We start from the raw sequence: 144,179 nt of genomic DNA on the forward strand, positions 1-144,179 counted from the left end.
AGAATAGATGGCATCCCAGTGGAAGTGATTCAATCCTTGTGGAGTGTGTGCTCCTTAGATCTCTGCAACTTGATGAACAAGATCAGAAAGGAGGGGAAGTTCCCAGCATCCATGAACCGAGGCTTAATCAAGCTCGTTCCAAAATCAGTGGATAGGGCCAAATTGGGTAGGTGGAGACCACTCAGATGTTGGGAGTAGGCTATAAGATCTATGCCAAAGCCTTAGCATTTAGGATTAAGTTCACACTTGGGAGGATACTTCATACACAACAACATGGATTTGTTCAGGGTCGAAGGATCCATGATGCGATCCTAAACCTGATCCTATCAATAGAACATGCATTGACCTTAGGGTTTGACTTTGTACTTATTAATATGGATTACGATAAAGCTTACAATAGGATAAGATGGCGCTTTGTCATGGAGGTTCTTAAAGCAATGGGCTTCGGGAAGATGTTCCTGCAAATGGTGGGCGCCTTATTCACCAATGCCTTTGCTGTAATACATGTAGGTCAATTGCATACTGTCCCCCCCTTTCGACATCAAGAGGTCAGTCAGACAGGGATGCCCAATTGCCCCACTCCTCTTTGCTATCATTACGGACCCACTGCTGAGGAACCTAGAGCTGAAGGTCTAGCAGGGCATAATTAAGGCCCTTCCAATCCTTGGTGGCAAGCACTTTGTTGCACAATTTTTCACAGACAATAAATTCAAATATGGTGAAGGTAGAGCTGCAGTCAGTCAATGCACTACTACATGTATAATATGACAAGTTTTCAAATTTGTCAGGTTCTCATATCAGCCAAACAAAGATTGAGAATTGGTGTATATTGGTTACAATGAGCCTCCCCCCCTTGCTGTAGGACTTGGGCTTCAAGTTGATAAAGCATGAGCAAGTGTTCAAATATTTAGGTTGCCCTCTAGGGGTAGGCCTAACCATGAAACAAAGGGTGGATTGGATGGAATCAAAGGTCAAGGCCAAAGTTGAGACATGGAGAGGAATGCAACTCTCCTTTTTGGGGAGGTTAATGGTGATTAAGACAATGTTGGCGCCCACAATCACCTTTCTGGTCATGGTCCTCCATTTTGATAGAGCTACATGGACGAGAATTGAGAGGCTTTTCTCTATAGCCTTGTGGGATAAGGAGGTTGTTCTATTGCTTGGCCATTGATCACAGCTAGAGAAATCAGAGGTGGGCTTGGCATCCCAAGCTTAGCTTCTAAAGCGAGATCCCTCTCGTCAATCTCACCAAGAGGATGGAAGGGAGTCAACCATGGGTGGTCCACATCAAGTACTAGTTAGCAATTAACGGAAGAAAGAGCCTGGGGCTCCCCAACCTCTCTTGGGTTGACACCCTACTAGCGGGGAAGAAGCTAACTCTCCCACAGTCACAGGTTGCACAAGGTTTAGCATAGGCATGGTAGGAGGTGCTCAGTATAGCCAGTTGGATAGGGGCATAAGATTGAAGGGGTGACTCCTCTCTTAAGCATGTAATTTGGCCATTCAAGGAGGCATTCGACCCTCCACACAAACCCCTCCAAGAAAGGCCTCTGCTTTCCCACAGTGACTTGCCAATAGAGGTACGAACAAATGGGATGATCTATAGGACCCAGGTAGAATAGAATTCATGAGCATCGCTGATGTGGTAGAGAAGTTTTCCCTATCCAGTACACGGAAAGAGACTTAGTGGAAGGCATAATGGGTAGACGCATGACAGTATGGCCTACCTCCAAGCTAGTGCTAGAGGCTAGCATTACTAAGTTTATGGCTAGCCCACCAGGTAAGGTACTGTGGAAATGCAAGAGTAGTAAGGATTTTGTCAAGAAGGATCCCTCCCACATACTCCAAGTTGTAGAGTACTGGAAGAAATGGCACCCTCATTCTAAGAAAAGGACATGGGTCCGCCGTGTTCTAAGAACAAGGCGGGCCACACCCTCCAAGAGGCTAAATTTTTTCCTCTGGAAAGTTGTAATGAACAAGCTCCCCACAAGAGAGAGGCTAAGAAAATCCGTGGACGTCTCGCCGCTTTGTGGGTTGTGCAAGCGTGAGAAAGAAACAGTAAGGCACCCTTTTTGGGAATGCAGGGAGGTACGGGGAGTTTGGAGAAAACTACAGACTTGGATTAGGAGAGGGGGCTTCATTGAGCAAGGTGACATCAAGATGGTGCTGTTTGGTGATCGTGGCAACAAAGATGACTAGACGATGAAAATGTGGAATGTAGCTAGCGGTGACTCTCCAAGAGATATGGAGAATAAGAAATGAGAAAGTCTTTGGTAGAAATAGGACAACTTTAGGCCCTAATGTACAATGGGCTAGGCTCAAGCGAGAAGTCTTGATAGCCCTTAAAGGTTGCCAAACCACAAATGAGGTCTTTAGAGTATTCTATAGTGCCTTGTCAAGGACATAGGACTGCTGTCTTGAAAATGGCCTAACTATAGGCTTTGTATATACCTGTGCCCCCCCCCCCCCCCCCCCCCCCCCCCCCCCTTTTTTTTTCGTGATATTGATAATATCATTCTACCAACGCATTTAAAAAAAGAATTATTTGACCGACATTGCACATTGTCCAATCAGACTAGCCTCTCTAGGTTGGTAGATTACATAGCTAAGAACGTACGACAAATATCACGAGCGAAAGATATGGATGATGAGCAACACAAGCGCAATGCCATTGTATCAGTAACAATTTTTTCTTTTTGCATTTCTTTTAGAAAATAATATTAAAATAACGTCCAGTTATAAGTTAAAAAATAAAAAACAATAGAAAATGCATAAAAAATTTAAAAAAAAGGGGAAAAACGAGAAAAGATACAAATAACTGCGTCTGCACGCGTTAAAAAAGGGGACTGTGGATCCCTTTACCTTAAACAGGGGCTGTTCGTCGCCCTTGGGCGTGCCGCCCTAACAGCCCAACGGGCGCTGCCTACCAGGCCACAAGGTGGACGCGGCGCCAAAGAGAAGCACCGTCGAGCGTAGATAGCAAGTCCACATGCAATCGTGCGCTTCGACTTATGTGACTCACTATCCTGACTTAACTAAAGCTGGGGGTATTCGCATCTCTTCAAGCCAGCTTTTTGAAGTTCTGTGGCAGCGTTTCTCTTCAATCTTTTCCGCAGTAGTCAAAATCTTCCAGCGAGTCTGTATGGCACAACCCTCACTTTCAGTTTCGATAGTGCTGTAGCCACAGTGTGCGGAACAAGAAGATAAGATTTGACCCTCATTTGCTGGCTTGTAGGGGATTATAATCCTTTTGATACCCAGCCAAACATGTGTCTTGCCAAAAAGCTGATCATTCCTTAAATTCCATGTTCACATGAAGCGATGGGCTGTAAAACTAGCTCAAGTTTTAAAAAAAATAAAAAATAAAGGAAGCTTTAAGTATATATTAAAAGGAAAATTTACAAGATATGTAGTAGTTCGGGCTCCATTGCAGGGGAGTAACCTGGATCAAAAAGGACCATATCTTTATCATTGAACAAGTCCAAAAAAGCATGAGCTAGCTTTTTTTCTATTTTTCTAAACTCAGTTCCATTACTGTAGTCCCTAGAGCAGGTGTCTTCTCTTCATTCTTCATGATTCTATTCTGCATATTCTGCAGCCTTTTTTTTAATTTCTGCAATCATGGCTGTCACCTCCATCTCCTGAACTTCTTTCTTGATGTCTTTACATTGTTGAATGATCTTCTTTGCCTCATTTTCATCCTACAACAGCAAATCAGACTTAAAACCCCAAAGAGGATCAACAAATTGCTTTTCAAATACCATTTTATTCTTGCATATCCATATGTTCCATAAATATAGACTTCTCAACCAATTCCAGACAGGGGGGGTACACCATAAATTTTCCCTAACAATAATTCTTTCCAAGTGATCTTAGCGGGGTGCCACTTCAAGATTAAAACTTGTAGTAAACAAAATATGTTAAAATTCTGAGAGCAATTAAGAAACAAATGAGGGATAGATTCTACCTGGATACCACACCTTTGGCATACTCCATTTCCTATGCCAACTTTCAGAGCCCTCTCATTGGTCCAGAGGCCTTTCACCGTGATGCCAACTTTCAGAGCCCTCTCATTGGTCCAGAGGCCTTTCACCGTGATCAACCACATCAGACAAGAAATTTTAGGCTAAATAGAGGTAGACCACAGGTTGTTGAATCTGTAGTTCCATTGATCTATATTCCAATTAATATGCCATCTAGCATTAAGTTTGTAGCATAGTTGAGCATTGTTTATCTTAAGATCAGATAGTGGAAGTAGTGACTTGTCTCCTTGCAAACACACCCCGCTGTGGTTGAAATGTTGGTTGAGATTTATTCCTTTTGCTCTATGTTGATCCCATAACATTTTCCTTCCCCTTAAAAAATCAATTTCATGTTGTTTGAGGTTAAACAGTTCACCCATCTTTTCCTCTTGAATCCAGTTTTTGTCTTTATAGTCCCATATGTCACCCCAAGTTTTAATCCCCTTTTTATATAGTTTATAGGCCAGATTGGCCTCTTGGTCTTCTATTGCTCCATGAAAGAAGCTGAACCAGATAGAATCTCTGGAGCTCCAAGGGAGTGTGAGATTGATTTGGGAAGAAGGCCTAAGGAGACTCTTGTATTTGAACCAGGCTTCCCAGATTCCTTTGGCTAGTTGAGAACAATTTTTGGTTTTTATATTTACAAGGCTTATTGCTACTGTTAGAGGATCAAGTCCCTTCCACTTGGAGCATATTGACACTTGGAAATGTTTGGTTGCGGCATGCAGAAGGTTTATCCAATCTTCCTCCTCTCTGTTCAAGCTTCTTGCAATCCACTTAGCCGCTAGCTTTTCAGCCAGGCTATGAAGATTAGGAAGACCTAGCCCTCCCAACTTTTTGGGTGTTGTACATATATTCCAAGACACTTTAGGTATCTTGAATTTATCCCTATCCCCACTCCATAAGAAATTTCTGCCCAACCTCTCAAGTTGTTTCATCCTTGTCTTTGAGGGTTTCCAGCATGCAAGAAAATATATTGTTGAAGGGATAAGAATGTGTTTCAGCACAAGCACTCTTCCTGCCATATTGAGCTGACAGCCCTTCCATTTCTCAAATTTTTTGCTTATCTTATCTATCATCCAGTCCCACCTTTGCTTCATAGTCACATCAAAGCCCATAGGAATACCTAGCAACATGAAAACTTTACCAGATTCTATTTCTTTGCAACCAGCTTCTATCAGCCACCTAGGAGAGGGACTTATCAGGGTTTTAATTCCTGTCTTTTGAGGATTTATGACTGACCCTGAGGCTCTACAGAAAATTTGTAGGCATTGCCAAAATGCAACCAGGGAAATAGGATCATTGTTGACTGTGATGTTTGTATCATCAGCAAACTGATTAAGTACCATATCCTTTTTATTTGGAAGTTTGATTCCTTGAATATTCCCTTTATCAACTCCATCTTGTATTAACCACCCTAGAGAGTCTGCAGCAATGGCAAACAGGAGTGGAGCCAGGGGGCATCCTTGCCAAATGGATCTTCTAAGAGGAAAAGAGTCTGTCATTTGTCCATTGACTGCAATCCTTGTGGATGCATTGCCAAACAGGGTGCTAACAAATTTAATAAACCTCTTACCAAGTCCCATATCCTGAAGGGATTGTAGTATGAAATCCCATTCTAACATGTCATATGCCTTATCAAAATCAATTTTGAAGAAGACAAAATCCTGGTTTTCTGTCTGAGCATGCTCTATGCCTTCCCAAAGGGCAATGATAGCATCAAGTATAAATCTTCCTTTAATAAAACCTTTTTGTTCCTTTCTGATCCACTTATCTAGATGGATTGATAATCTTCTAGCTAGAGTTTTTGCAAATACTTTATAAGCTAAGGTCAAGCAAGTAATGGGTCTCCAATTAGTTAGGCTTTCCTTCTCATCTCTTTTATGTATTAGTTTTACTACTCCTTCATTTATAATATGTGGCAAAGCCCCATACTTGAGAGACTCTCTCCAGACTTTTAGTAAAGGATGAATGAGGAAGTCTTTGAATTCTTTAAAGAATTCATTGGGCAGACCATCAAGCCCTGGGCTCTTTCCATTTGCTAAAGAATCTATGGTGTCTTTTAGTTCAATTTCTGTGATGTCCCCCTCTAGGATGCTAGCTAATCTAGAAGGTACTACCTTCTTCCTTACCCTTGCTATTTTGGCTTTAGTTGCAGTGTCATCCAATCTGCTCTCCCTAGGAGTACTAAACATTTTGGAGAAGAACTCCTTGGCAATAAGGAGGTTCTCCCCATTGTTCTGGATCCTTGTTTAGATTGCCTATATTTTCCACCAAAGCTTGCTTCCAACGTAGTAATGATGAAGGCCCACTTTCTCAAACTCCTTCCTCAAACTCTTCTTGTGGAGTGGGTGAGGCTATGGAAGGCTACCTTGGAGGACCTTGTACAATGAAAGGAGAATGGAGCTTGAGTAGTAGCCCCCTCTCCTCTTCTTCCACGGGCTACTCCTCTCCTATCGACCTATTGCTAAAGTGGCTCTAGTAGAAGAATACTCAATAAAGACGGCTTGCTCTCGGAAGACAATTGAGTCTAGTAAGGCCATGAATTGGACGAGTGGGAAGCCCAAGTTCAAAACATGGTCAAGCAATATAGTGGCAGAGTGCCAACACTACTACACTACTAATAGGCATTGGAGAAATGTCACCTGCAGTGACAAGACCCTTTGATGGACAAAGTTCCTCCAACAAATCCCTTCTAAGAGTCATATGACTCTCAATAAGCCAAGGCCTCTTTGTAGCTCGTAAAGAAGGCTCGGATGATTTAGCTCTATCCTTTGCTCCTGAATGAAGGTGAGGATATTTCTTCCAACACTTCTCTTCGGGATAAGTGCCCTTCCCATAGTGTGACTTATCCCTTCCCATAATGTGGACATTTAGGCTTCTCTGTGACTTCCAATGAATCGTTCTTGTTGCTTCCTCCTAAATGTGCAATAAAAGCCTTAGTAAGGATATATATGTGCAACCGATCTCCTAGAGTCCCTCCTCATGCTCCAAAACAAGTGAAGCTAGATTTTTCCCTAGAAGAGTCTCCTTAACCTTGGAGGAGGTAAGCAAGTTGGTGTATAAGACAACATACTTGGGAGATGCCAATTGAGTAAGAAGAATCATTGCCATGTCCTTTGATGGAATCGTTCTATCGAGGTATGCAAGCTCATCCTGCATGTCCTCCATCTTGTTGATGTGATCCTGCATAGAAGGGAAATCATCAACAGAAAGTATCTGGAGTTTCTTCTCGAGGGTGATGTGGTGGGGCAAAGGTCTTTTGATGGTAGAGAGAAGAGAGCATTGTCTAGTTTCTTCTCCAGAGTGATGTGGTGGGCAAAGGTCTTTTGATGGTAGAGAGAAGGGAGCTTTGTCCACACCTTTGCTACGGTCCAAAGTCTATGCGCATGCATAAGGACATAATCCTACATACTTGTGAAGAGAAAATATTGTGCCCTAGGGTTGGTTGTGAAGGGTTGCTTGGTTCATCGCAGAACCAATGTCGGGGATCCTCCATTAGACAAGGAATTTTGGTAGTAACAAAGTCCACAAGTCGAAGGTGTCAAGTATACATTCCACTTTGTAGGACTAAAGGGAGTAGTTTGCACCATCAAGTCGATCTTCTTTGGGGAGAGAAGGAACCATGAGCACTTGAACAGAAGGTGCCATCATGACTATGTGAGGACCTATGAGAAACATATAGAGAAGTGGTTCTAGGAGGGGGGGGGGGGGCAGCAAAAGAAGGGTGTTCCAATCTTCTTGATTTATCAGCAAGAATGAGGCTTGAATGTTGATCTTTGTGCCGCTCTTTGTGACAGTTTGACTGATGGGATTGCCTATCGAAGGAATACTAAACGGTCTCCTCATCTAAGTTGTCAATCCTATCAAACAAGTACTCCATAACTTAACTCTTCAAATACATGTGCAAACACACAAAAAGGTCTTGCATATTGGGGTCGGGCTAGTTGAATGGAGGAAAGAGAAGTTGTAGATATCCTTGCACACTTTGCAGAAGGCCCAAACAAGGTAGAAAATGTGCATTCTTCATGATAGATCTTCTCCAAACAGTAAGTCACTTTGACTTTGATACCATGTGAGAGTGTGCAACGGAAAAGGAAACACAAACACAGAGAGAGAAGGGAAGATAAAGACTACAATAAAAGAAGAGAATGGAAGAAGAAAATCTGCACTAAATCTAAATGAAAGCTGAATACAATGAGGACTGATCAGTCCTTGCATGTAGCCCAAGGTATCAATGAGGACAATGGATCAAATTGATGATGGAAGGTAGCACTAGAAGACAGAGGAAAGTCCCTAAATGTCGAAATGTGTTGAAACCTGCAGAAGATAATGACGAGTCAAGTGAGCCAAACAATTGACCAACGAGATCACGCCAAGCATTTAATGCTAGCCAACCTGCATTGAATAATGCAAAAAATATTGGCACAAATAAAAATGGTAGATCATCTCATATTGGCCAGTGTGAATGTAGTCCAAGACACTAAAAAAGAAATGCACATCCTAGAAAATAACCATCTAATATGAATGCACCTAAAGCGATTGGAAAATAAATGCATGCTCTAGAGAGAGCTGTCTACTTTGTCAAAACACATGATAAACTGACTGTCAAAGCTCCAAATGTTCGTGTCTTAACTCGTATTGAGGCTCATAGGCAAGGGATGATTGTGCATGATACTCATGATTGCTAACAAAAGCTTTGTAGCATTTTGAGTTTGGGGCTTTTTAAAATGAGCTAATTAATGTTTAAACTAAAATGCACCTTTTTAACCTTAACATCCCCTTTCAAGCCCAAAATTGGAATTTGGGAGGTATTGCAAGCATAGCTCTCCCCAAATTGTGTCGAGAGGTCCTCCCAAAGCAAACATGCCATCGGTCTAGGGGTGCATGATTGCTTCCCCCCCCAGAACCTACCAAGATTATAGACGCGATGGTTATCTCCTCCTAAGAGACCAAAATGCCATTTGAGAGAGGCGTACTTGGACCTACAGAGGCAATGAAAAACAACTTTGATATGTGATGTGTGTTTTTCCCCCCTTTTTCCATATAAATTTGTATCCATGGATGAAAAAGGGATGGTTGGCTCCAATATCTCAAAACAAATGGGTTTACACAACCACCCGCTAGGGATGATGATGAAGGAATATAGATGTATGTGCCATATGTTGCCATAGGATATACTGCTATAGAGACTGCCATGTAACTTGCCACGAATATGTTGTTCTATTTTGCGGAAAATAGAGAATATAAAATTACACATAATCAACTCTTTGAGTGCCCATGTTTGTAGCACTCGTCAGCTCTTCATTTGTAGCTATAGAACACCTGAATCCGATACCGTATGCAAAAGTTATGGCCAAAATACGACAGTGCTGTCAAACTACCATAGCTATCCACTACTTCTGTAACATGCTCTCTATATCCACTCAAAATGGATAGAATGGCTGCTCCTGAACTCAATAAGCACTCAACAAGGCTTAGCTAAGCCCTGAGAAGCTCCTTGACAAGTGGGGAGTAAGTTGGAACAAGCTACTTGGGAGAAAGGAAGACAATGTATACCTCAGAAGGAAGAAACAATGGTTGCCATGAAACCTTGAGCTGAAGCTTTGAATCCAGGCTGAAGCAAAGGATAAAGAAGCTCCTCAAATAGTTGGCTTTGATACTAGTTGAAAGATGGAATTCAAGTGGACACAAGCAGAAGCAAGTGGAAAGCAAGAGCTATGGAAGATGAAGTAAGAGAGCAAGAGAGAGAAATACCGTATATGGAAACTCCAACAGTCACAATGTGTGGTTGGCCTTTCCTTATTCAATAGTCATTGAAAGAATAAAGGATAAAGTGATAGTGATGGGTACTCGCCACCTACAGTGTATAGGTGTGTGAAATAAATATAAGGCGGCATAGGCATAGGTGCCTTTACCCCCAACATGCTTGTTTTGTCAGATGCCAATTGAAACCCCCCACCATCGGTTCCTTACTTGCCTTGCACAAGGAAGATTTGGTTACTACTATTGCCAATTTGTTTATGAGTGGTTAGGCTACCAATGCTTCCAAAGGATTGGGTCTTTGGACATCTCGAGTGTTGTCTCTAGCTTGGCATTGCAGGCTCTCCATTGATGGATATGATTAAGGTGAGCTAATTGAGGGTCTGTGGCATAGGCTTGGTACCAACGAGAGGTCCCAAAGTCCTTGAGATTCAAGCACTTGTTGCATGAAGTTCGACCAAGTGGTGAAATTCTACCTGTTAAAATGAGTCTTATCCGTGAAGGCATTCTTGGTCGTTGCAAGAGGAGTGGTAGTGCTAGGAGATGGAGAAGGTGTATAATGGGGGTAGGGCGAATAGGGTGGATAGTAAGGTAGAGTAGAGTACTCTTGGGAAGGAATCCCAGAGTGCCCACCATGCATACAAGAAGTATGCATAGCAGATCCAAATGTGGGAAAGGGCAAACATGGTATGGGCATGATAATCGCTTGTGGAGCCCATGGTGGAGGGATAGGGACACGGGGAGCAGAGGATGGAAAACCCTATGTAGGAGTGACCCAAGGGATATGTGAGTAGAGGATGGATATCCTTGCTTCTAAAAGGTCATGTGGGGGGTTTGCGAGTGTCTAGGGGTAGTGAGGGGGATTTCCATCACAACCGTTCCAGAGTGGAAGAAGGTGTGGTAAAGTGGGGGTATGTGGAAGGTATAGTGTAAGGGTTGGCATTTCCCCTAATGATGCACCAAGAAGTGGAGTGAATGGAGGGTAGGTAGATGGTGGGATGGAGAAAGAGAAAGTGTTAGCAGCAGAGATGGAACATTCAACCCCTAGTGTGCTTTGATGAGCAAAAGTGGAATGTAATCCATGATTTTGGAATGAGGATGTGAGTAGATTAGAATGTGGAGAAGATAGTGGTGGGATGGGAGGGAGTTGAGAAGTGTGGTTTAATTGCTCAAATGAAACAGACGGTAGAGACATACCTGATGAAGGGTATATACTTTGAGAGCCTTCTCTATTAAAGTTAACATACTGAAAACCATTCAGCTATTGCACACTAAAAGGAGAAACAAGAGAGAGTTTTGGCTCATATGACTCAAAAGGATTATACAAACTTGACATAAGACCTAGCTGAGATAAAAGAGATGGATTGCAAGACAGGCTAAATGTCGTGGTCCCTCCAAGATCAAAGAGACAGGTAGTCTCACCAATTGGTCCAAATGGAGTAGCAACACTCGTTGGAGGAGTGTAAAACAAACTATACATGATGTGCAAGTACTTCTCAAACTCTTCATCTGTAAGATGACCAAAACGAGAAGAAGAAGACAATAAAGGTGAAGGTGTGTCTATCTCCTTCGAGACCATAATACCTTCTCAGAGCCTCTAATGATGATAGAGAAGCTTGATAGTCATAGGATCCAAAGAAGAAAGTGCCTAAGACATTATGAGTTAGAATTGAGTCACATGTGAGTCTCACATAGAGACTAGCCTCCACAATCACAGTAGAATACTCCTTAGAAGAGCACCAACTCTAATACCATGTGAAGATATGCTAGGGTTTGCACCAAGGAAACACAACATATACGACCAAGACCAAAACACAAAGAGTTAGATAGAGACAAGCAAAACTCAAACCCCAAATGTAAAAACTCAAAACTCAAACATAGAGAGATAAAACTAAAACTCAAAACTCAAACATAGAGAGATAAAACTAAAACTCAAAACTCAAACATAGAGAGATAAAACTATGAAGTGAATGAATGTAAGAGTGTATAAAATGCCCAAGGGTAGAGCAATGCAATGTCGGAGAGTGAAGTCCACCAAAGATAGATCCCAAGTGTTGCGACTACCAATAGGAGTGCGAGAAACACCAAATGTTGATCATTGGATTTCCCATAAGCATCACAGTCACAACATTGGGCCACTGTTTTCTAACCATGTTATATATTCATCACTAACAAATTGTTGATAGAGGTAAGTGCCAGTGTCCAAAGCATACAGAATCAAATCAGCCCCCACAAGCGGAATTAATTGCATCCCACCAATAGCATACGAGATCATATATATGGACCAAGAGTCCCGATATCTCAAAGAACCAACCTTTGCACCTTGAGAAGTTTGCACAAGAGCCTGACCACACGAAGTGTGTGGAGGTCCTCAAGACATACAACCCAGACTAAGAGTGCGGCACTGTAACAGTGGGAAGGGGAGAAAAGGCCAAGCAGGTGCAAATATACTTAAACCCAGCCTTGGTGGAGAAGGCGTTGGGATTGGAGCCGAAGGTAGAGAAAAGGCATAAGAGAGATGTTTATGCCATGCTTAAAATGAAGAGGGAAGAAGTGCTAACCAATGACAGCATGAGCATCTAGGACATTCTTGATGCGGAAGCCCCCGTCTACAAGCAAAGCTAGTGTATGCGTTCTTCTCAAGCTAGCGCTACAACTCCTTGATGCATCGAATCAGCGTGCATGTGCTAGAGAATGTGGCAGCTCGCACCTTGGACGAAGTCGACTGGAATGGCTATGTACATAAGACCATTGACCAAGCAGCAAAAGTGCTAGCTTTGGGCGGTAAACCAGCAAGGGGGTATTCCCTAGTGTCCAAGACCACAGAAAGAAAGAAGGCCTCATCCAAAGTTTCATTTATTGGTTACAGAAGCATTTTGACTGCCCTCATTCAGGAGGCAGTAAAACAGGCTCAGGATGCAGAGGAAGGAGAAGGAGAAACACCCGAGAGATCGCCCCCTCACCAGGACAAAGAGGTATTTAGTGACATAACTGAGAGTGAAGAAGAAGGGGAAGAATAGAAGAAACAAATGAGCAAGAAGACAGCAAAGAAACCTGTTAAATAGACGACAAAAAAGAAGAAGTAGGACAAATGCAGAAAAAAGAGAAAGAGGATTTAGAGAGGGCAAAGAGCGAATCCCTCAAGGAGGCCGAAGAGAGGGAGAATAAGAAAAAACAGGAAGCAGATAGATTGGAAGAAGAGTCTAGGAAAAACAGAGAAAGAGAGGAAAAGAAGAGCTATTGAAGAAGAGGAGGAGCTAAGAAGGAAGGAGGAGGAAGACTTGGCCGAAGCTACACGCCGGTCAATCGAACAGCAAAGCAGGGGGCAGATGACCTAGGGGCTATGAGCCCGCCCAGAGAGAAGGGTCCCGGTTCGAGCACGTAGGTGCTAGAAATTGTACCGTCGGCCGTCATTGAGGGCAAAGGAAAGGCTCCCATCCACCCTATTCCGACCCTCTTGGTGCCTCCCATCGAAGCAACAACCCTCACCTCGAGCATCCCCACCAGTGCAGATGTCTCAAACATCGTGGCGTGGATGCAGTACTTTATTAACAAAGAACTAGCCCAAGGGAAGAGCACCGAGACCACAACCATAGGGCAGAAAAAGCCGGCCACGGATGCTGAGTCAAGGCAGGATCCGAAGCGCTAGAAAGTGGAGGCCTCGACCACTCCCATCTGCACAACAATGACGCCACCAGCTAATTACAACGAGTACGTTGTTGAGTTGCTCTCTCAATTGGAGAAGGCTAAGGAGGAAAGGAAGATAGCTGTGGCTGAGTTGGCAGCAGAAAAGAGTCGGTGGTTGCATTTTAGCTTGAAAAGTGCCGAGTAATAGCCATGCAGCAAAGGGAGATCTCTGATCTCAAACAGGAGCTGAAGGCTAAGGATAATAGGGAAGAGGGTTGGAGGTAGCAAAACTGGGAGGATGAAACACAGGAACTCGTGAAGATGCAAAGAGAATACAAGCTCCTGATCGTGCAACATGAAGAGTTGACTACAAAAACCAATCGGATCGAAAAGCTTATGGCTAAGATTACCACTAGGGATGAGGAAAGAAAGCAGGAGTTAGGGCAGTAGCAGAAAGAGATCGAAACCATGACTGACAAGCTGGACCAAGGAAAGAAAGAACAAGAAACCATGAACAAAGAGCTAAAGGACCAAAAGTAGAAACTCATGTCCCTAGTCTAGAGGTAGGGTGAGAGCATGGAAGAGATAAAGAAGAGAGCCGAGGAATGGGTAGGGCAAAATGAAAGAAGGGTGAAAATACTAGCGCGGTACCTAGCTCTGGTAGAAAAAGAGAAGATCTTTGCAGAGAGCAAAGCAGAAGCCGCCCAAGTAGCCTTTAATACCCAACAAAAGGCCTTCCTAGATACACTGATGGACACCACCCACCCAAAAGAAGGAGAGTCATTGGAGGTGGTTAAGAAGAAACTCAGTATTGCACGTAGAGCTCTGCACGCAGGGCTATAGATGCCACCCCAACCTGTGGAGGTTAAGCTGAGCTTGGACGATCAATGAAAGTACTTGTTACTGGCCAGCCTAACCCCCCAGGAAATTGATGCAATAGGGTTTGAAGAGGAAACACAACAAGGAGACTGGCAGGGAGATGAAGATGAACTTCAATTCGCGATATGGGGAGGTTTAGAGAAGAGGTGATCTCACAACCCTCCTCGCCGGATTCCCAAGAGCAAAAACCGGTCGACACATCTATGAAAAGACAAGGCGCGCTCAGGGAAAGAAGGAAAAAATTAGTAGAAGAAACCAGAAAGCAGCTAAGGGCCAAGCTAGTTGTGTAGCCATCTGCGCCCCTCCCACCATGCCCTGATGACATCCCTACAGGATTCCACACAGAACTGGTAGTTTGGGAGCGACAAGAAAGAGAAAAAGAGCCATTCACTTTCAGCTTTCTCATGCCCAATAGCCTACGGAGGGTCCTACCACTCAAGGTGATGGAGGAGGTGATTGGGATTGGTAGCCGACTAGGACAAAAGTGGCTGGAAGAAAGAGAGAAGAACCCCACTCTTTAGGGAACTGAAGAAGCCAAATTCTAGCAAAATAAAGTGTTTGAAATGCCACATTCCGTGCAAGGTTATAATTGCCAGCCCCTATGGAAGTGTGCAACATCAGCATGCTCGCCTGGATGGCTTTTTGCAACACCCTGCCCTACAAGAGGAACAACCCTACATTCATGGTGTACCCTCGTAGGGTAGGAGTGAATTTTGATACCACCCTCCATGGGCGATATGATTTTCCCATTATCTACAACTCTAATGTTGTCTCTTTTGAGCATGCCCTCATCTTCAACTCGAAAAGCTTGGATGACTCCATGACTCGCTTCCTCACCGACTTCTCCTCTTGCCCTAATCCAACTTTCATAAATACATGTAATTATCTTAGGTTGCTTAAATGATTACTTAAGCAGGACCTGACTCTGCAAGAACGTGGCTTGCCTCCCCTCTTCTTTGATCCTAACGCCATCGACATCTGTACCATGGCGCGCCTGATGATGAGGGCTAGCCTCCTCCCATCTTTTTGCCTAGCTCTCCTGGAAGACATGAATGAAAGCCAGTTCACCAGATGTAATCATCCCTTTCTCTCCACCACTTCACTTCATGTTCGCATGAATCTTAAAGGATACATGCAGAGCTGGCAATTTTTGAGCAAATCCATCTGACCCCGTTCCCCGTCTAATTAAGACGATAAGAATTAGGCACTGACTGTCATCCTATTAGTGCAATACTTATTTATTTAAAAAAGAAGAAGAAGAAGAAGAAGAAGAAGAAGAAGCAAAAGAGGAAAAAGAAAAGCATGAAAGGAAAAGCAAGAAGAACATCACACAAGGACATGGAAAAAGCGACTCACTTGAAGAAGCAGTTAGCACCACATAAAACACGATCACTGCACGGTTAGGGCCCATCAAGGGCAGGACATACCTAGGGAGGTAACACTCGCCTATGGTTAGACCTGTCACCCTAAGCTACTTGCACCGCATCTCCCTTTGCATGAATGGGATCCTCAAGTGTGGGACGTCACCCAGGCTTGCGTGTGGTTAGATCCACCTCCCCATTCCACTAGCACAAGCACGATGCACCACACAATAAGGTAGACACTCCCCTCAGGTAGCGCACCGCACCTTCTCCTTCAAGCATTACAAAAGGCGACAAACCACCAACTTTGGAGGCCCCCATCATCCACTTGGCATCCAATTGGCTCCTCCAAAAAACATCATTACCAAGCTTCCATAAGCACCCGAGTCTACATGTGGCCTGATCCTCATCCGAACAATTTGCCAACTGCCTACCATTTCCCAACAGCAGCCAGAGGTGCCATGGGACTGGCACCTGTCTCGGAGGGGAGTAATGTTAACCCCAAGTTGAGATGGCGGAGAAATGAGGAAAAAAGCGAAAAAAAGATGGAAAAAGAGCAAGACATGCAGGCGGCCTCTAAAGTTAAGCTAGGGCAAAAAGCACAATTTTAAATGAAAGGCGCCTCAAAAAGCTCTAAAAACTCTTGTAAAAGAGCGCCAGGCTCCCTCCTGTGCCAGTTGTAAAATATTAGACGGCTGTAGGCTAGAGGCATAAGACTAGAAGAGGGAAATAGAGAAATGACCTTGCCACAACAGCTGGTCATGTAAAAAAGGGATGGGTGCCCATGGGAATTTAGGGTTTTGTATATAAAGTTCAAAAGGTGAATGAGAGCTCATTCTTTTGGTGTGTGGCTAACAAGAGTTCTCTTCTTCTTCTCTTCTTTTCTTCTTCTCTTCTCCTTGCTTGCGTGTGCTCTTGAGAGAGGAAGTATGAGAGTGTGAGGGAGCGAGGGATCAAGAGGGTGAAGCTCTTCACTACCTCTTCTTCTCTTCTCTTCTCTCACGTGCGCGGCTATGGTGGATGGAGCTTGGAGATGGAGAAGGCTTGAGGATGCTTGAGCTAGCATCTAGGATTGTAGAGCTACCAGCGTGTGTGAGAGAGGAGGCAACTCATTTCGGCATCAAGATAAGCTCACTACACTCATAGGATCGATGGCGCGTCAGCTAGGTGAGAGATAGCCATTAGAGCTCGCTTGAAATGCTTGAAACAATAAGCAGTCTGTGGATCTCGGTGGTTGAGTATGAGCTCCCTCTACACTAAGTATTGCTCTAGTCTAGGATAGTATTAGCCAACTTGAGTTGTTCTATCTGGGCAGCTATCAAAGCTTTTAGTTCTTAAGCTTCCTTCAACAACCTATCCCTCTCCTTAGCCACAGTAACAACTTGGGATTTAGTCTTTGCCAATTGAACTTGCAAAGTAGAGATCTCTTTCTAGGTATCAATGACCTTAGTCTATTGCTCCATCTATGTACAAAGGTCAGAAAATTTTTCTTTGGCAGAGGCTGTAAATAACTCCTTCGAAAGATAATTAAAAGGGGTTTTGGTAGGCATAAACTTGTCATGAAGGAAGTGGCACAACTGCTTCTAGAAATGATTGGAAATCATGGACACACTAATTCTTGAAGTAGTGATAACCCAATTAGGATCCAAGACATCCTAGGTCTACTTCTGTAACAACTTTAGAATATTCTCATTGGAGAACAGTTGATGAGCAATAGGGAAAGGTTCCCCATGGTATGGTAAAGAAAGAGCTTTGCCCAGGCTCTTAGATGTCACGAGGATAACTGTACCATGAACAGGGCCGAACCTCTTGCTATGAGAGGTTAAGAATTGATCACACATGTCAAAGTCATCTGGGACAAGTGGAAAAATGGAAGAGTAAAAAATTTGGATAACCCAGCCTTAGCAATAAGGTCTGAATCCAGCAATAGTCAATAATCATGCGATACTAAGGGAACATACTAGACCAGGGAAGGAGTATGAGGCACCATTCATATGGTTCACACACACCACATTCACATACACACAATCACAAGGAATGCATGCAAAACAACAAAATAACAGTAGATAAGATATCGACAACAAGAAACTCACCTGGACCTGACCGATTGATTGACCACCCTAAGCAATCCATATCCTAGAAAAAATTTCGGCACGACCTCTGTACTTATGCAACCAAAAGCTTCATGCTATGCATACAAACAAGCACCCAATATCCCCGTAGTATCAGGTAATCCAAATAAAATATAATCAAATCACACCATATTCATGACTCCAATCAAATGATGAACAAAAATTTGGACTAAACCAAACCAAAATTGACTAATAACCAAACCTCAACTGACTAAGATAGTTAATAGGCACTAAGATTGGCAACCACATTATCCACCCCACGGAGCACTTCATTGAAAAAGGGAATTATGTAATGTGAGGGGAAATGGGAAATTTAATTGAATGTTCATTTTATAAATTAATTAACAAGGAGTAAACTTTTATTAGGTGATAAACCTTAATAAAAAAACGGTGGTTCATTTTATTCATTTAAAAAAACTAATAAGTTTTACGATGCTTATTAACGTCCTCCGAGACTACATCCTAACTCAGGGTCTCTAAATGCAAATTTATTTTTTACAAATTAATGTGTGTAGTACTTTTTTATTAATTCATGCACTTTTGACGGTGGATTCATTTTATTATAAATTAAAAATGTGTGTTAGGCCCAAGAAGCATGTGCTACGTGAATGGCTGGTTTATTTCAATTAATTAATATGTGTGTTCATCATGAATGCACATGAAAAATGTGGTCAATGGGTTTCTTTTAATAATTAAATGTGATATTCTGCAAGCAAGGCCTTTCTGGCTATCACTTCTCCTACAAAGTATCCTCCACACGGCTCATTATGGAATGCTTTCAATACTACTCCAATCTTTTCTCCTGCAACACATCGGTGTAATATTTCATATTTGTCCTTCTTGTACAGTGTGCTGCCTAACAAGGTGTAGGAGGCTGATTCCAACATAAGCTTCTTCTTCTCACAGCACGGCTACTGGAGATACCAAGGGGATACTGTTAAGTAGCCAAGAGGTTGGCTATGTTTGCATACCATGGGGTTATAGTTTCAACTAGAAAAAGGCAAGCATCAGGGAGGTTAGGGACATCCTACTCCTCCTCCTCACTCTGAGGGATCCGTGACAGATGATTAGCCAAAACATGGGAGCGACCAAGCTTGGTAACCACTTCAAAGTCAAACTCCTTGAAACATAAGGATCCATCTCATCATTCTTCCCTTCACATCTTCTTTGTTCATCAAGAAGGACAGGGCGTCATGATCCACATAAAATTTGAAATGTATCGACAGTAGGTGGTGTTAGAATTTCTCTAAGTCAAACATCGTTGCTAGGCATTTGAGCTTCGTCACTGCGTAGTTCCATTCTCTGTTGATTACTTTTTGGCTTGCTTAATAGATAGGTTGATCTAACTTTGAGAAGCATTTTTGGCATAAGACTGCTCCTAACCCTTCTACAGATGCATTAGTGCACACATGGAACTCCATCCAATCAGGAGGTTGCAGGATGTGTGCTTCAATTAGACACTATTTCAGGGTGTTGAATGCTTCATCACAATCAGTAGTCCACATAAACTCTGTCTCTTTCCTCAATAGTCTATGCAAGGGGGCAGCCTTTGTTGTAGTGTGCAATGAATCGTATGTAATAAACCACATGGCCGAGGAATCTCCTAATCATTTGAGGTTGGTTGGCGCTGTTAAAGCTACAATCTTCTCAATCTTTGTAGGGTCTGTTGCTATCCCTTGTGTAGAGACAATGCTATCCCTTGTGTAGAGACAATGTGACCCAGAAAAACTCCCAAAGAGACTTCAAAGAAACATTTATCGAGGTTGAGAGAGATCCCATACTCTCGATATCTATCAAAGCACTACTCCAAGTGTCCCCAATGCTCACAAATTAGGCTATAGACACAAAAGTCATCTAGGTATACCTTAATGAAATCATGGAGATGGTTTTGGAATGCGGCCATCATCACTCGTTGGAAGGTGGTAGGAGCATTACAAAGCCCAAACAACATCACTTTATAAGCATAGGTTCCCCATTCTGTTGTGAAGGTTGTTTTGGATTGATCTTCTTCTGCGATTTGGACTTGGTTGTATCCACTGAATCCATCCAAGAGGGAATAAAGCTCATGGCCTGCCACTATGTCCAACAGTTGGTCTGTGAAAGGGATTTGGATTGATCTTCTTCTACGATTTAGACTTGGTTGTATCCACTGAATCCATCCAAGAGGGAATAAAGCTCATGGCCTGCCACTATGTCCAACAGTTGGTTTGTGAAAGGGATCGGGAAATGATCATTCTTAGTCTTGGAGTTCAACTTTTGGAAGTCCATATATATTCATAGCTTTCCATTCTTCTTGGGTACTACGACGATAGGTGAAACCCATTCACTATTGGCCACTAAATAAATAAACTCAACATCAAGGAGCTTCAACAATTTGGCTTTCACCAGGGTGGAGTAATTTGAATTCATGTGCCTCTGTCTTTTCCTCACAAGCTTGGCATCAGCTCTAGGTAGATGTGATGTTGACACACCGTGGGATCAATCCCCTTTCAATCTTTGTAGGACCATGTAAACTCATCCAAGTTCTCTTTCAGAAGGTCATGCAGCAAGACCGACAGCTCTTCTTCTGGAAGACTGATACCCACATTCAAGTGATGTTCAGTACCATCTACACCCATGAAATTTAATTGCTTTTCACCTTCCATCTCACTGATGAAGGTCCCCTGGAAGACTGCTTCTGGGTAGAGATCTGACTCCTTCAAGGGAGTGATCTCCTCTTCTAATGCACCACTAGAATCGACTTCCTCTGTCAATGAGGACTCTACTTGCTCATTGGGATACTGAAAGGATATCAGTGTTGTTTTGGATCTGGTGGGAGGGTTATTTATCTCTTGACTTGAGGACTCATCTTCCGAGGATGCATCCAGGAACGTTACATAACAGGGACTTTTGGATTTTTGCTTGGACTGTCAGACTGGTGGTTGTTGGCAAGCTACATCGTCATCATCCTCTCTTGAGAAGGGTGGACTCGGGTGACAAGAATCACTGCTAAAGGAAGACTTACTTTGCTTAATCTATTTCTTATGGATATTTTGTATATGATGTGACTCATTAGCCAGTCCAAAGGGTACCATAATTATTATGTCTAACGACATGGGATCTTGGGCTTCTATAGCCTTTGGAACTTCCTCATTTGTATCCTCTTAGAGCTGGATGGATTCTTCCAATGTTCTTTTATAATCTTCTTATGTACTGCCATCATCATCCTCTTCAGACTTTGTTTTCGCCTCTGTAGGGGCTTTGTAAGAGAAAAACTGATTCTCTATTGTATCCTCTGCCTCTGCTTCTACCTCCATCTCTACTTCTATCTCTGTCTCTATCTCTAACTCTGACCATGCTTTTGTCTCTCTGCTAGAGCCATGTAACAGTATTGAGGGTTGAAATGATTTGATTTTTGTTGTTTTGAGGACTGAATGATTGATTTTTGATGGATTTTATATGATGTTTAGTTGTTTTGGAAGTGTTTTGAATGCGATTGATTATTTTTTGAAAGCTCATAATGTTTTATAGTGGAGATGTGATGTTTTGACATGTTCTGTTGATGTCCTGTTAATGTTTGATTGTGCCTGTTTGAGTCTGTTGATCTGTTTTGCTCTGTTTTTCTTTTGTATGAAGGGTTGGAGTGATGATTGATGAAGTTTGAGAGTGTTTGGAAGCTTAATGATTGATTTTTTATGAGTTTGAGTGATTTAAGTGAGCTAAAAGCTTTTTGATAACCTTCTATTAACCCTCTATTGAGCGTTTGTAGATCCTCTGTTCCTATTTTGTTTTGTTTTGTATACCTCTGTAAGTGTGATGATGGATGAATTTGAAGCTTGGGAAAGTTTTCCAATCTTGGGAAGGGATGAATATAAGTTCAAATAAGCTCAAAGAAGTTGAAGATCTAGTTGTTGAAGACTTGAAGTAAAGACTGAAGTGAAGTGATCGTAGTGAGCTCTCAAGGGACACTGTAGTGGTTTTGGTGACCTTTCATACTAAAAATACCTCTTGGAAGGGGTATCCACGACTTAATGGGGGTTATGAATGATTATTCTTGAGGATCTAATTGTACAATTGAGAGAGAGCATGTATGTGAGAGGGAGAGAGAGTGAGAGATAGCCAATTTTATGCCAAACAATGTATCTATGAGTGAGAGATTGTGAGAGAAAGCTATGGAACCTTTAAAGAAGAATAATATGTGATATCTTTCCATTCAAAGTGGTGTATTATTTTTGTGGTCTATCAATGAATTCTATGAAGAATATGAAGAGCATGATCGATTTTGTTAAAGGTAAAGTCGTGGGAGATTGTTTCTATGATGCTACGTGAAGATTTCTTGCTCGTGGTGTTCTTTTCTTTGTTGTGGTCATATAAAGTATGAGATAAAGGCTTGTTGATGATATAAGATTTTCTTACAATAGAAACCCTGTTTCCTTGGTGTATCTTTTGGGGTTCCATTTTTGGTGCATAGCCAAGAAAAACTGCCATAAACAAGCATAAAAAAAGGCTAAAAATGAAGGAAATGGCATTGCCAAGAGGAGAAGAATTCAATGGATGCTTGCAAAGTTCCTTCTACCACTGAAGAATTGGAGATTCTTATTGCCAAAGCCACTTTTTACAAGAAGTTCATCCCACAATGGCGTAAACATATTACCATCATAATGCAAGCTCTTTGTGGTAGACTATTTCCTTTCCCTCCTGTAATCATCAATAGAGCATGAGATAGGGGGGGTTGAGCGTGATTGATTTCCCTTTCATCAACTGAGAGGTGAGGATTGAGGGACATTCTGACACTTGGAGACATGTATGTTCTCGTTTTCCTATGCACACATGGGACATGCCTCCTCTGCCATCACTCTACATCTCATTCTCTTTGGTGCACTGCACTACAAGGTCCCTTGGCCTCTCTTCTTGCACCTATGCCAAATGGGTTGGGATGCACTAATGCACCATCAATTGTGCACATTGGCATACTCCCTCTGAACCATCCCTCGTGTGGATTTCTAAACTGAATGTGAGCTATGGGTTTCAATCATTATTCTTCGAGTGACGTGCGCCATGGGTGAGCAACTAATCTATCCTTTCAACATGAGTGATTGTCGAGATTGAGTATTGTATACCTTTCCATCGACAACCTCACCAATGTTTCATCACCAAAGTGACCTTCCTGGGTGCTGCTACGTGGTCCCTGCCATGCTGGATGAGTGTGATGTGGCGAGCCCTAGTACATCCTGCTGAGATGACTACGATCCTCCATGCGACAGCAACAACTTCCCTCAATCATCTACAAATTGGGCCAAGTTTTTCTAACCCTACTCCTTTTGATTGCAAGAGTATGCCATGTTTTAAGTGCATGGATGTACGTGTATGGGTTATGATCCCGTGTTAGGACTCTGTTGCATCGTCAATCTGATTTATTAAGGTCTTAAGTATGGGGACGTATCCTTGCGCGTCCGCTTTGCATACCCTCATGGACACATCCCTATCGGAAAATTTAAGCATACCAAGTTATGATCGTGCCCTACTAGGGTCCCTTCCCCACCCAACCATCCTCTTTTCAACTCGTCTTGGGGTTGTTCCTTATCTATTTGCCTTTCTTCTTGGTTTTATCGCTTTTCTATGAGAACACACCCTACATTCACCATAATTACAATCTGACCTATTTGTCCCTTTGAACTGGCCACTTTTTCTTTTTACAGCCCTCAGTTCCGAGCCACGGATCATGAGTTATTCATTTTTAACACATTTTTTGCCAATTTTACATGTTTCCATGCAAACACATCTTTTTCACTTTGGAATAGCCATCTGATGTAACAGCCCTAACCTATACCTTCCCTTTGACCTTTTTTCTTTTTATTGTCCATCATTCAGATATACGGTTTGTCCATTATTATTTTTTCCAAATTTTTAGAAATTCTTGTGTGCATTTTTGGTTGTTTTTCCATGCAAACCTGCCCTAACCACCTCCGAATTCACTTCTGATTTGATAGCCCTATCCTTGCTCCCTTGCATACTTTTCCTTTTTCCCCTCCTGTCTCGACCCACCGTTTTTATTTTATTAAAATTTTTGTGCATTTTTATGCTTCTTTTTTTAAATTTTTCCATGTGAACGCCCCGCCCCCTACTGGCCTCAGAATTGAGTTCTGATTTGCCATCCTTGTCCCAACGGTTTTCCTTGCTATCTTTTCTTTTTGTGGCGCACCGTTTCGATGCAAAGATTTTCTCATATTAATTTTCGACTTCGTTTTCGTGTGTGTTTTTGTTGTTTTTACCATGTGAATGCGCTCTACCACCCCCAGAACTGCATTCTACCTTACCCATCCTGTTCAACTCCTCACTGCGGACATTTTTCGTTTTAACCTTGGTGGGTTTCACACGACAGATTTCTCTGTATTAATTTTTCTTTTCAATTTTGGGTGCCATTTTTTGGTTTTTCCCATGTGAACGCGTCCTATCCTTGTCAAAACTGCGTTCTCATCTGACAGGCCTGTCGGCACGCCATTTTTCCCACTTTTCCTTCTTTTCGCATTTCATTTTGGTGGTCGAATTTCTCGAAATTATTTTTTAAATGAATTTACGTTTCGATATTGCGCGTGTTTGCGTGCGAACATCCCCGATTACAGCTTCTAAGGCGCATCGACGCGTCCATCATGCCGTGCTCCACCCGTGCGTGTGCCTGCACATCCTATCAGTCCTAGGAATGAAAACTTTTTTACCCTCACCCGTGCGCACACGCACGAGACGAGGGGGACGTTAGTCCTTATGAAAAAAAAAACACAAAACACAAAAAATACCCAAAAAAAACACACACACAACACGCCACCACCCCTACCCCATGCCTACCCCCCTCTATCCCATGTCCACCCCCCACCTTCCTATCCCCCCCCCCCCCCCCCCCCCCCTTCCTATGGCCTCCCCTAATGTCCCCCCCCCCTCCCTTGACCCTTTTCACCTCCCTCCTGCCCCCCTCCCTCAACCATCCCCTCCCCTCCACCTCCCTCCTCTCCCCTCCACTACCTACCTCCAACGAAAGCCCTGCCCCCTGACCCGCGCGTCACGCCACTGCCAGCCCATGACCAACCTCCCCACCATTGCCTTGCCCCCGCATCGCCACTACCACCCGTCCGCATGTCATGTTGCCGCTGTCTGCCAGCGTATCACTGCCCACTGCAGTTGGAGTACACTGTCCATGCCATGTCCTGCCCTTGCACGCCATTTGGGCTTCTTGGTCCTCCCCGTGCCGCCCTGTCACTCCCTGCTGGTGCCCCAACTGGCTGCTTCTTCCGCCGTCAACGTGCCCCTTCCTTTCGCCTCCCTTAGCCCCTACCTCCTCCTCCTCCAAACTCATCTCACCACCCTGCACCCCCCTTCTCCCATTCGATTAAGCAAAGCCTAAATGCTATGGGCCAGTGAATCAGCCAAGGCCATTGGCCAGGAAGCATAGGGACAGGAGAGCGGCAAGCATCTCTAGCAATCTCCTCACCTCACTGATAACCACCCCTGTGATGTTGAGATTTGCTTAGGCAGCATCTGCTGCTATGATAAGAGCTGAAATAGTGGATTGAAGGATCAATGGGGCAAGATGCCGCCGACTTGCACAAACACGACGCAGAAATGCAGATACCGAGTCTGACGCTGCACTTAGTGCCAAAATCCTTACATGTCAATGCTTTCTGGGAGGGCATTGAAACGCATGGTATCTTGCCGGTCTTAGCTCTAGGCAATACCACAAGAAAAGGAATTGTAGACACGAGAGCGGGAGTCAGTGTGTTGAGCCATGCATGGTTGAGACAACTAGGTTTAATGTCACACTAGCCAATGGAATGAAAGTGAAGCCATTTGGTGTATTAAATAATTGGCCAGTAAAAATTGCAGGAGTCCAATTCTCAATTGATTTTATGGTCATGAAGGGAGTGGACTATGATATCCTGCTAGGCCGACCCTGGATGTGTAATGAGAGAGTCATAGAAGACTAGGGCAATGGTCTAATCTTCGTAGGAAATCCAATGGAAGCAGTAAGAGTAGAAATGGACACTTGGAAGACCACACCGATCGACCTAGATGCCATCTCCACTATGCTGAAGGGTGACGGCCAGAATAAAAAGTCTTACAAGCCATTGACTAAGTATATCCCTTGCCCTGAGGACGAGTAATATTGGATGCATGTCCTTGCTACAATCAACTTGCCATTCTCGGACAATGAGGAATACGAGCATTGTTAAAGCAGTTGGCAAGACCCGAGAAAAGCCTTCAGTGGCAATCCGCATGATGGCTAGGAGCACGCAGAGAGAACCCAATCTAGTCTCATCCCAAGTACCAAACAACAGATGAGAGCTCCACTAGATCTTGGAACACCTGACCAACAAGTTAGCTGGAAACCCGACATCAAACCTTAAACCGCTCGAAACAAACCTAAGTGGCGATGGACCAAAATGCACGACTTAAACTTGATGTACAATTGGGCCTTAGTCACATCGACGAGATGGACGGAACATATCAAGGCTTGGGAAATGATGAGCTTTCAGATAAAGATAGCTTTAACGATGAATATGAGGACTGCTATTCTTTTAGTGACGGGAGTGAAGGAGAGATTGAGACGATAGAGTACGACACTGAGGGACAGGTGATAGAGCAAATACGGGTAGACTCCAAACCATGCAAGGGAAATGCCTTTAGAATCGAAAGAGGAGTCATGTGCATGGGTTGCGATCGCACCTAGTTGGAACATGTAGATCCAATAGACTTTGAGCAAGCAGGCCTAGCCCAACCAAGTGCCACACCATTGCTTGAGACAAATTCACCATCAGAGCCATGACCACTAGGAGAGATTCCCTCTTTCTAGCAAAATCTGAGTGTTCGACTCCAAATCAGAAGTAAGCTCAGATAGTGATCCCGAATTACCTCGATCTTCTAAGACTAGACGCACCAAAGGGGACTTATCCGTCCACCTCAGGCACCGAAGGTTAAAGGAGGAATCAACCTAAGGACGCACATGTAGAGGAGCAAAGAAAACCACAAGATCTACCAAGGAGATTCACCAAGTTCAAGAAAGGCGATAGGGTAGTGATCTTGCTGGGGGCCAAACGCTAGGGGCAAGCAAGAGAACCCAAGGACTTGCTAGGATCAAGGAGGTCAAATTAGCCAGGGAGGGGGAGACACCCCAACCTGTCTTTATAGCCGATGATCTAACCAAGGGAGAGAAAGCAAGTCTCATTGCTCTCTTGCAAGAGTATATAGACATCTTTGCTTGGCCCCTGGAGGAACTCAAAGGGGTAGATCCAAGAGTAGTGACTCATAATATACCCATGATACCCGACGCAACGCCGATCAAGCAGTGACCGTACCCCATGAATCCATAGCATGCCCATGCAATCAAGGAGGAAATTGATAAGCTAATGAGAGTAGGATTCATCTACGAGATTGAGCACACAAACTAGGTCTCACCCATAGTCATTGTACTAAAGAAGAGTGGAAAGATCAGAGTGTGCATCAACTACAAGAAGGTAAATGTTGCTACGAAGAGAGATAATTATCAATTGCTATATACTGAGCATATGCTTGAAAGAGTAGTTGGCAAAGAGGCCTAAAGCTTCCTGGATGTCTTCTCGGGGTATAACCAGGTGTAGGTGCACCCTGATGATAGGCACATGATCGCCTTTGCCACTAAGTGGGGAGTCTTTGCCTACATAGTCATGCCCTTTGAGTTGACTAACATGCCAACTACGTTCCAGAGGCTCATGTGTGCTATATTCAAGGATATGCTTAGGAAGGAGTTAGAGGTTTTCGTCAACGATCTATGTGTTCACTCCACTTGGAAGGAGCATGTAGACAAACTCCGAGCTGTCTTTGAACAGTGTCAATCATATCGTCTCTTGTTGAACCCCTTAAAGTGACAGTTCTAGGTGAAGCACGGATGCATCCTAGGGCATGTAGTGTCGAAGAATGGCATTGCCACCGACTTCTCAAAAGTCAGGGTTATCATCGATCTCCCACCACCAAAACTGATTACAAGGGAGTTCAATGCTTCTCCTAGGCCATACAGGGTATTATCGACAGTTTGTGTTGAACTAGCTAGATCTCTATACAAGCTGTTGGTCGTATTCGAATGGACCGAGGAATGCCAACACACGTACAAGCAACTAAAAAAGGCTCTAACCACTGCATCAATTCTATGAGCCCCAGATCGGACAATCACTTTTCATGTTCACATTGACACTTCTAAATTCATTGTAGGTGTTGTGCTAGCCTGGTGAACACAACTTAGACTATCCTGTGAGCTTTGCTAGCAAACAACTCATAGATATGGAAATGAATTATTCAACAACAGAGAGAGAGGGGTTAGCCATGGTGTTTGCTGTAAAGAAGTTTCGGTATTATCTTTTGGCTACACCTTTTACCTTTTTTGTTGACCATCAAGCCTTGCTCTATCTTGTTAATAAACCATGTGCTACACATGTCTTGCATCCCCATGGGAGAAGCCGCTGGGGACAAGGCATTGCAGACAAACTACCTAATGCACATCTACTCAGTCTATCCATCGAACGAGATTTGTTTAGAGCTGATTTGACACCTTATTGGGCAGATGACATAGTCCAAGTGCTTGAGCACGGACTCCCTAAACGACCAATAGAGAAAGCCTGACTTAGGTGACTCATTCTCAAAGTCCACCCCTATCATAGTAGCATGCCAACTCTATCTATTAGGGCAAGACAGATTGCTGCGTAGATGTGTGTGCGAGCATGAGATGACGACGTACTTGTAGAAGCACACGATGGAATAGCAGGAGGGCATTTCAGAGCAGAGACATAACATCCCATAAGGTACTATAGTCTCAGCTATGGTGGCCTACTCTTTTCCGTGACGCATCACCATTCGTAAAGCATTATGATGGGTACCAAAGGACCAATGTACCATTTTGCAAGGACAAAATGGAGTTGAGTCCAATCATTGCAAGGCAACCATTCGAGAAATGGGAAATCAACTTCATTGGGTCAATCAGTCTTGTAGCACAATACTCACAAGAGAAATACATCACTATTGCCACACAGACTACCTCACGAGCTACAAGAAAGAATGACACTAGGACCATTGCCAAGTTCCTTTGGGAGCAGGTGATCTCATGATTCGGCTGCCTGAACTCGTTAGTGACCAAGGCACACACTTTAATGAAGTGATTGCTCACCTCCTATTCACCTTTCTAATCATCCATCAGAAATCCTCACCATACTATCCTCAGGCTAATGGCCACTGAGTCTATGAACAAAATTCTATTGAACGTCCTGACCAAGGTAATCTATGCTTCGCGCAGCGACTTGGGATAACAAACTCATGGCAGCCTTGTGGGCCTATTGCATACCAAATAAAACGGCTATGGGACAAACTCCCTTCAGGTTAACCTATGGGACTGAAGTAATTCTACATGTAGAGTTCTTTGTTCCTAGCTTGAGAATCGCTCGTTAAGAGAGATGGGATGGAAAGGAGGCATGGACAGAGCACCTAGTTGAGCTAGAATGTTTGTCAAAAACTCGACTTCTAGCCACCCATGCACTAATATGCGAGAAGGCAAGACACAAAAGCTGGTTTGACAAGCATATTAAGCAGCAAGATTTCAAACAAGGAGACTTAGTGCTCTTGTACTCTATCAAGGGTCATAAATAGAAGATGAAGTTTAGAGGGCTAGGGCCTTTCAGGGTCCACGCCATCAGTAGAACTAGTAATGTGGAACTTGAAACCCTGGAAGGAGAGGGCATAGGCTTCTTCAATAGTAGTCACATCAAGAAGTATTACCCTCCCACACACCCATTACATGAGCCTCCAATGCTGGAGCCCCCTATCAACGTACTGTCAAGATTGTGGGAGAGAAGGAAGGAGTCTCACTTGTAGCTTTCTTGCTTGCACAATGGGGAATACACACAGAGGTGGAGGCTGAAAACAGTTTTCCTCTTCTTAGTTGTGTAAGCCAAAAAGAACTCTCGTACATAGAAATAGAAGAACCCTATATATGGGTCTCAAACCAAACTCAACTAACTAAGGTGGCATACTAACTGAGCCATGAACTAGAATAGATAAGGATAGCTGTCATCTAGCTATTATTCATGGGCGGTGTACCAACCACATCTGCAACTGACAAGTCGGTGACATAAATGCACAACGGTCACCCTGGCATATCACGAGTGGAGCTCGATATCTCAACACTCCCCCTCGAGCTCAATCCCAATTCTTGCACACCAAGTAGGTCTCTGAACTTGCGCAGCTTCTCTGCGCCCAATGCCTTCGTAAATATGTCAGCTACCTGATCCTCTGTGCTGACATAAACTAGATCAATAAGACCTAGTAAAACCCTCTCCCGCACATAGTGATAATGCACCTCAATGTGCTTTGTTCTAGCATGATAGACTGGGTTATTTGCCAAGTGTATACTACTCATGTTGTCACAATAAATGACAACTAGCCCATCTGTAGGCTGATGCATATCATAAAGTAGCTTATGCAACCAAGCTACCTCACATGCAGCCATTGCTGCACCCCTGTACTCAGCCTCTGTGCTCGACAAGGCAACTGTAGGCTGTTTCTTGCTGCTTCAAGTGACTGCAGCACTCCCAAAAGAAAACACATATCCACTGGTAGATCGTCTATCAGAAATGCTACCAGCCCAATCAGCATCAGTGTATCCATGCAACTGTATCTGAACCCCAGTCTCATAAAATAGTCCATACTGCAATGTGGACTTCACATACCTGAGTATGCGTCTAGCCGCATCCAAAAGCGGTTTCCTTGGAGCCTGCATAAACTGACTTACCAATCCAACAACATAGCTCAAATCTGGCCTGGTAATAGTCATATAAATCAAACTTCCTACTATGCGTCTGTACGTAGTAGGGTCTTCCAAAAGCTCACCTGCATCTGCGCTCAGCTTCACATTCTGCTCCAAAGGAACTGAAATAGGCTTACAGCCTGTCATCCCATATTTGGACAGCATGTCCAATCCATACTGCCTCTGCAAGAGCTGTATCCCACTTGGTGATCTAATTACCTCAATGCCCAAGAAATACCGCAACTCTCCCAAATCCTTCATCTCAAACTTCTGCTTCAATAGCATTTTCACATGAAGGATATCTTCATCACTGTCACCTGTCATAATCAAATCATCAACATAAATGACAAGTAGCATAATACCTTTCTCTATTTTTCTCACATAAAGTGAGAAATCTACCTTGGAAATCTGAAAGCCAATAGTGACAAGATACTGTTCTATCTTGTCAGACCATGCTCTAGGTGCTTGCTTCAAGCCATACAAGGCTTTCTTCAACCTGCAAACAAACTCAGAATGAACAACATGCACATAACTTGGTGGCTGCTCCATATAGACCTCTTCTTGCAAATCCCCATGCAAGAAGGCATTCTTTACATCCATCTGATGTAAAGACCATCCCTTTGATGCAGCCATAGCAGTGACTGCTCTTATGGTTGCCATCCTTGCAACCAGACTGAATGTTTCTTCATAGTCAATGCCATATGTTTGTGCATACCCCTTGACTACTAATCTTGCCTTGTATCTATTCACAGAACCATCTGCATTGTGCTTCACCTTATAAACCCACTTACAGCCAATTGCATTCTTACCTTTAGGCAAATGTACCAATTCCCATGTAGCATTTGCTTCCAAGGCATCCATTTCTTCATCCATGGCTTTCTCCCATTTTTCTTTTCCCATGGTTTGCTCAAAAGAAGTGGGTTCTGGTTCCTGTATCACTTTGACCATATATGCATAGTGAATGGCTGTAAATCCATCATATTTCAGCCTATCCACAGGATACCTAGCTCTGGTAGACCTACGCAAAGTAGGTTCACTCCCTGGTGCTCTCAACACATCCCTGGTCTTCCTTACTCCAGGTGTAACAATAGAAGGAATACCCAACTCATCATCAATGCTCTGTTCTGAGCCACTGGATTCACCATCCACATAAGAGGGACCTGCATTCACATCAAACATGGGCTGATCAACCTTCTCTTTTCCTTTTCGTGATACCTGCATACCACTACCTGCATTGCTTTGAGAAGGTTCTCCTGATCTCAATCTGCCTGTCCATGGCGAAGAATGTGAACCACTGCTAGAGGATGCTCCAGGTCCACTAATATTTTGTGACTGCTGCTGTGAATTCTGTGCAGCATTACCATTTTGTGCATCTACATCATCAATCACATTTACTGGTTTATACCAGCTACTCATCTCATCAAAAACAATATCTTTGCTCATTGTAAAATTACGAGTAGAAGGGTTATAGCATCTATACCCTTTTTGCTGCAGAGAGTAACCAATAAAGATGCACTTCTCAGCTTTTGGATCCAACTTGGATCTCAACTCATTTGGCACATGTACATAGGCAATGCAACCAAAAATTTTCAAATGAGAAATATCTGGTTTTCTACCAGTATACCTCTCCTCTAGAGTCATCCCATGTATTGCTGCAGTGGGAGTCCTGTTCATTATATAGACTGCTGTAGCAACTGCTTCAGCCCAGTAAAAATCTGGCAAGTCTTTTTCGTTGAGCATGGCACGAGATACCTCTCCAATATGCCTGTTTTTCCTTTCTGCAATTCCATTTTGTTGTGGGGTATGACTGCATGAATATTGCTGCTTTATGCCATGCTCCTGCAGGAACCTTGCAAACTCATTTGAGAGGTACTCTCCCTCTCCATCTGACCTTAGGCATTTTATTTGCAGGCCTGTTTCTTTTTCAACCATAGCTTTAAGAGTTTTGAAATGCCCAAAAACTTCACTTTTATTTTTCATAAAATACACCCAAACTTTTCTGCTATAGTCATCAATAAAAGTGAAAAAATAATGACAGCCTCCAAGAGATGCAGCTTTAGTAGTCCACACATCAGAGTGGATTAATTCCAATGGCTTCTCACTCTCTTGAACATGTCTAGGAAATGGCTTCCTTGCCTGTTTTCCAAATTGACAGGCTTCACATACCTTATGCATTTCTACAACCTTGAATTTAGGCAATCCTGCAACAATATTTTGGGCCTGCATTGATTTAAGTCGCTGTACGTTAACATGACCAATGCGTTTATGCCAGATATCAATATCTGCAACTACACCGGTCCCATGTGCAAACATTGCTGCACTCAATTCAGACATGTCTGCATCCAATGTAAACATTCTGCCCTTCTTCTTTCCTTTTGCTATCAAGCGACCTTTATTTTTCATATCCTCAACAAAGCATCCATGAGGATTAAATCTGACCTGCAAGCCCTGCTCAACCATTTGACCAACAGAAACCAGATTCTTGTAAATATTCGGGACATGAAATACATCGGATAGGTATTTCTTTTTCCCATCCTGCATAGACAAATGAATTTTTCCAATCTGCACAATAGGATGTGCAGTATCATCACCAGTCTCCACAAATCCTGGTTTTTCCATTTTCCTTGCATCCTCCATCCATTCTGTATGACCTGTCATGTGGTTTGATGCACCTGAGTCAACATACCACACATCGTTGCTTTCTTCTACACTTGTCACAGAATTGTTCATGTGCTGCACCATAAACAAATGCTCATTTCTGTCATCACCCTGTCTACTAGAAGATGCATAATTTCCTTGTTGCAATTTCCCATTCATGATATCATTCTGCTTTTTATAGCAGTCTTTAGCCATATGACCCATTTTACCACAGTAGTAGCATTCAACATTGCTGTTTGCATTTTGGCCTCTTTGCCATCCACCACGACCTCTTTGGCTCCCCCTGCCTCTAGAGTTACCACGTCCTCCTCCATAGGACTGGTTTTCTTGAGTCTGCTGCATATTCTGATTTCTACCACGGCCTCCAAATCGGCCTCCTCTACCTTTGCCTCTACCTCTTCCAGCATTTGAGTAGAAGACAGTTTCTTTTGAAGTTCCTCCTGAAGAAGATGCACCACCATTTCTTTGCTCCTCAGAAATTAGAAGAGCAATCAACTCCTCAAAATCACGAAATCTTTCACGGACGGAAATGGATGTTCGAAACTGTGCATAATCCTTTCCTAGACCATTCAAGGTCACAGAAACTAAATCATCATCTTCCACTGGCGACCCAATGGAAGCAAGTGCATCTGCAATCTTCTTCACCTTCATGTGGTAGTCATTGATGCTCATATTTTCTCTTTGCACATTATGCAACTCTTGCTTGAGCTGCATTTTCCTGGCTTGCGTATTTGTGCTATACATTTTTGACAAAGTATCCCATGCCTCCTTTGGCGTACTTGCATCCTGAATATGCACAATCATAGAGTCTGAAATACTGATAGACAGCCAGTACATAACTTTCCTGGCTCTCTCATGGCATGCTTTGAATGCCTGCATTTGCTGTTGATTGGGAACATCAGGAAGAACTGGTTCTTCTTCATTTCCTGCAACAAATTCCCAATATCCTTTTCCCATAAGGAAATTCGTCATTCTAAACTTCCATGCTTGGAAGTTGTTCTTGTCAAGCTTTTCAGTGACAATCTGTGAAAGAGAATCAGACGCCATTACAGAACACTACAAAAAATTCTGTCACTGCAAAGAACACAACTTCACCCTCACAAGGGCAAGTCTGCAAAACGAGCAAAAGTGGTATTTGACCACACAGTCACTTCCTAGTGACGATTTTGCATAAATAGAAACCAAGGATGATTTTGTAACTCTCAATGTCTCTGCACACAAGCATACGATGCAATTTCTGTGGTAACTTTTCACCGACCTGTAGAACAGTGGTCGCACAACATAAAACTAGGCATTTTCCTGAGTGCGTGCAGAAAACTTCCGCCTCCAAAACAGGCCCCGAAATGGCCTCAAATAAAAAAAACAGGGTCGCTAAGGGCTAAAGCCCTCTCCCGCAGCATATACTGCCCTCTTACCAGAACACCGCGAGCTTGGCTTGCTTTCTTGAGCTCCTTACCACGAACAAGGCTCTGATACCATGTCAAGATTGTAGGAGAGAAGGAAGGAGTCTCACTTGTAGCTTTCTTGCTTGCACAATGGGGAATACACACAGAGGTGGAGGCTGAAAACAATTTTTCTCTTCTTAGTTGTGTAAGCCAAAAAGAACTCTTGTACATAGAAATAGAAGAACCCTATATATGGGTCTCAAACCAAACTCAACTAACTAAGGTGGCATACTAACTGAGCCACGAACTAGAATAGATAAGGATAGCTGTCATCTAGCTATTATTCATGGGCGGTGTATCAACCACATCTGCAACTGACAAGTCGGTGACATAAATGCACAACGGTCACCCTGGCATATCATGAGTGGAGCTCGATATCTCAACACGTACGAGTAGCCACAATTATGGAGATTGAAGATGAGGACGAGGAAATAGTAGAACCATCTTACCTAAGTATAACAGTCTCACCGCCAAGTACACGACCACACTCAATGCATTGATCAATGAGGGAGCTGACTTTAATGTCCACCCTCAATGCACTGATCGATGAGGGAGATGACTTTAATGTCCTATCTCTCGAGCATTGGACCCAAATTGGCAAACCACAATTACAGCCCACTAATGTCAAACTCACCTCATTTGGGGGCCAATCATATGCACTCTTGGGAAAGTGCAAGGCTGCAGTCTCTATTAAGTCCGAAAGCATACAAATAATCTTCTATGTGTTGCCAAACACCAAAGATGCAGGTACCGAATCATTGTTAGGACGCACATTTAAAAAGCAAGCTCATTGCAATGTCGACTATGAGTCCCAACGTATTCACCTTGCCATAGGCAACGTACGTATAGTCACTGCTTTTAGCAAGGGCTGTGCGACTCCTTCAAAGACCACAAAGCCACTAGTAAAGAAAACCACCATCAAGTTTAAGGAGGGGGGTCGTGACTCGTCACCACCCACAAAACTTAAAGACTTGCAAACCACTAAAGCCAAGACTAAGACCCCTGAACCAAGGCTTCAATGGACACCTAAACATCAAAGCTTGCCCCCTAGGAACACACATCCCTAGCCCCGCAAGGGTAAGAACCCACATTCGAAACCTAGGAGGCCAAGACGAAACCATAGACATCGACGTACAATCAAGCTGCGATGGGTCCCCAAGAGCTTATTGCAAGCGCAAGGCTACTATGAGGGTAACACATGGATCTGGGTACCTAAAGCCAAAATGACCAAAGGTCCTACTCAAATGCCACCCTTAAGCTTGACCACACTAAACATAAAGATAGATTAGTCACTTAGACCACAAGAGACTCAGGGTGCTAAATCTCTAGAACCTCTGAGCCTTAGGTCCACAAAATCTAAACCAATCTTTATAGGCCAAAATTGCAACCCGATACTAACAAAATGTCTCAACCTAGGCCTACTAGTGCCCCTCAGGCCTCATAAGCACCAATAGTAGCCGCAAACTAGCCTATTGAACAAGAGACTAAGCCACAACCTCACAAGTAACTCAGGCTACAACAATCAGCTGCTAAACTCTCTAGTTCTAGTCAAACTCCAACCACCTGCAGGCCTTAGACCCTCTTATGAGCGGAGATCAATTCTAACCTTGGCCGCAAACTTCGCTGAGAACACGGGGGATGACTTGGTTGCTTGCCTTAAATGCTTGGATGCTACCTTCATGACACTTGCTAAAAGTTACGATAGATTGGATTTAGGTCTTTTGGATGAGCCTATAGCGACGGAAGTACGTTCACTTCCCTGTTCTTGGGAAAAATTAGAATTTGTATTCATTAAGGTCTTCGACGCAGTTGAGGAGCTAATTGCCAATGAGGTCTCCAAAGAACACGCATGAACTCGACATCTCATTACGTCACATCACAAGAGCACTATACCTTACAGACGGAGACATAGAGGAGTTAAAATAGCTTGCTCGCATTGACTCATCTTTCTTGAGGAAATGATGTGCTCTTTGACTTCAATGGGAGCTCTTTGGATACCAAATCATGACCAACGTTGAGCAACGAAGATGAGCCATCAAAACCTCAGAGTATGACCCTACTTATGTAGCTCCAACATCCTATAGGATGTTGACCACCGTGACCCCTAGAAGAGCACCTCCTAACCCAACCGTATCTAGATTGAATTCTGACCGAGGAGGAGTTACACATTGCCAGTCGAGTAAACTTCAGTGAGTTCCTCATGGATGTTCTCACCTACATCACTCAAGTAGGCATCCACCCTTTCGACATGGACAACTATGCTAATTTAGAATACAATCCGAATTTCTATACTTGGCTCATGTGGAAGTAAAGCCCCAAAAAATGTGCTAAATGCTCTTAATCTCTCAACCCCTAATCCTAGGAAGGATTCTTCTCATTCCCAAGGGGGGAGGGGGTAAGGTGAAGTAAGGAGAAATCAAGAAAAAGTGTCATAAAATTTTGGAAATGAATAGAACTACTCTAAGAAAAATTAATCTCTCAACCCTTAATCCTAGGAAGGATTCTTCTCATTCCCAAGGGGGGAGGGGGTAAGGTGAAGTAAGGAGAAATCAAGGAAAAGTGTCATAAAATTTTGGAAATGAATAGAACTGCTCGAAGAAAAATTCCCTTTTTATGCTTAAAGCATATTCTTCTTTTCATAAAAGCATGATCAACTCCTGTTTATGTTTTAGCAAGAAAATGTCTTAAGAATGCTAATGGTGAACCATGATATATGATAGGAACCTAAAATGATAGGGCAAAATAAAGGTAGCAAGCTTCCATTCACAGAGGAAGAGCAAGTTAAGTATGGCTTGACGGTGGAAACGAGGGGCTATAGCCAGGGTGATGGGACCTAAAATGGGCCGTCGCTGGCTATGGACCTCATGCACATAACATACAACCCCACCACACGACCTTGCGGGCTAGGAGCATCTCAGCCTCCCTCTACACTAATCGATAATGCATTTGTATTGAGTCGTAGTCCAACGTTCACCATCTCTTCTCCTCCGAGAGGGAGATCCCATAACATATAGGCATAGTTCCTAGTAACACAAATATAGGGAAGCACCTCTCGGCTGACTGCCACAGCTCCACTGCGACTCTCCTACACCTTGAGGATTGGCCCCAAGATGCGTCGCTTCAACATAAAATACACACGATACAAGACCCACTCCTTCATCTTGAACGTATTCCAGGAGATACCATGTGTCCTTACCAAATAATTTCTGAAAACCGATCGACTAGCCTATGGATTAGGCCGTCTCACACACTCAAGTGTAGGTCATCATAACGGAAAACAAGTGCTATGCATCTAGTTCTTCATATTCCGATACCATGGTTGATATGCACATGCAAAAGTGGATGATCCTAAAGTGCTCAAATAGAATTTTCAATCAAAAATATGTCGTGCACAACCAGGCTTTCCAATGCTCATTTACTAACTCGTTGAGATAATGTAAGGATAGCACTGAGACAACGCTCATGCTACTATCCTCTTAATTAAAATATAACGAACTCTATATCATGCTATGCATTAGAAAAATCAGCAATAAACAGCCCCCAAATCACATCATTCAAACACCCCACTCCCTACGTTCATGTATTGCTTCCGTTGCATAGGTGTAGGGGTTCATTTTGTCATGTTTTGATGTAATAAAAGCGATAAATCACGAACTTTGACAAAAAGATAGGGAAAATTGAGGCTAAACCTCATGCTCTACCACTACCATACATTCACAAATATTCATTGTATTTTTTCTTATTTTTATGAAGCGTATTCTTATTTTTCCCTTATTTTTTCTTATTTTTTGCTATATGTTTGTTAATAATCACTATTATTTTCTAATTTTTCTCATATCAATCATTTCAACATACTGAAATTCAATTTTATTCTCCATTTTCCCCCATAGGAACACATTTCCCCCACCCGAAATGGCAAAACCATCATTTAACCCTTAAAAACCGCATTTTAGGCTTTTGGGATTTAAATAATACATGTAAATCATTATGAAATCGGAATTTTCTGATAAATAGAAATTAAACATGATGCAACCAGCACTCAAACAAATTTTCATCGCATAAGAACATCATTTCCATCATAAAATGTAAAAAAACCTTCATTTCCTTCATAAAAAATAGTCATACCGTGTTTTTACGAAACCCGAGATGCACTAAATGACTGCATGACCAGTGGACGGAGCCTCCATTTCTCTCAATTCCATGCTGCACATCAAGCCTCACCATCTCCATTAATTTCCATCATCAATTGCTTCAATCTCCTTCGTGGTTCTTTCTCCAAGATCATGTGCATGAACAGTCCATAAAGGGGAGAGAGAGAGAGGAGAGAGAAAGATTGATTTTCATTCTTTCTGCATAGTGCATCATTTCTCAATCAGATTTTGGCAATGGAGGGCGAAGAATAGAGGCATCTCAGGCCCAAAAGGATTCCTCTCCACTCTCCTGTGATCAGAAAATCATAAAAAAAATGGAGATTTTGGAGGTGCCGAAAAACAAAACCCCCCCTTCTCCCCCCCCCACATGGCATTTCATATTTTGAATTAATCTATTTGTTAAGAGCTTTAAGATTTAAACCAAATAACTAGTTCATGCTTCTTGGTTTCATACTATCGCAAGTGGTGGTTTTTTTCGCTTTTGAGGGGCCAAATGACGTCGGAATTTAGATCCCTATGGATGGGTGGTTTCGTGACATCGAAATCTACAAATCTGGGCCCTGTCCTGCTCTTCCTGGCTTTCGGATCCAATAGCTGCTTCAGAGCGCTGAATCTTGCGGGGATTAAATGGGGGGGTCAAACGACCTCCGATCAACGACTTGCGTTGGATTCCTAGCGTCGAAATGCATCTAGGAAAACTCTAGCTCGGCCATTCGCCACCGTTTGATTTTTCATGAAAATTGGCTCTTTGACTCGTCTCGGCATCCAAATGGAGTTTTGAAAATTCCTGGGCATCCGTCTCGAAGTCCCCCACTGCCGGGCATCTCCCAGAGTCTCATAAGACATCATGGGAAATTATGAAAATTCCCCAACCATCGCTCGGTGGGTCTTTAAAGCACTTTAGGGACTTGCCACTTAAAATTGTACTAACTGTAGTTGCCGCCTTTGACAAAGTCTATTTTTCCCTTGCAATTCAGATTTTTGGGGTAATTTTAAGCACTTCTCGGAGTCAAAAATTATCTCTCATTGGTGATCACGGGATAGGGCGACTCAGCTTGTCAAATCCCACGAACTGTAACGTGTCCGCTTGTATTTTCAGGAAACGTCTTAGCAATCCATCGGAAAGGATATCTAGAAAGCTCTGCCCGGCACTCCCATGGAATGTTACGGGGTTTGCGATCTAGGGATTTCCGCGTCTGCCACGTAGCGGAAGTATTTCCGCCGTTCCCACTTAGGATCGACCTAAATTAGGATTTTCCTAATTGGTCATTTCCTAACAGCAACTAGCGTTGGACCCAAGCGAACTACTTTACGCAGAAACGCCAGGTCCGAAGCGGATTCACGCTGCACTTGGTTCAAGGACAATGGGAAACGAGAGGGATGCAAAGCTCAACCTCTCTGCCATAAGGCATAGTCCCATTCTGTTCCGCTAAAACAGCGTAAATCGGGTTTAATCATAACTCTAGGTCAACGCTTTTGTTGTTCATGTTCTTTGACGATCTTCCTGCTGTCCATCGCGATTTGAGAAAAGTTTCCAGCCAACCGGGACCACCCATCCGTAGGACGAACCTATGGCCCATCCTACGCACTTTCCTCGAGTTGTTTTAGTTATTTAATCACCTAACACATTAGTTGGACATGTAACAACCAGCTTCTTTAATTAACCCGTTAGGCATTGGTTCCTTCACGTAATTTTATCACTTGACATAGAAAAACAATATCAGACAAGTTCCTTATTAACATGTTATCATATTTATCTTCGAAATACAAAGAGTCTAGCCCGTAGGCTTATCCACAATCTGCCCGAAGGCTATCCAACAATCCACAGGGATCACTATTCCAAGTTTCCGCCCATAGACTAGTACGCGGGCCTCGAGATCCAATTCCGAGTCACTTTAGCCTCTTGTGCAGGGCCCGGAAGGCAAGGGATTTACAACCAGAGTCCCCTGGCACCCAAGCATCCTCCTGCTCCAAGTAGCGCTCAACGAAGAGACCTCTCGTGGCGGGTTCTGTCCACTTGCCCGGCACGGTTAACAACCCCGTTGGTTAGGGTTAGGCAGGCAGTTGGGGGTAACTGAAGCTGCCTCTCCCTTCAGGCCTTCAACCTGAAGTATAGATATTCATTTATCTTTTAATTCATTGATCAAACAAAGCCAAACAGTGCTCTAAAATCTGTAGCAAGCACAAACATTTCCATTGATCGGTTTTGTTGGCAAACTGCTAAGGAATGAATCCTTCCTTTCGAATGCAACCAGCACTTGATCTCGGATGACTTGTGAAGAGCACCCTGCCACGACACCATGAGAACCACGAACCGGCCAAGAGAGGCTACAAATACATTTGTTGGCCACAAAAACCTGCAAGAAAACTCTCCTTCTTATCACCAAGAACCATGCTCTCCAAACACACAAGAGGAAGGCACACAAGAAATTTGACAATTCTTCCATCCTCACCCTCTTCCTCTTCCTCACTCTCCATTAGATTTGACAAATGAGCATAAGAGAGAAAAGTAAGAACAAGAAGGCAAGTGTTGTGCCAAAATGAGAGAGGGAGAAATGAACCGTGACAAGAGAAGATAAAGGAAGAGAGAGGGTGTAACCACCTCAACCTCCCACCTCCCCAAATCCCACGGTTGCAACCACCTCCTTTTCCTTTCTTGAATTATAAAATTCAAATTTTCATACATTGGCTAAGGTCTAAGGACCTTTCCTTTTCCTTTCAACATTTTTTTAATGTGAGCCTTTTGGACTACACATTTTACATTGCTTCATATTTGATTTTTTTACAAGAGAGTACAAAAGCAAAGTGTTAGTTTGCAAAGGATGTTTCCATGTTGAGCACATTTTTGTGCCTATGTTTGCACTGATTTGCCGGTCATCATTTCCTCCCATGCTTAAGTGTGAAGTGTCCCCGCGAACAAACTTGAAGAAGAACCACAATTAGCTCTTGGACAAATCTTCATCTTCATCTTCGGTCGTCAATCTTCATTTCTTTTTTTCAATCTTCTTTGAATTGTCATTGGATAGGGAAATAAAATAACCACACAATAGAAAAACACAACTAGGTCGTAAAGCCTAGGTAGCAAACACCCAAAACAACAAAAACACAAAGGATAGGGTTTTTCGACAAATTGAACGCAAGACCAACGTCACACTCAAGCTAGGAAAGAAATAATAACTACGCCATGAAGGTCTAAAAAGAGACCCAAAAAAGATAAATCAAGAGAGCACACCCTTACAAAGGATATTCCATTGGAGTTCTCCCACCCAAAAAAATGTGTTTGAGAAAAGGAAAGAGAAGTGGGCTTTATAGAATATAAAACAAACAGAAATAGAAAAGAGTCTTGCATTTATTTTGGAGAAAGGTGCTATTGGTGTGAAGGGTATGTAAGAGAAGATATGCATGTGAATGAGCCTTAGGAAAGGTTTTCTTCATATGGGTTTGAAATCTGGGCTTTACTATGGTTGAGATAATGTAAAACGTCATTAAAAATAAAAGAAATTGTAGGATAGGATAAGGTCAAGAATTCGCTGCCGTTACTGTCATAAACGTGTCTTCGCAGCGGCCACAGGCACATGAACCACTCCATCATCAAAGGGATGGGCCGAGATGATTCTATCAAACGGTGGATGATGAAGGAGCTTTGGTCTGCGTAGTACAGTCGTGGGTTGATAGGCGAGGGTTGAGAGAAGAGAGAAGGTGAAGGATTGGATGGTTGTTGCATGATGGTGGAGTAGTTTTAGAATCGAAATCGTTGGAGGCAGTCATGGAAAAGCTTTATTTTGTGGTTTGCATAGTGATAATTTGCATCATCATCTCCATCGCTTCCTCTTCCACATCGCGTCAGGATAATAGACAACCCCCACTGCTGGTGAAGCCCCATGGAGTCGCAACTCGCCACACAGAGACCATCAAGACTATCTTACGTTCATTCAGTTTCTAAATCTCACAGGAGAAAGCTTTGAAATTAGATGTGGCAACAACACTCATGATGGCAGGAGATAGAATGAGTCGATTTGTTGAAACAAAGGCACGAACTACACAAATATCTTCCTCCATTGGACCTCTCTTTGACATTACAAAAATACAACCCCATTTTCCCATCAAGAATGCAACCTTCTTCATTGAAGTTCTTCATGCTTCAAAATATGCCTTCTTGCAGATTTCATAACCACCTCTTCCCGGCCAGTGCACCAAATGAAGAGCACCCTGCCACGATACCATGAGAACCACGAACCGGCCAAGAGAGGCTACAAATACATTTGTTGGCCACAAAAACCTGCAAGAAAACTCTCCTTCTTATCACCAAGAACCATGCTCTCCAAACACACAAGAGGAAGGCACACAAGAAATTTGACAATTCTTCCATCCTCACCCTCTTCCTCTTCCTCACTCTCCATTAGATTTGACAAACGAGCATAAGAGAGAAAAGCAAGAACAAGAAGGCAAGTGTTGTGCCAAAATGAGAGAGGGAGAAATGAACCGTGACAAGAGAAGATAAAGGAAGAGAGAGGGTGTAACCACCTCAACCTCCCACCTCCCCAAATCCCATGGTTGCAACCACCTCCTTTTCCTTTCTTGAATTATAAAATTCAAATTTTCATACATTGGCTAAGGTCTAAGGACCTTTCCTTTTCCTTTCAACATTTTTTTAATGTGAGCCTTTTGGACTACACATTTTACATTGCTTCATATTTGATTTTTTTACAAGAGAGTACAAAAGCAAAGTGTTAGTTTGCAAAGGATGTTTCCATGTTGAGCACATTTTTGTAACTTGCAACTTGGCAAGATCCCCTATATCCTGGGTTAGGGCGTACCCTCTTAACCCAACTTGGTCAAACCTTAAGTTCATTGGGTACTTTAGTTTATCGGCTGGTCTTTAGTTTCCAATCAATCTTCTTTACTCAAGAAACATCACTAAATTAGGATGATTATTCATCCTCTTGCAAGATAACTTGCGTAAGGACATGCCAACTTCATTGCAAGAACTTGGCCATCCCCTTGTGATCCAATCACAAGATCAAATGACTCCGCACTTGTTGCACAAGTGCTGCATCGAACTATGAGTCTATGGAGTCACGAAACAATCTGTTTCAGGTTACTAGGCTGACATCGTTAGACCTAGGGTTTCCAAGTTTCATCTTGTAAGATTCTTAGGGACAAACCCTAGCTCACTTTACGATTACATTTCACTGTCCCTACATTCAATGAATGTGGGCAAGTATTTAAGGTATAGGCATTCTTGGAATTTAACTTATTCGGAACGAGTACTCCGCGGGTTAGGTGTTTTAGTTTTATGCCAATTTGGTTAACTCTAGAAGATAATTTCGAGATTACTTCCACATGATTCGTTGACTATGCGTAAATTGAATTTTCAACCCTAACTTATCGGTTTGAGGTCAGGCATAGGTTAGGTTAATTTCAATTAATCTTCCCTTTTCTTTGTGAACAAAATTCATGCTAAATAAGCAACCTTTTTCTTGCTAATTTATGCAGTTAACAATGATAATTTCATAAAGTTTATGCATCGTAAGAGTCGTTTCATGCTTTGCACTTTCCATGATGATTCATGGTGATATGGGTTAATAGTGCGAGATGCAGTTTATACTTCTAGGCTTAACCAAAGTATACTATTTTAATGGATAATAAATTCATTTCAATGCATAAGCTATTTGCTAGAAATGCTTTTATGCTTTCTTTATTTTTCATGTTTCATTAAAAGTATTAACGACTAAGTTCCTTCGTCGTGAGCATCTAGGACAAAAATATATCCTATTTCTAACAATTAACCTTGCATGATTGAATTATAACAATATTAAAAAAAATTAGGAAGGAAAACCTGGGTTTGGGGTGAGATATCCACATGGATGCTGGGAGACGACCCTCCCGCGGCTGCGCCTTGGACTTTCTTAGGAGGCATCGTAATTACAGTCTTTCGGACGTGGAAGCAGTTTTACAACTCCTCTTTGGAATTCCACCGTTGCTCCCTTGCACCGTCCGTCGAAAGTAGTTTTAGAAGGCTCCCTCGAGGCTTTTTAAGTGGAAAAGGGAGGTGTTTAAAAAAAAAAACCTTCAACACTCTTCTTCTCTTTTACGAGTGGGGAAAAAGAACAAAAGCCCAAGGGTATTTTGCATAGGCAAGGAACGGGCTAAGGTTTTAACCACAGGGGAAAATGGGGAGCAATCCCAAAGTCCAAGGGAAAGGGCTTAAGGAAATTTATAAAACGGAGGGGGGTTTCAAAATCCACGGGAAGCATGGGAAGGCTAAGGGGGAAAAAGGGCTTACAAGCTTTAAACACAAGGGGGGGTGATAAGAGGCACAAGAAGGGGCCCTTGTAAGGTTTTACGACACGGGGGGGGGGGGGGGGGTGGCTGGGGCGGTGAAAGGGTTTTCAAGAGATAAGACACGGGGTAATAAGACCTTTAAGTCGTTAGTTCTTCCAGGGGGGAAAGGGGGCTTATAAAGGTTAAAAATCAGGGGGCTTCAAGGTGAAGGGAAAGGGGTTTAAGGGATTAAGCACGGGGGGAAAAGGATGGTTTTCCAACATTCATGGGAAAGGGCCTAACGGGCGTGTGAGCATTTTAAGCACCGGGGGGGGGGGGGGGGTGATAAGCCCAAAAGAAAGGGGGCTTAAGAGGATTTTAAACCCGGGGGGAGGGGATTTGATGAGGCACAGGAAGGGGGGTTAAGGAGGCCCCCCCTTGGAAGCTTCTGAACTTCCAGAATGTTACATGGGGAGGGGTGTGAGAGGACCGTCTGTCCATAGCGAACGAAGGTGGTGGCTCCTCCCTCCTTCCTTTAGTCCTCGATGGCGTCACGTCCCTCTGCCTAGGGCGGGCAGCGCAGAGTCCCTCCTCCCTTCTCTCCCACATGCACTTAGAGAACCCTCTCTTCCCTCATGTCAGGCGATAGCGTCGTCTGCCTTCCCTCCTCTTTAGCCCGTGGCCCCCTTCTGGTTAAATAGGGGGGAGGGGGATCCTCCCTCTCCTTCATGTCAGCTCGCATGAATCCCCCTTGTTTTAAGTTCCAGCAAGGAGCTTAGTGTCCCATGCTTCCCTCCCTCTCCCCCAGCTCGACAGTCGGCTGGGGGAAGGAGGGAATAATTAAAAAAATTACCTTTAACTAATAAAAATGAATTATCCCAAAGCCCTATTCATGCGTGATAGAATTAGATTGTTACATTCTCTCCCCCTTAGAGGAATCGAGATGTCCTCATCTCGAGATAAACTGGGGATATTGATGGTTGAGAGTGCCTTCATCTACCCAAGTGGCATCCTCTTCGGGATAATGTGTCCACTGGACGAGGCATTCTCTCAGGGTTCTGGATCTTAATTGTCTCTCCCTAACATCTAAGATCCTATCAGGCTTAGTTCAAGGCCTCCTTGACTAGGCATTACAACTTGTTGGTCATCAAGTACATGGTTAGGATTAGGTACATATTTCTTCAATAGGCTGATGTGGAATACATTATGAACCTTTAGGTTCTCAGGGAGTTGCAGTTTATAAGCATTAGGTCCTAGGCACTTGAAGATCTTGTACGGTCCACAATACCTTGGACTTAGCTTCTTGCAATCTCCTAAGGATAGGGAACTCTTTTTAGGGCGTACACGAATGAAGACCATGTCTCCTTCTTCGAAGACTCTATCTTGACGCTTCAAATCTCTTCCAACATCTGCTTTGAAGCTTCAGCCCTTATGGCTGGATCTGAAAAGTTTAGGGGACTTTGACAGTCATGACCATACAATTCTTGGAAAGGGGTCATCTGAATGCTTTGCTGGTAAGAAGCATTGTAGGCAAATTCAACCAAAGGAAAATATTGAATCCACCTCTTCGGCTCACGACAGTAGTATGCCCTAAGCATATCCTTGATGACTTGATTTACTAGCTTTGTTTGGCCATCCGTTTGGGGATGGTAGGCGGTGCTAAAACAGATTTGAGTCCCAATAGCTTCAAAGATAGCTCTCTAGAAGTGTGACGTAAAGAGAGAATCACGATCACTAATGATTATTCTGGGTAAACCATGTAGCTTGAATGTCTCCTTGATAAACAATCTTGCAATATCTTAGGCTTTATAGTTTGTCTTTACTAGAATAAGGTGTGCAACCTTAGTAAGCATGTCAACCACAACCATGATGGAGTTGTATCCTCCCTGGACTTGGGGTAGGCCTACAATAAAATCCATACTGATGAATTCCCATTTCATTTGGGGGATGTCAAGCGGTTGCAGTTTCCCTGGCATCTTGACATGTTCGGCTTTGATACGTTGACAAGACAAACACTCGGTGACATATTTGAGAACATCACCTTTAAGCCTCTCCCAATGGTAGCTCTTCCTGACTGTATTGAGAGTTTTGGCATAGCCAGGATGTTCTGAAAAAGGGGAATCATGAGCTTTCCATAATATCTTCTGCTTAAGTGACTGATTTGCTGGTATACACAGCCTTGTTCTATAATAGACAAGTCCACTATTGATAGAAAATTCATGATACTTAGCCCACAACTTTTGGTTCTGATCCTTGATAGAGATATCCCTTAGTATTGTTTGGTAGGCCGGATCATGGCATGCATCCTCTCTAGCTAACTCAAGTATTGGATTGTTTGGCATAGATACTTTTGTAGCTAGAGATCTAGCTGTTGATGGATTCTATAGGATTAGAGAATTAAGGAATGCCTTGCGACTGAGTGCATCAGCAACTACATTCTCTTTTCCTGGTCGTTACTTGATTTCAAAGTCATACTCCTCCAACACTTCAATCCACTGACGTTGCCTCATGTTGAACTCATTCTTGGTAAAGATCCATTTGAGACTCTTATGGTCAGTTACTAGAGTAAACTTGTTACCCAACAGGTAGTGTCTCCAAAGCTTTAGAGAATGGATGACAGCTAGCAATTCCAGATCATGCGTAGCATAATTCTTTTCATGACTCTTCAATTTCCTTGAAGAGTATGCTACAGGATGACCTTCCTGCATGAGTACACACCCCAAGGCAAGAATGCTAGCATCAGTTACTACCTCGAACTCCTTATTGAGGTATGGAAGTTTTAGAATAGGTGCTGATACCAAACTTTGCTTCAATCTGTCGAAGCTATTTTGTTCGGGAGTTGACCATGCAATGGAAGTTTGCTTCTTCAATAAGTTTGTCAGGGGTGCTACAATCAAAGCATAGTTTTTGATGAAGACCCTATACCATCCTGTCAAACCAAGAAAGCTTCGTATTTCCTTTACAGATGTTGGTATTGGCCATTCAAGCACATCTCTGACCTTGGCTGGGTCCACTGAGATTCCTTCTATTGATACTATGAATCCCATATATTCAATCTGGCGTTTGAAGAATGCACACTTCTTCATCTTAACATATAGCTTATGCGACCCCATTGTCTCAAGGAAAATTCGAAGTTAGGGTTCATGATCTTCTTCATGTTTAGAATAGACTAAAGTTTCGTCAAAGAAGACAAGCACGAAATCATCAAGATATGGCCTAAAGATATCTTGCATTAACCTGTTGAAGGTGGCAGGTGCATCCGTAAGTCCGAATGACATAACTAGGAACTCAAAGTGCTCATATCTTGTATTGAAGGCCGTCTTGGGGATATCTTCTTCATTGATCCTTATCTGATAGTAACCTGACCTGAGATCAATCTTGGAGAAGATCTTTGCACCTTGAAGACGGTCAAGAACCTCATCTATTCTAGGAATAGGGTACTTGTTCTTGACTTTTGATTGATTCAACCCTCGATAATCAATACATAGTTGAAGTGTCCCATCTTTCTTTTTCTGGAATAGTACTGGAGCTCCCCATGGTGAACTGCTAGGCCGGATGTAGCCCTGATCTAGTAGTTGCTTGAGTTGTTCCTTCAGCTCAATTGTTTCTGGTATGGACATTCTATAAGGTCTCTTTGCAATTGGCGCAGCTCCTGGTACTAACCTAATCTCATGATCCACTTCTCTTTGAGGCGGAAGTTCAGTCAACTCTTCAGGGAATACGTTCGCGTATTCCTTTAGCCAAGAAGGTCCTTCATTAGACTCTTGTTTCTGATCTAACTTGTTGAGTTTGATCAAGTAAATAGGTAATCCTTTTCTGACTCGTTTTATGATCCGAGATACTTTGGCCAATTGGATTCTTGGTACTCCAGCCTCACCTTGGGTTGTGACTAATTCCCTTTCAGAGTTTCGAAAGGAAACTTGACCCTTTCCACAGTGAATGTGGATGTGATTAGGCTTAAGCCAATCCATTCCGAGTAGACACTCATGGATACCTAAATTCATGACTCTGAATTTGACCGAAGTCTTCTTTCCTCCCAGAAGGAATTCCGCCTTAGTAGTTTGCCTGGTATAAGTGACCTCACAACCATTTGCCAATTCCACAAGCAGTGTAGGTACTTCTACTGTGGCTATTTCTAATCTTTTTGCACATGCTGGTGAGATAAAGGAATGTGTAGTGCCACAATCAATCAAGGTCTTGAAGCTTTTACCTTGATAGTCCGATGGTGTCTGAATCACCGAGAACTGGCGATTCGGCCCTTTCTTGTGTAGAGCGGCATGGACTGTCGCTCTTTCAAACTCTGCTTCCATGGTCGGATCTTCTTCTTCTTTTTCTTTTTCTTCTTCTTACATTTGCCTATTGGCAACGCAGGCGGTTCTTCCTCTACCTCGGGTAGCAGCTCCTTGACCACGGCCCGTTCCTTGGAAAGGTACTTGGCGGTGTCCCCCACCAAGCTTGGGACATTGCCTCTTGAAGTGACAGGGTTCGTTGCAGTGGAAACAACAGAGGTTTCGGCCATTGTTTTGAGTAGGAACAAAGTTGTTGACATTGTTAGTCCTTGCTTTCTTTCTTTGCCCCTGATTATGACCTTGAACTCTCTTCATTTGAGGTTTGAATGCTCCTCTGTTCGGGTCATTATAAGACCAAGTTTTGTTACCCCTTGGTCTAGACTGCACCTCCTGAATTATAGGTGCCACTCGAATGAGTGCATCCTGAAGATTTGATGGACGCATAGATTTGAGACGGGTATTGACTGGTGGATTTAAACCCGCATAAAATTTGGACACCTGTTGTGTCATGTCCATCTGCAGTGCATACTTAAGAAGTGAGACAAAGTTAGAATAGTATGCATCAAGCGTGAGCCCCAGCTGTTTTAGCTCGTAGAACTCATTCATTTTCTGCGTGCGATAAGCAGGTGGTAAATATCTTCCTTGCACGGCTTTCTTCAGCTTCTCCCAGGTAACGGATCCCTCTACGATCCCTTGATCCCTGCACCATTGCTTCCACCAAAGCGTGGCTTCGCCGGTGAGCTTTAACTTGGCGAGCATAGCCTAATTGGCGGGTGCAGTACCGGCTGCTTCGAAGTAATCCTCCATGGATTCAATCCAAATTTCAGCGTCCGCTTGGATGGACCTGCCTCTCCCGTCAAACTCAGGTGGCTTAATCTGCTTGAGAAGGAACTTCTTCTCCTGGATTACAGCAGTACTTGATGTAGAAGGCAAATTAGGAACCTGTACTTGGGGTTGTGCCTGGATAAAGGTTTCTTAACGTTATTATACGATAATCGTTATTGATTTATATTACATCTTCAATTCTGCTATCACATAAGCAATGTAGCTACTTAACTTTTTATCAATTCTCATGCACAATCAGACATTGATAAAAAGAAGTCTTATTTGTATTTATATGGGCATAGCCCTTTCGGAATACAACATTTCTTGCGATGATAAGCCAACTGTTACATTTAGTTTGGGGAGAACAACGTTGTATTACATTTATCTACAGGAACTGTATAGTAGTATGGTTTCGGGTCATGGATTTTCAGGAATCGGTAAATCATTGGAAGTTCAGGATATCCTTTCCATTGGAATCCATTCTTCTCATGGCAGCCCAACACTTTAAACTTGTCGGCGGGGATTACACGGGTTACTTCCTCATATACATATGAGTTCATCTCAACCCTCCGACCTCGAATATGTAAAGTTGAGTTTATGTGAGCTTCCACAAAAATGAACAGTTTTACGACTTTCAGATCTTCCAACCACTTGATCCTTTTTAAGTTGGTTTGAGGTAAGCAAACTGGTGGGCGGCTATATAGTAGATTCCTGAGGCACCCGTCCATCTTCGTTCCATGTACAAGGGTGATGAATTATAGATTTGCTCTAGGATATTCATCATCTCAACCCTTTGTTGATAATGTGGAGAATGCATTGCAGTCATAAACATGACTCGAAATACCAAGAACTTGTTCCACACTTCGTAATTCTGCAAGATAGCATTGAAGGTAAGGAAATGTTTGGAACATCAACATTTGCTTTACTTCTTCTTATTAAGATTTCATAAAACAATTCCGTTGTTGGTTCGCTCTGATACCAAATGTAACGTGTCCACTTGTATTTTCAGGTAGCGGAAGTATTTCGGCTGTTCCCACTTAGGATGGACCTGAATTAGGGTTTTTCTGATTGGTCATTTCCTAACAGCAACTAGCGTTGGACCCAAGCGAACTACTTTACGCAGAAACGCTAGGTCCGAAGCGGATTCACGCTGCACTTGGTTCAAGAAGAATGGGAAACGAGAGGGATACAAAGCTCAACCTCTCTGCCATAAGGCATAGTCCCATTCCGTTTCCCTAAAACAACGTAAATCGGGTTTAATCATAACTCTAGGTCAATGCTTTTGTTGTTCATGTTCTTTGACGATCTTCCTGCTGTCCATCGCGATTTGAGAAAAGTTCTCGGCCAACTGGGACCACCCATCCGTAGGATGGACCTATGGCCTATCCTCCGCACTTTCCCTCGGTTGTTTTAGTTATTTAATTACCTAACACATTAGTTGGACATGTAACAACCAGCTTCTTTAATTAACCCATTAGGCACTGGTTCCTTCACGTAATTTTATCACTTGACATAGAAAAACAATATCAGACAAGTTCCTTATTAACATGTTATTATATTTATCTTCGAAATACAAAGAGTCCAGCCCATAGGCTTATCCACAATCTGCCTGAAGGCTATCCAGCAATCCACAGGGATCACTATTCCAAGTTTCCGTCTGTAGACTAGAACGTGGGCCTCGAGATCCAATCCCGAGTCACGTTAGCCTCTTGTGTAGGGCCCGAAAGGCGAGGGATTTACAGCTTGAGCCCCCCTAGCACCCGAGCGTCCTCCTGCTCCAAGTAGTGCTCAACGAAGAGACCTCTTGCGGTGGGTTCTGTCCACTTGCTCGGCGCGGTTAACAACCCCATTGGTTAGGGTCAGGCAGGCAGTCGGGGGTAACTGAAGCTGTGTCTCCCTTCATGCCTTTAACCTGAAGTATAGATATTCATTTATCTTTTAATTCATTGATCAAACAAAGCCAAATAGTGCTCTAAAATCTGTAGCAAGCACAAACATTTCCATTGATTGTTTTTGTTGGCAAACTACTAAGGAATGAATCCTTCCTTTTGAATGCAATCAGCACTTGATCTGGGATGACTTGCAACTTGTCAAGATCCCCTATATCCTGGGTTAGGGCGTACCTTCTTAACCCAACTTGGTCAAACCTTAAGTTCATTGGATACTTCAGTTTATCGGCTGGTCTTTAGTTTCCAATCAATCTTCTTTACTCAAGAAAGACCACTAAATTAGGATGATTATTCATCCTCTTGCAAGATAACTTGCGTAAGGACATGCCAACTTCATTGCGAGAACTTGGCCATCCCCTTGTGATCCAATCACAAGATCAAATGACTCTGCACTTGTTGCGCAAGTGCTGCATCGAACTATGAGTCTATGGAGTCACAAAACAATCTGTTTCAGGTTAGTAGGCTGACGTCGTTAGACCTAGGGTTTCCAAGTTTCATCTTGTAAGATTCTTAGGGACAAACCCTAGCTCACTTTATGATTACATTTCACTGTCCCTACATTTAGTGAATGTGGGCAAGTATTTAAGGTATAGGCATTCTTGGAATTTAACTTATTCGGAACGAGTACTCCGCGGCTTAGGTGTTTTAGTTTTATGCCAATTTGGTTAACTCTAGAAGATAATTTCGAGATTACTTCCACATGATTCGTTGACTATGCGTAAATTGATTTTTCAACCCTAACTTATCAATTTGAGGTCAGGCATAGGTTAGGTTAATTTCAACTAATCTTCCCTTTTCTTTGCAAACAAAATTCATGCTAAATAAGCAACCTTTTTGTTGCTAATTTATGCAGTTGACAACGATAATTTCATAAAGTTTATGCATCGTAAGAGTCATTTCATGCTTTGCACTTTCCATGATGATTCATTGTGATATGGGGTTAATAGTGCGAGATACAGTTTATACTTCTAGGCTTAACCGAAGTATACTATTTTAATGGATAATAATCTAGTCTTATAATTCATTTCAATGCATAAGCTATTTGCTAGAAATGCTTTTATGCTTTCTTTATTTTGCATGTTTCATTAAAAGTATTAATGACTAAGTTCCTTCATCGTGAGCATCTAGGACAAAAATATATCCTATTTCTAACAATTAACCTTGCATGATTGAATTACAACAATATCAAAAAAAAAAAAGGAAGGAAAACCTGGGTTTGGGGTGAGATATCCACATGGATGCTGGGAGACGACCCTCCCGCGGCTGCGCCTTGGACTTTCTTAGGAGGCATCGCAATTACAGTCTTTCGGACGTGGAAGCAGCTTTACAACTCCTCTTTGGAATTCCACCGTCGCTCCCTTGCACCGTCTGTCGAAAGTAGTTTTAGAAGGCTCCCTCGAGGCTTTTTAAGTGGAAAAGGGAGGTGTTTTAAAAAAAAACCTTCAACACTCTTCTTCTCTTTTATGAGTGGGGAAAAATAACAAAAGCCCAAGGGTATTTTGCATAGGCAAGGAATGGGCTAAGGGTTTAACTACAGGGGAAAATGGGGAGTAATCCCAAAGTCCAAGGGAAAGGGCTTAAGGAAATTTATAAAACGGAGGGGGTTTTCAAAACCCACGGGAAGCATGGGAAGGCTAAGGGGGAAAAAGGGCTTACGAGCTTTAAACACGAGGGGGGGTGATAAGAGGCACAAGAAGGGGCTCTTGTAAGGTTTTACGACACGGGGGGGGGGGGGGGGGGGGGGGGGGGGGGGGGGGGGGGGGCGGTGAAAGGGTTTTCAAGAGATAAAACACCGGGTAATAAGACCTTTAAGGCCTTAGTTCTTCGAGGGGGGAAAGGGGGCTTATAAAGGTTAAAAATCAGGGGGCTTCAAGGTGAAGGGAAAGGGGTTTAAGGGATTAAGCATGGGGGGAAAAGGGTGGTTTTCCAACATTCATGGGAAAGGGCCTAACAGGCATGTGAGGATTTTAAACACCGGGGGGGGGTGTGATAAGCCCAAAAGAAAGGGGGCTTAAGAGGATTTTAAACCCGGGGGGAGGGGATTTGATGAGGCACAAGAAGGGGGGTTAAGGAGGCCCCCCCTTGGAAGCTTTTGAACTTCTAGAAGATTATGTGGGGGGGTGTGAGAGGACCGTCTGTCCACGGCGAACGAAGGTGGCAGCTCCTCCCTCCTTCCTTTAGTCCTCGACGATGTTGCATCCCTCTGCCTAGGGCGGCCAGCGCAGAGTCCCTCCTCCCTTCTCTCCCACACGCACTCAGAGAACCCTCTCTTTCCTCACGTTTGGCGACAGCGTTGTCTGCCTTCCCTCCTCTTCAGCCCGCGTCCCCCTTCTGGTTAAATAGGGGGGAGGGGGATCCTCCCTCTCCTTCGTGTCAGCTCGCATGAATCCCCCTTATTTCAAGCTCCAGCAAGGAGCTTAGTGTCCCATGCTTCCCTCCCTCTCCCCCAGCTTGACAGTCGGCTGGGGGAAGGAGGGAATTTAAAAAAAAAATTACCTTTAACTAATAAAAATGAATTATCCCAAAGCCCTATTCATGCGTGATAGAATTAGATTGTTACACGAACAAATCTGCACATAAACACAACCAGAAAGAGCATCAAGTTAATACAAAATAGATACACAACAAAACACTTCACAGCTCTCACCCTACCCTCTGTCAAAACCAAGGCATGAAATCCACGAGGAGTAGGCCTAGCATAATCTGATAAGAAAGTTGGAAGCTATTCACTAACCGACTGCTACAACACTCCCAAGCTACAAAGAACTATCAGAGAGGTCATCCTCTCAGTGGTGGTCTGAACAACCTACCTAACTAAGGACAACACAACTAGGAGCTTCTACTAGGCGAGGACTCCTACAGCCTGATCAAGACATATTATCTTTTAGCACATTTTCCTTCGAGGCCTTTATTTTCCATACTCGGGAGTGTAAAAAGGAGGGAGCTGAGCGTACTGACCCAAGGAGAACAGGGCATCGGCAGGTGGTGATAGCATTAAATGCTGTCTAGTATAGGCAACAATCAGATTTCAGGCTTTCCTGCATGAAAATCAAAAATTTCTCTCTTTAGGAATTCTCTTATCTTCTCCATCTTGTGCTCAGTCATTCATAGCATCTCTCAGCCATTCTTGGTGGATGGCAGAAGGATTTTTGCTGTAAAGCCTAAATTTTTGCAAAAATTAGGGTTTGATAGCCACCTTAGGACCCATGCCAACAAGAATAGGTATCATACACTCAAATTAATACCTGAAATTCATGGAATTGATAGGGATTTTAGATGTTGGGCCATCCAGTGTGAATTAGGGCAGCATTTGGCTAGTTGGTGGTTCCATTTGTGCAATTCTTGGGTGAAAATCAAGGGGCAATTGGCCTAAATTGCTTGCTGATTGTATGTACAACAAGGGGATTTTGGATCAGCAAAGGAGATTGTGGAATCTCGACTTACATACTTCCCATTAGCAATTAAAGTTAAAGAAATACTGAAAGGGGTTCCTGTTTGGGGCCAATCAGGTGCCTATTGTCCAAGGTTGTTAAGTAATGTGTGCATTTCAGTTTATGCTCAGTTATTAATTGCTATAATTAAATGCTTGAGTAGGTTTTACCACCCTGTGCAAGAAGGAAGGCTGGTTACAATTGCCAGAGATTGGGGTGAGCCCCTTGCCACATGTATCTTGCATTCGTGGCAAGTAGCATAGAGATGCTATTCTCAACAAGGCTTGACAATGGGCTAAGGAGCCCTTGGAGCTTGTTTCGATAGACTTAATGTGGATCCATGTGGATGAAGTCCCTTAAGGGGAGTTTGTATTTTATACTAATTGTTGATGATTTTAACAGGATGATATGGGCTTATTTCTTGGCCTTGAAGTCCAAAGCATTCTCATATTTTAAGGATTGGTTGATCTTTGAAGTGAATAGGCTTGGCAGGACACCGACGACCCTGCGTTTCGATAAGGAAGGGGTGTTTGTCCTCATGAGTTGACTTGTTTTTGTGTAGATTGTGGCATTCATTAGGATTTTTCCAACAGGAATACCCCTTAGGAGAATGGCATATTGAAGCAAAAGAATCACAATGTGATCGAGATGGCATGGACTATGATGGAGCATTAGTAGATACCTTAGTGTCTTTGGACGGAAGCAGTGGCCACCGCTGTCCATATTCTTAATCGATCCCCTAGTTTGGCCATGGTTGGTATGATCCCTTTCGAGGCTTACTTTGGATAGAAGTCGGATGTCTCTTATTTTAGGGTGTTGGGTGTGATGCCCATCTTCACACCCCAAAGAAGAAAAGGGACAAGTTTGAGCTTGGCTTCCAAGAAACAAGTGTTTATGGGATATAGCTTGTAGTCCCAAGGATACAAGCTTTATGATCCTGCTTCTCGGGAGGTGTACACGAGTCAAGATGTTCGGTTTGTGGAGTTTCCAATTGCAAAGGGGGGTGTTGAGCATCTCATTCTTGGAGATCCAGGTGACAATTGGGCACCTACTCCAGTACCTTTTAAGCTTCTAACTATGGAGGCTTCACCCTTAGTGGAGGAGGAGATTGCTTCACTATTGGATTCGCTCGTTGAGTCGGCCTTGGTGGATCTTCCAGAGAATTTGGTGGAAGGAGAGTAGTGAGGATAGTATCAACCTCCTCCTTGTTGGATATGTGATACACTCTGTGATTTAGGGATTGAGGGAGTCCTTGAGGAGTGGCAGCCATAGGATGGCCCGTAGTGTTTTTGAAGGATCGTAGCACATTCCACCAAGATTGTTTGTATTAACTCCTATTTAATGACCCTTGCCATGTAGGATAGGGAGTCCATCTCTGTGAAGGAGGTTTTGCAGTCAACATTTGGAAGAAGGCTATGGAGTAGGATTTGGATGTTATTGTAATGTAGGAAAATTTTCCATGTATCTAGGATACCATTACAGCCATAAAATGGGCTGACATACGTAAATATACCCTATAATTAGAGGATTAGGGTTAGCTAGGTTTGGTTAGGGTTAGCTATAAAAGGTGAGGCCAACCAAATGTAGCATGATCATTAGATCATTTGGAGAATTCATGTTTTGGTAACTTTCTTGTACTTCTTTCCTAGTTTAGCTATGGCTGCCAGTCATGATTAATGCAGATTAGTTCCTTTCCTTTCAATTTGTCTTGTTGGTTTCTTGTTGATCATCCATGGTTGGTCATGGATTTAGGCCAGTTTAGGCTAAGCTAGGTTAGCTTCATTACATTGGTATTAGAGCATTAGTTTAGATCCTGTCAGAAGTCATTTTCATGCATTAGATCTAGTTGCAGTGACTAGGGAGTGAAAACCGCAGTTAAAAATTAGTCACAGGAGTTAGTTCTTCCATAACCGTGGTCAGACATGGAGATCTATCACAAACTATGACTAAGATGGAGGTTCTTGGCATGAACCAATGGATAATGGCAGGCTCCAGCTATTTTGGCAAGTCGTGACCAAAATTTTGACCAAAATCTAGGGTAAGATGGACAAAATGAAGGCTACAATCTTTAATGGAGACCAAACTTGAGTTGCTTTTTGAACGACAAGGTTTCTTCTCTTTCTTCAAGCTTTCTTTCATGGATTTCATGGAAAATTTCCACTCCTACCTTGATTCTATGACTTCTACCTTGCAAAAGCATTCCATAACAAGCTTGCCAACAAGCACCATTTATGGTGGTTTTGCTTCAGCTATGTTGCTTGCTGTGGAGCTTTTAAAGTCTACAAGCACCATTTATGGAGGTTGTGCTTCAGCTGTGTTGCTTGTTGTAGAGCTTTCAAAGGCATCAGTGCACAAGAACTGGTGTTCACAGGGAGGTAGCTTCAAATGTTGATGAAGGACAGGTAGAAGGTATCTCAGACACTAAGCTTTCATCCTAGAACAACACATAGGAGAGACAAACATTAATGAGTTTAGGGGCAAACAAACCATTCACTTTGTTCAATCTCATCAGATCAAGAGGCACTTGATCATCGGGACGTCATTTCCTATTGTCAGCTTTCGTTCTAGACTACACAGAGGAGAGATAGACATTGATGAGATCATGAGTTCATGATTAGTCGTTCCAAAACTGCATGCAATGGCAAATACGATGAGGAGATTGAATAATTGGATAGATCACAAGATCTTCCTATTCATCACATTCAGGCAGCCATTCTCCAGATGATTCATGTTTGGCTTCAGCTACTTGTTCCTTTTCTCAGTAATCCTTCTCCTTTTCCTTTGCAAGCGTACAGAGAAATCTGGACTGACAATGCATCCTTTGATCATCTTGCATCTTTGCTCACCCTGACGTGGAGAACTTTGGACTGACAACGCATTCTTTGATCGACTTGCATCTTTGCTAGCCTGAGTCTGCATCTTCCTGACAAGGGGAGTGTTCTGGGGAAAGAGAAGACGTCGAGTACCATAAAGGATGGATGAGCAGGTATTGGAGAGGATGAACGCATTGTAGATGGAGGTGCAGGAAATTGCTTCGCTTCACATCTCGATTGGAATGCTTGTGGCCATAAATGAAAGCATTTAAGATGACCTCTATGTTGTTTGTTTTGAGCACAGACTAGCAAGGCAACATTAAATGTCTCCAAGGCAAGGCCAAAGTGGTGTGCCTGCACTTGGGGTTTGATATTGCAGGACTAGAGCAAGGCGGCGTTAACTGTTACTGCAGGACTAGCAAGGTGGCATTAATTGTCTCCAAGGCAAGTCCAAAGTGGTGTGCTTGCACTTGGGGCTTGGGAAAGGAGGAATGAGGGTGCCATCACTTGCCCCTTCTTGGGAGGATGCTCCGCAAAGCTACCTTGTACTAAGTAAAAAACCAAAAGATTGCTCTCAGGAGGTTGTTCCTTACAAGATATGGCAAAGTCTGATGTTATGGAGGTCTTACTGAATGATGATTCTATTGATACATCATCTCGAATTATTCCATGACCATCAGCAAATGTCATTCCTCCTGGGACTAAAAAGCCCATAGCATCATACAATTTGCTCAACACTTATTCATCATTCCAATATCTCATCATGGCTATAGGTTTCACTGGTTTAATTTCTCCAGAATAGGCTTCAAAGGAGATAACCCTTCACCGACTGAACTTGAAGAATGGCTCAATAAATTGGAAATGTATTTCACTCTCTACCCATGCAATGATCAAGCAAATATTTGTTATGCAGCCCTACACCTAGAGGGTTATGCGCATACGTGGTGGAGATACATGAGCAAGATTGGAGAGAATATTCAATCTTGGGAGGACTTCAAATCAGGCATGACTCAAGTGTTTGTGTCACCAATGGAGAAGGAAATGCTTGAAAGGAAATGGTATGATCTTAGGCAAAGGGGTTCTACCGTGAGGGAGTATTCCAACCAATTTTTAAACCTCTGCATGTATGTGGAAGGCATTTCCGATTCAGCCAAATTGAATAAATACATTTTGGTCTTAACCCAAACCTTTCAGCTGAAGTAGGGGCAGCCAAGCCTACAAATGTTCATGCAGCTATTCAATATGCTGAGAGGTATAGCCAAAAGTATAGAAGAGATTTGACCTCATTTCAGCCCAAAACAGGAATGAATTATCAATCCAAACAGCCTTTGAGATTTGGACAGCAGTTCAGTCAACAAAGAGAAGGATTTAGAGTTGAAAACATGTTTCAAAATAATTTCAGCAAGGTGCCAACCTATCCTATAGCATATGCTTCAAAATAGGGTAATAATTTCAGAAATAATGCTAATCCAAAAGGAGATTTCAAAAGGGCTAAAGGTGCAAATAGGCAATATCCCAATAACAACGGTAACAAGGCACTTCCTAATGATAAATCCAAGGGTCTATGTTACAAATGGTCTCTTGAGCACAAGCAGAAGTGCAAGGGATATATAGCAAAGTCTAATATGCTGAATATTGAAGACTCTGATGAAGAGGAGATACAAGAAGGACATCTTTTGCAAGTAGAGTCAGTTCCTACTTGTGATAAGATGCATGAACATGATGTTCAGGATGACACACAGGAGGAATTAGAGCTGGTTAGTAATTTTCCTTATGATCCAGGTGGTCCATTTGATCCTGGTGGATCAAAGATTGATGATCCTTCTATGGTTACTTGTCAGCCCATGTTATGTTCTATATCTCAGGATGCATGGATGGGTTGTAAAGGTGAAAGTACACTTTGGCTGTGATTCGCTTAAAAAGCTTGGAAATTTTTCCTTGGATCTAAATCGGATGTTCATAGAGTTTACTTGGAATGGGCAGCAAGTAAAACTAAATGGCATGGAGAGAAAGCAAGTGGAAATAATCAGCAATAAGAAGACGAAGAAGGAAATTAATGCGATGTCTTGCATTTTCACACTTCTTCTATCAAAGGCAGATGAAAATCAGCAATCTACTTCACCTAAGGAGCAAGATCCATGTCTATATAAACTCTTGGAAGAGTTTAAGGATATATTTTAGCCACCTACATCATTACCTCCTCAGCGTGAAGTGGATCACCCTATTGATTTAATGCCTGACACTAAACCCACTCCTTACAGATTATCTATGAGAGAGAGAAGAAGTAGAGAAATAGGTTAAAGAATTGCTAGAAATGGGATTTATTCAGCCGAGTCAGTCACCTTTTGCTTCTCCCGTACTACTTGTCAAAAAGAAAGGTGGGTCATTCAGGATGTGTATTGACTATAGAGACTTAAACAAGAGCACCATAAAGAACATGTACCCAATTCCCCACATTGATGATTATCTTAGTACCCAAGAACCTACCAAGCCACCCCTAGGAAGACAAGGCATCGGCCTCGTGTCTGACTTGCCCCTAGGAACCTACCAGACCTTCGCAAGTTGATGAACAACTGTGTAAGGATTTTGCTTTCTTTCCTTTTCTATTTTTATAGGGGTTAGAACCCCTTTTTACACATCTCTATACATTTTTATTCTTTATCTATTCATGACTGTGCTTCTCTGCATCATCATTTTGTCTGGCGGGCTTTTCTAACTACCTCACAACTAACAAAAACTCCTAGAATGGACGCCTAGCAGGTCAGCAGAATAGGGTCACTAGGACTGCCTTCTAAAATAGGTCATTTGGCACTTGAGTATGCCTTTGCAGGAGGTAATGACTTCTCAGACCTCCCTCAGACATACCTAACCTAAACCTGGGACTTCATGCCTTGATTGCTAGTCCCCAATAAGAAAAGAAATCCCCCACAAGTACACAGACACATATAGCATAAAAGAATGGTACTCGTAAAAGGAAAGATATCACTTGGATTGGGCCACAAGAAGCTTTGGTGCGACAAAAGGCTCCCTCCAAGCTCTTCTTTGAATCTATCTAGCACAATACTAAAATGGAAAACCATTAACTGCACCTGCACTAGACAGACAAATGGCCCTCTTGACCTAACGTAATAGAACATTTCATTGCAAACTAACTGGCCCTTTGGCCTAATGAAAATAGCTCATTTGGCTGCATTTAATGGATGGTATTTTTAGCCTATATATTTCATCTTATCTGGCTAGCTGAGACCAAAGATATCATAAGATATGAGGGCTAGCCACATACTCCTTATGCGAGTCAGCTCAAAGCTTGATCTTGGGCTTTTGTAGATCCACGAGCCCAAGCCTTTCTATTGATATCTCACTAATAAGGGCCATCTCTTCTTGGGTACTATGAGCTAAATGAATGACCTCATTGGGCTCATAAATCACAGCTTTGTGCTCATTCTTTCGAACCTTCCCTGTTTGGATTTTGGCATGGGTCAATGTTGCAACCCAAACTAGGTAGAACTTCGACCCTAGGATGCAACTTAGGGTTGTGCATATTGTCAGATGTGTCATTATGGCCATTGATCTCATCCCCTTGGGAAATCGTCAAGGCATATCCACATGGAATTCCTGGCCTTTCATCTGGCACAGCAACCACACATTTAGAAAGTTTGGGTCTCCAAACCCATCTCATATTCCTTTTTATATTCTTATACTGCCTCATTTTGTCGCATTGGTCTAATGGACTCAAAGCAAACTTATTGCTATAGCCAGATGGCCTCACATCCTTAGGGCTTCTACTTAGCATAGGTGGACCTTGGGCATGGTACATCTTCTTCACACGAGATGTCTCCCCTTTCCTTTGTCCACTCTGCAACTGCTTAGCTATAGAAACCATGCTTTTACTAAAAGGAATAGCATCTACTTGAATGCATGATTCATCCATAAATTGAAAAGGCTTCTCAAGAGCCTTGCTAACAGCACAACTAGGGCCACACATAGCATGCTTATCCATACTCATAGGCCTAATGGTCCTATCAATTCCGCCATCGCAACTACCTCTCATGGAGCAATTGCAAGCCTTGATGGGACTTGATGGGCTTGGAATATTTTTATACCCAGGGGTATATTATCCCTACTATTGCCATTTTCTGCTTGGAGATTTTGGCTACCAAGGTTCCCCTCATAGGCTGCCTTGGTATCAACAAGTGATCTGTCTCCTTGTAGAAATGGTTGGAAGCTAGGATGCACTTGTACTAAGTGGAGAAAAATCCAAAAGTTTTCCCAACATCTCTAAATATGTCCCTCATAATCAATGGCATGAATCTTTGCTTCTCTTAATGACTTAGGATTCCGCATTCCCACTTGGATTTGCATGTTAATCTCTAAGCCACTCAAAAAGAGCTCACATAGCACATCACCTGGCAATGCAGTAGCTCTTCTTGGCCAAAGCCTCAGAATATCATCAAAGGCTCTAGCGTATTCTTTAACAGAAGTATAGGACTCGTGCCTAATCTACATTAGCTGCCCTAAAAATTGGGTCATAGGCACCTTCTTCTCATATTCATCTAAAAAGTTGCATATGACCCAAGTTTTAGGCCCAAGGGTTTCATGGGACTCAACTCCTCAAAGGATTTAATGGACCCCCTTGGGAGGCTCCAGTACCATTTTCTAGCCTCTCCCTTTAGGGTAGAATACAAGCATCCGATGAATATTATAAAACCCACTTGCAAGGCAAGTTAGGCCGTATTCTCGTAAATGCACCATTGGATCCTCATTAACCAGCCCATGAAACACAGGGAGATCTTCATAAGGAGGAGGACATTTAGTCCTTTCCTTCGGGATTAGCACTGGGCCATTAAAATCCTCATATTCCTCTTGACCTAGTACCAACATGTTAGGGTCTTTAATTTCTTCCACTTCCACCTTTATTGGTGTTGAAAAATCATTGGCTCCATGAACTTCCCTTTCCGCCAACTCATATAGTGGTCTAGGGAGTCCTATGCTACGCAATAAGGAGTCTACTCCATCACCTGTTGATGATGTTTTAGTCATTCTACCCTTATTTGCCATTGTTTTCCTAGAATGGAAGGTAGGTCCCAATAGAATCTTCCTCTCTAACAATGGTTTCCCACATATATAGATATCATCCAATGCTTTATGTATTTGCAAAATTGCGCTTTGGGACCCAACTGCATCAGGCCCTAGCATCGGATGTATATCTCGCTCATAGGCATATATTACTTTGACTAGTGGCATCACGGTCTTGAGGGGGAGTATTAGAATATCAAGCTCCTGTTACTCTTAGTCTATCTTTATGTGTGACTGACATTAGCTAGATACAGCTGTACACATGTGTTATATTCAATAAGTCGGTGTCGTCAGTGACTTAACCACAATTAGTCTTGATTAGCCATATCTATGTGTGTAAGTCTCTTTCAGTGAGTATGATAGAAGAATAATGGAAGAAGAACAACAATGAGCTGAGGCTCATCTTCTGCTCCACTCTGTCTCTCCCCCTCTCTTCTAACAGAATTGAGCCTTGCAGTGGTGGAGAAGGACCTAGGTTTGACTAGCAAGACAGAATGATACCCAAAGAGGGATGTGTATAGCATGCTAGGGATGAACAAGGCTACCGTATGCATAGTGGATGGGATAAGCTTAGTGGACATCCCAAATCCTGAGATCAAGTTGCAGACAAAGATGTCCATGCTCTCTTTTCCAGTCAAAGGTACAATGCCCTTATAAGCAGAATCGGGGTGCCGTTGTTGGAGAGCATTGTAGCTGGATCCCCAAATGAAATAGATTAGAATACCTTCGTGCAAAAAACTATTGAAATCTCAGTGAAAGCTTTGACAATTGGCACAATAGCGGCAGGAGGGGAATCCCCGGTCTCCACAGCAAGATCGGCCTGAAAGAAGTCCTCCTCCAAGGCATCCACCATCAGGTTTGGTGGAATCCTAATGGCCATCATCCAGGAGATCTTGAAGTACACAAAGGGAGGTAAAGAGTGTCGGGATCTAGAGCATGGCTATGGTGGATGGAACACAAAGAGAATGTTCATGATGACATAGATTAAAGAGACCAACTGTTACTCAATTGAATTAGGTTCCAAGATGGAAGCTTAGACTCATAAACACAATCTTGAGTATGACATTGACTATGACTAAAAGGACAAAGTACAATTGTATTCCATCATTGAATGATAAGAAGGTACATCACTTTATAGGCTCATGATGGTTCCCTTTTTCTCCACTATGCTTATGGGATTCAGGCATCCTCTCTAGTAAATTGTTTGAGTCTTGCCCTATTGCTCCATACAAAGAGGCTATCACATGGGTGTGATTGTATATTTCTCAACACCCCTCCTCAATCACAACCATGAAAAAGGCACTAAGTGTACAGAGGCTGTCATGAGTAGAAACTTGCTAAGTGTGGGTATACCACAAACATGGTAAACACCAGAGGCTGTCACAGAAAAGGCTAAGTGTGGGTACCAAAAAACATGGCTAACATCCAAGGGCTGTTACAAGGCCTCACTAAGTTTGCATAAGCTGTTTATGCATAGGCTACATGAGGAGTTTTACAAGGCGTATGTCAGGAGCATTAATGGCAAGGACATACAATAAAAAGTTCTAGTGAAAAATGGAGACAAGGACCGATAGGCCCTTATGGTTTTCTTCATCAGATATGTCATGGTAGGCATAATAGATATTTTTTTCTTTGTCTTCTTCTTTGACGTAATCCACTTTGCTTTCTTTGATGCTTTTTTTGTCTTCATGGTCTTCTTTTTCTTGGTCTTTTTCTTTCTGGTATGTCTGGTTTTCTTCTTCATTATGGTCTTCTGGTCTTCTTCTTCATTATGGTCTTCTGGTCTTCTTCTTCATTGACTTTATCTTCTTCTTTATGATCTTTCTGGTCTTCTTCTTTATTGATTTTGCTTGCACTAATCTTCATGTCCATGTCCCCCTCAAGTAAAGAGGTCACAATCTTTGTTTTTTGCATAATGACCAAGGTAGTTGGAATGTCTAAAAAATCTAAAAATAAGATCATTGTTTGCACTTTAGAACAAGTAAGTCTATCCATTCCTACAAGTGGAACAAACAATTCTTCCATGTAGTATATATGAGCAGCATGAGTAATGTTACTCTTCATGAGAAGCATCCATTTAAAATTCTTCATGCTTAGCATTCCGTGATAGGAAATTGGCTTCAAATGACTGAGAATAATCAACAACCCAGATGATCTTGAATGTGCCAAAAAGCACAAGGTTAGCATCAAGAGATAATAGTTGTGAAGAACTAGATGTCAAGTCTTTAATGCTTGTCTTGTCACTTGAGTCCCGTCCTAGCCAATAAATCAGTTGAATGCTTGCTAGAAACTGAGCTGGAGTTCAGCTTAGAAAGAGTGTTAGACCCTTAGAGAAGCTTGATGATGCTTGAGGAACACAAGTGGTAGGAGTGTTCAATAACACTATGTAGTATCAAAAAATACTATTGAGATTTTTATGCTTGATCTTTATCTTGAATCTCTTTCTTGTTTTGCTGATGGCTTTGTTGGGAGGAACAGAGTGGTGCAGCAGTTCTGGAGTGGCAGTGACTTGGTTGAGCCAGGAAAGTGAGAGAATGTAGAGTTTTATGAGCTTGAGCTCAAAAGCTATGGCTGCCTTTTAGGGTTTCAGACAGGGCCATGACTTTTCACTCATTGCAGCTCACAGAGGTAGCCATTTTGAAAACCCACTGGGTGGGAGAGAGCTTAGGTGTAGAGATTTAGTTGCCCCATGATAGTCGTCAACATCAAGGATTGTAGGTGCAATGTCAGCAGTACGACAAGTCTCGCAGGTGCATTTTGGGCAGTGAATCATGCAGACGCAATGCTGGTTTGAAGATGTAGCAATGCTAAGGGTTTAAGTGACACAGAGAAGTGCCTTTAGCTTAGAAATAATTCTCTAGAGGGATTTGTGATGAGATATGGCTTCTATATGAAGAGATCCAAGAGCTCAAAGGAGGCACGGTGCAGGCTGACTATGACTGTCACAAGCTTGATTGAAGATACAAGTGAAAATGGAGCTGGAAGTGAAGTCATGAGTTGACCAGAAGTGAAGAGGAGCTGAGAGAGAAGTGAGATGAGCTAGGCCATGCCCGAATGGGCTCTGATACCATGTTAAAATGTTAGGATCTATAGCATGGCTATGGTGGATGGAACACAAAGACAATGTTCATGATGGCATAGGCTAAAGAGATCAACTGTTACTCAAGTGAATTAGGTTCTAGGATGGAAGCTTGGACTCATAAGCACAATCTTGAGTATGACATTGACTATGAATGAAAGGACAAAGTATAGTTGTATTCCATCATTGAATGATAAGAAGGTACATCACTTTATAGGCTCATGATGGTTCCCTTTTTCTCCACTGTGCTTATGGGATTCAGGCATCCTCTCTAGTAAATTGTTTGAGTCTTGCCCTATTGCTCCATACAAAGAGGCTATCACATGGGTGTGATTGCATATTTCTCAACAAAGAGAGAGTAGGGGAAACCCTTGATAGATTGCCTCACCATGAACAAGCGCAGTCCAGTGAAAGGACTATAAGTGATAGGGAAGAGCAGGAGACGCAGTCTAAGCCGCAGGTCGAAGAAGGGAACCCCATCAAAGCTACAGAAGGAGATGAAAGAAACAATGAAAAGGGAGGAGCAGGCCAAGCTGAGGAGGGCCCAAAAAGAGTCCATGAGGGCCGAAGATGAGAGAAAGAGAAAAGCAGAGTAAGAGGTAGAAGAGCTAAGAAGAAAGGAAGATGAGGACGTGGCTGAGGCCATACACAAGTCAGTGGAGGAGACCTTGGGCATGGAAGGACCAACCACCCTCAGCCCCCAAGGGTAAGGAGAGCCAAGCGACAGTGCCAAGGCCTCAAAAGTCAAAGCAGTCGTAATAGTAACGGGCAAGGGTAAGGCCCCAATGCACCCCCTCCCCCCAATCTTCATGTCCCACGCTCCGACCGCCTCAACAACCTAAGAAATTGCAGTCATCATGGACATGAGCAAGTTGATGTCCATGATGCAGTTTTTGGTAACAAAGATGCAAGAGATAGCTCCAAATTTGAAAGCAAGGGTCCCCCTTGCAGGAGCCAAAAGACTGGCTATGGTCAATGCTGAATCAAGGCAAGATCCCAAGAGGTAGAAGCTAGAGGCCTCCATGACTACAGTATCCCCTACAATATCTGCTGCCACAACGTATGATGACTATGTCAAAGAGCTCCTAACATAGCTAGAAATGGCCAAGGAGGAGAGGAGAGCGGCAGCAGCCAAGCTGGAAATCAAAAGAGAAGCCTCAGTTGCACTCAAGTTGGAAGCAACCCACCAGGTGGCAAAGCATCAATGAGAAATCCAAGAACTAAAAGAGTAGCTCGAAACCAAGAAAGGAGAAGAAGGAGAGTGGGAAACAAAGTGGGTGGGCCGAGGAGAAACGGAGCCAAATAAGCCTACTACAGCTCAATGAGGAGCTGGAAAAGTTGGGTGAGGAGCCGCAAGGGAATATGAACAACATCCTAGAGGCTACAGAAGAGCTAGAGGCTGCAATAGAGGAGAGGGCACGGAGATACAAAAAGGAAATAGAAGACTTGAAAAGAAAGATTGCCCTAGAGTTGGTGGAGTAAGGCAGACTCGAAAGGGAGATCAAACACTTGGAGAAAGAGAGGGAAGAAGCCATCAAGCAAGCAACCCAAAGGCTGCAAAAGGAGCTAGAAGATCTGAAATAGGAGGTGAAGGAGATAAAATCCATGGCCAACTCCAAAAGTCAGCGGCAAGAATGAAACCAACATGTCCACGCACGGAGGAATGAAGATCTATCCAAGAGGCTGTCAGAAACTTCCATGCAGCTCTTTGTGGCGCAACAAGAAGGAGCAGTTGAACCATCAGAATAAGCCCAGAGGATAGCCGGAACCATCGGAACAAGGAGAAAACACACATGCTAAATGTGTGGAATGAAAATCAACAGGTGGGGATGATACTATCTCAAAGCATGGAGAAGGGCAAGGAGCAGTTGGAAGAGAGGGCCAAAAAGTGGGAAGAGCACAACTTTGAATGAGTGTGAGAACTTGTTGAGCACTTGTGAATGCGAGCAGGTGTTGGCAGAGGCCAAGGTCAAAGCTGTAGAAGTGAGTTCAAAAGCGCAATGGCAAGCCTTCTTGGGCACAGTGCTCCATGTAACACAAGCAGAGGGCAAGGATTCCATGGTGAGTATGAAAAGGAAGCTACAATTGACCACCAAAGCCTTAAAGTATGGCCTCATGAGTGATCTCTCCCTACCGGCACTAGCCTAACAAGAAAACAACAATGCTAGTATTTGAGGCAAGCCGGCCTCTCCACGGATGAGCTAAAGGAGCTAGCGTTGAAGAGCATGAGCTACCACATCCATCCCTAGCTCAGACTCCACAGGAGCAGCTTCCAAAGGAAGGGCCAGATTTTGAGCAGGAGTTAGAAGAAGAGCAACAGGCTCGAGAGCTTAGCCCACCACTGCCAGATGAACCCCAAGAAGATTCGGAAGGAAGCCAAGTACTAGAACGTGTCATTGATGCTAGGAGAAGAAGATGGGAATTGGTGGAGCAAGCACAGCAAAGAACTAGAGCACAGCCCCAACAGCTTCCTGGAGAGCCCATGCCGCAACGCGAGGATTTCTATCGTATCAAGTGGCCCTAGGAGGTGAGCATTTGGGAGCAAGGAGAACTCAAACCTAGCCCTTCGAAGTATCATTCCTCTACCCACCCATGGGCCTTGGATCGAGTCCTACTAGTGGAAGTAGTGGACGAAATAATTCAAATGGCCAACAATTTGGCAAATTGATGGGTTGCGGAGCAGAGCATAGTTATCACTCGATGGAGGCGGAAAGCTCCAGACTACTAGCAGTAGGACAAGGTGTACCAGATTCCCAAGACAGTCCAAGGCTTTGAAGCACAATCCAACTGGCGGAGGAGGATCTGGGACACGAACCTTGATGCATGGATGGCATTCAACGGCACACTCCCTGAAGAAAGGAATGATCCTATCTACATGTCCTACCTTCGTAGGCACGGAGTAGACTACAATAGGGAGGAGCATGGTAGGTACGACTTCCCTAAAATCTACAATGCCAGTGCAGAGAATCCCAAGGAGTGCCTAGCCTTCAAGGCAGGGGACCTCCGTCCTTCAATCACATGCTCCCTCGAGGATTTCTCGTCTTGTCCTCTAGATCCCACCTTTATCACAACTTGTAATTATCTTAGGACCATTAGGCTTCTACTAAAGCAACTGCTAGCCACCACCGAGGAGGCCCATCTACCTCCACTCTTTTTTTATCTCAACCTACGAATAGATAGTTGTAACATGGCTTGTCGAGGGCTATGTTGTTACCCTCTTTTTGTATAAAGGTGCTCAAAGATATGAGTGATAGCCGGTTTACTAGGTGTGGACACCCCTTTTTTTCAACCACACCTCTAAACATCAGGGCTAATCTCAAGAGCTACATGCAAAGCCGTGCTTTTTTTAGAAAATCCCTTAGGCCACCCTGTGATGCATCATGAGAAGAGGACCAGGGTATAGCCTAGGAGCGCCACTGTATCTTAATAAACAAATTTTAAAAAAATAGAAAAAGAAAAGAAAAGAAAGAACGAAAGAAAGCAAAGATGAAAAGCGAAGAAATTACAACAAACAACAGTTTACACCACATATTCCATAGTCAGTGCACCTAGGGGTTCTCAAGTTAGGTGCATCCGTCGGTGGCTTTGGTCATTCGGCTCTGTACCTAATCCCCTAGCCTCATTTTGATTACCCACTTCACGCTTAGAGCACATCAAGGGTAGGACATACCTAGGGAGGTAACACTCACCTATGGTTAGACCTGTCACCCCAAGCTACACGCACTGCACCTCCCTTATGTACAAACTGGGTCTACAAGTGGGGAACAACACTCAGGCCTTGACCCAACTCCTAGTTTTGCTAGAACAAGCACAATGCACCACGTGACAAAGCAAACACACCCCTAGATAGTACACCTTCTTTTCTTTTCAAATACAAACAAGGCTTCAACCCCCAACTTTGGAGGCCCCCATCATCCATGCAATACACTCCCAGCCTACACCACCTTAACCAGGTGACTCGTCTCTTTCCAAGACCAATTCCCCCGGAACCCCATCATCATCGACTCACATTTTTGCCCTTTTAATTCATCAAACCTTCATCAACTCAAAACCAAAAGTGTCCTAGAACTAGCACTTGTATAAGAGAGGGGTCATCTTATACAACATGTCACCATGCAGACGAACCACAACAGGTACAGACCCAGGCAGCCCTAGTCAAAAAGTGAATGAAGAAGCTCATTTGGAATAGTGCAGGAGAAGGTAAGCTCAGACAAAGAGGGAGCTCCAACTACTTTAATGAGGTCCTCCCAGGATGGGGGAGGCCCTGTCAAGGATGCAGGATGCTCTCTCAAAGACGATGGATAGCAGCGAAGATTCTAGCAAGGATCTCTCAAGGATGAGGGAGAAGTCTTGAGGACTCTCCCAAGGAAAGTGCGAGACGTAATGTAATTCATTTTATAAGGCATGCATGTTTCCTCCGGGGTGCAAGTGGTGAACTATACACAAACATAGATGAAGGGATAAAGCAACTTGAAGGGAATAAGAAAACACCAAGTTGAGATCGCATCATAGCAAACCATGGAGGGCAAGAGGATGGATCCGCCCATTACTATATTCAATTTCAAAGGACAGATCCATTCAAGGCTAGCATTAAAGAGGGACCCGCCCCAACCTCATCTTCAATTTCAAGGGCCCCGGTCCATCCATCACCATCCTTGCAAGGGCTTGAATACAAACTCAAAAAAGCCATCTGGCTACACTTATCCCACCTTCCAACTACTGCCCATAAGTACCATGGGATTGGCACTAAACTAGGAGGAGGGTAATGTTAACATCAGCACAAGAAGAAAGTGGAAAAAGTGGAAAAGCGCAAGTTGGGTCACTTAAAAGAGGTGGCCCAAAAGGAAATCGAACACAATGGAGGAAGCAAGAAGGGAAACGATCAAAAGTGCAAGGATGGCCTCAAAAGCCAAGTCAAAGGCAGAATCACATTTTTAAAATGCAAGGGCATCACCAAATTTTTGTAAAAGAGCACCAGGATCCCTCCTATGCAAATTGTAAAGGTAGATGAATGGTAGAAAGGAAGCTAGGAAGAAGATAGGAGGACAATGGGAAAGAAGGCCTAGGCCATAACCAGTCATGTAAAAAGGGGATAAAAGGATGACCACCCAAAATGGATTGAGGGTTTTGTATATAAAGTTAAAAAGTGAATGAAGAGCTCATTCTTTGATGTGTGGCAAAGTGGACTCATCTTCTTCTATCCTTCTCTTCTCATTGCTTGCTTGCTTGTGAGTGCTTGAGGGAGGGAGTGTGAGTGAGTGAGGGAGTGAGCATGTGAGGGTGAGGGATGTTGGAGGTGAAGCCCTCCTCCATCTCCTCTCTTCTTCTTCTCTTCTCTTCTCTTCTCTCGTCTCGCACGTGGCTATGGAGGATGGATCTTGGAGGAAGAGGCTTGAAGATGTTTGAGCTTGCATCATGAATCGTGGAGCTATCGGAGTGCTCGGGAGAGGAAGCAACTCAATTGGGCGTCGACTATGTGAGAGGTAGCCATTAGTACTCCCTTGAAACGCTTGAAGGAATAAGGAGTCCGTGGGTCTTGGCAGTTGAGCGAGAGCTCCCATTATAGCAAGTGAAGTTGAAATACCGCTCGAATACTAAAACGGATTGGGAGAACCCCATTGTACATCAAATTCTTCTTCAATTAATTTAAATAAATACCAAAAGAGGCACCAATTTTGGGGCTAGTAGGGTGTCCAATGTCCAAGATTATATGGTAAAGTTTGCATTTCAGTTTTGTGAATTTGTTAATTGCTGTAAATAGTGCTTAATCAGGTTATTTACCACCCTATCCGAGCAGGAAGGCTAGTTTCAGCTAGTATGTTGCAAGCATATGAGAAACGTTCTACCACCACTAGCCCATCCTCATCCTGTGCCCTTTCATTTCATAATCTATAAATCGCATCTCAAACCATTCCCTAGGTGAAGAAAGACCACTGTGTTGGACTACAAACCTGTAGGGGCTGTATAGGTTTGGCAATTTATACATTTTGTTATTGATGATTTCCCTTCTCCTACTAGTATGGATGATTTTCATGATGAAGGACATATGCAAAACAATTTCTAGTTTATGATTGAGTAATGAGAAAGACACATATTTCCTTATGAACTCAAACCTAGGTAAGTAGTTGAAACAAGAAACTGTGAGTACTCCTTCCTCTTCTTTTCCTTCAAACAATTTTGTTTTCAAAGGTCAAAATGAAGTAGGTGCATCATCATCATCATCATTTCAATTTAATGCATTTAATGGACAAAAGAACCCACATCTACACCTATCACAAATCCATTTAATCTCCCTCCATCCCACCCTCTTATTCTATTGCCACATCCTTTTAGCCTCCATTAAGTGCACTGCATGTTACATCTCATGTAGGATCACATGTTTTTTCATTCACCACCTCGGGGGGTTCTTAGGCACAGTCGTTATGACCTCATCTCTTCCTCAGTTGGGTGGTGTTCCACCTTCTCCTCACACACTTTTGGGATCATTGCAACCTGGGTATTCCCCCCTAGTCTCTCCTAAGTGTGGATCCGTTGGTGCCACAATTTATCTCCATGGCATTACCTGATGGACCCTTTGGTTATTATGTTGTGTCCCAGCCGACATTTGGACAGGTCTTATGTGTCCCAATGCCTCTACCTCCAACGACACCTTATGGAAACATTCATGTTTTTGTGCCTCCACATCAATCAACACTCATTGGACACTCACAGCCTATTTCTCCCTACCCACTCTTCTCTCTCCTCCATCTTATCAACCACATCCACCACCACCACCACCATCTTATCCTCCACATCCATCTTACCCCACATTCCTAACACCTCATGGTTCTACCTCAACTTCTGCCAAGCATGCATTCAATGACAAGACTTGTTTTAACAGGTCAAACTTTACAACTTGGTCAAACTTGACGAGACATGTCCTTAACTCACAAAACCTATGGGATCTTGTGTAGGGGTTGGAACCCCAACCTGATCCCACACTTGTTCCATACGAGGTCATCCGCTCATGGAAGGCTAGGAATACCTCTTCTATTGTTGAGCTGATGCAGGGCTTATTGCCTGAGTTCCATTCTCAACTTCAGCACTTTGACTTAGCATGAGAGTGATGGGTACACTTGATTGACCACTATATGGCTCGTGATAGGACCCATCGAATAAATCTTGACCATGAGCTTCAAAACTTCAAAATCACTGGGATAGCAAGGGATAGTGGGAAGGTTAGACCCACACTGCCACCGATCAGCCATCTCAATTGACAATGTTCTCAACTCCAGAGGGCTTTTTTTCTAACTGGTCTGCAGAGGCCCACATCATGTCCATAGAGACATCCGATGTGAGTCTCATCCACATCTATGAGTTGCCTCCTGATGAGGTTATGCAGAGGCCCACTCGTCACAACAGAGCACATCAACACCTATTTGGATTGTGGACAGTGGAGTTACATATCACAAGACTCCTATAGAGGACATCTTATGTACTCGAGCCCTTACAGCTGTGTGGGTTCACGTAGGAAAAAACTCCTCAGTCAAGATCTAGGCTCAAGTTGCATCATTTTTGCCACTAACAAGGGTTGGCTTCACTGGAAAATGTTACTATGTCCCTCAACTTGGGGTGAACTTGTTATCTGTTTAGCAGCTTTGCTAGTTGGGGCGAGTAGTTTTCTTTACAGCAATCATCATCGAGGTCCTTAACTCTTTGACTGGTTTAGTGATTGCTTGTGGTGAGGCACAACCTAATGGCCTATACCATATGACCCATTTTCTTACCAAGCTGATAGCCAAGGGCTCTGTGCTCCATAGTTTCCATGCATTAGCCACATCTCGAGAGCCTAGAAACAATGAGCATCTTTGGCATTTCTGCCCAGGACATCTTAGCTATGACTCTCTTTATGAGTTGTCTTGGAATGAGATGGTTAAGGGCCTTCCTCGCTTGAAGCTAGCTTGAGATGTCTGTAAAGCATATTAACTTGGGAAGCAACACTATACCCCATTCCCTCAATAGTCTTCATATAGAGCTGAGATGGCTCTTAGATTGATTCACATTGATCTTTGTGGGCCAATATCCACGTTAAATGGCACGATGTACTTCTTTTTTATAGTGGATGATCATTTGAGATACATGTGGGTGTATTTCCTCAAGCATAATTCTGAAGCATGAGTCATAGAGTGTAGGAATTGGGCAGTCATGGAAATGGTAAGCTCTATGTTGTTAGCAGTAGAGATCCCTGAGCGCCTTTGGGTTGAGGCTACTAACACTATGATATACATCCTCAACCAGTGCTCGATTGTGGCTCTTCCTTCTCAAAAGACCCTGTATTTCTTTGGCTTTTAGCCTATTATATCCCACTTCAAAGCCTTCGGGTGTTGTGCATACACACACATGAGCTGATCTCCTTATCTTTGTCAGATATTTCTTTGAAGAAAAAGCCTATCATTTGTTCAATCCTCTAATGAACAAGGTGATTGTTAGGAGGGACGCCATCTTTAACGAGAGGGATATCGTGCAATCCTTTGCATCAGATTTCGATCGATTCCTCCTTCCACATCATTGGAGATCATGCCAGCCTAGTCTACTACCCGCTCCCCTCCTGACCTACCTGCGGATTCTTCAACTCCCAAGCCCCCTTCACGAGACCCGTTACCTCATTGGTACTAGAAAACCATGCAGGATTCAAGGATCTTACCACCAGCTTCCACTCCGGAGAGACCTAGAAGATCTGGTCGACTTGCACCTTAGGTATCATTTGCATCGCTATTTACAGCTAATTACATATAGCCCATTTTGAGTTGGATACATGGCAAGAGGCTCTTCAGCACCCTCGATGGCGAGAGGCCATGGAGAAGGAGCTAGAGAGTATTGACCGAAATGAGACTTGGACATTGGTGAATCGTCCGAGCCATAAGAAAGTCATCGGGATGAATTGGATTTTTAGGACCAAGCTAAAGGCTGATGGGACTTTAGACAAGTACAAGGCTCACCTTGTCGTGCAAGGGTTTTGAAAAAAGGATGGTTTTGATTATGAAGAGACCTTTGCACCTATTGCGTGGTTGACATCTTTTTGGTTATTACTCGTGCTAGCTGCTCACCATGGTTAGCCGATACATTAGATATATGTCAAAAGTTCCTTCCTGAATGGTTATCTAGAGGAGAAAGTCTATGTGGAGGAGCCACCAGAATTTCCTTCTATAAAACTTGAGGGATAAGGTATTCCGCTTGTTGCAGAAAGCTCTTTATGGGCTGAAGCAAGCACTGCCATCTTGATTCCATAGGATGGATGAGTTCTTACAGACTCACGAATACCATTCTACCCCTTATGGCCTGAACTTATATGTTTGATCTATTGCAAAGAGGGTCAACTACATCCTGTTATATGTTGATGACTTACTCCTCATAGGCATAGATTCTACCATAGCAAAAATCAAGGCAAAGCTTAGTGCTACATTTGAGATGATAGACCTTAGTTTGTTGTCTTACTTTGGGATGGAAGTAGTTCGATTTGGGGGTTGTATTTTTGTGTCACAGGAGAAGAATACACTTCAACTTGTGGAATAGTTCACTACGGAGGGATCAGACACTGCCAATGGTGTGGCCACGCCTCTCGATCCTACCGTTCACTTGTCGAAGGATACCCTTGGTCAGCCCTTCGATGCACATACCTATAGGTATGTTGTAGGGAGACTTCTTTGGTTAATTCATACTAGGCTAGATTGAGCTTACTCAATCAGTATTCCACAATATCTAGGATGTCACATTGGATTACATGTCTTTGTATGTTTCATTATTTACGGTGTACTTAGTCTTATGGCCTCACTTATGGTTTTGGTTTATGTTTGCATGGGTACACTGATTCTGATTGGGCAGGAGATCCTGATACCCGGAGTTCCCATGGTGGCTACCTCTTTACCTTGGGCGGCATGGCTCCCATTTCTTAGTCCAATCTCGTAAAGCAAGAGATAGTGGCAGCTTCCACAGTCGAGGCTGAGTATAGGGCTCTCTTCAATGGCACCACCAAGGCCATCTACGTGAGGAGCTTATTGGCGATGCTTAACTTCCCTTGTGACTCTCCTACCATTGTCTACTGTGACAACCAGAGTTCCATTGCCCTTGCGGGCAATCCGATCATTACACATGAATGTGGCATGTGAAAGTCCACTTTCACTTTTCTAGAGAGCAGGTTGAGCTAGGCACTATCTGCCTAGAGTTTGTGCCTTCATCAGACAATTTTGCAGACATTTTGACCAAAGCAGTCAACCAGCCTATTCTTCGGTACCTTCTACCTAGGATCGGCTTGGGTACACAATCACACATTGTGTGCCATGCCACTCATCTTGTGATTTGTACATGTCATATTAGATCAGTAGGTCACCACAACCCCAAATATGCTCAGTAGTTGCTATAACTGTCATAGTCACTCTCACAACAAGTAGTGCCACTTTCACAATAGTCAATCATTGTTGCAGTGCAAGTACTACATCATGAAGAGCATGACTTGTCACTATCAGTTCATCAAGTTAGTCATCACATCCCAACCACTACATTCCTATCACTTATTGCAACACTGTCATTGTGTGGGGAGACTGCAGATGGCTAGCAGACATGTGACCTCACTCTATTGCACTACCGTTGAGTATCACACAACATATGATTTTCCAATAGTGTATGACCTTCCAATTCTGTCAGTTCCAATCACTCCATCGCGACAACATTCACAGTATTCAATAGTGTATGATCTTCCAATTCCATCAGTTTGAGTCACGACAACATTCACAGTATTCAACTCCATCTAACTATTCAATTGCATCTCGAGACTTTCAGACACACAAATGCATCTCATTTCATTACGATCAAAGCATTCACATTATTTAGTCATGCCAACATTCATACAGTAGTCAGTCACTCCAGAATTTTGTCATAGGTCATGGTATTTCATCACTAGGTCACTCCATTTCATTGCAAGTCACAAAATTCATCATGGATCATAGGACATTTTCCCTTGCTACAAGTGTTGACCATGACAACAAGGCAGGATAGGTCACACTTGCATCTCACGCTTAGAGTGGTCACACATTCATCATCACATCAATAGGATAGGCCACGCCTGTATCAGGGGGAACATTTGTCACATGTTGCTATCACAAACAACTCTCGCCTGAATCTCTCATCACATGGAGAGCACCACGTGAGTTACTAGACATCGGGAACTCTCTCGCATATTTGGCGCACCTGTAATGCCTTCATTTTTTATTCGGCCTCAAGTATTCATGGTTACGTGGCCCATGTTTGAGGATTTCTATTATGGTTGATCTCTTTCATGGTTTTAGTGGCCTTGGAGAGAGAGAGAGAGAGAGAGAGAGAGAGAGAGAGAGAGAGAGAGAGAGAGAGAGAGAGAGAGAGAGAGAGAGAGAGAGAGAGAATAGAGAGAGAGAGAGAGAGATTTTTGTGACTTGGCTTGGAATCAAGTCAAGCTTCAATGGAGGGAATTGATGGAAGAAGATATCATAGTGGAAGAAGAGGAGGGTTGGGATGGCCTCCCTAATGAGCTGATTTCAGCCAATGTGGAATAGCCTAAGGACTAGTTGGCTCGCCTTTGCTATCATGTCTAGAGATCCAGATTGATGCCTACAACTTGGAAAATTGTAGTTATTTGTTTGTTGCCCAAGGTTTCTTCACCATCCTAGTGGAGGCCCATTTTGGTTATAGGTTCATTATATACAATATTTTCCAAATTCATTACGAATAGATTGTAGAAAGTGTTTCCAACATTGATTTATCCCCATCAGTATGGGTTCATTAAGGGACAAAACATCATGCATGATGTTTTGAATGTTCAAATGGGGATTGATTATGCCAAAGCCTCTAGCCAATAGGTAATTATGATCTAGTTAGATATTGAAAAGGCTTTTGATCATGTCAGTTGATCTTTCATGCAGCAATTGATGTCTACCATGGGCTTTGGTCCCCCGCATGAGTTCTCTTATTGACACTATTAGTCAGGATGCAAAGGCACATGTTGCACTTAAATGGGGGAGTCACAGACGAGATTTCTTTATCTCGTTCTCTTCGTCAAGGATGCCCTCTCAGTCCTTTATTATTTGCACTGGTCACTCACCTCATGCTTTCTTTGTTGGATTGGTTGGCCAAGGATGGCAAGATTGTTGGTGTATCTCTTCCCAGTGGTTTTCAACTTCTGGGTCAATCTTTGACAGACGTTTCCTTTATTTCTTAAGGCTGACCAAACTAATGTTAATCGTGCAATGGTAGTTTGGAATTTGTTTGCTTTGGCCTTGGGCCTTCATATTAATGCTAAAGAATCAATATTGATCTCTTCTACAGAGAAAGATTTGGAAGAGGAGCTATTGTTTTGAAAGGAGATATTATCTAGCAGTTGGGATATCCCATTGGTGTGGAAGTCCCTCTCAAAGCATTGCTTGATTGGTTGTCCTCTTGAATTCATGATAGGTTTATCTTCTGGAAATCTTAGGGTTGGCCTCTTCATGTGTGGCTCAAAGTGGTGGCACAATCTATCACGATTAGCAAGGTTGTCTGGTATGATATGATACGACATTAGTACGAAAAAGAAAACTTGGCTATTTTGGATTGTAGATGATAGAACACATGTTTAGAGCTAAAATAGCAATGTCACTTGAGCTAATAGGATAAATACATGAGGGAAACAAGGCAAAACCTCATGCGCAACACACTACAAGTAGACAAATGGGAGTGTACACATAATCTATCATACCTCATACATCATACATTATAGAAAAAAGTAAAATATAGGATGGATGGACAAGGAGGCTCTTCATTCTTGTGTGTGTGTGACCGACCAAACTTGATTAAGTTGAAGAGGGTGGTGACCAAAAAGTCTTTTGTTCAACTCCTAATCTCTCACGGTCATTAAGTATAGATGTTACAAAAAGGGAGAATTGAAACCAGATCAGTGGGTTAATAAAAACAAGTGGCTTACCACTTGATTGAGAGAGAGAGAGAGAGAGAGAGAGAGAGAGAGAGAGAGAGAGAGAGAGAGAGAGAGAGAGAGAGAGAGAGAGAGAGAGAGTGTGTGTGTGTGTGAGGCTTGGAATTGTGTATTCATCTTGGAAGTTGGGAGAGAGAGAGAGTGAAAGAGGCTTGAAATTTTCATAATAGACATAAGGCTTGGAAGTTGGAAGGTATAGTATGGTCTAGTCTTCATGAGAAAAAATAGCTTGTTTTTGGGTACGAATGGTACGGATACATACCGTACACGAATGATACAAACTAATCCGTACATAGTACAAATGCAACTTTGATTATTAGTATGGTCTCTTATTACCCATATCTACTTCCTTAGACTAAGATGTCTCTCTTGGAATTGGTGTAGCCTATCCATTTTATGTTATGGAAAAAGAATGGCAATCATTTGGGTTAGGTGTGGATATCTTGGTAGCATATTACTACTCCAAAATGGTTGGGAGGAGTTGCTTTATTGGATGTTAATATTCACATGAAAGCTCTGAGAATGGCGCTTTTGTAAGCCCTTTGCGTGTTGATTCAACCTTGGATTGATGTTGCAAAATTATTTATTGAGGAGGCTGGTATTTCCCATAGTTGCATGATTATCTTGGCATCTTGATGGCATGTGCTAAATTCTATGAGGCCTCTTAAATTGACATAGTCATTTCTTTTGACTCATTTGATTGCCTCTTAGCAAGAGATACTTCACTTTACAGTTTGGCATCCTCCTAATCTTTGAAAGGAGGCTAATCCATTATAGGAAGAAGTGTTGGCCACATCCAAGTTGTTTCATTGGAAAAATAAAAATTTGTAGTGAGATAAATTGAATCTGTTGGCTCAATTGGGGGTGCAATTAGTACATGATGTTATCATTCCTCGACAATCCCATCTTTTTTTTTCTAGCACATACACCATCACTTTCGGGTGCCTAGAGGCTATAGCCAAATCTAGTCGACCCTGCAAGAGAAGCTTCAACAGTATAATGCATTGCCTACTTTTCGGCCTATTTCACCTTGGTAGGATTGGATGTTTGTGAAACTTGATGATTTTCAAAAAAGGTTGGCAGTCTACCACAAGATGGTAGAGGATAAGCAATGGGTCACCAAGAAAGCCAATAAAATCTAGCATGCCTAGTGTAGCAGGGAGAAGTGGCGGAATAGGTTTCTTCATTTGAGGAGGTCCAAGATTCCTTATTAAGCAAAAGTTTGTGTGGAGGCTGCTTATCGGTGGCCTTCATGATAGGGATGTCCTATGTGCCCGCAAGATCTCATGAGGCCATTGTATCTTTTGCACTACTTGTGATTAGACACCAATTCACCTCTTCATCTCTTGCCCTTTGGTGAGATAGATTTGGAGCTTTGTGTCCTGTGTATGGATCTCAACAACTTGGTATTGGATGCCCATCTGTTCTTGGGTCTTGGTAAGATACCTTCATTGTCTTCCTTGGCCTTTCCAATTTCTCAAATGGACACCTCTCTAGCACATTTGGCATACCCGTAATGCCTTTATTTTTATTTGGCCTAGGGTATTCATGGTCATGTGCCCCATGTTTGAGGATTACTCTTATGGCAGATTTCTTCCATGGTTTCAGCAAACTAGGTCCTCCCTAATGTGGTTACTCCCTGACTGTTCGCTCTACCCCAATTCTATAGCTTGCATGATATTTGTACGCTATATTTTAGTAGAATTTTGGCTTTGACTTGTAAGAATTTTGTGAGATCTGTCATAAGAGTGAATCTCCTACCAAGTAGGTAGTGGCATAAAATCTTTTGTATATGGATAAAGTCTATCAAGAAGCTCATCATTTGTAAGAATTGGGTGCTTATTCTTCACAATCACCTAGTTCAACACATGGTTAGTGAATGCAAAGATGAAGGGTTCCATCCTTCTTCTTTTGGAATAGGACCAGGACTCCCATGGCAAGTTACTTGGCCAAATGTAACCTTGATCCAATAACAACTTGAGCTATTCTTTCGACTCAATAACCTCAAGGATTGACATTTGATAAGGCTTTTTTTCTATTGGACCTACCCTTGATACAAGTTTAATCTTGTAATCAACTTCTCTCTTGAATGGAAGTTCAATTAGCTCTTAAGGGAAAATATCTGCAAACTCCTTCATGTAGGAGGGTTCTTCTTCTAATTCTTTGTCTTGACTAGTCTTATTGAGATTAGTCAAATAGATAGGCAATCCTTTCCCTAAGCCTTGTGCAATGTGTCAAGCCTTGGCCAACTAGATTTTTGGTTTATCAAGTTCACCCTATGTAGTCATATGATTTCCTTTTAAGTTTTGGAAGGAGACTTAGCCTTTTCCACAATGGATGTGGGCATAATTTGGAAGTACCAATCCATTTCCAACATGCACTCATAGGCATGTAAGTTCATGATACAAAATCTTATGCTAGTGGCCTCATTACCTAAATCAAATTGCACTTTTGTAGTCCACTATAAGGATATAACTTCTTTTTCATTAGCTAGTTCTAGTAAGATATTGGATAGGGGTACAATCTTTAAGCCTACTTCCTTTGTACCCAATCAACCACATGAGAAAAAATGCTTAGCAAAAGTGCCCCACTTAAATTGGAATGAAAGGGCCCGCATGCCAGTACAATTGAGATGCAACCAATTGGGTCTCTTTTTAGCAGTGTTCCATAGCATACATAGTCTAATTTGGTTGGCTGCTTTCAAACTTGGGCATACCAATACATGGTCTACAATAGCCATCACCTCCTTAAGGAGGACCCACTAAACACCCGGTGGGAAACTCTCTACTTCCACCCATATTGGACATGCTTGCTTGAGTAAACATTGGAAGTCTACCATTGGATGCCATGAGACAATATGCACCAGCTATTTATCAAAGAAAATGAGGTGCATATATTGAGGAGGAGCTCTCTCTCTCTCTCTCTCTCTCTCTCTCTCTCCCTTTAATAAGTGTGTATTAATGTATGAAAATTGTACACCACATGGGAACACCACACTTGAACTCTTCTATGCAAATCCTTTGAGGTAACTCCCATTTCCACTCCTAAAACTCCTCTTCAAGTCTTTAGTACATGCCAAATTCTGGAAAGTTCTCCCCCACACCAAAACATAAATCCGAAATTACCAGCATGGGCACGGTCTTGAGGTAAAATACACTTTACAACTTATTAGCATCTTTAAATAGCCCCAAAACATGCTTAATTAATTACTGATTTTCAGTGGGTCCCCAAAACCCTAATTTTTTGGGCTGTCCTCCAACATCTATAAATAGACAAGCTACCCACCATTTAGCCTACACCATTTAGCCTAGTTCTTTTTTTGCAGGTTTCTCACTCTATATCGTGCAACCATCAGCCACCTACCATGTGTTATCTAGCCATCATCGACTATAGCCCATCACTATCTAGCTCTAGGCAGCCTATTTTTGGTCATCACCTTACTATTTGGAGGTCTCCATTTGCTACATCATCATAGCAACTGATTAGCCTGCATTTCAGTTTCTGGTGCCAAGCAACAAGTTGCTGCAATCTCTTCCATCAAGTGATTGCTGCAATATCTACGTTTTTGCTATCCCTAGCAGACCATCTACATTAGCAAACACCTCTCTTGGTGTGAGGTTGCACTACTCGACAACTCTCTTGGCTGTTTCTTCCTTGGCCACCACATCCTCTATGTTATGGATGGTTCAAAATTTGAGCTGGTTGTAGGTGCGATTTTCTAGGGTGATGCAATATTGCATCCTTTCCTCCTCCGTGAATGGGAGTCAGTGGGTATGGTCTTGCTACAACATCTTTCGTTCCTATCATGAACCCAAGTTTTCATTAGTGCTTTCAAGGTAATAATTTGCTGGAAAAGGAAGACTCTATATGTTTATTGAATGAAAGCATTAAAATCCAATGTAGATTCTTCCCTTCAGATTTGACCCCTTTTTTTAAATTAATAAATAATAAATTTCAAAGTTCTTGTGCCATTTCCCTACCCCACTTGTTTTTTACTTGTTTATGCGTTTGGTTGATTTTCCTTGGTTTTGGTTTGATTCATCTTACCCCCCTCCCCTTCGAGCTTGAGAAGAATCCTTCCTAGGATTGAAAGTTAGGAGGTCAAGGGCATTCTTCAATGTGGTCTAGGATTTACCGACGTAGGAGCCAGGTATAGAAATTGGGATTGTACTCTAACTGAGCTTCAGGGTCTAGATCAAAGGGTCGAATGCCTACGTGTGTGATGTATGTGAGAACATCTGTTAGGAAGTCACTAGAATCGACACCGCTAGCAATATGTAACTCTTCCTCAGTTAGTAGGTGATCAAGGTAGGGTTTTCCTTTGATGTGCTCTTCCATGGGTTGGCCACGAAGAGTGGTTAACATTCTATACGAGGTTGGCACGGCATAAGTGGGATCATACTCCGTTTGATTGTGTGGCGCTATTCAGCATTGGTCATTATTTTGCATCCTTCAACTTCCCATTGCAATCAAAGAGTGTACCAGTGCCTTAAGAACGGGGATTCAGTATCAGCAAGTTTTGATAATTCTACGATTTCTTGGTTAGTAATGGTAGAAGTGGTTCGTTTATCATAGGATGTGATGAGGCACTGTTTGATGGCCTGCTCTTTGGATATCTCACTGGTGAGTAATCAGTAGCGCAGTTAGAGGCTTTTGCAAATTCAAATGTCTCCCAAGAACAAGTCATCGTTTAAACTTCATTTGCAAAGGGTCCTTGCAGTAGGCCTAAATCCAAGCAATCATAGCTTAGAGCTAATGACATGAAAGTGGCATCGAGTCGTCTAATCCAATCAACCACATCCTCATCTGTGTCCTCAACCAGATCGACGTCAGTGTTAAGAATGATTTCCACTCATAAGGGGGTTGAAGGCCTGTTGGCGGTTGGGGTTTGATAGAACTAGAGCCTTTGACAACAAATAGTTGCGGTTGCGGGTGTTCTTGAGATTGCGGTTGGACCTCTTGAATTAGGGATGGGGTAGTAGTAGTGATGTCTGACAGACTGCTGCCTTCGGTATGGATCAGGGAAGTCTGAGTGGCTCTATCGGGTGTTGATTCATGAGACAGTGTTTGTCGTTTGGGCCGATAGGCTTGTTTGACTTTCTTGGGCGTATGTGCGGATGAGCTTGATGGGTATGGGTCTTGAAAGCGCTGCGGCTTCTAGCTTTGAGGTTTTATGGGGCTTGGTGTGATCAAACTTGAGGCCGACGTGCTAGTAGTGCCTCCGGCCGTGCGGGCCTTAGGGATCCATATCCATGCATTTCCCTCATAGTAGCCTTGCGCATGCAAGAGGGCTTTAGGGACCCATCTTGGCTTGATCATGCATCAATTGCTGTAACTGAGCCTTGGCCTCCTAAGTTTAGAGTTTTTGGTTTTATGAGGATGTGAGCATCGACTCCTAGGCGGTGGTTGCAGTTTCTTGGGCCTCCATTGAAGCCTATGCTATTGGACCTTAGCCTTTGCTGCTATGAGCGGCGACTCTAGAGATTCAGTGGGTGGTGGTTGAGCACTACCCCCTCCTTAGACTTGGCTACTAACATTTCTACCGGTGGTCTTGCGGACTTTGACGAGGTCGCGTAGGTCTTGCTGAAGGCTGCAACAATGCGAGCATTGCCTATGGCGAGGTGGATATGTTGTGATTCATAATCAACATTGCAGTGAGTTTGCTTCTTGAAGATTCGCCCGAGTAGCAATTTCGTGCCTGCATCTTCAGCGTTTGGCAACACGTAGAAGATCACTGGTACAGTCTCAGACTTGATATAAACGACGACCCTACACTTGCCGAGAAGTGCATATGAGCGGCCCCCATATGAGCTTAAATTGGCATTGGTGGGCTGTGGTGGTGGTTTGCCTAGTTGGGTCCAATGATCATGAGTTAAGACATTGAAGTCTGCTCCCTCATCGATCAAGGCATTGAAAGCGCATGTTTGCTTGGCAGTGACCATGATGTGTAGGTATGCAGGTTCTACGACTTCCTCATCCTCATCATCCATTTTAGTGATCGTGGCTACTCGTACTTTGACAGGGGTTTCTAACATTGGTGGCTCATGCAGAGGATGCGTGGGAGGGTAGTACTTCTTGACACAACCGCCATTGAAGAAGCATATGCCCTCGCCATCTAGAGTCTCGAGCTCAACATTGCCAGTTCGGCTGATTGCACGAACTTTGAAAGGTCCAAGACCTCTAAACTTCATTTTCTGCTTATGCCCCTTAACTGAGTACAGGAGTAATCGCGCTGCTTGACGTGCTTGTCAAACCAGCTCTTGCGTCGTGCCTTCTCACATATAAGTGCATGAGTGGCTAGAAGACGAGTTTTCGAGAGGCGTTCGAGCTCAACCAAGTGTGCCTCCATTCCTCCTTTCCTTCCCATCGTTCCTGAAGTACTATTCTCAGGCTAGGAACGAAGAACTCTACAGGGAGAATTGCTTCCGTTTTCGTAAGTCAACCTAAAGGGAGTCTGGCCGACAACCGTTTTATAATTTGTACGGTAAGCCCACAAGGCTGCCATCAGCTTGTCATCCCAGTCGCTGCACGAAGTAGAGACTACTTTGGTCAGGACATTTACAAGAATCTTATTCATGGATTCCACCTGGCTGTTTGCTTGAGGGTAGTATGGAGAGGATTATCGATGGATAATTAGAAAGGTGGATAGAAGATGCGCTATCACTTCATTGATGAAGTGTGTGCCCTGGTCACTGACTAGTTCGATGGGGCAGTCAAATCGTGAAATCACCTGCTCCCACAAGAACTTGGCAGTAGTTCTAGCATTGTTCTTTCGTGTCGTCTCGCTTCTGTCCATTTCGTTAGGTAGTCTGTGGCCACAATGATATATTTGGCCTTTGAATACTGTGTAGTTGGGTTGATTGTTGAAAGAGTAGAAGAGAGAGAAAGAGAAAGACTCCATATCCATGAGCCTTCAGGCTCTCAAGCTCATTCCTTCATTTCCACACACTCAACTGAAAAACACACACACACACTACAAGATAAGTGACCTAGTGTAAGTGTAGACTAGATTGACTAACTCTAGTCAGGTCACTGACTGACTACTAACCCGACTTATTTAATATAGTCACATGTAGACAGCTGTACACACTAGCTGTCATAGATGTCGGTCATAGATGAAGACACACTGACGGTGAGCTTGATTTCTAACACTCCCCCTCAAGCTCAAAAACAAAACTCAAATCATCTGCATCACTCCAAGTAGCTGTCTAAAGTGAATGAACTTATCTTTACCAAGTGATTTGGTAAAGATGTCTGCTACCTGGTCTTCAGTCTTCACATGCTCCAAGTCAATCTGATCTGCTAAAACCATTTCCCTGATGAAATGGTAGTGAACCTCAATGTGTTTTGATCTTGCATGATAAACAGGATTGCTTGCTAACATAACACTGCTCAAATTTTCACAGTACAGCTTGACTTTGCTGTCCAAGTGTACTCCCAAGTCATTCAGTAACTTCTGTAACCACTTAGCTTCACAGGCCGCTAAGGCCGCACCACGATACTCTGCTTCCGTACTGGACAATGCAACTATAGGCTGTTTCTTACTCTGCCAACTCATCATGCTACTACCCAATCCAAATGCATAGCCACTGGTTGACCTCATGTCATATGTGCAACCAGCCTAGTCAGCATTAGTGTACCCCATCAGGTCAAGGGTTTTCCCATATGCATAAAACAGCCCATGATCTGTGGTACTCTTTACATATCTCAGAATTCTTCTAACTGCATCCAAGTGTGGTTTGCGAGGCTTCTGCATGAATTGACTAATCAGCCCCACAGCATAACTCAAGTCAGGTCTAGTGATCGTGAGATAGATCAAGCTGCCTACCATCTGTCTGTACATAGTAACATTCTCAATCTCTGTCCCAACATCAATCTACAGCTTGACATTCTGCTCCAAAGGCATATCCATAGGCTTGCAATCAGCCATACCATATTTCTGTAATTGCTTCTGTAGCAGCCATATGCCTTGAGGTGTAGAAACAACCTCAATCCCCAAAAAGTATTTCAACTCTCCAAGGTCTTTGACCTTAAACTCAGCCTGTAAACATGTCTTTATTTCTGCAATCCCATTTTCATCATCTCCCATTTTCTAGTTTTGCTGCGGTGTATAACTGCATGTGAGCTGTCTTCTGATCCCATGTTTAGCAAGATACATGTCAAAGTAGTTTGAGACATATTCACCTCCTCCATTTGATCTCAAACATGATATGTAACAGCCCAATTCATTTTCAACATGTTTCTTGAAGTCTTTGAATGCATCAAACACATCATCCTTATGTTTCAAGATATAAAGCCAAGTGTACCTACTGAAATCATCAATAAATGAGACATAATATCATGCACCGCCAAAAGAAGCATTATGTGAAGGACCCCAGACATCAGAGTGTACCAACTGTAAAGGCCTAGTGCTGTTTTTTACATATCTCATGAAAGGAAACCGTGCCTGCTTCCCAAACTGACATGCAGGGCATACATGACCAAAATCATTATACTTGAATTTAGGTAATCCAAGTACTACTTCTTTCTGTTGCATAGATTTCAGCTTTTGTACATTGACATGTCCGATTCTCTTGTGCCAGATCTCTACATCTCTGATGGCACTCTCATCATGAGCATACATAGCTACTTTAAGTTCAGGAATGGTCGCCTCCAAAGTAAACATCATGCCATCCCTTCTGCCCTTGGCAATTAGCTTGCAGCCATTTCCATACTCCTCAATGAAACATCCATCCTTGTTAAACCTCACTTGCAGATTCTGTTCTGCCATTTGACCCACAGACAACAAATTCTTTGTTATGGTCGGTACATGTAAGACATCATGCAAGCCTTTCTTCTTGCCATCAGGCATCATCAATGGAACAATCCCTTTATGCTTTATGTCATGTTGGGTATCATCCCCAGTACATACATGACCATGTGTACCTGCAACCATCTCATCAAACCACTCTCCATGCGGGGTCATGTGGTTTGACGCTCCAGAGTCAATGTACCATCTGTCATCTCTATCATGTCTCGATGCATTTTTAGATACATGCTGCATGGCAAAGAGTCTATCAACTGACTCATCATGAGCACCACTGGAAGATGCATAGTGCCCATGCTGTCTGCCCTTTGCCTTCATAACTCCTTGCTTCTTGTAACAATCCTTTGCAATATGTGCCCATACTTACCACAATAATGACAGTCCTTGTCCCTGTTGGACTGATTAGACGATTGCCATGAACCAGAACCACCACCTCTACCTCGCGGTGATCTCCCCCTGCCTCTAAACCCACCAGATCCACGCTGGCCTTGTGTATTTGCACCATGCCAATTACTCTGCTGCTGCGATTGTCCGTAAGTATTACGAGTGTCACCACGACCTCGAAATGAACCACGACCTCTAGATCCTCTGCCACGCTGGCTAGAGTACAACACAGTGTCTCTACTCTGAGATGCACTAGAACCTATATTCAAACCAAGTTTGACTTCCTCATGCAGCAACAAAGCAACTAGCTCTTCCCAGCTAGGGGGCTCTTCTATGACAGAAATGGAAGTGTCAAAAGCTTTGTACTCTTTGCCTAAGCCATTCAAAGCAATAGCAATCATATCATCTTCTAATACACTTGAGCCAATAGTAGCAAGTTGATCAGCTATGGTCTTAATCTCCGTGGTATATGTCTGGATGCTCTTGCCATTCCTAGACATGTTGTTGAACTGCTGTTTCAACTGGATCTTTCTTGCATGTGTCATGGTTCCATAATTTTTCATCAGTATGTCCCAAGCATCCTTCGGAGTCTCACATCCAATGATTTGAATTACCATAGCATCAGATATACATAAGGAAAACTAATGTAGCACCTTGCATGCTCTTTCATTCCATAGCCTGTAGGCTCTTTTCTGTTCATTTGTTGGATTGTGTGCAGGCAACTCAGGAGCAACTTCATCTCCTGTACATAAATCCCAATAACCTCTACCAACCAGAAAGTTTTTCATTCTGAATTTCCATAATGTAAAGTTCTTATTATCCAACTTCTCTCCAACTATCTGAGTGATATTATCAGTCCCATGTGCATTAGCCATGATGCAATAGACTGTCTATCAAGTGCCTGACCCCCTGCAGTCCAATAAGTATGACTGACTAAGTTCAGTCTGTAACAGTTTATGACAGTTTTCTGCACTAAATTGCAGAAAAAAACCAGGGTATTTCAGCCCATTGACACCCCAAAACAACCCTCAAACAAGTGGTCTCAACTGTAGATATAACTGTCAATACATAAGCTATGTGTTTGCTTCAGCTTAAGCTTCTGTAACCTCACTGCCAGGGTACATACATGCAGTCTGAAAACTGTAAACTGTGAGTAACCAGTAGCAATTTCAAGTCCAAAACTGAGTGTGTCAACAAATTCAGTTTCAGGTTGCAGTCAACCAGAATTCAGCATACCAAGCTCCAAGCAGCTCCAAAATGTCTTTTGACCATGTCATACATTTACTTTGTAGTGGCAAGTTCAATACATGAGCTATTTGTAATTAACCAAGACAGTGTAACTACATTTACTTCAGCTTCAAAATTCAGTTTTCAATGATGCTCATTGCTTGCTTCAATTCTCCATGCATTCAGCATGTATAGGCCAGTTCATATGGATGATGGAACCCCCAAGATGACCTGTATTGCTTCAGTAATGCACAGTACTTGTCATTGACTGTGTATGACAGTTTTTAGCCTGTCATTGATTTTCAGATCTGAGTATTCTGTCATTGACTGTGTATGATAGTTTTCAGCCTGTCATTGATTTTCAGATCTGAGTATTCTGAGCAACTGTGTATGACAGTTTTCAGCCTGTCATTGATTTTCAGATCTAAGTATTCTGAGCAACTGTGTATGACAGTTTTCAGCCTGTCATTGATTTTCAGATCTAAGTATTCTGAGCAAAAGATCTCAGCTCCAAGACATTTGATCCAATGTATACATGCTTTGACACATTCTTATGCTCCAAAGATGCTTTATGAGTGTAGTACAAGGCTCCTGTGTGTCAGTAATGACTGAATGCATGCTGTCCATTCATGTTTACAGCAGTTCAAAAATGATAACAGGTCTGTGTCTATCACTCCAGCTCATAACAGAGCTCCCACACAAGCATTTACTCCTTGCACACTTCAAATACCTTCAATAGTGAGTATACATGCTCTATGAACCTTGTCCAGGTGCCCCACTGAAGATTGACAGGCTGCTGTCCACTTAGATCAGCAGGCGCAGATTTTCAGATACAGGTTGCTATCCATTCAGATCAGCAGGTGCAGATTTTCAGATACAGGTTGCTGTCCATTCAGATCAGCAGGCGCAGATTTTCAGATACAGGTTGCTATTTTTCAAGAGGCAGTCCACGATTTTCAGACACAGGTTGCAATCCACGATTTCAGGACACAGGTTTCAGGAGGCAGTCCATGATTTTCAGACACAGGTTTCAGGAGGCAGTCCACGATTTTCAGACTCAGGAGGCAGTCCACGATTTTCAGAAGGCAGTCCACGCTGATTCCATCCTTTGACTATGGCTTCATTTGCAAGTGTCCAGCTTCTTCCTTATTCCTTACTTCCATCTCCTTTGCACTGCAGGTTGTCATGCCCATTCTCCCACAGCCTCATGGATGAAGCTCTGATACCATGTTCAAAGAGTAGAAGAGAGAGAAAGGGAAAGACTCCATATCCATGAGCCTTTAGGCTCTCAAGCTCATTCCTTCATTTCCACACACTCAACTGAAAAGCACACACACACTACAAGATAAGTGACCTAGTGTAAGTGTAGACTAGACTAACTAACTCTAGTCACATGTAGACAGCTGTACACACTAGCTGTCATAGATGTCGGTCATAGATGAAGACACACTGACGGTGAGCTTGATTTCTAACATTGATGGGTCCTATAAAGTCAATTTTCCATTTTTCGAAGGGTTGTCATGCAATGATTGGGGTCAACTCCATTTAATCCTTGCAAATTGGGACCTTTGTCCGCTGACACTCATCACAATTCTTAACGAATCGTGCTACATCACGAAATAGCGTTGGTCACCATAGTTAAGACTGCAGCACCTTGCGGGCTGTTGTGTCTCCACTAAAGTGCCCACCCGCGATTCCACTGTGCACCTATGAGAGAACATCATGCATATCATGCTCGCACACACATCTACATAATAGTCCATCTTGCCCTAGTCGATATAGCTGGCCTACTATCAACTGGTAGGGTTGGATCTTGAGGATGAGTCACCTAAGTCTTGCCTTTTCTATCGGTCACTCAGGCAGTCCGTGCTCAAGCACTTGGACTATGTCATCTGCCCATATGGTGTTAGATCAACCTTAAATAAATCTCTCGCACTGGAAAGGTTAAAGAGATGGGCGTCTGGCAATTTATCAAAAATGCCTTCTCCAACGGCCTCTCCCATGGGGATGCATGACATATGGTCCGCCATGTAGTGTTGTTTTTCTTTCCGTACAACCACGAAGAATTCAAACTCCAAAAGTAGAAGGAGCCACCGAGCTATGCATCCTGTACTGCAATGTTTATTCACTAGATATAGCAAGGCTTGATGGTCCACAAAGAAGGTAAAGGGTGTAGCCAATAGGTAATGCCAGAATTTCTTCACAGGAAACACCATGGCCAAGCCCTCTCTCTCTATCGTCGAGTAATTCATTTTTGTCTCAGTGAGTTGTCTGCTAGCAAAGCTCATTAGGTAGTCCAGGTTGTGTTTGCTAGGTTGGCACAACACTGCCCCCACAGCAAATTTCGAGGCATCGATATGCACGTGGAAGGTAGTGGTCCAATCTAGGGCTCGTAGAATCAGTGATGTGGTTAGAGCCTTCTTCAACTCTTCATATGCTCATTGGCATGCTTCAGTTCATTCAAAGACAATCAGCAGCTTGTATAAAGGTCTGACAATCAATGCATAATTCAACACAAACCGCCGATAGTATCCGGTATGGCCTAAGATGCCTTGAACTCCCTTATAGTTGATTGGGGGCGGAAGATCAACAATAACCCTAACTTTTGAGAAGTTGGTGGAAATGTTGTTCTTTGACACCAATGCCCTATGATGCATCTATGCTTCACCCAAAACTGGCACTTTAAGGTTCAGGGAGAGATGATATAGATGACACCGCTCAAAGACTGCTCAGAGTTTGTCTAAGTGTTCTCTCTGTCAAGATTGTGGGAGAGAAGGAAGGAGTCTCGCTTGAAGCTTTCTTGCTTGCACAATGGAGGAAGACACACAAGGGTGGAGGCTGAAAACAGTTTTTTTCTCTTCTTAGTTGTGTAAGCCAAAAGAACTCTCGTACAAAGAAATAGAAGAACCCTCTATATGGGTCTCAAACCAAACTCAACTAACTAAGGTGGCATACTAACTGAGCCACAAACTACAGTAGATAAGGATAGCTATCATGTAGCTATTATTCATGGGCGGTGTACCAACCGCGTCTGCAACTGAAAAGTCGGTGACATAAATACACAACGGTCACCCTGGCGTATCACGAGTGGAGCTCGATATCTCAACACTCCCCCTCGAGCTCAATCCCAATTCCTGCACACCAAGCAGGTCTCTGAGCTTGCGCAGCTTCTCTGCGCCCAATGCCTTCGTGAATATGTCAGCTACCTGATCCTCTGTGCTGACATAAACTAGATCAATAAGACCTAGTAAAACCCTCTCTCGCACATAGTGATAATGCACCTCAATGTGCTTTGTTCTAGCATGATAGACTGGGTTATTTGCCAAGTGTATACTACTCATGTTGTCACAATAAATGACAACTGGCCCATCTGTAGACTGATGCATATCATAAAGTAGCTTATGCAACCAAGCTACCTCACATGCAGCCATTGCTGCACCCCTGTACTCAGCCTCTGTGCTGGACAAGGCAACTGTAGGCTGTTTCTTGCTGCTCCAAGTGACTGCAGCACTCCCAAAAGAGAACACATATCCACTGGTAGATCGTCTATCAGAAATGCTACCAGCCCAATCAGCATCAGTGTATCCATGCAACTGTATCTGAACCCCAGTCTCATAAAATAGTCCATACTGCAATGTGGACTTCACATACCTAAGTATGCGTCTAGCCGCATCCAAATGTGGTTTCCTTGGAGCCTGCATAAACTGACTTACCAATCCAACAGCATAGCTCAAATCTGGCCTGGTAATAGTCATATAAATCAAACTTCCTACTATGCGTCTGTACATAGTAGGGTCTTCTAGAAGCTCACCTGCATCTGTGCTCAGCTTCACATTTTGCTCCAAAGGAACTGAAATAGGCTTACAGCCTGTCATCCCATATTTGGACAGCATGTCCAATCCATACTGCCTCTGCAAGAGCTGTATCCCACTTGGTGATCTAATCACCTCAATGCCCAAGAAATAACGCAGCTCTCCCAAATCCTTCATCTCAAACTTCTGCTTCAATAGCATTTTCACATGAAGGATATCTTCATCACTGTCACCTGTCATAATCAAATCATCAACATAAATGACAAGTAGCATAATACCTTTCTCTGTTTTTCTCACATAAAGTGAGAAATCTGCCTTGGAGATCTGAAAGCCAATAGTGACAAGATACTGTCCTATCTTGTCAGACCATGCTCTAGGTGCTTGCTTCAAGCCATACAAGGCTTTCTTCAACCTGCAAACAAACTCAGGATGAACATCATGCACATAACCTGGTGGCTGCTCCATATAGACCTCTTCTTGCAAATCACCATGCAAGAAGGCATTCTTTACATCCATCTGATGTAAAGACCATCCCTTTGATGCAGCCATAGCAATGACTGCTCTTACGGTTGCCATCCTTGCAACCGGACTGAATGTTTCTTCATAGTCAATGCCATATGTTTGTGCATACCCCTTGACTACTAATCTTGCCTTGTATCTGTTCACAGAACCATCTGCATTGTGCTTCACCTTATAAACCCACTTACAGCCAATTGCATTCTTACCTTTAGGCAAAGGTACCAATTCCCATGTAGCATTTGCTTCCAAGGCATCCATTTCTTCATCCATGGCTTTCTCCCATTTTTCTTTTCCCATGGCTTGCTCAAAAGATGTGGGTTCTGGTTCCTGTATCACTTTGACCATATATGCATAGTGAATGGCTGTAAATCCATCATATTTCAGCCTATCCACAGGATACCTAACTCTGGTAGACCTGCGCAAAGTGGGTTCACTCCCAGGTGCTCTCAAAACATCCCTGGTCTTCCTTACTCCAGGTGTAACAATAGAAGGAATACCCAACTCATCATCAATGCTCTGTTCTGAGCCACTGGATTCACCATCCACATAAGAGTGACCTGCATTCACATCAAACATGGGCTGATCTACCTTCTCTTTTCCTTTTCGTGATACCTGCATACCACTATTTGCGCTGCCTTCAGAAGATTCTCCTGATCTCAATCTGCCTGTCCATGGCGAAGAATGTGAACCACTGCTAGAGGACGCTCCAGGTCCACTAATATTTTGTGACTGCTGCTGTGAATTTTGTGCAGCATTACCATTTTGTGCATCTACATCATCAATCACATTTACTGGTTTATACCAGCTACTCATCTCATCAAAAACAACATCTCTGCTCACTGTAAACTTACGAGTAGAAGGGTTATAGCATCTATACCCTTTTTGCTGCAGAGAGTAACCAATAAAGATGCACTTCTCAGCTTTTGGATCCAACTTAGATCTCAGCTCATCTGGCACATGTACATAGGCAATGCAACCAAAAATTTTCAAATGAGAAATATCTGGTTTCCTACCAGTATACCTCTCCTCTGGAGTCATTCCATGTATTGCTGCAGTGGGAGTCCTGTTCATTATGTAGACTGCTGTAGCAACTGCTTCAGCCCAATAAAAATCTGGCAAGTCTTTTTCATTGAGCATGGCACGAGATACCTCTCCAATATGCCTGTTTTTCCTTTCTGCAATTCCATTTTGTTGTGGGGTATAACTGCATGAATATTGCTGCTTTATGCCATGCTCCTGCAAGAACTTTGCAAACTCATTTGAGAGGTACTCTCCCCCTCCATCTGACCTTAGGCATTTTATTTGCAGACCTGTTTCTTTTTCAACCATAGCTTTAAGGGTTTTGAAATGCCCAAAAACTTCACTTTTCTTTTTCATAAAATACACCCAAACTTTTCTGCTATAGTCATCAATAAAAGTGACAAAATAATGACAGCCTCCAAGAGATGCAGCTTTAGTAGTCCACACATCAGAATGGATTAATTCCAATGGCTTCTCACTCTCTTGAACATGTCTAGGAAATGGTTTCCTTGCCTGTTTTCCAAACTGACAGGCTTCACATACCTTATGCATTTCTGCAACCTTGAATTTGGGCAATCCTGCAACAATATTTTGGGCCTGCATTGATTTAAGTCGCTGTACATTAACATGACCAATGCGTTTATGCCAGATATCAATATCTGCAACTACACCGGTCCCATGTGCAAACATTGCTGTACTCAATTCAGACATGTCTGCATCCAATGTAAACATTCTGCCCTTCTTCTTTCCTTTTGCTATCAAGCGACCTTTATTTTTCATATCCTCAACAAAGCATCCATGAGGATTAAATCTGACCTGCAAGCCCTGTTCAACCATTTGACCAACTGAAACCAGATTCTTGGTGATATTCGGGACATGAAATACATCGGACAGGTATTTCTTTTTCCCACCCTGCATAGACAAGGGAATTTTTCCAATCTGCACAATAGGATGTGCAGTATCATCACCAGTCTCCACAAATCCTGGTTTTTCCATTTTTCTTGCATCCTCCATCCATTCTGCATGACCTGTCATGTGGTTTGATGCACCTGAGTCAACATACCATACATCATTGCTTTCTTCTGCACTTGTCACAGAATTGTTCATGTGCTGCACCATGAACAAATGCTCATTTCTGTCATCACCCTGTCTACTAGAAGATGCATAATTCCCTTGTTGCAGTTTTCCATTCATGATGTCATTCTGCTTTTTATAGCAGTCTTTAGCCATATGACCCATTTTACCACAGTAGTAGCATTCAACATTACTGTTTGCATTTTGGCCTCTTTGCCATCCACCACGACCTCTTTGGCTCCCCCTGCCTCTAGAGTTACCACGTCCTCCTCCATAGGACTGGTTTTCTTGAGTTTGCTGCATATTCTGATTTCTGCCACGGCCTCCAAATCGGCCTCCTCTACCTCTGCCTCTACCTCTTCCAGCATTTGAGTAGAAGACAGCTTCTTTTGAAGTTCCTCCTGAAGAAGATGCACCACCATTTCTCTGTTCCTCAGAAATTAGAAGAGCAATCAACTCCTCAAAATCAGGAAATCTTTCACGAACTGAAATGGATGTCCGAAACTGTGCATAATCCTTTCCTAGACCATTCAAGGTCACGGAAACTAAATCATCATCTTCCACTGGCGACCCAATGGAAGCAAGTGCATCTGCAATCTTCTTCACCTTCATGTGGTAGTCGTTGATGCTCATACTTTCTCTTTGCACATTATGCAACTCTTGCTTGAGCTGCATTTTCCTGGCTTGCGTATTTGTGCTATACATTTTTGACAAAGTATCCCATGCCTCCTTTGGCGTACTTGCATCCTGAATATGCACAATCATAGAGTCTGAAATACTGATAGACAGCCAATACATAACTTTCCTGGCTCTCTCATGCCATGTTTTAAATGCCTGCATTTGTTGTTGATTGGGAACATCAGGAAGAACTGGTTCTTCTTCATTTCCTGCAACAAATTCCCAATATCCTTTTCCCATAAGGAAATTCGTCATTCTAAACTTCCATGCCTGGAAGTTGTTCTTGTCAAGCTTTTCAGTGACAATCTGTGAAAGAGAATCAGATGCCATTACAGAAGACTGCAAAAAATTCTGTCACTGCAAAAACCACAGCTTCAGCCTCACAAGGGCAAATCTGCAAAACTGGCGAAAGTGGTATTTGACCACACAGTCACTTCCTAGTGACGATTTTGCATAAACAGGAACCAAGGATGATTCTGAAACTCCCAATGTCTCTGCGCACAAGCATACGATGCAATTTCTACAGTAACTTTTCACCGACCTGTAGAACAGTGGTCGCACAGCATAAAACTGAGCCTTTTCTTGAGTGCGTGCAGAAAACTTCCGTCTGCAAAACAGGCCCCGAAATGGCCTCAAATCAAAAAAACAAGGTCGCCAAGGGCTAAAGCCCTCTCCCGCAGCATATACTGCCCTCTTGCTTCACCGCGAAGGGCGTCTCAACCTGAGACAATGCACTCCTGCAATTTCCGGCTGTGCTACCTGCAGAGATCTGCTCCCAAAACAGGAAATGAAAGCAACACTACTCCTCTTACCAGACCACCGCGAGCTTGGCTTGCTTTCTTGAGCTCCTTACCACGAACAAGGCTCTGATACCATGTCAAGATTGTGGGAGAGAAGGAAGGAGTCTCGCTTGAAGCTTTCTTGCTTGCACAATGGAGGAAGACACACAAGGGTGGAGGCTGAAAACAGTTTTTTTCTCTTCTTAGTTGTGTAAGCCAAAAGAACTCTCGTACAAAGAAATAGAAGAACCCTCTATATGGGTCTCAAACCAAACTCAACTAACTAAGGTGGCATACTAACTGAGCCACAAACTACAGTAGATAAGGATAGCTATCATGTAGCTATTATTCATGGGCGGTGTACCAACCGCGTCTGCAACTGAAAAGTCGGTGACATAAATACACAACGGTCACCCTGGCGTATCACGAGTGGAGCTCGATATCTCAACACTCTCCAGGTCGAGTGAACACACAAGTCATCTACGAAGACTTCCAGCTCTTTGCAAAGCATGTCTTTAAATATGCCACACATGAGGCATTGGAAGGTGGCGGGGGCATTAGTCAACCCGAAGGGCATTAGTCAACCCGAAGTGCACCCTGCCGATAGGCATAAGACTGCCCTTGACATTTGGCACCCAACAGGATCACTACCCTATCCCCTTTCTTGAATTTTGTAAATCCTTTCGGGAGGTCTTGCGGTTTTCTCTGTTCTTCCGTTCATGTGTCCTTGGGTTGTTTTATCCTTTCCTCTTTCAATCGTCTGCACCTCAAGTGGACATGTAGGTCCCCCTTGGTGCATCTGGTCTTGGACGGCCTAGGTATCTCTGGGTCGCAATCTGAACTTACCTCCGACTCAGAGTCAAACTCCCTGTCTTCGCTTGAAGAGGTGGTCTCCCCTAGTGGTTACAACTCAGACAGTGACTCTGTCCTAAGCATTGGTGTCGTATCGGATTGGGCTAGGCCTACTTGATCGAAATCTATGGCTCCTACGTGTTCCAACTAGGCGCGATCACAATCGATGCGCATGACCCCTCACTCTATTCGGATAGCACTCTTTTTCTGTGGCTTGGAGTCTGCTCGTATTTGTTCTATTTCCCATCCCTCAGTGTCGTATTCTACAGTATCCGTCTCACCCTCGCTTCCGTCACTAAAAGATTTGCAGTCTTCATATTTGTTGTTGGAGTCCTCTTCGTTAGATTGTTCGTCGTCTCCTAGGTCTTGGTATATCTCTTGTCTTTGATCAGGGATTAGGGCCCAGTTGTACATGAGGTTCAAGTCATGCACCTTGGTCCATTGCCACTTGGATTCATCTAAGAGATCCTGGAGTGGTTTGAAGTTTGCTGCTGGATTTCCAGCTAGCGTACCCGTTAAATATTCTAGAATGTCCTGGAGTTTCCTCTTGTTATTTGGCACTTGAAAGGTGACAGGTTTAGGTCTCCCCTGAAGGGTTCTTGCCATAATGCAAACTGGTACAGAGGGTGCATCTTTAGACTTACCAATTGTCTTGATGGTTTGCTCGTATGCCTCATGATCTGAGAATGGCAGGTCGATTGTAGCAAGGACATGCATCCAATCTCGCTCATTCTCTGGGCATGGAATATACTTGGTCAAGGGTCCATAGGACTTCTTAACTTGAGCGTTCCCTTTAAGCATTGCAGAGCTGGCACATCCAAGTCGACTGGTGAGGTCTTCCAGGTGTCTATCTCTATCCTTATGGTGTTCGTTCTATTGCCAAGTAAGATTAAGCCATTACCCCAATCTTTGATGACTCTAGTATTGCGCATCTAGGGTTGGCCTAATAGGATATCGTAGTCCACACCCTTCGTGACTATAAAGTCAACCGAGAACTGGACACCTACGATTTTCACAAGCCAATTTTTTAGCACCCCGAATGGTTTCACTCTCATACCATTTGCTAATGTGACATTGAACTTAGCAGTCTCAACAGGTGGGTTTCCCCAAGTCTAAAGCACTGTTGTGATTGATTTGCAAGCACACAGCATCAAGACTTGGCCTAAGCGGTACTTCTTGTGGTGTGGTTGCATCCCTCGACTTTGGTCGAGGGGGTGAGACTGGCGTGCTTATGCTAGAGAGATCATCGGTCTCGTCCTCTAGGATGGGCTCAGCGTCCTTTAGGTGCTCTTGGGCCTCTTTCACCCATTCCTTCATTTTCTCTATGGCCTCTAGTTGGCACTTTGGATGGGATATTCCCCTACCTTAGCACTTCCCTTTTCGGCAATCTTAGGGGTTGAAGTTTATGCCTCTACATCAGTGACCTTCTTTCCAGTAGGCAGAGTAGTAGTACTCTCAGTGCAACCTTAGCTTCAAGCCTCTTCTTTCTCCACCTATGGCTCTTCTTCCCTATTGATGCTACATCGAGGTTGCTAGGCCCTGGCAGTGATATGCCAGCCTGCTTCGTCTGGGCACGAGTCAAGATTCGCAATGGGATAGGTGTGGCCTCCCCATCGAGGTTCTTGACACCAAATAGCCCCAATGGGACAGATGGCACGTTGGCTGAACTCGAAGATGGTTTTTGATTTGGGCAGTCGACAAAGAGATGAGTGATCCCGCACTCAACGCACCTTAGGTCAGCTTTGTCTCTATTGTTCTGTTGCTCCCTCTTAGGCCAGCGTGATGAGACATGTCCTCGGTGACCACAAGTCCAATAGTTGATTGGATCCTGTGTCTGCCCTCCTAAGCCTCTACCTCGTCCTCTTCCTAATGCCATCATCGATACTAGTCGATAGTCCATAAGGACTGCGTTGCCCTCGTCATCATTTAAGACGTAAGGATATACGTAAGTCTCTTCCTCATTTGGCTCTTCCACATAGTGGACTGGAGCGTCACTCGGTGGATGGGTCACGTAGGGACCAGGCGGTCTAGGTATGCCTGTAGGGTTTATGTCCATCCTAAGAATGGCTGGCTTAATGTCATTAGGCACAGGAAGGGCCAATGGGGCTCCCCTTCCAAAGAATGGCTATGGCCTATTTGTTGGGTAGGGTTGGCCATATGGTTGCGAGTACGGAAGTCTTCTTGGTAATCTACAATGCGCTACGTCGTGACCAAACCTACCGCAGTTAGCGCAAGGTCTTGACCTAGGGTTTTGACACTCAACTGGCAAGTGGTTTCCGCCATAGTACATGCATTGGACGTGTGGGCACGTTGGTCGTCTCAACATGTCTTGCAACTTGGCTATCTCCATCTTTACATCAGCCAAGTCCTGTTTTTTCTTGGTGACTTTTCCCTTATCTTGGGTGGTTGGGCCTAATCGTTCACTAGAGGTTGAAGCTCTCTCTGAGCTCCGCAAGTTGGTTTCTTCTGAGTTTAAGCTCTTGGAGCTTCTCTCTTTCAATTGGTCGTCAACTTTGATGGCTTTCTCAAAAACCCTAGCTAGCACCTCTCCCTGCAAGCTTGAGTTGCCTGCCAAAGCCTTATATAGTTCCTCATTTTGAATTCTGCTGATGAATACAGTTGACACTACTCTTTCAGTTGGTCGTTCACCCGTAGGGATTCTCTTGAAGAGACTCCTCACTTGGGTCATGTAATCGCGAATGTCCTCCTTCTCCTTCTACTTGACATTCATTAGTCACACTAGTAGATTGTCGGAGTATCCAAGCTCAGAAAGACTCTTGATGAAGAGATTCTTGAGGCCGTTGAAGTTGGTTTTCTCTGCGGCATCTAAACTCTATACCAAGTCCTACCCTTGTCACCTAAGTAGAGCCCGAACGCTTGAGAGCGCTAAGTTAGGTCGATGAGGCTATTGGCTTCACAGATTTGCTCAAATTGCTCTACGAAATTGTATGGATCGTGGTGGGGCTAGTACTTATCGAGCTGCTTTGCAATGATTGGGATTTTAGACTAGCTCTTGGAGCCTTGGTTTGCTCCTAATCCTACTAGCAGTGATGTCACTAGTGCTGCGGCACTTTGCTCTACTGTTGTGTTGTCTAGCAATCGCTTCATGAGAAGCTCGCTCAGCATTAAGTCTCCTTCCAGGGCTCCAGCTATTCCAAGACTCAAAAGATGTAACATTATTTAATGCCTTGGTACGGCACCTCTTCAAAACATGGCAAGCACACATAACTACTTCCATCCAAAAACTATGTGGCAAACTCTTTGCTTTCACAGCATATATCTGGCCATCTCCATGAGTGACTAATTATTCCTCTTTGCAACCCCATTCTACTATGGAGTATATGTAGTAGTGTACTGATGGACAATGCCTTTCTGCTTCAAAGAATTATTCAGCATGGAAAACATGTATTTTTGAGAGTCTTAATACTGCCAGATTGATTTTCAGCAAGTGCTACAAAAGCCAAAAATGCATCATACACCTCTGACTTGCAGACTCAGAAATAATGAGTAAAGTCATCAATGAAAGTGACAAAATAATAACAACCACCCAGTGACTTTTTTTGCATAGGGCCAAATACATCTAAATGCCCAATCTGTAATTTGGTAGATTGCTTGAAAGCAGCATCATGAGGAAACGAAAAATGATGCATTTTTCCCAAAATGCATCCCTCACATATATGTTTAGGTCTCTCCAAGAGAGGTAAGCCATCAAGCATCTGTGTATGCTACATAAGCATCAAACTCCCATAGTTAACATGCCCCATGCAAGCATGCCATAACTTTGCTTGTGACATAGCAAGAGTAAGAGTAGATGCTAAATAGACCAATTGATCAATCAAATAATCATCTAACTCATACAGTCCATGACATAAAGTGCTAGTCAAAACCAAAGTCATGAGTTTTTTATCTCTGACCATACATTTGTCATCATTAAATGTAACTTGCATACCACACTTTACCAAAGAAGAAATGGATAACAAACTTATTTATGCCTAGATCAAATAATGCATCCTGTAAATGGAGAGTAGAGTCATCAATGGCTATCAACACAATCTCCCCAATGCCTCTAACACGGTATGATGCATTGTTGGCACACTACACAAACTTGCCACCAAGAGTTGCAACAATAACATAGGAAAACAAATCCTTGCAGGATGTAATATGCCTAGAAGCACCATTGTCAAAGAACCAAGTGCTAGCATCCTCGGAAGAGCTAAATGCTCTATCAGCCCAATAAGAGTCATAACTGCAAGTGTAGAGACAATAGCCATGGTCTACAACAAAAGATGCAGACTTAGTAGCAGTAGAAGGTGCATCAGAAACAGAAAACCCTGACTCCTTCTTCTTCTCCTTGGCTAAGCACTTCCTACATTATGTGATGTAATGACCTAGCTTCTTGAAATAATGGCACTTGCTCTTCTTGGCTTGCATGCCCCCCTAGTTTCTTGCTACTCTATGAAGTACCTAAACTTTCATAACTCTACAGAGAATTTTTAGATTGGCTGCCCTTTCCCTTTTGCCTCGCCATGAAAGCCTATTTAGAGGCTTACATGCACCCCACTGTCCTTTCTTGTTTGATCTTCTTCTAGGAGAAAACTAACCAACTGAAGAAAAGTAAGTGGCTACAGAGAAATTCTCATACTGAGATTTAGGGCTGTACAAAAGGCCAAACAAGAGGGTGGCAAAGAATTCAGAGTAGTAGAGAACAATTGTGCATCCAAATAATACTCATCTACATTCATTAACTGCTCATGCAAGTCCTGAATTTTGTTAAGATGATCCTACATAGAATCACCTTCATTCATCTTCACATTCTCAAGCTCTCTCTTCAAGAAACAGATGTGTGTCTCATTTTTTCCAGCAAACATTTGCTCAAGTGTAAGCCATGCTTCTTGTAAAGAAGCTACAGACTGAATGTGTGGGATTATAGATTGTTGAATTGCTAATGCAATCAGTGACAATGCTTGAGCATCCCATGTGTCCCAAGCCATTTGTGTTGCTGATCTTTGGAGAAGTGGCTAAGCTGGAGTGGGCCTTTGACCAGTACTCATATAGGAGGTATTGTGCAGGAGCCACAACTCCAGGATAGACTTCTTTACAACTAGCATAATCCTAAATATTTTTTGCAATAAACAAATTCTTCATCATGAAAGACCATAGAGAATAGTTGTTGCCATCCAATCTATCCTCCTTGGATTGGTGGCTGCGTCAGTTGGTGGCGGTGGAGATGTTGACAATGCAGATGGCGGCTCAACTGTTGGTGGTGACCAAGAGCTCAGCTGAGCTAAAGGTTTTCTTTGATACCAAATGTGAGAAGGAGAGAGGATCAAAGCTCAGCTGAGAGTACAATTGATAGTGAAGAGAGTGTGAGGGTGAAGACACGACTTACAATGCAATAATCAAAATAGTATAATGTGCAAGTGCAAAGTACAACCCTTAAACCTTAGGGTTGTTAATGTGTGTTCACACCCAAAAGGTGTAAAACACGATAAATTTCCAAACTGTGTAATATAAGCACATAAAACAAAGGAGAATAAAACTGGGGGAAAGAACCTCTCGTAAGGAGAGTAAAAAGTGCCCCAGTGTCCTACTGAGGATCACCGACACTCCTCTATGAGGGTAGACATAAGTCAAAACCCAACCGAGTTGGGGAAACACCTATAGTGATAGAGGCAAAAGGCGCTAACATTTTGGCACAAATTATGGGAACTTCCACGTCATAGATACTCCAAATTGGCACTAACTTCATCTAGAAAACTAGTAGTGGAGGGTGAGAAGAACTCTTGGTTTTCACAAATGACTATTTGGATGAGCCTACACGGTTTGGATATTGACTACCTTCCACCTTTGACTATAGCCTTAAGTGCCCTACACTTTCTCTTAGCTAATCAAAGCTAAACTAGGTGATCAAAACTGATATTGACTTCCTTCCACCTTTTGACTACAACCTTGACTGCCCTCCTACACTTTCTCTTAGTTGATCAAAGCTAAACCAGGTGACCAAAGGCTGATATATTGAGGATTGAGATAGTAAGGATATAGACCCATCCACCACTCCCTCTCAAACCAGGGATGGAGTTTTATCAAAGTCACTTCTTGTGTCTCACTAATGATGGATTCACTATTTGGCAAGCATGCATGCTCCGATCTCTCCTACAACATACGGCCTGCTATCTGACAAAATTTCACCTCCTCTCATAGGCCACAGATGGAGATAGACAAATGGATAGATACTCTAGTAGAGGATAGAACTTGCCATCTTTGTGGCCGAGAGCTTGAGACAAAGGAGCATTACATATGTAGATGTACAGTGTACTATGATATATGAGGGTGGTACCATTACCTTTTCCATGATTGTTTTGGACCTCTTCGTTGTTGTGTCATGGACTATGAGGACCAAAAATGCCTAGATCTTTTCCTCTTGGAGATCTAGTGGCACTAAACAACACTACTGCAAAACAGGAGGCCAACTCACCCAAAGGGACTCACACAAAGAGCAGTGATCAAATTTTTTCATATATCAAACCTTATTAACACTACTAGCCTAGCAAAGATAGAGCCACCCCACCAAACACCTCCCATTCCACATCGTGGAGTCACATTGGATAGAGCCATTTCACTTTTGGAGCACAACCACCCCGTCTACCAAGACCAAGTCCCAAGAGACCACACCACAACTAAATTAGAGCCATTATCATGAGACACCGAAGACCCACTACCAAGCATGTCAATGGAGCAGTCAGGGATAGTATCATGACCGAGATTATGTGCAAATCTTAAGATCGGTTACAACCTATAGTCTCCGACACTATTTCTATGAATAGTTCCATCAGATTAGGTTCTTTTTCATTCTTTTCTTTCTACGGACGAAGACATGGTTCTACTCTAGCATAGTCCCAACGTTGTTTCATAGGCCACTTATTTTAATGCTATCTTCACCTTACTGATGAGATGACATTAGACATGTATGTATTTTGGATTTCTTCTCATAGGCCACATTGGCCTTATGTGGACGTTAATCTCTCTTTCTCTCTCTCTCTAACCATTATTCTCTCTCTTCTCGAGTTTTTCTCTCTTATTTTTCACACAACAAGTTAAGTTGATTGTCATTCATTAGGAAAAGGCTTACATACTTAGATATGCAAGTTTTATATGTTTCACTAGCCCACTTTTTGCACAAGTCAAGCATGAGGCTTAGATTTTCCTTTTTGGCCCAATATGACTCCAAAGAAGAGACGAGAGCTTTTAAATTGTGTGATAGCCATAGAATCTTTGTCATTGAGGCAACCTCGAGTAACAATTGTGAATCCTACATTTCTTATACCGCTTGACTCCTAGGCATCTAGATCTCCTTCAACTCCTAGGAGTAAATGCATCATCTATGCTAGGTACCTCTTTTAGCATTGCATCATCTGCACCAGCTACTTTTGGCATGACATTAGGGGACCCACTACATTGGCAATAGAGCCTTAAGATACTAAGAAGTAATACAAGGTTAATTAGTTCTAGCTCAATTCTTCCGTGATCATATCTCTTTCAATGTGGCAACATTTGAATTCTTTAAAGCTATGGTATAAAAGTTGGGGAGTATGGCCCAACCTATACTCCCATAATTTGAGACCTTGTACAGTGCATTGTTGGAGAAAGAGAAACATATGGCAGAGCAAATTGCTGAAAGCATTAAGTTCTTGGGGAAAAGAATGGTCTCTCCCCTTATTGCCAAGGGGTGGAATGATACATGCAAGACATCCATTTGTGGTATGATGGCCTACTTGAGTGGTGAGACATATCTTATTTTTTCCCATGACACCTCTAGAAGAGGGAAAACTACTGACATGCTTGCATTAGAGTGGGCATAACCAAAGCCCTAGGAGTAGAAATTAAGCTTTGATGACTTTGAAGCCTACTTGGAGCACATGTCCTGGAGTTGAACTTGAGGAGTGTTGATATATTGAGCTCAATCAACATGAGCTAACACTCACGTACCTAGATGATCGTTTTCGCATTCATATAACTAATGTGATTGGTAGTTGCATTGGTAAATGGTTCCAATGATACTTTATAGCTGGACATCAATTAATCCACCTGCTCGAGTTATGGGATATCTATCTAGTCATCTTTCTAGTTAGCATGTTCACACTATGGACCACTTGTATATTATATATATTAGATATCCTAATCATCTTTGTAGTTACTGTATTCACACTGTGGGTTGCTTGTATATTATGTATAGTATACTCTCCCTTTATTCTCAACAGTTATCATGGAGAAGAAGGAGAAGAAGAAGGAAGATTAGGGTTTTCATCTTCCTTTCTTATGTGCTTTCTTTGTGTGTTGTGTGTTTTGCAAGAGCTCAAGATCCCTCTCTCATCCCCTATTTTTTTAGCATTATTGTGAAAATTAAAAGAAATTGTGAAGTTGATTGATTTCTTTTATAATCACAAATTGTTTTTGAAAGGAAAGCAAACAGCCCTTGGAGACCCAAGAGGAACACCAAGGAAAAGGGAATTCTCTTGCAAGAAAATCTATATTGTATCATCAACAAGCTTGTTTATTATGTTTTATATGATCACAATGAAGAAAAGAACACCAGGCACAACAAATCTTCATGCAGCATCATGTAGATCTCCCACGGTTTTGATAGAATCAACCATATTCTTCAATATCTTCACAAAATCCATCAATATAACAAAGAAAGCAAAGGAATACACTATCTTTGAATGGAAATACATCACATAGTATTCATCTTCAATATCTTCATAGTCTTCTCTCTCAATCTCTCATATACAATCACTCTATTTAGTAGAATTGACTATCTCTGACTCTCTCTCTCTCTCTCCATCAATAATACATCATATCCTCACTACAATCTCTCAAAATCACTCTCAATAATCTTTCTTAGGTCGTGGATACCCCTCCCAAGAGGTATGTCTGATATGAAGAGTCACCAGAGCCACTAAAGTGTCCTTTCATAGCTCACTACTGTCACTTCACTTCAGTCTTCACTTGAGTCTTCAGCAGCTACTTCTTCCTCTTCTTTCAGCTCCTTTTGTACTTGTATTCACCTCTTTCCAAGGCTAGAAAACTTTCCCAAGCTACACTCTCATCCATCAGAACACATACAAAAGCATACAGAACAGTCACAGTACAATACTAGAATAGTTACAGTACAGAACAGAACAGAAACAGAGCTCTACAGAAGACCTATAGAAGGTTACAGAAGGTCATCAAAACCACATAACTCATACTCAAACCATTCCAAACTCTCAAAAACCATTCAATAAGCTTTCACAAGATCTCAATCTTCATCAATCAATGCTCCATCCCTCCTTACAAAGACAATCAGAACAAAACAGAACAAAACAAAAGCTATACAGAAGGTATACATAACCAATCAGAACCTATCAGAACATCACAGAACCACTGATAAACATCATGAACTTCCAAAACACAATCAATATCATCCAAAACACTCTCAAACCACTTTCAAACCAATCAATCATCTCATAAAATCAACCATTCAGCTCTCAAAAACAACAAAAATCAGCCAAAAAACAAGTCATTTTAACACTCAACATATCCCCACACTTAATAAGGAAGCGTCCTCGCGACCCAGGAAAAAGGGAATACAAGTTCATTTAAAATCTCAACTTTGATCTGCAATATCTCTTCAAAAACAATCCATCCAACCACGACCTCAACTTATAACCTGTATTTGATATAAAAATGAAAGGAAAACCCTTTATACATTAACATTGCTTATCAAACTAAAAATCACAACAAACTTATAAAGGATATAAGAGGTTTCTTCTTATTCATCTGCATCTTCAATTCTCCAACCACGACCCCATCACCACAATTCTCCAAAATGTAGTTCGCACAAAATCCAATCCAATAGGAAACCACCACGTTCTTTGTACATAAATTAACCCACAACATAAACACTACACACAACACAACCATCTGAATGACTCCTCCAAAAGAGAGATTTTCATTAAAAAACATCCACCATACATTGGAAAGGTATCAATGAAGATGATCCCTCTTGAAAGATTGATGATTTCGGAAACGATCCATAGACAAGGATTCATCCACAAATGTTTTGGGAGGATTTTGAAAAAACTGAAGACAACACATCCTTTCTAGCAGGACAAGGTATCTGGTAGATAAACAAAGGGCATGAAAATACAATATATCCAGCTGCTGGTAATCAATGCTCACATTGACATTCATGCACAACTTTGGAATAGGCTTGGAATCATTATGAGAGTGCCTATGCATATACGCCAAGTACCAAGCAAAGTGAGCAGTTAATCTCACTGAAGGATCTGCAGACTGGGAATACTGCTGAGCAAAATGAATATAGTTCTGATAAGCTTGACTGGCAGCTGTCCATTCTCCTGGAATTACTGGCCAATTTATCTGAGGTCCTGTAAGGTAATCATTCGAGCTCCATCTCCTTCTTCTGGAAATCTGATGATCAAACCCATCATAGTCACTAACCAACTGAGGTGGTTGAGATATAGAAGTGTTAGGAGAGGGAAGTGGAATAAGGAAAAGTGGATGAAGTGAGGGATAGGCAAAATCATAAAAGGAAGAATGATTTAAAGAAGGAGTGGCAAAAATTTGTAGGGAATCACTTAAAAAGGGTGTTAACTAATAAATAGGAAAGGTGGAAGGTACATGAATGGATGGAGAAGGACATGGTGGAGAAGGGAAAAATACTCTATCCTCAATAAAGGAACAGTATGTAAAAATGGGAATTTGAGGGAAAGATGAAGGTTGGAAAAGAAGGGGTAAAATAGTTGTGGAATTAGATTGACAAAGGGAAAGATATATATCATATCGGTGAGCCATTTGTTGGTAATACAAAAGGGTAGGAACAGAAGGTCCTAAGAGAGATCTTCTATGATAGGCATCAAAGAAGGTAGAATCAAATGGATTATGTTTTGAAAGATAAGCTAAGAGATCCACCCTCAGTTGATTAGTACTCTGGGGATAAGTAGGAGCGGTGTTTTGTCTATGATTCAGGACTACAGAATCAATCATGGTATGCCAGGAATTATCATGACAATCAACCACTTTGGAGGAGTAACTCTGGAACATGTCAGCTATGCACAACTCCAAATGGTTGACATACAAAACAGCTTGTAGAACCACGTCCCCCACATACCATGCCATATCCACCTCATCTGGAATTAACAAGTCTCCTCGGAGATACATGTATGACATCAACATGGTATCTGTCGTGACAGAATCTTCAAACACCATCCTTACCACCTCTGTCAACAACTCAGCAGACCAAGCCCCACTCCATCCATCCTCTGGAAGAGGCAAATCCATTGTGGAAAGCTTCATGTAGAAGACCAACTTCTGTAAGTGGTAGTGGACAAAGAAAGAATGGTCTGGTGGAACATATTCCTGAAACTGCTCAAATGTAGACCATAACAAGTCCATTCTGGATTGCAATCTTTCCACTTTATCTTGGAATAAAGGACACAAGGTAGCCTGTCTCTGAAGAGCAGCCAAGTCCTGCTGTGAAAGAGAAGGAATCAAGGGAACATTAGGGCTTGGAGGAACAGACCGTGACTTTGCCAGTTGATCTTGCAACTGCTTGAGTTGGGAGGCTTGGGATTCCACTGTGTCATTAGCAGTCTGTAAGGCTGAAAGTTTGTCATCTAAGAGAGTTTGGAACTCCTGCGCTTCTCTGGACATCCTCTCCTTCTCCTCTGAAAGGCTAGTAACCTTTGATTGAGCCTCTATTAACTGGATCTTCAAAGAAGAGATCTCCTCTCGTTGGGTGGCAACCAGTTGGGTTTGTTGCTCCATCTGCTTAAACAAATCTACTAGGGTATCCTTAGCAGAGGCTAACTCGGATGTTGCCTTATGCAACTGGTCCTTAGACTGCATGAGCTCTTCATAAAAGGACGTGTATAGCTGTTGAACATAGGCTGTCACTGACAATTCAATGGAACTCTGAATGTCTTTACAGAGGAAAGGAATTGCATCTCCCGAGACTAGACTGTTCAGTGAGGGAACTGATATATCCAACGATCCTTCGTGATGTGCTCTAAACAGGTTATTACAAGTGAGATACCCAGGGAGATCACTGCCAGAGGTAGCAGGAATGGGCACTGAAGGAAGAACCGAAGGAGCTTTATCCGCTACCCGCTTCAAGTGTTGCGCTGTATGACCAGGGGAGGTGGAGAATCATCATCCTCTATATCAATGGGTTCTGACTCATCTGAAGGTGGAGGAGGAGGTATTGGATCTGATGGAGGAGGTGGAGGCACACTCTTCTATAAACCTGAATAGGTCAAGAAGGCAGACAAGTATGATCCATAGGTGACATTGGTAACATTACCCCTGGTGACTTTGACGAAATGTTGATCCATTTTAGTGAGGAGGTAAGTGCTCTAATCAATAGCGACTCCTTTCAACACCATCCTTGAAGCTGTGAAAAGCTCTTTGGACAAGTACTGGGATGGCGTTTTGGCAGGCATAAACCTGTCCTGGAGAAACTGACAGACCATCTTCCATACGGGATCACTGATCATGGAAAAGGAAACTCCTGAAGAGTTGATCACCTTCTTAACATCCAGCAATTCCCTTGTCTGTTTTTGTAATAGCTTCAAAATCTCTTCATTAGAGAAAAGCTGAAGAGTGGTAACAAAAGGTTCACCTTTGAAGGAAAGAGACAGAGCCTTTCCTAGGCCTCGAGGTGTCAAAGTCATAGAAATACCCTAGACCAGTCCCAACTTCTTGCTGTAGGAGGCCAAAAACTCATCACATAACGATGGATCCTCTGGAAGCAACGGAAAGGAGGTAGCCACAAAAGCAGCGAGTCCCGCCTTCGTGAGAGGCTCAAAAGTGAGTAGGGAAGAGTAATCCCTACTGACTAGTGGGACATACTGGATAGGAGGAGGAGTGTGAGAAGGCGCCATTCAGATGGTTACACACACCCCACAAACACAGACAATCAAGGAGAATGCCTGCAAAGCAACAAACAAAAAACCAAGGATAAGAGAACAACCAAAACGATAAAACGTGACTCGACCAACTAACCCCAAGCAAACCACAACCTAGAAAAATTTCAACATGACCTTGAGACATATGTGACCGAAAGCTTCATGCTATGCATCATACAAACACCCCGAACCCCGTATCAGGCAATAAAAGAAAAAATACACACCGTACCCTTAACCGTAACAAAGACAGTACACCAAAACATCACCACAACCTACACACATCAAGACCACATATTGGATAAACCAGTGTTTGACCATGGAAACAACTCCAAAGACTAGCAGGCATACCCATCCCACGAAACGGGTTCGTTAAAAATGAAAATTTAAGTGCAGTGAGGGAAAATTAATTTAATGAAAGGTTCATTTTAATAAATTATTAAGAAATGGGTGAAGTTTTATTAAGTGATAAACCTTAGCAAGAAAATAATGGTTCCTTCTTAAAAAATTAATTACCAATTAGTAGGTGAAAACAGTGCTTTAATTCGAATCCCGGACTTCGATACCCAGACTGGGTCTCTAAATGCAAGTTCATTGATTACAAATTAAGGTGATGTGGAGCGCTTTTTTGCCAGCGCGTGCTCTTGTGACGGCTGGTTCATTTTAATTAAAAATATAAAGTGCCTCTTTAGCGCACTTAGCGCGTGCAAAGTGAACGGCGGATTTATTTTTATTTAAAAAAATGGTGTGTTTAGTGCGAATGTGCGTGCCATGGTGGTGTTTAGGTTTCATTTTTGTATTATTTGTTTGTTTTTTTTATAAAAAAAATATTAACCGTGGGTTTTGGGATAGTTGAAAAAAAAAACAAATAAAAGGGAAAATACCTAGTAGTGGGTATATGGAAATGCAAAGAATGCGCTCTCCTCAATCCAAAAATATCTGGATTTTTTCTAGATGTTTAGTTTGGGTTTGGATGAAAAAGGTTTTTTGTTATTTTATTGATTTGTTGTTTTTATTTTGAAGGAATTTAGGTGTGAAATGAAATAGTGTGATAGCTTAGATAAATGTGCCAAAAATAAGTAAAAATGTTAAGGGAAGTGCTAGGAATTTTTCAAAAATTAATTTGGAATTTTTAAGCATTTTTAATGAATTTTGTTATATTTTTGGGTATTTTAAAAGATTTTGGAATTTTAAAATGGGAAAAAATGTTTTTTCTGAAATTTACAGGTTTAGAAAAATATGGCCATGGGTTTTAGAAATAATAGGAATTTTTCTAGATTTTACTGGAATTTTTTCAGAATTTTAAGTGTTATTTATTTTTTATTTTTTTTTGAATTTTTCAATGTTTTTTTTTGTTTTTAATTTTAAAAGGGTTTGCGGGTTTGGAAATTAAAAATCTAGGAAAATGCCCAGAAAGAAGCTACGTGGCAGCTGCGTGTCAGCAACCGACGATCAAAGGCCCGCGCACGATCACGAGCAATCACACGCGTACGAACAGCCACATGCGTACACACCCGCGCGTGTGTCAAAGGACGGAAAAGGTTATCGGTGGGTTCGGCGTGGGACTGCTGGTTGTCGGCAGAGGAAAGGGGGCGTAAATAGGGTTTTCCGCGGGTGACAGGGGGCTTACGGGGAGGTTTCTGCGGTTCAACGGGTTTCTTGGGGGGGAAAGGGGGCTAGTGTGGAGGTAGGGTGGGTTAGTGGTGGGACTGGGGGTTAGGTTGGGTGGAGGTAGGTGTGTTCTTAGTGGTGGGTGTGAACAGGGGCTTGTATGGGGTGGGGGAGGTGTGTGAACTGGGGGGGAAAGGGAGCTAGGGAGGAGGTGGGGAGTAGTCGGTGTTTGCTGGGGGAATGGGGGTTTAGGTGGGGGTTAGGGGGGATTTGGTGTGCCTGGGGGTGAAGGGGGGCTTGGAGGGGGGTGGGAGTGGTAGGGCACATGGCAGGGCAGATCCGGCAGGGCGGGCGCCGTGGAGGAGACGGCGGACAGGGCGCACAGGGCAGGGCACTTGTCAGGCAGCAGGACAGAGGCGCAAGAGGCGGGGGCAGCAGGGCACCGTGGTGGGACGAAGGTGGGGGCCGTCAGCACCAGAGGCGGGACAGGCAAGGCAGCGAGCTCGACAAACGCCACGAGGAGGGGTGGCCACGAACAGGCGCAGGCGGGGCTTCAACGGTGTGCAGGGCGGCTCGGCGGCGCTGCGTCGAGGGCAGGGGGGTGGTCAACGGCATCGAAGGGCAGGTCTGCGGCGCTGAGATTGGAGCAGGGGCGGTATCAGGAGGCACTGTGACTGGAGCAGGGGCGGTGTCAGGAGGCGGTGTCAGGAGGCACTACGACTGGAGCGCCCAGCGAGGGCAGGAGGGAGGGGAAGGAGGGGAGGGAGAATAACGGGGAGGAGGGAGGAGAGAAGGGAGGAGAAGAAGGGAAAGAGAGGGAGAAGAAAGATGATGGGGAGGAGGATGGAACAGAGGAGGAGGAGGGGAGAGAAGGAGATGGAGAGGGAGCAAGGAGATGGAGATGGAGGGAGGGAGGGGGGACACGCAGGAGTGGGAGAGGGAGAGAAGAAGGGAGGTAGTTGGGGTGGGGAGGGGTCGGGGAGAGAGAAGGGTGGGGGGGATAGGGAATGGTATGGGGGGGGTGGAAAGGGTGGGAGGGTATGGGCAGGGGCCCATGGGAAGGGGGGGCATAGGGAAGGGGCAGGGCCCATGGGGGGGTGCCCATAAGGGGATGGGGTAAGGGTTAGTGGGCGGGATGCCCACAAAGGAGGCGTACCCCCTGTCCCGCACGCGTGCGCGGGGCGGGGGTAAAAAAATTTGCCGTGACGGGATTGAAAAGGGTGCCCAGATGCGGGGACGAGGCACACGGATGCGATCGGGGCGCGTTAAGACGCGTAAAATCGAAAAAGGGTGCGTTCACACGCGGGACGGGCGCGTAAAAACACATAAAAATAAAGAAAAATTAATATCTCCCAATCCGGATGTCAAAATGAAATATCGTAAAAACAAAAAGTGGGCAGGACGGCAGGGGGAAAACAGGAAAAATGTGCAACGAGAGTTCCGGGGTGTAAAGGGCGGTCACGTGCAAAAAACACAAAAAACGGATCAAAAAACGCAATTAAAAATTAATATCAAAATATCCTTGCATCGGAACGAGGTGTAGGAAAAAGGAAAAATGTGCAGAAAGACATGCCTGACAATCCATCACATCAAAACATAGTTCCGACTGAGATAAGATGCGGTCACGTGGAAAAAACCCAAAAAACAGACCTGAAAATGGGATCAAAAATTAATATCAGACGAACCATTCACCGGAATGACATGCAATAAGAAGGAAAAATCTCCGCAGGAAGGAGTGGCACAGGGTTGTCATGTTAAACCGCAGTTTCGGTGGAAGTAGGAGGGGTTCACATGCAAAAAACACCAAAAATACACCTGAAAACTCATTTAAAAATTAATAATTAAAAATCCAAAAGTCAAAAGAGGGTGGAGGAAAAAGGAGAAAGGTAGGGGAAGGCATGGGGGACACGGTTGTCAAATCAAACTGGAATTCCGATGCAAACAGGGCAGGTTCACATGGAAAAATATCAAAAAGACACACGAAAAAGTCTTAAAAAACCGGAAAATTAATATTGGACAAACCGTGCATCGAAATGACTCGGAGTAAAAAGGAAAAATGTCAGGGAAAAAGTGGTTGTTAGGGCTATGATGTCAGATCACGCTTCTGAAGCAAGCAAAGTGCGTTCATATGGAAAACCGTCTAATTTACGTAAAATGCTTCAAAAATTAATAACTCGAAAACCGGGCACCTGAACAGGGGTAGGTAAAAAGGAAAAATGGTCAATTCAGAGGGAGGAACATGGTTATAAGGTTGGATTTGGACTTCGGTAAACGTAGGGTACATTCACATTGCAGGACAACAAAATCAGGGAATGAAGAAAAACTGCAAGGGAACAGCCCCAAGGGTGGGTGGAACATGAACGGTTGGGTGGGAAGGGACCCCATCAAGGTAAAAGCAAGTCATGGCATAGAGGAATTAGCAGGTTGAGGCATATGCAGAGGGGTATGCAATGTAGATGCGCAAGGACGCCTCCCCACACTTAAGACCTTAATGGATAGGGTTAACCGAGCAACAAGGACCTAGGACCACGCCACAGACCATCCACTAATGTCCCCACACTTAAAACATGAACGTCACTGAGAAACAAAAGTTGTAGGGTTAGAAAAACTTGGCCCATTTTGTTGAGGATCACGGTTGATTGTCGATGGCACTTCCTGTGTTGTTGTCGGCTGCTGGAGGTACCAAGGCATCTTCTCAGCACACATCCGTCATGGTAGGGACCACGTGGCAGCACCCAGGGAGGTAGCTGGTTGAAGGAATTGCAGGAAATTTATCGATGATGAGGGATACTATACTCAACTCACAGTCACTCAAATGGAATGAAAGAACTGTCACTCGCCCCATGACTAATATCATTCGAGGAATAAGGATTGAAACCCATATCGCATACCCGGTTTAGAAATCGACAAAAGGGAATGGTGCAGAAGGAGTATGCCAGGGTGCACAGTTGACGGTGCATTAGTGCGTTGAATCCGTTTGGCATAAGTGCAAGGAGGAAGGCAAGGGAGCCTTACAGTGCAGTGTACAGAACAGGGTGATGTGTCTTGTGATGACGGCAAAGACCCATCCCGTGGGTGCATAAGGAAACGGAAACATACCTGACTCCAAGTGTCGTAACGTCCCTCAATCTCACCTCTCGGTAAAATTGATTCATGACACTCCAGTCACACTCGGCCCACCCTCTGTCTCACGCTCGGTTGATAGATACAGGAGGGCAGCCCTTTCCTGAAACCCATCGACGTAATCCTCACAGTCACTTGTGCAAAGGTTGTATGCCTTATGCACATTTGATGGTGCAATTGTGCATCCCGCCCTGTGTTGGCATACGGTGCGAGAAGGAAGGCCAGGGAGCCTTATAGTGCAGTGCACAGAAACAAATTGTGCTTTGTGCATTGAGAGGCCCATCCCGTGCGTGCAACACTTCATTCACACTACTCACCTCTCATTTGATTTGAAGGGAAAAGACTGGTCACTCATCCCACCCTCTGTCTCACACTCTATTGATAGTTACAGAGGGCAACCCATACTCACGTCCCCATCTGGTTAGGATGAAAGCTTGCATCACTCGATTGTTTGTCGATGAAGATCATGTCATCAGTTGTGCTGAAGAGGCGTACCCAGGGAGGTAGCCATCAAATCGAACGTTGTGTTAGATAGAACATGGCATCTGCTAGAGGACAGTTAGACGCTCTGTAGAGAGACCCAGGACACAGCGTACCAAGGGAGGTAGCTTCGGAACTGGATCCTGGAAATATCAATTGATGAAACCACTTTCTAGACTGCTGGGTGTTGCCACCTTTTCCACAGCCAGCTTCCCGCCCAAGGGTGTTTGCCACCTTTTCTTGGAAGGAGTCCTGCTATGACAGGGAATTGCTTCCTTTTCTCCCATAACAGATTTGTTTTGTTTTTTCTTTTCTTGTGGTTTCTTTTTCTTCTTTTTTTCTTTTTCTCCTACTCCCGAGGGTGTTTCCACCTTTTCTCAAAGAATAGGTCGGCATGACAGGGACCTAAGTCCTTTTTTTCCATGACCAATATGTATTTTTTTCTTTTTCTCTTTTTTTTTTCTTTCTCTTCGAATTAAGCAAGGGAATGGTAGAAAGACCATGTATCAGAACCAACCTCGCCACTGTCGTTGGTGGAAAATAGAGGATAAAAGATTAGGGCTGGAAGATGGGGTTGAGGGGACAGAGGGTTGGGTCCACCTCATCAGGAGTGGCTGAAAAACGGCTATCAGAATTAGCATCAAAAGAAGTACAGTGCCACGCCAACGGGAAAAAGGATCAGGTGACCGTGATTGTCAAGATCCCCAAGGAGGGAAGTACTTCTTCAAGCGATATCCATTGATCAGAAAGGGATCATCAAAGGCATCAACGGTCTACACTTGGACAGAGCCATTAGGGTTGACAGCAAGTACCTTATATGGGCCCATCCACCGCTGTTGGAGCTTGCCAGGAAACTTGCCAAATCGTGAATCATAGGCTAGGACCAAATCACCTTCTTTGAACTCCTTGTGCTTGATGAAGCTGTCATGGTAAGCCTTGCGTCGAGCTTGCGTGGCTTCCATGCAGTGTAGAGCCATCCTGCGAGTTTCATCCAAACATTCCAGGTGCAAGAGATGGTGTTGTAGTGAATCATCATCCCCCAAACGCTCTTTGATAGCCACTCTCAAAGAGGGTAATTCCAATTCAACAGGGAAAACAGCTTCTGTACCATACACCAGCTAGAAGGGTGTCTGTCCTGTAGCTGCTTTATGGGAGGTTCTGTACGCCCAGAGGGCCTCTGTAAGTCGATCATCCCAATCACAACGATGTGTGGCAATTGTTCTTGTCAGAATCGAGCAGAGGATGCGATTGGTGACTTCAACTTGGCTGTTGGCTCTAGGGTAGTAAGGAGTGGACTTGCGATGGCGGATCTTATACAACTCTGTCAACTCTTCCATGACTTTATTAATGAAATGAGTGCATCTGTCACTTACCAGCTCTAAGGGACTGCCAAAACGGGTGATGATATTCTTGTACATGAACAAGGCCATGCTGTTACCATCGTCCCGCTTTAGGGCTTTAGCTTCACACCACTTTGTGACATAATCCGTACATACGAGGATGTACCGGTTCTGTTTCCTTTTGGTGGGAGGATCGATTGGACCTACGAAGTCGATGCCCCACTTCTCAAATGGCTTCAAGGGAAGAATAGGCAGTGGCATGGCACTTGTCTTGGTGGGTTTCCCCATTCTCTGACAAGCATCATATCTTTTACAGTAATCATAGGCATCCTTGTGGATGGTAGGCCACCAGTATCCTGCTAGTAGAGCCTTCTTGGCTGTAGCTTCTCCTGCAAAGTGGCCTCCACATGGCTCGTCATGGCAAGCCTTCAAAACAATCCCAATCTCATCTCCTGCAACACATCTTCTGAGCACTTCGTCTTTGCCTTTCTTGTATAGTGCACCGCCTAACAAGGTGTAGGGGGCTGATTCTAACATGAGCTTCTTCCTTTCCCGACTAGAAATACCAGGAGGGTACTGTTGGGTTGCCAGCAGATTGGCAATATCTGCATACCAGGGAGTTATAGTTTCTTCCAAGAATAGGGAAGCATCAGGGAGGTCTGGATCATCCTGCTCCTCGTCTGCAGTTTGTGGGATACGCGACAGATGATCAGCCAGAACATGGGAACGACCAGGTTTGGTAATTACCTCAAAGTCGAACTCTTGGAATAGAAGGAGCCATCTCATCATTCATCCTTTCACGTCTGCTTTGTTCATCATGAAGGACAGGGCCTCATGATCCACATAAAACTTAAAATGGGTGGATAGGAGATAATGGCGAAACTTCTCTAGGGCAAACACCATTGCCAAGCACTCCAGCTCTGTCACTATATAGTTCCGTTCCCTATCAGCGACTTTTCGGCTTGCGTAATAGATGGGTTGATCCAGCTTCGAGGAGCCCTTCTAGCAGAGAACTGCGCCTAAGCCTTCAATTGATGCATCAGTGTGTACATGGAACTCCTTCGTCCAATCAGGAGATTGAAGAATGGGTGCCTCGATCAGACACTGCTTCAGAGTGGTGAAGGCTTTGTCACATTCTTCCGTCCAAGTAAACTCTGCATCTTTCCTCAGAAGCTTGTGCAAGGAGGTTGCCTTTGTTGCAAAATGAGCTATGAACCTTCTGTAGTAACCCACATGGCCTAGGAATCCCCTCAACTGTTTAAGGTTGGTGGGGGCTGTCAGAGCTGTGATCTTTTCGATCTTTGCAGGGTCTGTTGATATCCCTTGTGCAGAGACAATGTGGGCCAACAGAACTCTAGAAGAGACCCCAAAGATGCATTTGTCGGGGTTGAGGGAAATCCCATACTCCCGACATCGATCAAAGCATTGTTCCAAGTGTCCCCAGTGTTCACGGATCAAACTATAGACACAGAAGTCATCCAAATATACCTCAATAAAATCGTGCAGATGATTTTGAAATGCGGCCATCATGACTCGCTGGAAAGTAGCAGGGGCATTGCAGAGTCCAAATGGCATCACTCGGTAAGCGTAAGTCCCCCATTCTATGGTGAAGGTTGTTTTGGATTGGTCTTCTTCTGCGATTTGGACTTGGTTGTATCCACTGAATCCATCCAGAAGGGAATAAAGCTCATGTCCTGCCACTGTGTCCAACAGTTGGTCTGTGAAAGGAATCGGAAAGTGATCCTTCTTTGTGTTGGAATTGAGCTTTCGGAAGTCAACACATATTCGCAATTTGCCATTCTTCTTGGGTACAACCACGATGGGTGAAACCCATTCACTATTTGCCACTGGATAGATGAACTCGGCTTCCAGAAGCTTCAATAGCTCTGCTTTCACCAATGTGGAATAATTCGGGTTCATTCGCCTCTGTCGTTGCCGTACTGGCTTGGCATCAGGCTCCAAGTCAATATGATGCTGACATATTGTGGGATCAATCCCCTTTAGGTCTTTGTAGGACCAAGCAAACACGTCCAAATTCTCTTTCAACAAGTTGTACAAGGTTGACAACTCCTCTTTTGGGAGGCTGCTACCCACCTTCAAGTGGCGTTCAGTGCCATCTGCATCCACAAAAGTTAACTGCCTTTCACCTTCTACTTCACGGATGAAGGTCCCGCGGACTGCTTCTGGGTACAGATCCGACTCCTTTAGGGAAGTGATGTCCTCTTTGGATGTCCCACTAGACCCAACTTCTTCTTTTGGTGGAGACTTAGGGTGCTCTTGGAGATGTTGAAATGGGATTAGGGCCGTTTCGGGTTTGGTTTCACGATTAGTTACCTCTTGGATTGGAGACTCCTCTTCTGATGACACATCCAGGAACATCACATAACAGGAACCCTCTGATGCCTGTTGGATTTGTGGGATTGGTGCGTGTTGGCACGGTGCATCATCATCATCTTTCTTTGGCAAGGGTGGGTGAGGACGGCAAGAGCCACTGCTGAAAGACGGCTTGTTCTTCTTAATCCATTTCTTATAAAGATTTTGCACATGAGAAGATCCATTTACCAGACCAAATGGTACCATCGCCATTTTGTCCCATAGCATGAGCTCGTCTGCTTTTGATGCTTCTGGAACTTCTTCTCCAAATGTATCCTCTGCGGGTGGGATTCTTCTGGCTCACTTTCATAACCTTCTTCGTCCACATCATCTCCATCCTCTTCTGTCTCTGTCTCTATCTCTGGCTCTGCTTCTGTCTCTGTAGGAGCTCTGTAAGAGAAGAACAGGTTCTCTGTTTCCTCTTCTGCCTCTGTCTCTGGCTCTGCTATGGCCATGTAACAGGGAGAGCACTACATCCATGCTTCTATCTCACTGTCAGAAGTGATTTCAGAAATCGTTCCTGGTTCAGGCAAGAAGTATTCTCCCATTGACAGGGACTTTGCATCTCTTGGAAGTTGGCTTACAATATCCACTGTTAAGGAACATGCCACTATTTTTTTGGGAATGATCTGTTTGACAGCATCTTCCTCTGCTGATGTTCCATCTATAACCTCATTAGGGGAGTCAGAAGATAATTCCAAGGAGGTGGATCCATGTCCTTTTTGAGAACCATACAGTTTCAGCACCACTTTGTTTGGTCCTCTTCCCAAGGTCAAGGTTCCTTTGAACCAATCCGTCCTTGGTCTGGCTTCAAAAAGCCATGGTCTGCCCAATAACAGAGGGTAGGATGTACCATAAGAGTTTGGCTTCACCACCAGATAGGTTAGCCAATAATCTTTTCCAGCCACTGTAGTCTTCACATATGGGAGAATGCCCAAAGGCTTGATTCTGCTCTGATCTGCCAGTCTGATGAGCCATTGGGTGGGTTGCACACCTTGCAGGCCTAGATCCTTCATTGTTACCTCCGTCATAATGTTCACTAATGAACCACCATCAATCAGTGCATTTGCAATGAAGCAGCCTTCTATCCACACGCCACTCTCTGGGGTACCCGGATCTAGAAAGGCGTTAGCTACATCCACTTCTTTTACAGGCTCTGGAGCTTTGTTGGACTTTGTTGCTATTGAAGGAGCAATCCTTAATCCACGTCTTCTTGTCAGTATACTTTTGAACCTTTTTCGGCAACTGGGAGACAACATCAATAATTGTCAAAATGTGAGGTTTGGTTTAAAGGTATCTTGATCTCTGACCAGATCGTATTCCTTAATAGGATCCACTGGCTTCTCTAATCGGTTAGGAAATGGGGCAACACCCATTTTCATTTTCCCTCTTTCTTCCAACAGAGGAATCATGGGAACTTCTTATGCCCCTTGTGCCACCTCCACCTCTTCTGTCTCCTGGACCTATGGTGCTGTCTCTGGATCTGTCTATGTAACTGTCTCTGTAACTCTCTGTGGCACTGTAGTGCTCTGTACGGCACTGTCAGGCTCTGTTCTGTTCTGTTCTCCTGGTGGAAGATTGAACTTCACTGTTCTGGCAGGAGGATTATTATCTTTCTGGATAGGTGGTTCCTTCTTCTTTGCACGCGTGATGGCAGCAACTTCCAATTCTACTAAATTGGAGGTAGGCTCTTGGGCCTTGGCTGGATTATCAGTAGCACTGTTTTTCACTGGGGCTGGGCTTGGACAATCTTTTGCCGTGTGGCCTAATCCTTTGCATCGACTACATAAGGGATTGTAATCCACTGACCTTCTGGGATTTGGACAATTTGGTGAAATGTGTCCCTTTTCTCCGCATCTGTAACACTCCACTTCTGATCTTTGACCACCGCTAAACTGTCTTCCTCTGTAACTTTGAGAGAGAAACCTTCTTGGACTGAAATTAGGACCAAACTCTCTAGGCTTGGGTCCAATATCCTGTGTTGTCATTTTGGATTCCAGCAAGTTGAATCTTGCGTCTTCTTCCTTTCTTCTCCTATCATGCATCTCCTTCAGAGAGCAAATGTCCTCTGTATGGTTCTTCCGCAAAGAGTAGGAACAGAAGGCTCCAGGGATGGTTGGTTTTCGAGTACATTCAGTGGCTAAATGGCCTTCTTGATGACACTTACCACACCAAGTATTTGACCGCATCACATCTCTTCCTGCTCCTGCAACGTTGGATATGCTAGCGATATTCACTTTCAGCATCTGTAGCTGTTTTGTAATCACATCCATCAACTCCTTTTTTATATTTGCAACTGAGTTGGATAAATAATCCTTCAAGATTTCTCCTCCGGAGGTACTGGCAGTAGGGTTTTGAGAAGTCTCTATAATCACTGCATAAACAGGTTGGGCTGGTACAGAGGGGTCTCTGTTCTGATTCTGATTCAGAGCTCCTATTTGAACTGTTGGCTGTTGGCTCCAGTTGGTAGGGTTCCATTGTTGCTGTTGATTTGGCATTGAGGAAATTGGTTGGGACCATTGTTATTGTGGTTGAACCATCATTGGAGGCATTGATTGTGGCCACTGTGGATTTGGTGCACTGTACTGTGATACTGGGGGCATCTGTTGGTAGGGGTAGGGGACAATCCCTGGGACTGCATTTGGTGGGTACATCAATCCTGGCATCAGAGGAGGTAGGACTCCTCTTCCTGGATTCATCGCCAATCTAGCTTCCACTTCATCGTACAGTCTTGCACCTTCAGTTGCAGCTTGCAGTGTGGCTGGTCTTTGCAGCTCCACAAACTTACAGACTTCTGGTTGTAATCCTCTGAGAAACACCCCCTTCTGAATGCCATCATCTAGATTATGGTTAGTCCATCTCTTCAGGATGGATTCCATTCGTGAGACATAAGCTTCTACTCTTTCTCCAAAGGAATGACTTAGGTTCATAAATTCCTCTTGTATCTGCTCTTCAAAACCTTCACGACTGAATTTAGTGAGGAAGGCCAACTTCAAGTCGTCCCATGTGCCAAAAGTTCCTGCTACTTGTCTCTCATACCATTGAAACGCCGCGCCCTTGAAAGTGGCGGGGAATATTGCCAACCAATGCTCAGGGGTTCTGGCATTGTTAGCCACACATGCTACCATAAACTCTGCTACATGAAGATCGGGGTCTTCATTGTACTCTCCCTTAAAAGCTGGCAATGGGACTACATTCGCTGGCCTGTCATCAATATTTCCAGGACGGATCTGGCTTGGAAGTGGACCTCCAGCAGGAGGAGGAAGGGCAAGTGCATCATATGGGTCCGTGGGATCAAATACATCATGGTGGAGACCTTAAGCCTCAACCACACGGATTAGATGTTTCAAGTGTGGGAGGCCCCACTATCAAAATATGCCCCATGGATGACACAGCCTCATCAAGCAGATCTAGGGTAGCAATCACTAGTGTTGTGTATGGAGGAGAGGAGCCACAACACCCACACATCCAAGATATCCTTAGTGGAAGCGAAGAGAGCTTAGACCACCCAAGGGTGGGGACAGTTAGTGCTCGTCCCTAATGCATAGAGCCCGCGTAGCAATAGTCCAACACTTATACCTCAAAGGCAGAGTGAGTGAAGGGGATCAAGCCATCATGGTAGACACATGATCCACCCACAACTTCATCACCCTAGATTGTGTAGCCAAACATGGACTCAAATTGTCTAAGGCCCCAGAAGGGTTAATAGTAACCTTTGCACAAGGAGAAGCCAAGGAAGTCAAATAGGTCTTTGCAGTGCAAGCAGAAGCAGGGAAATGGAAAGACAAACTCAACTTCTTAGTCAATCCCATGGATGATTTTGAAGTCATTTTAGGCCTCGAGTTCTATGACAAGTATATCATTACAATGTTCGGGAAGGGAGTTAATGAGGTGATATTGGATATGCAAGGAGAGGGCGTTAGAGTACCCTGTGAAAGAATGCAACTTCCAGGTAGGACATCAATCAAAGTGCAAATAAAGGAGAACAATCTTGGAGTCTCATACCAAATAGCAAAACCAGTATCTAACAAACCAGTAGCACCGACCCAAGCACTGCCTCAACATGTTACCCATATTAGGCCTTGCATCATGACCTGCAAGTGCCAAACAAGTGGAGAAGTCAATCAAATAGGGAGACGTGGTGTACTTATGCATTATTCGGCCCATGGAGCAGGAGGTCACCAAGAAGCTCAAACCCCAAGCTGGCAATATAGAAGTGGAAGTAATACTTGAGGAATAGGAGGATGTGATGCCAACTAAACTACCTGAGGCCTACCACCCAAAGGAGAAGTAGACCACAAGATCAAGCTAATCCTAGGGGCAGTCCCACCACACCGGCTAGAGCCCCCTATCATATGAATCACACTGAGCTCATGGAGTTGAAGAAACAGTTACAAGAATTAGAAGAGCAAGGGTTCATCCTGACCCAGAAAATCCTCGTTCGATACCCCAGTGCTATTTGTCAAGAAGAAGAAGGATGGGGGCCTCTAACTATGTGTAGACTATAGGGCTCTTAATATGATCACCATCAAGAACAAGTATCCCATGCCCTTAGTTGAAGACCTATTAGATAGACTAGATGGAGCCAAATACTTCAGTCATATTGACCTTAGGTCAAGGTACCATCAGATTCATATAGTAGAAGAAGACATTCCTAAAACAGCCTTTTGTACCTGATATGGAAGCTTTGAGTGGCTCATCCTAGGGTTTGGATTGAGTAATGGGCTGGACATCTTTTGTGGCCTAATGGATGGAGTCTTCTAGCTTGAAATAGATGTCTTTATCGTTATCTACATAGATGATCTCCTAGTGTATAGTAAAACTCTAGAAGAACACAAAAGACACTTATGCCTAGTTTTTGAGAAGCTGAGACAACACAAACTATATGTCAAGCTTGAAAAATGTGTTTGTAGTGGAGTTAGAATTCCTAGCTTTCATCGTAGTAGGCAAATCCACCATCAAATTAGACCCCAAGAAATTAGAAGCAGTCGAGAATTGGCCTATGTTAAAGATTACGAGGAAAGTTTGGGAATTCTTAGGATTCACGGTGTTTTGTAGAAGACTCATCAAGAATTATAGCCTAGTAACTGCACCACTATCCCACTTCACCAAAGGAGATGGTAATTTCATATGGGAAAGGAAGCAACATGCTGCTTTTGAGCTGATAAAGAAATGTATGAGTCAAACCCCCATACTCAAAGTGCCAAAATTTACAAATCCCTTTGAAATCTCCACAGATGCATCAGATTATGGCATTGGGGGAGTGTTGGTGCAAGATGGCTACCCCATAGCTTATGAATCCAAGAAGCTCACAACTGCAAAAACTAGATGGAGAAAACACAACAAGGAGATGCTAGTAGTGATTCACTACCTTAGAAAATGGAAGCATTATGTTCAAAACAAATATAGAGTGGTCTTCATAGATATCTCACTCAAATATTTCCAATCCCAACCAAAGTTGTTTGCCAAACAAGTCCAATGGCTTGACTTCCTAGCATAGTTTGATTAGGCTCCACCAACAAGACAGCATATGCTCTAAGTCGCAAGGCAAATTTGAAAGCTGTCAGTGTGGTCAGTAGCAACTTCCAAAGTTAGTAAAAGGAGGATTTGGAACATGACCAAGAAATGCACAAGATTATAGAAGAGGTGAAAGCTAACAAGACACTGCATGGCATGTATACCCTAGAGGAGGGAATTTTATTTGTAAGCAAGAGATTATACATTCCCAATTTGCATTAACACAATATTAGTGAGTTTGGGAATCTCCCAATTCCCATTTTTTGAATACTAAAAAGGTGGCACTCGGATAACATGCCCCTCAAGTATTTTGTAGATACAATGGAGCTTTTAGTTGGTGCAATTTGGAGTTTACTGGATATACATGTGTTTACTAATTGCATTTTATTATTTGTCCATTAGAAAGAACACAAAATTCAATCTTGAAAAGGTTCTCTAGCTATGAAGCTTTCTTTGGTGCCAAAATGCTTTATGCTTTAAGAGAACATTGGGCTCCCTCAACATTCTGTGTATCCTTCAAGATCAATTTTATTTGTCCCATTTTGCACCAAATTAATTTAGCTTTCCTTGCATTATACCATTCACCTTATTTCATATCCCGTAATTGCTATACTTTTTATAGTCTGTGATGTGATTGTTTCGACAATGAATTTTTTTAAAATTTTATAATGTACAATATTATGTTTAGATGAAGTGGTTTCAAGGATGTTTGCATACACACCTCTCTCTCTCTTTTTTAATGTGAAGATAATTGAATTAAATGGAAATATTTACATCAAGCCATTAGGTTAGCTAAGAAAAAGTAGAACAAACACAAATCAAGCCGAAAGGCCTCTAAGACCATACCACACAAGTATCACATAGAAAGGACAATGAGAGTGGATCGAACAATCTCGAACAATATCCAACCAAGGAGTAGTAATGTCACAAAGAGCCAGGTCAGTTGTGCTGAGACCATAGAGGAGATCTGCCATAACAATAGACCACAAACATGGGCCACATGACCATGGATACTGAGGCAAAATAAAAAATGAAGGCATTCCGAGTACGCCAAATATGCTATAGAGTTGTCCAACCAAGAAAATGGAAAATGCAAGAATGATTTGATTGCAAGGCAGACATATAAGGCATCCTTTCCATAATCCACGAATGAGCTGATATCCGTTGCCGAGTCACAAAGGACCACACACAAGAAACAAAACTCCAAATTTGTTGAAGCAACAAGGCAAGAGATGAAGAGATGAAGCAATGTCTCATTGCATGTAGTGTAAAATACACAATGAGACCACAGGAGATCTTCCAAGCACGTAACACATCCCTAGTTGGAAGACCCCCCAATAAGCAGCCTCCATATGAAAACTTTACCCTAATAATCTTAGACTTCTAGAGTTGGAGAAATCTTTCTTGCCACTTCTTTTTGCTATCCCAAATATGCCATATTTTATTGGCCTTTCCAGTGACCCATCGCTTGATCTCGACTATCTGATGATAGATTTCATTAACTGACCTATTCTCAAAATTATCAAGTTTATTATGTAGCATAAACATCAAATAGTGCCAAGGAGATGAGGACTGTAAAGTAGGAAATGGAGAGTACCTCAGAAGTTGCTGCTGTAAAGGACAACCAAATGTCATGATAAGATGGGCTGTTCTCAAAATTATCAGGTTTAGCAAGTAGCATAAACGTGAAATATTGCCAAGGAGATGAGGACTGTAAAGTAGGCAATGGAGAGTACCTCAAAAGCTGCTCCTGTAAAGACAACCAAATGTCATGATAGCCATGAGGCACCCGAAATGCTGACAAATACACACACCTCTCTCTCACTCTTTGTGTATCATCCCTAGAAAGGAGATCAATGTGCTAAATAAGGTCAAGCTACCAATGTAGAAGATCTTTTAACTTGGCGAGGTGAGTTTGCACCCCAATGCAGAATAAAAAACAAAAGGCGAGTTGTCCAGTTGTGACAGCAACCCTAGAAATGGAGGAACAGAAACATAATCTTCATATTTGGTTATTCTAGAGAAGGGTATTTGGGCTGCCAATCCAAAGGGACATAGTGACATGACAACCACAACCCGCCAAACAGTAGATAATATGGACCAAATTTTCCATGCCAAAGGGCACAAAAGAAAACGGTGGTGAGAAATTTCTGTAATGTTGAGGTAGAAAAAACAAGCATCATTTGAGATGCGGCATTTTGCAAGTGCTGTGGTGAGAGACAGCCCACCAACCATGACATGCCAAAGGAAGACTTTACTTTTGTATGGTGTCTTATTGAACTAACCCTCCGTGATAGTCATTTTCCACCAATGCTGAGATTTTTGCACGCCCGAAACAGTATTGGCCTATGTGACCAGCCAATAGTGGTATGCTTCCTGTCCATCCTTGTGGTTCCAATTTTGGAGGAGCAGCTACATACTTGCCTTTAGACTTCTAACTGGGCTGAGCAACTTATTATGAGGCAAAAGAGAAAGGCTTGTTTTGGTCTTTGTTTGGGTCCATATCCATGGGCTAATCTAGGTATTGGCAATCTCCTAAACCTTGCAATTGTAGCAAAATCGTACATTCTGAATGTGAAGATTATTAAGAGGACATGTCTGTCTGTTTGAAATCTACCTGGATATTAGTGATGAGGTTAAGTTTACTTAGAAGATTCAGCGTGATATGGTAGAGCGCGGGCCAGCTTCAAGGCTAGCATTGCTGCAAGGAAACCAGATTTTGATGCATACATAGATTCCCAGAAGCAATACACGGATGTAGTGATCTAGGTCCTACCTACCCAACTAATCCCAGATGAAAATGAGGGCAAGGTGATGTAACTTCAGTAGGTACTCTTGATGGTGTACCTCATGAAAGAAGCATGTCCTGGAAAGTTGCCAGAGAAACTAAAATTTGCAGAGAAACTCAGATGATGTAGAAATTCTGTTGTAGGAGACATGAAGACAGGACAAAAACCTTAATGATTGACGGTACTGGTTCCACACAGAGTGATGAGGAGGACGAAGAAGATATTGATTTCAATCCACTGTCACAACATTTCCAGGAGGAAGGGCAGAGGTGGATAAAATGACAAGTCTGTCAAAGACTTGGTGCTGATCCTATTTGAGACTGCCTTGCTCACATCTGGTTTCAGCTTGGATGATCTCAACACTTTTGGCAACCAAATCTATCGTATTCTAAAGCTTGGCCTCAGCATTGATGACGATGCAGGCATCCCTGGTCCACACCTCTGATCATCTTCTTGCAACCTTTGATTGTTGCTTTATTGTCTCCAAGGTTTGTCAAAACAGAGTGGAGCTCCTCCGCAGTGATATTTCCATTCTTGTCTAGATCGAATACATCAAACACAGCTGAGAGCTCGTCTTGGGAGTGCACTGTATGCTTGTGAGCACTCCTGAAGTGCTTGAATGGTTCAGGATAATTGAAGATGAACTATCTCAATTGGAACAAGTTTGCAGTATACTTGCCAAGACATTTTCACAGAGTGTGGAGCAATCCCCACTACCGATGCTATGCTTTCTCCAACTAGTTCTTATCATGGGAGAGATGGCAGATCTATGATAAGAAGGAGAAATTTAGTGGATGCTGATGAAAATGGAGCTGAAGGCATGCTCCTAGGTTGACCTTCGTGTGCTCTGCGAAGAAAATCTCATGCATCAATCGCAACGGGCAGAGGCCTGCAATAGCTGCGGCATCCAAGAAGGCCCTCCTGTGAATCTCAGTGAAGAATACTGGTATTGTGATCACACAATTAGCCACATTAGTCTGAAGGTTCTTCTCGGCAATGCTCTTGAGATTGGCCAAGATCATGCCAAGAATTTGTGTGGGGGTGAAAGTTTTGGTTTCACCAAGGTATTGTACATGGATGAGGGGGATGTCATCACTGACTGTGAAGGGAAAGTATTTAAACTGAAGGTCACTACTGCCTTACCAAATTCCATGGATGTGGACCTTTCCAGACAAAGGTTTACTTCCCATACGTGTGAGCCTAGTATGGAAATGTCTCTAGCTTCTGAAAAGTCTTCAATGCTGCTTGTCTTGCTTCTTGGAAATATCCACTAGTCTTCAATGCTTCTTGTTTTCTCCTTGAAAATGTCCATCAATCGCTCCAATGTTGCCTGCCATGTCTGTACCTATGTACTTGAAATTCTTGGATTTGTGAGACTGAAAATGAGGAACTAAATGAAATATGACTAACTGGATCAAGAACCTATGGCTCTGATACCACTTGTCAAGAAGAGGACCGAAGAGGGGGAGAAGAAGAGGAGCAAGAGAATGCAAAAGAGAGAGAAAGACTGCAAAAAGAGAGTGACGAGGAGAGAGAAAGACTAGAAATGGAGAGAGAAAGACAGAACGAGAGAGAAAGAAGTCATGAAAGCTTGGAGAGAGAGATGAAGATGAAAGGAGACTTGTATTATTATCTAGTTGTCAAAAATAAAGTCCCTAACACCTTATATACCAGCCAGTGTAGCTAGTATTTCCCAATTATTAAATCCCCCTCTCTTACAGAAAATACCAATGATTTTAATTATAACACACCTTGGGTAATCGAGAACAACCCAAATCCCAAACTCCAAGGCAATGACTTTAGTAGCCCACTCCTAGGCTTGAAGGTGAAAGAGTTCTAACATAACCATCTACAAATACCTAGCCAAGAGAAGGTTATCAAGCACACGTAAAGATCCTTTTGGTGAGATATTAACAATTTATTCATTGAAATATTAAATGAAATTTTAAAAGTAGGTATAGTTAGGTATGAAAATAGTAATGATCTCAATTATGCCACAATCATCTATGACATACTCCGATAATCAACAAATGATGATTCTATGGTTGATTGACTTAGTGAAACAAAATTATGCATGAGAGAGAAAAATAAAGAAACTCAACATTCCCATTTAATATTGAAATATAAAATGAAATCTTGAAATGTTATGGATGTAACACACACACACACACACACACACACATTGCTTATAAAATGAAATCATGCAAAATTGCTGAGAAGAGTAAAAATATTCCCTTCCTTCTATATTAAAAATTCACCTAAACATCATTCAAATATTCAAATGAAAATACTAAATTAAACATTTCTAGCATTACATATTATTCTAACATTACTTAACAACCAACAAAACATTAATCTTATATCATGTGAAGCAAAGAAAGAGGAACAAACCAACCTCTACGAAGAGTTGTAAAAAGTATTTTGTTATCAACTCCTAATCACACAATCAAAGCTCTGATCACAACATTCCAATAATTAGAAACACACACACACACACACATATCATTACATAAATAAATAGATAAAAATGAATAAACTAACAAACTAATATAAACTAACTAATTAACAAATACACAAACATTACAATCCCTCCCCCCCCCCAAAACCCCTCTTTGTCTCCCACCCCCACATTACACCACATCACATATCCAATTATAAATAATCTAACAAACTAAACAAACTAATATAGTTGGTAACTAAACCAAACTAAACTAACAATAAATGAACCGAAAAATAAACAACTTGAACATTACACATCTCTCTCTCTCTCTCTCTCTCTCTCTCTCTCTCTCTCTCTCTCTCTCTCTCTCTCTCTCTCTCTCTCTCTCTCTCTCTCTCTCTCTCTCTCTCTCTCTCTCTCTCTCTCTCTGTGTGTGTGTGTGTGTGTGTGTGTGCGTCTTTGACACCTCCTTCCCGAACCGCATGACTCTAACTCGTCCTCCCACAAGCCCTCCAACGTCGCCCTCTTCTTCTTCATCCTCATCCACTTTGTCCTCTTCTCATCATCTCTCCCTTCACCCTCTAATGTCTTCTTTTTCCTCTTCTTCTTTGTCATCTTCTTTGTCCTCATCCACTTTGTCTCTCCCTCCCTCCAACTCCCCCACTCCTCCTTCTCCTTCTCCTTCTCTCTCATCTTGCTCCTCCTCCCTTCACCCATCGCTTCTCCTCTCTCACCCTGCCTCTCCTTTGTCAATTTGCAAATAGCATGCTCCTCCTACATCACCCCTTTCAGCTACTAACACCATCATTGCACATCACCACGACTGAAGCCACCACCACCACCACTACAAGAGATGGGAGGAGAAGGCCTGGGGGGCTAGATGTTGCCACTGTAGGAAGGTCAATTGCAAGGTGGGACGAGAGGAGAAGAGAGAAAGAGAGACACAGATTGATAGACACGCAAGCATAGTAAGTGTTCTCTATCTTTCTCTCTATCTCTCACTGTGGAGAGAGAATGTGTGAGTGAGAGAGAGGGGGGCCATTAGACCATGATGAGAGAGAGAGAGAGACGCATAGCAAGTGTTCTCTCTCTTTCTCTCTATCTCTATGTGGAGAGAGAGAGAGAGAGAGAGAGAGAGATTCATAACAAGTGTTCTCTCTCTTTCTCTCTATCTCTATGTGGAGAGAGAGAGAGGGGGGGAGATGGAGAGGCAAAGAACAAACCAAACCTAAGCAGAGACACCATACATGAGCAGTGAGCAGTGACCATCAAGAGCGAGAGAGATTATGGTATAAGAAAGGGAGATATTTATAAGAGAAAGAGGAATAGAGAGGGAGAAAGTAGAATAGAGAGTGGGTGAGATAGAGAGATAGAGGGACAAAGAAGGATTGGAAGAAAAGAAGACCTTGAAGGACTATCAATTTCAAAATATCAACTTATTTAAAACCCATCCTCACAAGTGACATTAGTTTTCCCCTCTTGGATCTCTACCATCATTACATTTCCATCTGTTTATTGCTCTATTTGGAAATCCACTCAAGATACACTAAGTCTTGCCCTCTTGAGCATTTGAACCAAGATCATTTGAGATACTTGTAGTATTGTCTTCAAATGAAGACACACCACTCATGGCCAATGCATATACATCCACAATATCATACCATTAGCAACAAGTGATCATGCTATCATTGCTTGATATAGGATTGTGGTCCTTGTCCTTTCTATATGACTCATAGACATGCTGCCAACGTTTTGACTCATAGACATGTCCTTTCCATATGACTCGTAGACATGTCCCTAATGTTTTTGCATGCCTCACCATCCTTATGGAATTTTGGAAACAATGATGCCAATTGTGTGGCTACCTTAGACCAAACGTCCAATCCTTGCTTTGGTGATTTGGAAAACTTTGCACTCATCAATCCTTGGATGTGAATGAGTTGTATTGTCAATGCACCCTTCCAATGAGCAAATTGTTTTTTTGTTCTTGTGTTCTTAGATGTTGTGCGTGGGGTGGGGTTTCATAATTCTTTCCTTTCCATGCCCTCTTTGATTTAGGAGGCTTTGATGCATCAGATTCAAGTCATGGACACTACACTTGTTGGCATTTTTTACTTGTGGCACCATTGATACTTGGGTCTCAATCACATCAACCTCATCAAATGTGTCTTGGGTTGGATCACAAAAACTTATTGCTTGCAGTCCTTGTGGACGTAATGCATGTTGAGGACTATGGTATTGGCCACATTATTGTGTGTTGTTATGGTTGCCTCTACACCTAGCTGCCATAGACATTTGTGAAGGCCCATGTTGAGGACTATGGTATTGGCCACATTATTGTGCATCGTTATGGTTGCCTCTACACCTAACTGGCATAGACATTGAAATACTGCAAATTGAGGAGGATGAAGGGTGATCAAAGGAGGGCAACTTGGAAATGTATTCACTAGAATACCTCCACTTACACTTTGGCTCGAAATGTGGGGAGTCAGAGGTGCCATAGGAAAATACATTGTCATTGCTATACATCGGGTCTTGGCTCATTTGGGACGTGAACAATTGGAACTCCTCCATAGGATTGCTATCTTGTAAGTTCATTTAGCTCCATCTTACACATGATAAACATAACAAACATATTTCAATAGTTGCTTGACATTAAGTGTATTAATTATGAAACGTGAATGCACTAACTTTACTATTTGAGAATGAGTTTTGTTTACAATGCACAAGTACTATCTATTAGCCATTCGAAGGCTTGAAAGAGATATATTTCCGCATGTAAAAATTGACATGGGACTAATTTCAACTTAATGATATAAGATTTATCACACAATACAAAAAATTAAAATTATGTGGCACATAAATGAGATCCACTACTCAACAAGCAATGATACAATTACACATGAATTTGTATAGAAATTGACATGAAACTAATCTCAACTTAATGACACAAGATTTATCATACATTACATAATCTCAACATAAGATTTATCACACAATACACAATGTTCAAATTATGTATTTTGATGTATCAATACATAAATCTCTTTTGTATAGTGTGTGATGCAAAATGCATATGCATTATGCTACTATATATATCTATATACTATTGTATATGTATTATGCATTATGGTAATATAATATGTCTAGCACTTTATACATGAATACATAGTAAATCATGCAATTAATGTATTTAACTCAAACTAAAATGTTATATACGCAATCCATTTCATTTAAAGTCTCTATGCATGATGGATGATCTCTATTTCATTTCTTAATTTAGCATGCCAACACACACACACACACACACACACACAGCACAGCACAACACAACACAACACACATGTGGTAGCAAGTCTTGAACTAGCCTTCAATAAGAAGATGTGGCAACAAGTCCTAAATACCTTGGACTAATCAATTTCTCACAAATTGGATGCCTCCAAGAACTTGCAAATAGAGGAAGGTTGTCTATGCATAGATTTTTAGAGGATCAAGGCATAGAGCATACATCAATGCCTTAATACCATAATGCAATAGCATAAGCATGTTTGCAAGCAGCATGCAATGGTTCTAACATTCTAGAGAAAAAAAATTCACAGGCATCTCCACAAGCAACATGCAACTGATCTTTGCAACTTGCATACAATCAATCTCTACAACCAACAATTGTTTAAGAGAGGGGGGGGGGGAGAGAGAGAGAGAGAGAGAGAGAGAGAGAGAGAGAGAGAGAGAACACATGTTGTAGATTTCACCTTGGCTAGCAGAAACATGACCATGGAAAACCATGATGTCCAACAATCCACAGACACATGATTGGCAAGGTAGCCCCTCCACAATAAGAAACCTAGTAGAAGAAATTCGAATAGCAAAAAAACAAAAGAAGGTGATGAAAGGAGCAACAAGTTGTGAGAAGAAATAGCACAAGAAATCTTCCCAAAATGGCTCTTCCCTAAACCCATTGTGTGTGGATCGATACACCCCCCCTCACAAGAAAAACAAGTTGAGGGAGCTCCTACATGTTGTTGAAGGCTAAAACAGGGTGGATGGAGCATTCAATGCTCCCCAAAATGTACACAGGTGTCCACTTTGGGTGTGTAAAGGCACCTTGCCCTATTTTGAGGATGCACCCTTTTGATTGACCCTTTTTTGGAGGGTTGGGCATCCTTTCGTTTGTGTATAATGGGCCTAACTTAGACAAAATCCCATACTAGCGAAGCTTTCTTGGCTTTTGTTAGACTTGATCTTTTAAAGCATCCACATTGATGATTTTTTTATTTGAGTAGAACTTATGATATGGTAGACTTTATCTTTTAAAGCATCCACATTAATGATTGTTTCATTTGAGTTACCTAGTAGCATTTAGAGTAGCAAATAAGGCATTTGTGTGTGTAGTGTGAGAAGCCAAGTTCAATTCATAGGGACAAATTGATGGATTTCAAGCTCCACATATATAGAGCATTGTGAGGGTACCAAATAAACTACCAAAGATGACATCATGGCTTTTTAAAAGACACTTATAATGGGAGTTTGATGAGCATAACTAAAATTAAGTATCAAATGTTACAAAACAATTTTTGCAAGTTAGGCTACGTGAGTGAGTAATTACCACTTGATATTGCACAATTACAAAGGGAATAACAAAGCATGTTTAGAAATTTGAAAAAACAACCACAAAGCATAAGTGAGGCTATCTTTTGAGTTATTATGGAAGCCTCTCAACTAATCGAGACCACCTTGCCATTGGAAAGACCCATCAGGGATCTAACCACCTACTTCCCTTAAGGGTTTTCTTTAGTTTTCTAATTACTCTAGCACGCTTCCATATATAAACACAAGAAACAAAGACACTTTCATTATTAAAACCACCCAAAGTGGATGATACCAAATCATCATCATCACACATTGCTTCAATTTTCCAAAGCATTTGTAATACTCCTCACTTTCAAAACATATAAATTGGCATATTTTTTTCTTTCTTTAAAGTATTCAGCTTTTGCTTGAGTTGATGAATCTTGTGTGCCTTTGTATGTATAGAAAACATAGTTTTAAACGTGGTCCATGTTACATGTGAACTTTTCGCATTTTCTATGTGCTTCAACATAGTGTTATCAATGACTAAAAATAGCCAATACATCACTTTTTTGTCTTTTGCATTCCATTCTTTCCACACCTTTCATTCATCTACAGTGGCAAGGTCACTCATCTCTAACTCATTTTCTTCACCTAAAACAAAACTCGAAAAGGATTTTTCTAATAAGGAAGTTTTTCATACGAAACTTTCATGATGGGTAGTTGTTCTTGCCTAGCTTTTCAATGATTGGGTTTCCACCATTCTTTGCCATTATCAGAAAATTAATACAAAATAACAAGTCTACTACAATCTTTCACAAATAAGTACACAACAATACACCAAGTAGTCTTTTTTATTGTGACAGACTACTCAAACAATACATGTAATTTGAAACCTATTTGTAGATAAAACTTGTATTTTCTTCTTGGTAGATACCTCACAACTTACAGATTTGAAATTTGTAACATGTGCATGCATGTTCAATCGACATAACCAAAATCATAGTATATCTTGAAATTATTACCCACAACCTTGTGAGTCTAAAACATAGCCTAAACTAGCCTTAAAGGGCTAATTTACAGGATATATTGTGCTTTGCTTGCACATTAAATCTCACATTAATCTAAGATTTTTGCACAGTCATACTGCTAATGCCTCCACAGGCACTATCCAAGAGAAAGAGTGAGAGAATGGGAGAGATTCTTACATGTTCCTTGCTTGCCAAAATCCTTGCTTCTTCTCCTTCACTTCACCCTCCGAAACCAATCTTTGTCAATGGTTCAGCTTTGATACCATGTCGCATGGTGGGGGGATTTGCTTGAGCAACTGTGCCAAACACACACCATACACACACGAGAAAGCTCACTCAAGAACACAATAAGAGAGATGGAGACCAAAATGTTTTATTGCTCGTTTCTTCTTCTTTCATACACTTTTCAATATACATAGAGTATATATAGAATATAACATAAAGGAAAGTAGTCCACTAAGTCAAATCATGCATAATAAACTATACTAATTAATTGACGTGATAACTATGTCAATTGTAGATAAATGTAACAAAGAAAATATAGTAAGTGATAAGTCAATGGCCATGTAAGAGTCATAATGGCCACTAACATGCTAAGTGTAGATGTGCAGACCCATCTAACTAAGTCGCTCATCATCAATGTCCGCATCTTGATCTCTTCGGTGATCATGAGAGAGGCCAACTCATCAAAATCAAGAAATGGCTTCCATATATACACAGAAGTAACAAACGATTTTCAAGCCTTCTCATTATTAAGACCTCCCAAAGTAGATGATACTAAATCACCATCATTAGACATTGCATCAATCTGCCAAAGCATTTGCAATGCTCCTCACCTTCAAAATATACTAATTGACATATATTTTTTCTTTCTTCAAAGTATTCAGCTCTTGCTTGAGTTGAATCTTGCATGCCTTTGTATTTACAAAAAAACATATTTTCAAATATGGTACACGTTACATGTATACTTTTTGCATTTCCGATATGTCCTAACTATCAATGACTATAGATAGCCAATGCACCACCTTTTTATCTTTTGCATTTCATTCTTTCCACACCTTTAATTCGTCTATAGTCGCGTAGGGTCACTCAAGTTTGACCCACTTTCTTCATCTAAAACAAACTTGAAAATGATTTTTCCAATAACGAAGTTTGTCATACATAACTTTCATGATAAATAGTTATTCTTGCCTAGCTTCTCAATGATTGGGTTTCCACTATTCTCTGCTATTATCACAAAATTGATACAAAATAATAAGTGAGCAATGCAAAACTGTCTACAATGCTCAAAACATTTCCTTAGAATAATCAATTGTCGCTCCCTTGTGGTGGCTGCCCCCTGATCGTTAATAAAAACTTTTAAATCCTCTAGGAAGATATCACCAAAGGTCTTATCGGTTGTTCATTGCCAAGATCCAAGCGCATTTGCATAGACCAAAGGCCATCACATGATATGCAAAGGTACCGAATACAGTAATAAATGTCATTTTCAATTTGTCTTCCTCTACAATAGCCATCAAGTTATATCCAGCAAAGTAATCCATAGACGAATAGATTTTCCTACTCGCTAACTGATCCAGAATCTGATCAATGAATGGCAATGGGTAGTAATCCTTAACCGTCTGCTTATTAAGTTCTCTGAAATATACGCAAAGACAAATCTGGTTATTCTTCTTATTCCTGGATAACAACTAGTAAACACCATTGCATGTGTTGAGCCAGAAATATCAGGCCAGCCTTTTGTAGCTTTGTCAATTCTTCATATCACATCCCTTAATTCGAAAGGCATATGCCTTACTTTCTGTCGGACAGGGCGCCTACCTTTCTTTAAAGAAATCGTATGAACAGCCAGGCTAGGAGCAATGCCTCTCAGCTCATCATAACTCCAAGCAAAGATATCGCAAAATTCTTGAATCAAGGACACATAGTCGTTCCTTTCTTCCGAACTGAGCATGGACCCTAATTTAATTGGTCGTGAATCATTCATCATACCAAGGTCAAGCTCAATTACATCTACATCCCTTATCCTCTCCTGAGCCTCAATTGACTCATTCAAAGTCACTTGATAGATATCCTGTGTAGTGGACCCCTTATTGGATTCGTCACTTGATGACATCCCACTAGAAAATGGAGCATCTAGCGTATCAAACTCTGACGAATATGAATGAACTCTCTCACTCTGAGGAGATTCAGGATAGGCATCTACTACTACGCATCTAGCACCTCAACCAAAGATCACAATCAACCAGCGGGTATATCCACCTGGCAGTCTGCTTGTAAGATCCATGGCTTGCCTAGCAATGCTTGATAGCTAGGTCGCCTTGCAAACCTAATGACCCTGAAGTCTAGAATGCATTCTACATTGGCAACAGTTACATGAACTTTAGTAATGCAATGTTTGGGTTGTCTTAAACTATCATCAGCCATTCAGAGGATCGTGGATGCATCTTTTTTTATTTCTAATCCCAGTCTCTCCATCAATTCAGAACTCATAATGTTGACAGAGTATCCTGTGTCCACAATAACATGGTCCACTAATATTCCATCAACATATGCTGCTACCCTCGGAGAATGCTTTTCAGCATGCTCAAACCAATCATCTCCTACTTGCGCTATTCCCAAGGGCTCAACAATATACCCAGTGCGTAGGATCTTCTTAAATTACTTACGCACTCCTAGAGACAACTTAATCAACTGTAGAAGATTTGCATCTGGCTTAACTTCCCAAAGAAAAATCACTGAATCAAATTCATGATAGCTAGCAAGAGCTTTCTTTTCTCGCCGGACCATTCTCTCCTTTGGTCTTTGAACTGGCTTTGGTGCTTCTTTCTTGGATTTTGCCTTCTTCCTTGGCAACTCCCTATCCTTCTTGGGGTCATATTTACCATCCACGGCCTTGAGAGATCCACCTTCCATATTGGGATTAAGGACTTGCATCCCCTTATCATCCTGCTTAGGGTTTTCCTCGACAGGTTTTTCCTTGGCTTTGTCGACTTCTTTACCCTTTTGACCTCTTGTAATAACCCGTAGATTAGAAGTTTTCATATTGTTGACACAAACAACTTCTATACGGCTAACTCCACTACCACTAGGTAGCTCCTCTACCATAGTTTTCCCTCTTTGTAATATTTGTTTCGGTCCTTCATCTTGTTGGAGATTATTCCCTTGCGCTGATGATTAACTGGACCTGGCTGTTTACTTCCTTGCTGGAGAGAGCTAATCTTACTCCAACAGGTACTAGCTAAATGGCTAATTCCCACACATGTCACATTTGACATTTGGACAATTCCTAGGGAAATGTTGACCACTACACCACTTACAGCTGAATCTTGAGGGGCCACCCTCTTGAGGGCATTTACTCCCTATCAAATTATACTGCTTCTTAAGGAAATTAACATCAACGGCTATTTGTCTATATTGTTCACTAATCATATCAGTATAGTGCTTCATCATATCCTTAACTTCACCAAGGACATTCAAGGCACTTGACTCATAGCCTCGATTGTCTACCTAGCGTTCCATTGACCTAACCACTTGATTAGAGATTGGCTATTGATTCCCTGGAACAAATGTAGGATTTATCATTGGGCTTCCAACACTCAGTGGAGCCATTGGACTCGTCATCAGCATGGTCACCCTAGGAGGAGCTGGCAACATGGGGACATTTGGAATTATGCTTCCTCTCTCATTAGAAGTATTTCCAAACCCTAAACTCTTGACCTAGAGGCATGTATGATTCTACCTCTTTTGCTCATGTAATAGCCGTATCAATGTCGGCAAGAGCAACACTGCTCAACTGCACTTGAATGTTAAAGTCTAGCCCATTCAAAAATTATTGAAAATGAGCAGTAGCTGGAATAGGAATATATGTTTGTAACTTTCAAAATACCTCCTTCAGTTTCTTGGCATACCCATGGACTTTCCCGTGGGGTTCTTGATAGGTAACATTAAGGACACGTAGCCAATATTGACCTCCCCTTTCAGGGGTAAAGTCTCTTCAAAAATCTGCAAAGAATAAGTCGATTGTGGTTATGGTTCCAACCTCTAGGCTATGATACCACACTACATCTCGTCCTTTCAAAGTCATGTTGAAGAACATCATTAAGTGTCCTTCATCTTGAATCCAATAGTTAAACATCAACTTTTGGAATTCATTGATATGCAGTTTCGCATCTTCCTCTGCTAACCCATTAAAAATGGGTAGAGAAAACCCTAAAGCTGGAAAATCCACCGTTCCAGCACGTATAGTAATAGGTTATACCACCATGGTAGCAACTGGATTCACTACAAGAGTTCGAACAACCATAACTATAGCTCCACTCGAAGTGGATGGACTAATTGAAAGGGGGGAAGTACTAGAGCTTCCTCCCCCTAATAGACTATGCGCCGAGATAGGGTTACTAAGACCCCGCCCTGCAAAGATATTGGGCCACTCCTTTGCAAAGAATATCTTCTATTTATTTCAGCCTGTCGTCTAGCTCGTTCAGCCCTTTCTTGCTTTTGAAGCTCGGCTTGACGGTCTTGTGAGTCTAGATCATTGATTTTTGGTATACACTAATGAATAGGTCCCAATCAACTGAGATTCAAAAACTGCTACTTATTAGCGGATCCCAGCAAACACACCACCTAGTCAAGACCGAAAATGGGCCCAAAACTGGCTCTCTAGACACTAGTTGGGCCTCTAACACTCACAAGACAATCCCACACAGCCTTGCGGCCAAGAGCATCTAAGGGACACACGGCCCTAATTGCTAATGTAGATATTGTGTTTGTAGTGGAACGTAGTCCAACGATTTCCCTTCCTTACTCCTTAGAGGGAGATCCCACACATCTTGGTGTAGTACACCAATGTGATACAAACATAAAGGAGGCACCCCTCCGGCTAAATGTCGTGGCCCCACTGCAGCTCTCCTACACCGAGGGGATTGGCCCCTCGATGCGCTGCTCTAACATAAATCATATAGACGTGACAAGCTCCACTGCTTATTTTAAACAATCTAGGAGAAGAAAATTCCTCACTTGACAATTTCCTAAAAAACCCAAATGCCTAGCCCTATAGCTTAGATGCCTCACAACTCAGCGTGGGTCATGTATATCGGAAACCAATTGCAATGCATCCAGGAGTTATCATGTGATATGCACAATGCAATTCTGAATGGCACACCTCGTGCCTCAAACATTTTATGATAGAAAACTAGAAACGTGAGGTGCAAAGACAATCCTTTAATGATTTCCAAGCTACTCGTAATTGTGACGTTGCTAGAGACTAGCACTTAGTTTCCTCGTGCTACTAGTCTCTCTTAAATTTAAATGGTGATCGGCCTATATGCCATGTATAATTAAATAAGAATTTAAAACATTTTGAGTGACCACTCACTTTTACAACCCCTCTTTCCTCCTACTGTATAGGTTTTGCATTCGTTGGATAGGTGTAGCATTCATTTTTGTGTATTTTTTATGTAAAAATCGATAAAAACCATACTCTAACATAGAAACAAGGCTAAATTGAGGCTTATCCCTCATACTCTAGCCTTGTTATATGTTCACGGACATAAAATATATTTTTTCTTAATTTTTTAGATGCAAAAACCTATTTTTTTCCATTTTCCCTCATTTATTTATGCATAAAAATGTGGTATTTTCTGATTTATGTTTCTTGATTAATCATATTGATTGAAAATTGGTTTTTATTAGTTTTTAATTCCATATGAACTTCATTCCCCAACGTGAAACAACAGAAGAAACCCTCATTTTCCCTCTTAAAAAATGCATTTCGAGTTTTAAATTATTTATTACGATCATGTGTGACTAAGGGTTTTGCATTTTATCATGTGCAGCCCTCAAACATACTTCAAACATGATTCATACATATTTTCTTTCCATGCACACATCATTTAAGTCATCAAACATCAAAACAATAAAATTTAGGAGAAGTTGATTAATGTGCTCTGATCTGTGGGTTGCTCTCAGCACTACAATGGCATCTTCCATCAAATCATCGCCTTGTGGAGGGGGGCGGCACCTCCTGAATGGCACGCCCCCCCCCCCCCCCCCAAATCACATGTTTTCATTTTTATTAGGGGCCAATGGCCCCCCAAAGGACCCATGCCCAACCTTTTGAAAGTCTTGGTCATTTTGGGTTTTCAAATGTCCGGCCTCCCGCATTTCTCCCATCCACCTTTGTTTCAAGCTCTGAAATTTTCTGCCTGACCGGCTCAAAAGCTTGAACGGTCGAGAAGCTGTGTCTTCTTCATTCGGAGGTCAAAAAATTTACCAAAAATCCGCAATCGTCAAAATTTTGCATTTTCGTCTTCCTTGGTCTTTAAAATTGTCGGATCTTCAGGTTTCGCTTCCGTCGGCTTTAAATTCCCGCCTAAAATTTGCACTTATCCACTTCTTTTCCGCACTTCACCAGGCTTTAAATCCCGCTCTCAAAGATCTTGAGCCATGTCTTATGAATATTTTCTTTACACATCACCATATGGGAAAAATTTTGTTGAAAGACTTGGTCATGCTCATTTCAATAGTACTAACAAATTTTTGCATTAATTAATACAAGGATCAATTTATTTTTTATAAAAGCTACATAAATAAGAAACTATAGATCAATCAAACTAGCTAAGAAAAAAGTTGGTTAAACATACTCATATCCTATTGTTGGTGACTTTCATTTGGTCTTGATCACACATGGTGCAAGTTTTGAAGGTCTTCCATAGGTTATCCATTGGGATCTCAAGTGCTCTAAGTTACTCTTATAGGGTTGTTTTTCTAGGTGCTCTTACATTTCCATTACACAAAATGGATATGGCTGATCCACAACAATACGTGCAATTTGCCCAACATAGTATTGCTTAATTTTCTCATTTTCATGCAAATTCATTTAAATGAGTATTCTTATTGCATAAATTGAGTGTTGATTGGCCACCCAAGATGTAGTAGTAATAATTATCTAATTCCTCCTCTTTCATTAATTCCCTTGGCCTTGGAATAACCTCCCCATGGTTGCTCTTGTATATAGGCATCAAATATGCATAGAAGGAAACTAGAGTGAGCTCTAATTGAATCTTTCTTAGTATATAATTTACATACACATGCTCCTTTGGCCTAATGTAATGTGATGGAGCTTCACTACATTTGACCATAGGAATGGAGCATTGCTTGTCTATTCCAAATGGAAAGTATTCTATATATGCATTCAATATTTGGGTCCTTGACTTCTTCTTTGACTTTGCAACTTGTCTCTCATCCACTTTTGGT

Source organism: Lygodium microphyllum, chromosome 13 (assembly GCF_053477565.2).
Source record: "Lygodium microphyllum isolate KBCC chromosome 13, Lygodium_microphyllum_v1.1.10, whole genome shotgun sequence".
Lineage (NCBI taxonomy): Eukaryota > Viridiplantae > Streptophyta > Polypodiopsida > Schizaeales > Lygodiaceae > Lygodium > Lygodium microphyllum.